Raw genomic sequence first — 144,179 nt, forward strand, 5'->3', positions numbered from 1 at the left:
TGTTCCGAGTGTTATTTGGTTCCAAACCCAATACTATTTTCAACTGCTTATTAGTTTACAAGTCCTGCAATGGAGGGCTCACCTTTTATTTGCCAAGGACACCAAGTGAGGCCAGATGGCTTGCCTGCTGGGACAATGGTTCTCAACCTGGCTGCCTATCAGAATTGCCTTGGTGCTTTAAAAATACGCATGCTCAGGCTTTGCCACCTGGAGATCCTTTTTCTGCAGCTTTAGAGTAAATAGAACTTGATAATCTGCTGTGTGTGTGTGGGTGGGTGTGATATTTTTCTAAAATTCATTGTCATTTGAGATTTTCCTAAAATTTGTGTTGTACCATAGGCCTTAGATTTTAATTTTTTAAACAGTTTTATTTTGTTTTAATTGAGTTACTCTATTTGTACAGAATTGGCCCAACCAGATTGTAACTCCAGCTACAAAGACCAGGTAAAACTGCTTTAAAAATGCAAACAACGTATTTTACTATCTTAAATTAGGAATAGGTTTAGCAGATTACTGACTTCTGTAGGTAATTATCACCAGAAAATAGGATTGCAGACATATTCATTATTCTAATATATAATTATTCTTCTTTGGAGATTTTTTCTTCTGTTTCACAAATAACTATACCATACAACCCATCTATACATTTAGTTATCTAGCCATACAATGTATTTGGGAGGATAAATAAAGAATTAGCATTGCTCATTGTGAACCTTTCATTTTATATGTATGCTTAACTAAGAGTTTACAGTGGTTTGGCCAAGGTGACCATGTTTATAACTGCCTTAGAACATTTTAAACCAAAGCTATTTTTATGATGTTACATGATTGAAACAGTAGTACCTTGACTGTAAATTTATTGATACCCTGAATAAGATCCAGAACTCTTTTCTGCAGAAAAGCTCAGCCTTGCTAAGGAGTCCTTATTTAAGGGAGGAGGTAGGATGGCCTTCTACCTAGCCATGTTCTCCTGACAGTAATAGTCCTTAGCTTCAAAAAAAGAACATTAATCCTATCCTTAGGATTGATAACTAAGACATAAGGCTTCTTAGACAACAAACTATATAAAGGGACTTCAAAAAGTTCATGGAAAAATGGAATTAAAAGATAAAGATAAAAATATAAATTTTATTTCTCAAAATAAGCTCCATGAAGGTCAAGATACTTTTGTAAGCAATGATACCAGCCAGTTAGTCCACCCTTAGAGAACTGAGGATCCTTGGAATTTAAACACATCAATGCAGCCTTTTTTATATTATTAGCTGAAACAAAAATGGGTGCCCTTTAGAGATTTTTTAAGATGAGAAAACAAAAAGAAGGAAGAAGGAGCCAAATTAGTACCATAAGGTGGATGCCTATTAATCTCCCATGGAAATGCTCAGAAAATTGCCTTTGTTTGATGAGGGGAAAGAGTAGGAGCATTTTTGTGGTAGAGAAGCACTCCAGTGAAGCTTTCCTGGGTGTTTTTCTGCTAAAGCTTTGGCTAACTTTCTCCAAACACTCTCAAAATAAGCAGATGTTATCATTATTTGACCCTCCAGAAAGTAAACTAGAAAATGCCTTGAGCATCCCAAAAAACTTTACATGACCTTTGCTCTTGACCAGTCTGCTTTTACTTTGGACCATTTCCCTCTCTTGGTAGCCATTGCTTTGATTGTACTTTGTCTTCAAGATCATCCTGGTAAAGCCATGCTTCATCTTCTGTTACAGTCCTTTAAATAAATACTTCAGGATCTTGATTCCACTTGTTTAAAATTTCCATTGAAAGCTCTGCTCTTGTCTTCAGGTTATCTAGGCACAATAGTTTTGACACCTATCAAATGGAAAGTTTGCTCAATTTTAATTTTTTAGTCAGAATTGTGGAAACAGAACCAATTGAGATGTCTGTGGTGTTAGCTATTGTTTCTGCCATTAACCATTGTTTTCAATTAGGGTACGGAAAAGATTAATTTTTTCCTCACAAATTGATATGTTTTGCCACTGCAGACTTCATCTTCAATGTTGTCTCATCCCTTCTTAAAATGAATTATTCGTTGGTAAACTACTGATTTCTCTTGGACATTGTATCCATAAACTTTTTGTTAAGCATCAGTGATTTACTATTCTTCCATCCAAGCTTCACCATAAATTTTATGTTTGTTCTTGCTTCAATTTTAGCAGAATTCATGTTGTTCTGATGGGGTTCTTTTCAAACTGATGTCTTATATGTCTTAATCCTTCAAACTAGATCCTGTTCAGACATGTTATAACAAGTTAGGACACGTTTATTTTGGTGCAAAAAAGTCTGAAATCCATACATAGTTTTTTATAATAATATGCATTTTCCATAAACTTTTTAAAGATCCCTCCTATATAGACTGAGATGCACTGCAGGGAGCTGTCACGAAATACAATCTCCAGTTCACTGCAATTCAATCTTTTATCCAAAATTTCAGTTAGAGAAACAAAATTGGATGAAATGGATTAAATGTTCACACATCTAGACAGCCAAAAATAGATCCCTGGATCAAGACAGACATCTAGAGACATAAATCTTCTCAGAATTCTTTGTGTTAAATCATGACTTAAGGGAATACCAATAGTTTGTTGAGGATTTCTAGAAGGAACAACCTTGAAAATGTGTTTCTGTGCCTATTATATGGACATTGCTTATCAAATCAGCAAGACCGTTTTCCTCAAAATACTTTTGTTTTAATAGCATAATCTAGTAATAAAGACAACACATGCTCATTGAGTAAAATTCAAACAATATAAACTATAAAAATAAAATAAAAACACACCTAAATCCCCCCTTCAAAAAAAAAGACTACTAGTGCTGCTGCTACAATTACCACTTAGAGATAATTATTGTTAATATTTGGACAAAAATCCTGAGACATAAACGAGATCTTTATTTCACATGTTATTTTCAGTCTGATTTTTTTCACTTAAAATATCTTAATGAATATTTTGCACATTAACCTTCTCAGTGACTATGCATTACTCTATTGTATGAATGTGCCAACATTTATTTTTAACTTTATTGAGGTATAATTGACAAATAAAAATTGTACATAGGGTACAATATGGTGTTTTGATATATGTATACACTGTCAAATGATTACCACAGTCAAGCTAATAAATATATCCATCACCTCATACAGTCATGAGCTCTACTATGTGCCTACTATTTGCACCAAAATTTATTAAGCAAATATCCTATCAATGTACTACTAGTTGGTTATAATTTTTCACATTAATATAAATGGTGCTATGTTAAACACATTTGTACAAACATCTTTGTACAATTATATAATTATATCCTTATCACAAATTTCTAAAAGTAGTATTCCTGAACCAAAGAATATATACCTATCGATACATATGGCTAAACTGACTCAAAAACATTATCCCAATGTACCCTTTTCTACTAAAAGTCCTGAGAGTGACCATTCTCTCTACTTACTCCCACCAGTTAGTCAAGTTTTTTTTTACCTCTTTCGTACTAATAAGTGAATACATTTTCAAATGTAGACTGGCCTTTCACATTTCTTCTTATATTAATTGCCTTTTCATGTCCTTAGTCCATTTTTCTACAGAGGAATTTATCCTTCTCTTCATTATTTATAAAACTATCTACATAGTAGAGCTCATAACATTTTGAGTGCCACAAAAATTGCAAGGGTTTTTGTTATCCTTGTTGTTGTTGCTGTTGTTTGTTTGTTGTATTTAATAGCTTGTTATTTGCTAATTGGAAAAGAAGATGGAAAGCATAATGTGCCACTGACTCTGTAAATTTCCACCTTATCTCTCAAGACCCACTTCAATCCCACATCTTTTCCTAAAGCCTTACCTCCGTTACCATCCTAATGTGATTTCTCCCTCTACCTACCTTTCAACTCATTGTACAATTTATTTGGCAATTTATCCCATAGTGCCTGATGACATACCTAAGAATTGTCAGTTACATGCAAGTCCCATCTGTCCACACCAGCAACCAACTCCTTAACAGGAGTGTACCTTTAACTTTTGTATTCACTCCATTCCTTCAAATAGGTGTTCAATAAACAATAAATAAAGGCTTATTTTTAAAATGAATAGAAGGGAAGGTAAGTGACAAAGGTCACCTCAGATTTTCCAGGCTGGAAATATGCTTGGCAGAAGCATTTAGCCAGGCAGGTTCTGGAACTCCATTTTACTGCTTGCCTCAGCATTCTGATCCTAGATAAAACTTATTCCAATGATGTCAAGTCTATTTTATTTATCAAAAGGACATCCATATATTCCAGTTTACTCAAAGCAGGCTCAGTTTAAACTTGCCATAATAATTACCATAACTGTGTAATTATTAAAAGTGCCGCCTTTCACTCTCAAAAGTTTCAGATGATAAATTATATTCTCATCCTATTTATTGCTGGCTCTGGTTCCTTATTTATTTCCTAGGCCTAAAATTTACCGCAGAATTTAACAGACTTGGTAGATGAAGATCAAACTTTCTAAGTATGATATGAGTTTGGGGTTGTTAATTATGCATTGTTAATTAAACCTCTTTTCTTGGTTTAATTAATCAAATTTTTATGATAGCCTAACCTCAAAGAATTAAGGGAAACATTCAATACACAGATAAAGACATTTGCCATTTATGTGATTTTTTAGAAGTAGGTCATGAAGTTTATTGTTATTGTACACATTTTCTTCAACTAGATTGAGAACTTTTTGCAGTACCATTAGTCTTACTTTTGTATCCCTTCCTCGTCTCACTTAAAACAGTGCTCTACTCAGTGAGCATGCAACAAATTCTGCTGTGAAACCGCTGGGGGCATGGAGATTTTAATTTGCTTTTTGATTAAGGGTGTCCTTCCCCTTGACTCCTACCATGTCATCACAGACATGTGAGGGGATAATATCGATTAGAGTGCTAAATGGGAAGTGGTATCATGAAAACCCAGTTGAATTTTAAGATTCACTTTTATGTCTTCGGCTCAATTGTCCATGGATACAGCTCATCTAAATTAGATGTGTCTGAAAATTCAATTACCCCAATGGAAACATCTGGATCCTTTTTTCTTCCTTTAATCCTTTGTCCTAGTGACTCTGCCAGACAGTCCATATCCCTTGTTGGTTTGGCAGAAAACCTATAAGGGCATAGTTAGAAGTGGGAGTTGCTGATGGAAATGTTGCGTTGTCTATTTTTTCAGTAGATTTGGTCACTTTCCTTCTCTATATATTAGAATCACAGATTTTTATCAAAATATAGACCTTAGAAGAAAAGTTACTCTAACTTCATATTTTATAGAGGGAGTAATTTGGAGCCCAGCAAAATGAAATGAGCTGTTCACAGATACATATGTGATGATGGCAGGTCTGCACTACAACCCTTTTCTCCTGATCCCCAATCTGGAGCACTTTTCAGTATATCAGATTCTAGATACTGTTCGAATATTAGCTATTGCCCCATTTCAATTTGTAATACTGGTGCTTAGCTGATTTTATCAATAAAAATCTGTTCGTTTAAAATAAATTTCAATGTTATGAGAAACAAGAAAGTTTTTTTGTAAAGTATGATATTTTTAGTAGATACCAAAGGATAAAATTAACTTCCTTTTTGAGTAAAATATTCCAGCCAAACTCAGACAGACATGTTTATGTGTGTTTATAAACTAGGAGAGGATCAGAGAAAATAGAATCTGATAGGGGAGATCAGAGCCTAAATCATAAACCATCATGTGCATCTCATCTCTGCCCCAGAATCCTTTTCACAGAAAAAGAAAAGCTCTGAGAACAAAGAATAAAGGAGAAATAGACATATATTTGACCTGTGATTTTAGTTTTAACTCAGGAAAAGCAGATAATGAAATCTTATTATAATTATATCTGTAGGGGACAGAGACAGCCCATTTAGATAAGGCTGAATACCTAGTTTTCTAAACTGAAAAGAAAGGTTTTGATTCTTTGGGCAAGCTGTGACCTCATGTGGTGGAGAGGCTACAAAATACTACTGACCAAGAGGAGCAATTTTTATATAAGCTACCACATGTCTGAGAATACTGAAGAGATATTTAAAAGTCTGATTAATCCTATTTTGGACATAATTCTTATCTTTTCTTCTCTCAAAAAATGTTTAAAATGGCCCTTTCTGTTTCTAGAACACTTTAGAAAATTATATGAAAATACATCTCATTCATGTACAATATTTTTAAGTCTTTATTGATATAACTACTCTTAGGTGTAAGTTGATGTTCTTCCCATCTGCATCTGCCTTAAGGCTGAGATATCATCTTGAGATTGTGAAGGAGGAATATATGATATAAAGAACATAAAACTAGAGTGAAAAGGTGCAGGAAACAAAAGCCCCATCCATCCAGTCAGAGGGAGAGGGCAGGGAGAGTGACTGGCGGCAGGGGCAGTTAGGAGGAGAAAGTCAGGAGAGGAAAAAGGAGGCGGGACACATGAGTCATAGTGTCCTTTCTCCAGCATTTGATCTAGAGGATGGTAGAGAGGGAATATTAGATGAGTGGACGGGAAGGCTGAAAGCAGAGGTGCACCTGCTCTGCTTCCTGTTTTGTTCCCTGGGAGGAATCCACTGAGCAGGGTGCTCTATGACAACATGGGGCAGGCCTAGCCATGTAAAGAGGCCACACAAGTCTGGCCAAAGGAGAGAGCCACCTCTCTAGCTCTCAGGTGGGCAACCCAGAGAAGATTCCACATTCTCCTATGGAGGGAGGGGTGGGGAGGAGGGCAAATGGATGAGCTGAGATCCAGAAAGGCTGCCATAGGGCCTTACCATGGGAAGAGGTGAAGGGAACCTGCAAAGAGCTTGCAGGGCGAACTACCAAGGCCCAGGGACTAGACGGAGGATATGGACACTCAGTAGTCTTCACAAAGAACAAAAGTGGGGACAAGGCAGCAGAGAACAGCCACTTGACCCTGCCCAAGCTGGGAAATAAGAAGAAAGGAGCATGTGTGTGTTCATAAGACACAGATTTCCTAGTGGACACATGAAAAACCCTCATGATATTTGCATCTGAGAGCAGAGTAAGTTTAATTTTATAATCACTCAACATATAGTTATTCAGTATTTGGCAGCATAAAATTTACCATCTTAAAAAAATGAAGCTAGTCTAAAAGTCCTACCTGTGGAAAAGTTGCAAGGCCATCATCTACTGGTAATTTGCTCAAATTTCAATGAATATGATTCTTAAAGTCTGCTGACAATTTAAGAAGAAAGCATGAACCACAATTCATACACTGTGACAAATACCATTACAACTTCTCAATATTTACTTGAAATTCCTGTTGGTGTTCAGCTGTAAATTGAGAGTTTCCTAGGAAGTATACAGAAATATAAAACAAAGATTTTACTTCTAATTTTTTTTGTGTTGCACAAATTTCTTCATCTTGGAGATCAGTGAGGTCAGTGGTTGTGAAAACACATGTATAGGGAAGGTTATGCAAATATTTTGAGATTAAAAACTGCAAAGACTTTTTAACATCTATGAATTTTAAGGAAAAATATAACTAAAGAAGTCATATAGTCCAACCTAACATATCCAATAGAAATATAATACAAGTTACATATGTAATTTAAAATTTTCTAGTGTCTACATGTAAAAACAGGTGAAATTTATTTTAATAATATATTTTATTTAACACCATATATTCAAAATATTTATATTCCAACATGTAATCAGTATAAAAATTATTTTCTCATACCAAGTCTTCAAAATCCATGTGTGTTTTACATTTATAGTATATCTCAATGTGGATGCTAAATTTTCAATGGTCATAGTAAAATGTATTCCTACCAAAACGATAAATTTGTCTTAATAGAAAAATGTTACACTACTTCTGTTTCTAAATTTAAAACAATTAGAATTTCAGTTCCTTAGTCATATTAGCCACATTTGAAGTCCGCAGTTGCCACACGTGGCCGGTGGCTAGACAGCACAGGTCCCACCTGATACGTAGCAAGGTGCCCAATTAATGTTTATTGAAATGAATGATTGCATAATCTGCCCAAATTCCACAGATTACTGGCTGCCACTTTCATACTTTTCCTTAAATAATTACTTGAGAGGAATTGAATATGGGAGAGGAAAATGAAAAGAGGAGCCAAAGGGTTTGGGAGAATTAAGGCACCCTTGATAGAATCAGTGACACTGGAAAAAAAAAAAAAAAAACTTGGTTCAGGAGGAAGAGGAAGACAAAGAACATCAGAGCTCTGAAAGTTCCCTCCCTTGAAGAACAAAGCTCCCTGTGATAATTAATAGCAGCTACAGAATTTTCCATCAGAACAGCTTGTATCTTTTGGCCCACACCATTCAATGGCTGCCCATAAACCTGTCCTATCTGTTCAAAAATCAGAGTCAAACCTCAGCTGTGCTGTGCTGTGCTGTGGTTCTGTTTGCCTGAGCCGTGAATCTTAAGATGTTGGTCTGAACTTTACACACACCTGTTCTCTCATAGCTTCTCTGAACCCTAAGTTTTAACTTGTGTGTACTCTACTTTTACTAGTGCCCTCCTGCCACCCTTGGCCGTGAGCTCTCTCTCTGACCCTGCTCCAGTGTATGCCTCAGAGCCTTGTAATATCCAGCCTAGTCCATCTACTTGGACTTCAGATCACACCTGTATCACTAGTTCTCCTGGATACCTTAGCATCTGAGGTAGGCAGCCTCTAAGATGGCCCCAATGAACTGCCTCCTAGGATCTATACCCTGTGAAATCCTTCCCCTTGAGTGTCAGCTAGAACCTAGCAGCTCACTTCTAACCAACTGAATACAGCAAACATGATAGGACTTAATTTCTGACGTTAGATTACTAAGTGCTGTGGCTTTTATCTTGGGCACCTTTTCTCACTCTCTCACCCACTTATTCTGAGGGAGGCTAGCTGAAATGTTGCTGTCTACCCTATGGAGATGCTCACATGGCAAAAAACTGAGGGAAGTCTCAGCCCAACAATCCCCGAGGATCTGAGTTCCACCAACAACCACATGAGTGAATATGGAAGCAATCGTGTGCTCTCCTCCAGTCAAGCCTTCAGATGAGACTTCAGCTCTGCTCAACACATTGATTGCAGCCTTGTGAGTGAACTCCCTTGAGGAAGAGGCATCTACATAAACTGCATCCAGATTCCAAACTGACAGGAGCTGAGTGTTTGAAGCTACTGAGTTTGGGGGGTAAATTTTTCAGCTGCAATAAATAAAACTAATACAGCACGAGACATTAATTTTCTTATAGAAAACTCATGTAAATGATCCTATGAATGATGAATTGAATTTTCGACATTTAAAAATGATTACAAGATATTCAAAACAGAATGTCCACATGATATTTGGTAATAGCAGACCTGGAACCTAGGGAAGAGAGAACGATAAATCCTCAGCATCAAGGTTATAAAGAAAGTCATGACAATATGTCAACTGTCTTGGAAGACTTTGAATGTAAATAATAAGCATTTGTCAAGTAGATGAAGGGAATAATTTATTTCTTCCCTCTTAAGTCTCACTTGGTGAAGAGCAGGGAGCTCACACGAAACACTTGACCTGTGGCTTAACCTTCCCCCCTTTAGCCCACACTGTGATTTGCCTGTGTAATGCTTTGCCCTTTTTTCTATTGGAATTTTTTGTTGTTGTTGTTGTTTTTTGTTTTAATCTCTTTGCTATATTATGGGTATTAACCCCTTTTATAAATATATTTTCCGGCTTATCTCTTGACTTTCATCTTTATTTATGGCCTCTTTTTCCATTTGTATGTTTTTAATAAGTCATTCCTTTTATATATTCAGGCCTTGGCAACATGCTAAGGAAAATGATCCTTGCTTCAAGATTGTAAAAATGTTCTCTCTTTTTCCTTCTGCAATTTACATGATATGTATGTCTAAATCCTTAAACTACTTAGAATTTATTTTTTACTACAGTGGTAGTTACCTAACCTATTTTTCCCTAAACTGTTATCCAATTGTAACGGTGATATTTGTTATTTAAACTTCTCGTTAATTTCATATGCCATCTGTTATCTTATATTATATGCCCCTATACATGTGTAGTTTCTAGGTCTTTTATTCCACTCATTGATCTATTTGTCTATTTCTAGGCAATACTACAATTTTAATTACAGTATATTTAGGGTATGTGCTTATGATTTTTAATGCAATTCTCCTATTATTCTTTTTTCCTCCATAGTTTTTGGGCATTCTTTTACATTTATTTTTCAAGATAAACAATTTGATCAGATTTTCAAGATAAAAAACCACTGGTTGGGAACATTGCTAAAATTTTATTAAACTTACGGTTTTACTTGGAGAGAATCTTTATAACTCTGCATCTTCCTATTCAGGAACATATCATTAGAAAATAAGATGAGATATTGGTGGAAAAGAATTGAATTCTGCCTTGGCAGAATCAACCCTTTTTTCCCAAAGAAGGCAAAGTAAGGAAAAATAATACTTTATTATTAGCTGACACTTTGGCCCTGCACCATATTCAGACTTCTGGTAAGCTCATCTGGGCAAAGTGGGGATATCCTCTTTAAAGCTACATCAGTGTGAATGGCCTAGCATCAAAGAAGAATCTGCTCGGCTCATGCCACATGTCACCAGTCCTCTTGCTCTTTGTTGCACCACCCTTCCCACCACCAACTGATAATAAATCCCAAATATTAATACCAAACCTTGCTATGCCAGTGGGATGATATGTCACTCCCGTCAGCACTACAGAAAGAGGATCTGGAGAGATACGTGGAAAGAGAAAACACATTTTCCAGTCGTTAAAAGTAGTATCTGAAGTAAAACCAGCTAAGATAGAAGACAGAGACCCAGTGAAAGAAAGAGAAGCGGCCAAGCTTGATGGAAAAAAACAGAATTGGGGCCACTTATGTTCTCACTGCACGTGCAGACAAATACAAAATTTCCAGTTCTTTCAAAGCTCCACCCTCAGAAAAAGTGACCTAATCAGTTATGTGAGTCGCACCAACTGGATCAGCATTCCTCTCCATTAGGTTTGAGGCACAGATGTAATGAAGGGGTTCAGAGAGGACTCCTATTAGAAGTGGACAAGTATTTTTTTATGTACATTCAGAACTTTAAACCCTTTAGTGAACCCTTATGGTGTTTTTCATATAAATGTCACACATCCTTTGTCAGGTTTATTCCTGGGAATATTAATGATTACATTGTTATCAGGGATTAAATTTTTTAAAGGTATTTTCTAAACAGGTTATTTATTAGTAAATAAAAGTAATTATGTTTTGCATGTCTATTTTTATCCAACCCCATTGAACTCTCAGTATTTTAATTCTCTGGAATCTTCCAAGAATACAATCACTCTCTAGAAAATAAAATAGTAACTTGATCACTTTCTTTCTTTTCATTTATTTCAAAATACATTATACCCACACAAAAGCACATTATAACACACCTGTACATTTTAAATAATAATAATAATTTAAAAATAAAATAAATTCCTATGTACTCCCCAAGCAAATAGCACACCACCAATTCATTTGTAGCTCTTGTGTGTCCCTTCCAGAAGTAACTACTGCCTTGAATTTTGTAGTAATACTAATACCCTTGCATTTTAATGCATGTGTGTGTGTAATTTTGTTTTGTCTGATTTGCAACTTTATGTAAATTGAATTATACTGTATATATTGTATGTCTTGCTTTTTAAAACATTTTTAAATAACAAATAATTGTGTATGTTTATAGGGTACAATGTAATGTTTTAATCTATATATTCATTATGGAAAGATTCAATCAGGCTAATTAACATATCTACCACCTCACCAATGTATCATTTTTTGTAATGAGAACATGAAAAATCTATTGTAGCAATTTTGAAATATACATTATTATTAACTGTAGTCACCACACAGTTCAATAGATCACTAAAACTTATTCCTCCAGTCTAACTGAATCTCTGTACCCTTTAATCAACATCTTCTCATTCCTTATCCTTTCCCCTCCCCCCAGCTTCTGGTAACCAGCTTTCTACTCTCTGTTTCTATGAAATTGACTTTAGATTCCACATGTAAGTGAAACACAGCATTTGTCTTTCTGTGCATGGCTTATTTCAGTTAACATAATGCCCTCCAGTTCCATCCATATTGTTGCAAATGACAGATTGTCCTTCTTTTTTAAGGCTGTATCATAATCCATTGTGTGTATATACCACATTTTCTTTATACATTCATGTATTGATAGGTACTTAGGTTGCTTCCATATCTTGGCTACTGTGAATTATGCTGAAATAAACATGGGAATGCAGATATCTGTTTAGCAATGAGAAAAAGATATGAACAGATATTTCTCAAAAGAAAATATATCAATGGCCAACAGATATATGAAAAAAAGGTCAACATCTCTAATCATCAGAGAAATGCAAATTAAAACCACAATGAGATATCACCTTGTGCCTGTTAGAATGGTTATTATCAAAAAGACAAATGACAAATATTAGTGAGGATGTGGAGAAAAGGGAACCCTTGTACATTATTGGTGGGAATGTAAATTAGTACAGCCATTTTGGAAAATAGTATGGAGGTTACTCAAAAAACTAAAAATAGAACTACTATATGTCAGCAATCCTACTTCTGTGTATATATCCAAAGGAATGGAAATCAGTATGTGATGTGCTTATTTATTCCCATCACTATACTTTTGAGATTTACCCATTTTGTAGGAAGTAGTTGTATTTTGGCCATTTTATCCACTGTACTATATTCTTTTGTAACAATACATTACAATTTATGTATTCAACATACTCTTTGTAGATATCTAGATTTATTTTCTTTTTGTTTTTGTTTTCCTGTTACAAATAAGGCTACCTTGAATATTCTTGTGTACATATCCAGATAAACATGTTCAGGAGTTCCTCTGGAATACATACACATGAGAGTGGAATTGCTATAAGTAGGGTATATGCACTTGTTCAACTTGTCCAGGTAGAATCAAATGTTTTCCAAAATGATTTTACTAAAGCACACAACCACCAGAAATGTGTTTATGTTCCCATTGCTGCACATTCTTGCCAAAATGTAATATTGCCCAATGTTTTCCTTTCTTAAATTTTAAAATATTTAATTAACAAATAAAGATTATATACATTGAAGATCTAGAACATGAAAATTTAAATATGTATACATTGTGTGATAATATCACAGTCAGATTATTTTTTAATGTTTGCCATCTGACGCTGTAAAATGATGTCTCTAATTGGCATTTTCCTCATTATTAGTGATGTTTAGCATATCTTCACAATTATTGGCCTTGTGTGCTTTCTCTTTTAAAAAATTGCCTCTTTCTGTCTTTTGCATTTTTCTTTTTTGTTGTCTTTTATCATTGAAATCTTTCTGATTTGTAGAAATTTTTCATATATTCTGAATAGTGATGCTTTTTGATTATGTCTTACAAAAACATCTCTCAGTTTATAGCTGTCTTTTTTTTTGGAGTATTTTTTGAGAAAAAAGAAGTATGTCATTTTAAGGTGGTCAAATTTATATATCTTCTCCAAAAAATGGGTTACATTCTGAGTCTTATTTAGGAAATTCTTCCCTATTCTGAGGTCATGAAATTTTTTCCTTGTATTTTAAGTTTTTGCCTTTTCCATTTAAGACCTTGATTCATTTAAAATTTATTTATGTATAGAAAATGAGGTAGGAGTCCATTTTTACTTTGGTCCATGTGAATAACATATTGGCTTGGTACTAGAGTTGCCAGACTTAGCAAATAAAAACACAGGACACCCAGTTTAATTTGAATTTCAGATAAAAATGAATATTTTAGTATAAGTACGTCCTTTGCAATATTTTTTATTTTTATTTTTTATTTTTTTGAGACGGCGTTTCGCTCTGTCGCCCAGGCTGGAGTGCAGTGGCACGATCTCGGCTCACTGCAAGCTCCGCCTCCTGGATTCACACCATTCTCCTGCCTCAGCCTCCCGAGTAGAGTAGCTGGGACTACAGGGCCCGCCACCACGCCCGGCTAATTTTTTTTTTATTTTTAGTAGTGACGGGGTTTCACCGTGTTAGCCAGGATGGTCTCCATCTCCTGACCTCGTGATCCGCCCTCCTCGGCCTCCCAAAGTGCTGGGATTACAGGTGTGAGCCACCGCACCCAGCCACCTTTGCAATATTTTGAACGCATTTATGCCAAAAAATTATTTGTTGTTTATCTGCAAATCAAATTTAACTGACAACCTGCATTTTGTCTGGCAACCAGACCAGGTACCATTTATCAAATAATCCATTCTTTGTTGATCTGTAGTGTGACTTTTGTCATTTTTCAGATTTCCATGTATCTGTGGATACTTCTGTATTCTCTATTCCGTTCCAATGTCTGTATCTTTCCTAATTATAATAGCTTTATATAGGACTTGCCATCAGGCTGCTCAAGTCCCCCAACCTGATTTTTCATATTTGTTTATTGATACCCCCTGTCCTATGTTAGATACTAATAGTAAAACTGGACATTTTCAACTTGTTCATCACTTTATTACGACTGCTTCTAGTTCTCCTTCATTAGTCATATGACAGGTTTGTTGGTTGAGATATATAAATATATATCATAATAGGGAAATATCCATCTATCTAGTCCTATTTAAGAGGTTTTTAAAGTAAAAAAAGGAAAATTAAAATTATTGCATTTACTTTCAGCATCTTTGGAGATTATTACAAGAGTACAAAAAATTATACTGTATTAATAAATTATAATTAGGTAATTTTTTAATTTTTATATTTAAATTGATCATAGTATATTAGTCTTTAAATATGCTCCTGTGTTTTTTTTGTTAATTTATTTAGGATTTTAAAAAATGCTATTTATAACAGTTTGGTTTTAATTTTTCCTTTTGAGTGTATATGTGTGTGTATGTGAACTCAAGTGAAAGAGTGGAAAGGGGGAAGAATGGATACAAAAGGGTAATTTAGCATGTATAACTTTGAAAAAATTAAGTATTGCATACAAATACAGTACAGCAGAAATCAGCCTTCTCTCTCTCTCTGTCTCATACACACACACACACACACACACACACACACACACACACACACACACATATGCCATGCCACCTCCCAGAAACCCCTAAGAAAGAGCTTCGGAGCAGATGGAAAACATTTGATTTTATTCCAAATCCTCGTTTTGCAAACAAAGAAGCTGAGTCTTAGAAAGATTAAGTGTTTGTCCAAGTTCACTTACCTGGTCTTTCTGAACAGCATCTAAAAATTGAAAGGGAATAGGTCCTTGAGGGAAAGCTAGAGGAACTTTTAAGTTAGAGAAAAGGGGCTGACTGGACATTTCATTACTGTCTTCAAAATGATGAAGGGGGTTTAAACAAGTAATGACAAGCTGTCCTTTTCAATGCTTGTTCTGGGCAAGAGAAGTAAAATGGCTTTAATTAATTCAAGAGGGATTTAGGTCAATACTAAGAACTCCCTGAATGAATGAATTACAAGACAATAGAAGGGGCTGCCAAAGGAAGTTGTGGAAGAGCTTTTCCTGAAGCTGGTAAGAAAAGTATAGACTGTTGCTTTTCTGCAATTATTTCAGTACTGTTAGGTTGAACCAGATGAAATTCTTTTTTTTACTCAGTTCAAATAGGTTATCTCTCTCCCTCATTTTTGGGTCAGACCCCATCAGAAGAGTAGTTATACAGAAACTTTTCCCATGGTCAGTGGCTTTGGGCCAGCGTTTATATAAATTATTGCTAAGCTCTGACATCACTATATGAACTTTTCTAGTCCAGGGAACTGCATTGCTCGACTCTATGGGGATTTTTCTATGTAACCATCCTCTTATCACTTTCCATTTCCAAGAAATGTTCGATTCCTGAAAACAATGGAAACCGTTAAAACAATCAGTCTAGTCATACTAAAGAAATGGGATTTTCTTTCAAACGAAATGGCACAATTAAGTATTTGCCAAGAACATGTGCAAGTAAAAAGAACCAAGAATAAATCCTCTGGTTTTGCTTACTCATCTTGACGGGATATAACACATTTGAAAGGGGTTAAACACTATACAGCCCTAATACATAATCCAGAGACTCCATCTTTGCCTTTTGCAATATCCCTGAGGTTCTCAGCATGGTACCATACGTCCTATCAGACTTCCCAAATACTGCCATCCACTCTGTTTTTACCCTTCTGGGAGTCTTCATCATCTATTGTTATAACCATATAGCTTAGCATTTAATCCTATTAGGTCATATGTTTGTGTGTGCATCTTAATCTCTCCCACACCATAAACTCCTAAGTTCAGTGACCTTCACTTCTACAACTTTACGAGTATAGGGATCTTTGTCATAGAGAGTCTAAGTCTCTGTGCACCTTATTGCTTCATCTGTAAATGAGATTTGAAATTCCTATTCATATTGTTGTCAGGAGAACTAAATAAGTAAGGCGTTTGAAAAAGTACCTTGAATAGATTAGATTCTTAATGATTGGTTGCTTTCCTGACCTTTTATATCAAATACAGTTTCTAGCACTGTGCTGGGCACATCAATGCTAAAGTCATCATCCTCCCCCGCGCCCCCCCCACACACTCCTGACCGGTGTTCTCCATCCAGGCACTCAAGCTAGAAACCTCACTTCAACCTTGGTTTCTTTTTCTTCCTCGCCTGTCACATATGGCAGTCACTGAAGTCTGCCAATTTTACCTTTTACTTTTACATTTCTTGAGTGTATCTGCTCCTGGCCACCTTTAGTATCATTACCCCAGTTAAAGGTGGGTATACTGCAATCTCCTTCAAAATGGCTACAATTCGCTCTGTTAATTACAAATTGGTCAAGGTCACTCTCCTGCTTAAAACCATGCAGTGCCTTCCCACAGCATGCAAGCTCCTGATATGTCCCACCAAGACCCACTGAGACCTGTCTGTGGCCCACCCTCCAACTCATTTCCCACCACTCCCTGCGTCACAGGCTATAATTCAACAAAACCTCTCTCTCTCCCTCTCTCTCTCTCTCTCACACACACACACACACAGAGAGAGAGAGAGAAGAGAGAGACAGAGAGACAGAGAGAGAGGGAGAGAGAGAGAGAGAGAGCCCTTCCCAGGTGCCCCCTCTTCCTGGATATTTTCAAAGTCATATTTCTAGATCATGTGAGTCCTCTGTAGAAACTGCTTCAATGACTTCCCCATATGGAAGGTATGTGGCCTCCCAGGCCCTCCATGCTCTGGCCACTCCCACCTCTCCAGCCTCAGCTTCTTATATCTCACCTTCACTCACCAAGCGCCAGCCACACTTACCCTCTTTAGGATTATCAATCTAGACAAGCTCATTCCTGGCCCAGGGCCTTCAAGACAAACAAGCTACTCCCTCTGCCCAGATTATTGGTTCCTTTACTCTTTGTCTAACACCCATTCATCAGACCTCAGCTGAAATATTTTCTCAGAGAAGCTTTTCTTGTCCCTAATCTCACTTATATCCTCCTAAACTCACTCATAGCACCAGCCATGTTCATTCATAAAAATGATCAGTTCTTAATTACGTTTATTTACAAAATATACACTCTAAACTACATGAGAAGCAGAATCAGGCCAGGGTTTTGTTTGATTTCTAGCCTCTGTATAACTAGCACCTACAATAGGCAACATATAACAAATGAGTGAATAAATTAATTGCATTTACCATATTATTTTTTAATTATCTGTATTAGTGCCTATTTCTTCCACTAGTTGGTATTCCTTAATTGCAGCATTGAATGTCAAATAAAGATGTTCAATATATTTTATTGAATAAATGCCCAACAAACAGGTGTTGAATAATTGATTAAGAGCTGATTTTTGCGACTCGTATTTATTCAAGATATTTCAATATTTAAAAAATAACATTATTTATAATTTTAAGTAACTTCATATTTTTCAAATTGGCCTTTAATAATAGCTTTAATTCAGAGTTATAAGAGGGATGAAGACATACATATTTCCAGGAAAGTCATCCCAATATATATGGGAAATTTCTAATTACGTTGCATAAGGATTTGCTATATAGTCAATTCATCGAAGCTATTAGTCCATTCATTTAAAGCTTCTAAAAGGGCTTTACTAATATTAAGTGAATTGCCATTCTGGTATTCTCAAAGCCTTCTGCCAAAAAATTTTTGTATTAAATAAATTTTTCTACCTGTGGTCTCTTCTGAACTACTAGTGTCATAAGTTTACAAAATTGTTTATTGTACATTTTCAACTTTATAGATAAGATTATTTATAATATCTTTTTGAAGTTCCAAAGTGGTATATTTAGATCTAGATACTATTCCAGGGATTAAAGTTCAAATATTGGGGAAAAGGTATTCTCTCTAGAGCTTTTTATTTTGAAAAAGGAAGAAAAATGATATATGCTCTATCAACAAGAGATTCTTGAAGTAATACACACAATTAAAGCCTTTAAATTAAATATGCAAACAAAATTAAAAGTTACCAGGATGAAATGAAGAGTCTTTATCTAGCTAAGTGTCTTCCAGCAACTGGAGTCATAGCTCCCAATGGATACACTTGTCTGGAGCTGTATTGTAACCTGCTTTCCAACGAAGCATCTGATTAATTCCTATTTCCCTTCCAGTTCCATAATTATTCTCCTTGGCCTCCATTTGGGAAAATATCTAACGGTTGTGTGAACCCTTGAACATTTCATTGCCTTTGAAAAATCTGATTCCACCCTAAAAATGTTTCTGTGTTTATTTGCGGTGCACACATCTTTAAAAAAATTTTTTTTCAATAGAAATTGTCAGTTCCAAAGGCTCAGGAACAAAGGATTTTATGCTTTTTTTCCTCTTTCTTTAGACCTCTTGCTTCAATTGAAAATAGAATCATTTTGAAAACCAATAATATTTAAGATTTCAGAATTACTGCCTGAGTGGGATTTTCTAATTTCTAATTCCAATTTTCCATTTCTAATTTTCCCTAAATATTCACCTTAGTAAAATAAATTAGTATTAGCTAAGAAGGGTGATTGTAATAGATAATAGGGATCTAGAGAAAAATTTTCTAAAACCGTAAAGTGGTGATATCCAACATTATCAACTACTTGGTGTTTTGTTTTAAGTTTAAAAATCAGTGCATTTACTAATAGGGTATGTCCTACACATATAAAGCAGAAATAATTTTTCATTGAGATAACCAAAAGATTGGATTTATTATAACATAATTGTCATTTTGGTTCAGAATACAAGTATATCTATAATTAAGTAAGCACAAATAATAAAAATCTGTTTTGTTATCTTAAAAGTGTTTACATCTTTATTATATAAATTACTAAGGAAAAAACTAGGGCCCTCAAGAGATAAATGGATAAAAGGATAAAGTACATGGAATGAACAATTTACAAATAACCAAGAATGGACCCAATTATTATGTGCAAAGATGCTCTCCAATGTGTTGATTATAAGTTTACATTAACCTACCATATATTTCAAAATAGCTAGAAGAGAATAATTTGAATGTTTCTAGCATAAAGAAAAGACAAAGATCCCAGTTACACTGATTTGATCTTCACAAATATATGAATGTATTAAATTATCACACGTACCCCACAAATGTGTAGATCTATTATGTCTCAGAAAATAATAAAAATCATAAATGATATAAATAAAAATTATAAATGTGAGAAATGGCTGAGATATTTCCATAGTTTATAGGTATAGAAATATACATGATATTCTATGGAGTATTATATGGACATTTAAAATCACATATAGGATAAATTATTAATAATCTGGGGAAAGGGTTTTGCTATGTAAAAAAAGAATAAAATGTATATAATATGTAATTATATACAATGAGATCACAACTCTGTCACAAATAGATACAAAACAAATGCATATTTTAAAAGAGAGATTATTAAACCTTTTTCTCTATCGTGTTAGTTTAGTAACAGTACATGTAATTCAGCCAATCCAGTTTACTACATCCAGATTAGTTTATGGACAATAATGTTTTATATAAAATATTATTTCATTAATAAATGCATATTATACACAAACTGATTCTATGTGAAATAAATGTGAGATGTCATTGTAAATGCAGTTTGTAAATCTAAAGAGAGGACTTGAAGGAAATATATCTAAATGTCATCAAAACTGAATGTTGGGATTGTGAGTAAGATTATATTTAATTCTTTATGCTTTTCCATATTTTTCTCTTTGTTTGTTTGTTTGTTTTTTGAGACAGGGTCTTGCTCTGTTGCCCAGGGTGGAGTGCAGCAGCAAGATCATGGCTCACTGCAGCCTCTACCCTCCAGGCTCAAGCGATCCTCCCTCAGCCTCCTGGGTAGCTGAGACTACAGGCGCATGCCACCACACCTGGCTAATTTTTGCATTTTTTGTAGAGACGGGGTTTTGCCGTGTCTCCCAGGCTGGTCTCAAACTACTGAGCTCAAGCGATCCACCCACCTCAGCCTCCCAAAGCGCTGGGATTACAGGCGTGAGCCACCGTGCCTAGCCCACTTTTCTATATTTTCTAACTTTTCTGCAACTAACATGTATTATTATTTTACCAGTCAGGAAAAAAACATTTCTAAGAATACTGTAACAAATGCAGAAATTCTGAGTAGTATAAAATGATGCTAAATGAGAGATTAAAAAATTAGGTCATTTCCATAATTTGTCTATATAAATTATATCTCACCAGCTGAACATTTGGCATCCTGTTAATAAATCATCAGCTAATTTTTATATGATGTATTAGTTTCCTGTGGCTTCTGTAACAAATCATCACAAACTTGGAAGCTTAAAACAACAGAAATGCATTCCCTCACAGTTCTAAAGGCCAGAAGTCTGAAATCAGTATCTCTGGGCCAAAATCAAGGTGCTACACTCCCTTAGCATGCTCTAAGGGAGAATCCACTCCTTGTCTCTTCCAATTTCTGATGGCTCTGGGCATTCCTTGGTTTCGGTCTGCATCACTGTCACTCTACTCTCTGTCTCCCTGCTCATATTGTCTTCTCTTCTGCTGAAATCGCCCTCTGCTTCCCTCTTCTAAGGATTCCTGTGAATGCATTTAGGCCCCACCCAGATAATCCAGAAAAATCTCCCCATCTCAAGATCTACAGAATCCTTCTTTGCCATCGTAAGGTAACATTCATAGGTTCTGGGGACTAGGATGTGAATATCTTTTGGAAGCTACTATCAACCAAATGTTTTTGTCCCTCAAAATTCATATCAACAGATGAATGAACAAACAAAATGTAGTATATATACACAACAGTATTATTCAGCCTTGAATAGAAAATTTGAACACAGGCCGGGCTTGGTGGCTCACGCCTGTAATCTCAGCGCTTTGGGAGGCCGAGGCGGGCGGATCTCGAGGTCAGGAGATCCAGACCATCCTGGCTAACACAGTGAAACCCCGTCTCTACTAAAAATACAAAAAAATTAGCCGGGCGTGGTAGCAGGCGCCTGTAGTCCTAGCTACTCGGGAGGCTGAGGCAGGAGAATGGCGTGAACCCGGAAGGCGGAGCTTGCAGTGAGCTGAGATCGGGCCACTGCACTCCAGCCTGGGCAACAGAACAAGACTCCGTCTCGAAAAAAAAAAAAGAAAATTCCAACACAGGCTACAACATAGATGACTCTTACAGACATTATGCTAACTGAAATAAGCTAGTAACAAAAGGACAAATAGTGTATAATTCCACTTCTATGAGGCACCTAGAGTAGTCAAATTTATAGATACAGAAATTGAGTGGTGGTTGCCAAAGGCTGGGGGAAGGGTTGAAACGGGGATTTAGTGTTTGATGGGCACAGAGTTTCGGTTTAGGAAGATGAAAAAGTTCTGGGAATGGATAGTTGTGATGGTTACAGAACAATATGAATGTATTTAATGCCACTGAAATGTACACTTAAATTTGTTTACATGGTAAATTGTATTATGAATATTTTACCATAGTTTTAGAAAAAGTACTGAGTTGAATTTCCACATAACCTGTGACTATTGGGTTTGGAGCAAAAGTAATTGCGTTTTTTCCCATCACTTTCAATGGCAAAAACTGCAATTACTTTTGAACCAACCGGATAGCTTATTCTAACATTACCATCTTACATAACCGTTGTGCAACTATCAAAACTAGAAAAGAACATTAGTACAACATTGTTAACCAGACTACAGACTTTATTTAGGTTTCATCAATAGTTCCACTAATGTCTTTTTTTTCCCCCCATTCTAGGATTTGGCACTTAAAACATTTTTGTAATAAAAAAATGTAAATCCTTTATAAAAGAATTTGCTATATGGTTTCTTTAAAGTGTAACCCCTATTATTATATTTAAAATATCTTCAAACTTACCAAAAAAAGTTCAGGAACTTCTCTGTTGTATAAAAAAAGATGCTTTATACAACAGAATTGCGGTTTATAACAGAATACAGATTATTGGCTCAGGGGACCATATTAGTTCAAATTAGATTCTAACTAGAATTAAAAGCCAAAAGAAAACTTAAACAATATAGTTGTTTATTCCTCCCTCAGATGGAATTCAAGAGGTGAGCAGTCCAGAGGTTGGTTATACGGAAGCTCCATGGTGTCAAAATGTAAAGCTTCTTCTATCTCGTTCTGTATGCACAGCTTCCATTCCCAAGAACATGGTCCTTGATAGGCCTGGGAGCTCCAGCCATTACATCCACACTCCAGGCAGCAGGGTGTAAGAAAGCAGAGAAGAACGGCTTTCCCCTTTCCATAAAGGACAGTATCCTATATGCAAAAGTTGCACTTCCACATACACTCCATTGCCCAGAACTGAGTTGTGTAGCCACATCTAACTGTAAGGGAGGCTGGGGAGTATAATACATATTCTAGGTTGGCATGAGCCCTGGGGAAAAAAATCAGGAGGAAGCTGAATTACTAAGGAAGGCAGATGTAAAAAATAGATATTGGAGGTCAAGTAGTAGTGTGTCCGGAATTGGTGGGTTTTTGGGTCTCACTGACTTTCAAGAATGAAGCCACGGACCCTCACGGTGAGGGTTATAGCTCCTAAGGTGGCGCGTCTGGAGTTCGTTCCTTCTGATGTTCAGATGTGTTCGGAGTTTCTTCCTTCTGGTGGGTTCGTGGTCTCGCTGGCTCAGGAGTGAAGCTGCAGACCTTCGCCGTGAGTGTTACAGCTCTTAAGGTAGCGCGTCTGGAGTTGTTCGTTCCTCCCGGTGGGCTCGTGGTCTCGCTGGCTTCAGGAGTGAAGCTGCAGATCTTCACAGTGAGTGTTACAGCTCATAAAAGCAGTGTGGACCCAAAGACTGAGCAGAAGCAAGATTTATTGCAAAGAGCGAAGGAACAAAGCTTCCACAGTGCGGAAGGGGACCCCAGCGGATTGCCACTGCTGGCTCGGGCAGCTTGCTTTTATTCTCTTATCTGGCCCCACCCACATCCTGCTGATTGGTAGAGCCCAGTGGTCTGTTTTGACAGGGCGCTGATTGGTGCATTTACAATCCCTGAGCTAGATACAAAGGTTCTCCACGTCCCCACCAGACTCAGGAGCCCAGCTGGCTTCACCCAGTGGATCCCGCACCAGAGCTGCAGGTGGAGCTGCCTGCCAGTCCTGGTGCCGTGTGCCCGCACTCCTCAGCCCTTGGGTGGTCGATGGGACTGGGCACCGTGGAGCAGGGGGTGGCGGTCGTCGGGAACCTCCGGCCGCACAGGAGCCCATGGAGCGGGTGGGAGGCTCAGGCTTGGCGGGCTGCAGGTCCCCAGCCCTGCCCCGCAGGAAGGCAGCTAAGGCCCGGTGAGAAATCGAGCACAGCGCCGGTGGGCTGGCACTGCTGGGGGAACCAGTACACCCTCCGCAGCCACTGGCCCGGGTGCTAAGCCCCTCATTGCCCAGGGCCTGCAGGGCCGGCCAGCTGCTCCGAGTGCGGGGCCCGCCAAGCCCACGCCCACCCGGAACTCCAGCTGGCCCGCAAGCGCCGTGCGCAGCCCCGGTTCCCACTCGCGCCTCTCCCTCCACACCTCCCTGCAAGCTGAGGGAGCCGGCTCTGGCCTTGGCCAGCCCAGAAAGGGGCTCCCACAGTGCAGCGGTGGGCTGAAGGGCTCCTCAAGTGCCGCCAAAGTGGGAGCCCAGGCAGAGGAGGCGCCGAGAGCGAGCGAGAGCTGTGAGGACTGCCAGCACACTGTCACCTCTCAGTAGTCTCCGCAACAAGAGACATCCTTGATTCTGGACTCATACAAAAACCAGTCTGGAGAAAACAAGGAACAAAAAAATTTTCTCTGCCTTGATCATCAGCAAACAAATTTTTATTACAGAGACGTTAAAGCAAACTATTATACTGTCCTTAATCCAGTGTATAGGCGCCTCGCTGGTGCCCACAGGAACTGCTGAATTAGAGCCAGTGAGTCTCTATCTTTAGATAATACAGCAGTCAATTTAAAATACATATATTGAGACAACTACAATGTTACTGAGCACATACTCAGAGCTAAGCTGGGTACTCTGAGGAATAGAACAAGAAGTCATTTTTTAATAAAAGGAAACACAGACTCTATGCTCTCTGGAGACTTACAGTTCTATTAAGGAGTTGAGATTTTCAAATGAATGACAAATGATAAATTTACAAAGGTAAACTCAGGGTTGGATTTGCCCAAGTCCCTTCCAATATCCATCACCTTCAAAAATCAGGATGCAGTTTTTGTGACTATTTAACAGCAATCCAATAGGTTGAAACCTATTGATAAGTTCAAATGCCTTACCCGATCAATCTTTAATAATTTTCATTCCCCTCTTGGCTTCTCTCATTAGGGAGAAAGTCCAGCTTGCACCCAGTTTTTGGTTCTTTATTTCAGAAATCTTCCCCCACCCACCCATATCCAACCTGACCTCACCATCTTGGCCCCCCTCACCACACAGGTCTCTTGAGAAATGAAAAATAGTCCCTCTTCACACACAAAACAAGCTGGTGCAGGTCTGGTTTCAAGAAATCAGATTTTCTAAAATAATTTGAGCTCTTCAAGAAAACAAAATACAAACGGACCGTAAATGTGTTTTAACTATTAAAAGAGGTAGGCGGATGTTCATTCTCTTTATCTGAATGAAAAATTTCCCTTCCTGACATTGAGTTATGTTCACTTTTCCCAAGAGGGAATAAAATGTTCCCTGTAAAAGCACAAACTTTTCTTTCCCATTGCTCTGGACGCATGCCAACATAACAGAAACAGCCAAATAAAGGGCTGTGATAAGCTCCTCAGGTACCAGGGGAATGTTATCAGAGGAAATCATCTTCCTCCCTGTGACAAGACGCATGGATCCTCAGCAAACTCACACAAAAAATGGGGCCCCCAAGGAGTAGAAATTCATCAAATACTCAGTGGGGAATTGTGCACAAAACAGCAATGGAAACCAGTGGGAACACAATTTTATTAACTCCAAAAAGTTGTACCAATTGGGTTCTTAGGAACAGTACCCAGATTGATGTTCTGGAGACAAAGGACTTTTAGTGACAAATACGATAAAATGTGTGAGAAAGACTTTGTTTGCTTAAGATTCCAGTATTAAATTTGGGGTCTATAAAATACAGTGTTTATATTGTCTGCTGGGCCACAGCAGGGAATCACATATAACAAAGATACAAACTTAATACATACTACAACTTAGACGTGCAAAATTTTATAAATACAACCTCTTTTATTTTGTTTATAACTAAATGGGTCTTTGCCACATGCTGAATGGCAGAAAAGAAAAATAAATACATATCCAATCTGGTTGATATGGTACGAGTCTCTCTAGGAAGGAACGCTCAGTCTCAGATTTTTCAATCTTTCAGTTCTTTGCTTTCACTCAAGATGGTCAAGGATGGGGAAAAGGGCCTTTGCTGGAGTTGCCAGCTAGAGGCATTCTCAGGTAGCTAGGTGCAGTGTATTTTGGCGCCTCTGGTCTCTGGGGCAATGTCTTTTGTCCTCCAACTGGTATGTATGGATACTGTGATTCCAGGTCTGTTTTTTGACTTAAGAACTGCTCCCAGATTTCCAAATGGAAGTTTTCACACTATGACCTAGAAATGAATAGATATACATTCTGTCTTGGGTTTCCTAAGCCAGTCTCCTATAAAACTAAAATTTCATCCCAGGAACTCTTCCATCTAAGGGAACATATATGTTTTGAAAATAATTCATCCATTTCTTTGTTCCCATAAATACCTTTTGCCCAGAATTTATTCAAGAAAAAAGAAAGATTGCTACTTAATGTTTCTATTCCAGTGGAGTGAGTGATTTATTCATTGGAGGTCTAAGTGATGATCATAGAAAGAAACATAGAGTACTAGAACTGGAAGGAACTAATCTCTATTTTATAGGACTGAAGAAACCAAGGCCAGGTTAACTGAAATGACTTAACTCAAGGCCACCTATTTCGTTATTGGCAGAGCTACAATTTGAATCTGAGACCCCTGACTCTTAATTATACTACAAAAGTTTAAAAGGTAATTTTTAATTTATCTAAATTGTTACTGATTTCCCACAAACTAAATTGAAGTCCTTATTTTACTTAGCAGTAATTAAAATGTTAATGTGCATATTGTTATTCCCCTCTTTAGGTAACTAAATTGGGATATGACTGGCCTTTATTAATATTAATTAACTAAAAAGTCTTTAGCATTCATACAAATACCTGTTTTAAAATCTAAACAGTTCTGAATCAGACTGTGAGAAACAGACACTGGTATTTTCTCCTGAGTCTTGGTATTATGTCTTTGGAATGCTTTATTCCAAGCAAGAGTTTTCAATGATACTAAATAAACTATTTTTACTCTTAGAAATTAGAGGAAAGAGAAAAAAATGCCCAAAGAAATTATTTGGACCAATTGGTAATTGACTAATTCCAAAGAACATTTATACTTTATTTTATGCTTTCATATCGGTCCAAGAACAGAACTACCTATCTTCAACATTAAAATCCTCTTGAGAAACTCTCCAGCAGAGCTTGTCTCCAAGCCATGTCCATACAATTGGCTCTGTGTATAGTACATTTTTACCACTCACAATAGAAGGTATTGTTCTTTATAGCTAGTGAAATTAATTATTTGAGCACCCCAGGATGTACAACATGAAAGAACAGCTTTATAGATATTCAGGGTAGTATATAATATGCCATGGCGAATTACTGACTCTAATGAGAACATCTTTAAAAGGCTGAACTCTCAAGGGTGCTGGCTGAAGGATTGGGAGGAGGGGCTCATACATCAAATCAATAATTAGGAAGACAGAAGGAAGAGAGACAGATTGGGCAAGAGATTTCTGAAAATTGAACACTTGTCATCTGTGTAGCTCCCTTGCTGATGATTCATTAAATGAAGATTAACTTCAGTAACTTATTGACCAACATGCCAATAATTCCTGACCTCTATTGCTTGCAATGCATGAAATAGGCAGGTCTAGATATATTGCCAAAGGAGTTGACTAAGTGTGAGATGATTTAGAGAAATTCATGAGCATATTTACATAGTGTGTTAGTTATGTGGGTTTCTCATTTATATTTACCAGTTGTAACTGAATGTGAACATTTACCATGTTGAATATTGTGTTACATTGATAGGAGATATAAAAGAAGCAAATAGCATTCTTAAAGGAGTTTATAGTTTATCTAGAGATGCTAAATATGCAAATATGTTGTTACACAAGATAATTTACTCATGTTTCCAAAAAGACCACTGTGATTATTTACAACATGGAGTTATGTCCTTTACTTCATCTCTGGCTCTGACTTATGATCACATCTTACCTAAGTAAACTTTCTTAAAAAACAGATTGTTTCAGCTCTTGCCATACATTCTGGCAAAGGACAAAGAGATAGTATAAGTTTCATGAAACATGACTAAAATAAGGAAAAGTGTAATTATGGACTGCAATGAAATTGTCAGAAGTACTCCTGGTCTCCTGGGATCACTTATGTGTATTATATTAAAGGCTCTTCTGACTGCATGAGCCAAATGTGGTAGAATAATGTTTCAGGACACCTCGCAAAGAGATCCATTCATTTAAGGTCCTGGAACATAGGAACTTATAATATTCAGCTCCTAATACTATGAGAGAAATAAACCTATGTATGTTTTGCACTACTCAGAAAACTTTTAAGGATAACTAGCATTTTCAAATCTTAGGGAAATAAGGAAGAAGATGTTATGAAGTCCTTCATTCTGCAGTTCTTACAGCAGTGCTGTGAGGGTTGGGGATGGGTCTCTAAGTGTTCAGGACTTGCTGGTTTCCCTCCCACTGCAACCTCCCTTTCATCTGCCCATGAAGGAGCTTGGTTCAGCTCTACCCAGCCTACCCACAGCTCTCACTAAGGACAGGAAGCATATAAAGAATCCACTCCCATTAACACTTCCTCAGACGAGATTAGCATCAGTATCAAGGTCTGTGTTGCTCCTAGGCCTGTGTTGCTTCTATCCATTGCCAAGGCTTCTAGAACCTGAGTTGTGCTTCCTTTGACCCACTTTCTAGTCCTTCATGACTGGGTCTTCTAGCCCAATCACTGAATCCCTGTTGTCCAGACTCTTGGTCTCTCACTGCTAATGCCCACTTTGACAACCCATTCACTTATTCTGAGCTTAAGTTGCTATTGCAGATGAAGCCCAAATACACATTCACATACACACACAGATGCATACATACATACACACACACACACCCCCCCCACGGTTTTCTCATTCTGGAATTTTATGAGAGAACAATGGTAACTGTGGCAACCCTTGTTATTTCCCTGTGAAGTTTTTTGAGAGATCGATGTTTTGTATTGTTTTTTCATCTAAGAAAACACTGGCCTCAAAAGGCAAAAGTCACCAGCAAGAGAAATGTTCCTAGAAGGCCCTAACATACTCTTTTTTATGACAGTTAGCAAAATATCTTCTGTCACTTCTGGGGCTCTTATTCCCCCTCTGTGCAGCATTCATAGTGTTCAAGTATATTAAGCATTCGCATCATTTGTATGTGGCCCAGCCTCTGTTCTAATCCTATGTATTAGTAAAGCTAACTGCAGCTCACTCGGTGCTGCTGTTTGCACAGCTGGACATGTCGGATAGAATGAGTTCATCCCTTCAAAGATGAGCTTAAAGCCGCCATCTAGTAGTGTCTTTCTTTTTAACACCTACCACCAGTCCTCATTGTTCTCACAAGCACAGTGAGTTTTAATGAAGTCGTGTCTTTTAGTGTAACACTGCAGGTGCACAAATGCTGATAAACCTCCTTAACTCGCTGTCAGATCAGCATGTTTATCTGCAAGCTGCAGAATGTATTTAATTATAAGATATGAAAAGGTCCTTCAGGTTTGTTCTCTAGGCCCAAAAGCTAATGACTCACTGGTGAAGCACTGTATCTCCCCAAAGGTTATAATGACTAGTTGCTGATGGTCTGAAGAAATTCATGGTAGCATCTGGACTGCAAAGTATAGAAATTTCTTTTAAAAACATAAAAAAAGAAATAGTTTCTAAAGGCCCAGGAAATTTTACCAAATACGGAGTAAACAAAATTAAATGTGTGTGTGCGCACACTTGTGTGTTTTTGTGTGTGTGTGTGTGGAGACACAGAGGGAGAGAGAAATGCCAACATGGTAACATGTAGCCAGCTTTCAGAACATTGCTAAAGGAATTCACTCTTAAAATCTTAATATGCAAATACCCTGAGGATGTTATTAGCATCTTAGTGTAAATTAAATTTAATCACATTGCTTTCTTCACAAGACTAAATGTCTGAGGGAATCAGAGTTTGACCTGGAAATTAGAAGGGAAATGCATGAGGAGAAAATGGGTGCTCAAAAAGGGAAGAGCAGGATTTTCAAGTGCAGAATCCTCCCCAGTAAGACAGGGCTGAGAAGGAAGCTCCTTTTAAAGAGAGAATACCAAGCACCCAGAGAGCTCCAGGCTCCTAAGGAGGAGGAAAGAGGAAAACTAAGGATGTGGGAGAAAGGCTTAAGCCGTTAAGTATCAACCCGCAGGGCAAGAACAGGGAGAACTCAGGGGAGAGGAGACCCAGTTCTCAAGATAAGCAGGTTTGGTGGAAAGTGCCTTTAATTGATTGACAAATCACTTAACCTCTAAGTATGCTGTCATCTGATACTGGTGCCTACCTGCCTATCTCACCTCATAGCTATTAGTGCAATGTAAGATCATGTCTTATGAGTAACTTATTGGAAAGTGTATTAAAACATAAAGCAAAAACAAAAACAAATATACATAAACCCCCACCGTAATGTGAATTACCATAATGATAACTTCTATTAAGCAGTTAGTAGTTATTGAACACTGACCACTTGCATTGTATACAGTAAACACAATTAAATCCCTTCACTTAAGTTTCTCTGAGTTCAGTGGAGAAGACAGGTGAGTAAATAAATAACCAAAACACAGGATGCCAAATACATACTTAGCATAAAGTACCACAGGGGTAAGGAAGAAGAGAGACCTCCTCTGTCTGGGGAAATGAAGAAAGGCTTCTCCGAGGCAGAGATGGTTGAGCTGAGTCCTGCTTGCTGAGTTTGCCAGAGGAGGCAATGGCAGGTCAGGGAGAGTAGCAGAGGCAGAGGCAGCCAGCACGTGCTGCCAGTCTATGCTGCTCGGCGCTGCTTGGCCCAAAGAATAAAAAAGCAAGGGAATGCCAAATCTCATCCCTAACTCCCCTGGCCTGATTCCATGCTCACCAAGCCACCTTCTGATGATAATTTGGCTTCCCACTTACATTTGCCTGCAGGGAAAGCACATGCTGGACAAGAAACTGGAGTACCCAGTCCACCCAATGATTACATTTCTCATTGTAAATTAATAAATCAGCATTCTGGCTGATGCCATTTTTAAAGTTCAGACATGAAACTATCACTTATAAGGCAGATGCAAAGGAAATTAGGTGAAAATTCACCAGGAAATCAGCCTTCAGGCTGCCAAGGAGTACAATGACAGAACAGCTGTGCAAACACCACAGGTAACATCCGGAAATGGGCTCCTGACAAAGCCATATTACACAGCATGGCTCTCCCCACATGAAGTGCTCCCTCTCACATTTTTCTCCATTGTTAAATTCCCCTCAAATAGCCCAGCAAAAAGTCAGCATCAAATGTCAGTCATCCCAGACTCCTGGAAACCCAGGTCTGGAGAGAAGGAAATATCTATTTTACTGAATCCTTTACCCTTCCTGTTATGGACTGAATTGTGTCCCCCCAAATTTGTGTGTGGAAGCCCTAATCTCCACTACCTCAGAATGTGACTGTATTTGGAGACAGTGTCTTTAAAAATGTAATTAATATATCAAAGAGAGATCTGCACTCCCATGTTTATTGCAGCACTATTCGCAATAGCCAAGGTTGGAAGCAACCTAAGTGTCCATCAACAGATGAATGGATAAAGAAAATGTGGTACGTATATACAAAGGAATACTATTCATCCATAAAAACATGAGATCCTGTCATTAGCAACAACGTGGATGGAACTGGAGATCATTATGTTAGTGAAATAAGCCAGGCACAGAAAGACAAACTTCACATGTTCTCACTTATTTATTGGAGCAAAAATCAAAACAATTGAACTCATGGGGATAGAGAGTAGAAGGATAGTTACCACAGGCTGGGAAGGGTAGTCAGGGAGGAAAGTGGAGACGGTTAATGGGTACAAAAAAATGGTTAATAGTTAAAATAAATGAGGTCTAGTATTTGATAGCACAACAGAGTGACTACAGTCAACAATAATTTATGGCACATTTAAAAATAACTAAAAGAGTATAATTGTGTCATTTGCAACACAAAGAAAGGATGGATGCTTGAGGTGATGGATACCCCATTTTCCCTGATGTGATTATTACACATTGCATGAGATACCAAAATATCTCACATACCCCCAAAATATGTACACCTACTATGTACCCACAATTAAAATTTTAAAAAAATTAAAGCCTGTAAGGTAAACATAGTACTCAATAAATATTTGTTGAATAATAAATATTGAACCTAAAAAAACAACAAAAACAAAGAGAACAACATAATTAAGATTACAAGAGGTCATTAGTGTGGGCCCTAGTTGAACATAACTGGTGTCCCCGTGAGAACAGATGATTAGGACACAGACACACACAGAGGAAAGAAATGTGAGGGCACATTGAAAAGATGGCCATCTACCAGCCAAAGAGAGAGGCCTCAGATGAAATCAGCCTTGCCGACACCTTGATCTCAGACTTCTAGCCTCCAGGTCTGTGAGGAAATAAATTGCTGTTGTTTAAGCGCCCCTAGTCTGTGGTACTTTGTTATGGCAGCCCTAGCAAATAAATACACTTCCATTGAGATTCTTTCCTCCAACCATTCCAAACAGAAGATGTCTACCTGGGACCTTTAACAACATGGAAAACTGTCTACCACTGTCATCAAGAATGCATTTTAGTCTATCATGCTTATCTCCACTCCAGTTACTCAGGTGGGTGGCTTTGGAGCTCTATATGTGATAAACGTTGTCTACTCTTGCTAAAGTAACCACAGCCATGGTGTCTGAGGCATGAGCGCTTGAAAGTATAATGCTTTTACAACCTGCACAAAGTCTTTGACACAGACAAGATGAAGGACTCATATAATGAAAGCACAAAAACTTATGAGTATCCTAATGTTGTCTTGATATTTTACAAAATTTCTGTAAAAATCAATACCCTGTTGGATAGGTGAGCCAAGGAGAGTCAGACCACTGTCCAGCTAATTCCTGAAGATATAAACCATGGAACAATAACAATTCATTTGAAAAACTCCTAAACCTCTCTTATTTAACAACTTATTTCTGAATGGGTGGAGTCTCTCAGTTACAGACTTACAGTTTCAAGATTTGCTTGCACACATGGGTGAGTTTTTTTTGCAAGCTGTCTCAATGAAAACCGGTTTGAGAAACTGGAAGTCTTTCGGTTTGCAACCGGAACTGGAGTCAAATAAGTTTTACCACTGCTTCACTTGCTTTTTGTTTGTTTGTTTTGTTTTGACCATTTATTATTTTGTGAGAAGCAACACTAACTGAAATATACCACATTTGAGGAGTAAAATTTCTTTCTTTCTTTTTTTTTTTTTTTGAGATGGAGTCTCACTGTTTCGCTCAGGCAGGAGTGCAGTGGCGCTACCTCGGCTCACTGCAAGCTCCGCCTCCTGGGTTCACGCCATTCTCCTGCCTCAGCCTCCCAAGTAGCTGGGACTACAGGCGCCCGCCACCGCGCCCAGCTAATTTTTTGTATTTTTAGTAGAGACGGGGTTTCACCGTGTTAGCCAGGATGGTCTCGATCCGTAATGTTCTTAATTCCCAACACTCCAAGTCTGTTGCAATTCAGTCTCCCATTAAAAATGTTCCTGTTCCATCAACAGTTATAAGTCATGTGGATAATATGGACCCTTGAAATGACATGATGGAAATGGCGCTTTACCTATATGGTCTTCCTCAGAAAAACACGTAACTCCAGTCTAATAATGAGAAAAGTGTGAGACAAATCCTGTGTCACCACGTGAGGGAAATTTGACTAAATGCCTGACCAATAATTCTCAAAGTTGTGAAGGTCATCAAAAACAAGGAGGGTTTGGAAAACTGTCACAGACCGGAGGATACTAAGGAGATAATGGAATATGAATCAAATCCTGGAATGGAAAAAGAACATTAGATAAAAATGAAGGAAATCTGAATAACATATGAACTTTAGTTCATAATAATTTATCAATACTGATTTACTAATTGTAACAAATATACATGGTCTATTAATTGTAACAAATAGTCATCATGATGTTACCAATAAGGGAAACTGGGTGTGGGGTGTATGGGAAGTCTATGTACTATCTTCACTATTTTTCTGTAAATCTAAAACTGTTCTAAAATAAAAGGTTTATTTTTAAAGCATACCCTGTTTAACTCTCCCCAATGGCCATGGTTGTCTGTAAGCGGCTCTAATACATAGCCAGACAGTCTTCTCCAAGATTCTAATATGTGGCTCCCCTCCTCTTCTGATCCCTCTCCCAGTGCAACTTCTGTACGTATTTCATGTAAGCACTTTATTTTTCAGTAATAAGAGCTTCTTTTAACTCTCAACAGTCATTTGAAGGTTGCTGCTCCCTCCTCTTTAAAACATACTTTAGTGGAGGCTTCATATCATCATCTCATCCACTGCACAGCACATGACTCTTGTCTTGATGTTTTCTCCACTGGGATGTCTACAACTTCAATTCCTGGGGCATCTTTCTCACAGTATAAGCCCCAAGTTTTCATTAAATAAAGCCCTTTGGGGCCAAAACTCAGCTGCTAGAAGCAGTAGAGAGACGCCAAGAGGCCCCACACTAAATCAGTGTGAGGGAAATCAATACCAGGAAGAGCTGGGTATAAATGTTTTCAGCCCTTAGCATTCAAGTCCCGCAATGCTAAAAGCATCCAGATGCATGCCACCTGGGATCCAAAGTCCCTAAAGAGAGTATTCTTTTCCTGTTGAATCACTTGGGGTTCAGGTTATTTTTTGTTGCTTTTATGTGGTTGGTTTTTAATCAAAAAGCAGTGTGTGTTTGCAGAAAAAGCCTCGTGGCCTCGATATTCAACTCACAGTCCAGTTGACTTGCTGTATTCAGAGTCGAACAGATCTTGATCTTCATTTATTATTCAATAAGAAGAATACAATTAGCCTGGAGTTGGTTTTTAGACCCAAACACAAAGAAAGGCCCACATATCCGAGGAGGAATAATTCCACTTCACCTATAACTGATGTGATGATGGAGCAAGTAGCAGGCAGCAAATCGATATTCCACCATCCTCCTCAACGCCAGGATTAGAGGGAGTCTTTGCCTCTGCTCGGAAAGCAGGGGAAGACAGACCTGCCTTGCAAATATTTACTGAAGGGAGCCCTTTTTACTTTGCAAATCATTGATTTACAAAGTGTATGAGTGCTAAGAGAAAGAAAGCTTATGAAATTCCAATGATTTATGCTTAGCACAGAAGCAAAGCTAATGCTGGGAAGAACTGAGTTTCCAGTTCTGGAAAGAAGAAAGCTTAAGCCTCCAGCAAGCCAGGTAGAATCTATGGAAGCCCTCTAAGAAAAAAAAAAAAAGTAAAACAAGCTAGGCAGAGAAAGACAAAATCGCTTTTCTCACTCATATGTGGGAGCTTAAAAAGTGCATCTCATGGAGGTTGAGAGTAGAATGATCCATTCCAGAGGCTGGGAAGAGAAGTGGGGAGGAATGATGAAGAGAAGTTGATTAATGTTTACAAAATAGTTTGACAGAAGGAGTATATTCTTGTATTTGACAGTATAGTAGGAAAATTATGGTTAACAATAATTTATTGTGTATTTCAAAATAGCTAGAAGAGAAAAATTTGTAATGTTCTCAACACAATGAAAAGATCAATGTTTGAGGTGATGGGTATCTCAATTACCCTGATTTGATCATGGCACATTGTATACATGCATCAAAATATTATATATATATATTCCAAAATATCTACAACTATGATATATCAATTAAAAATATGAAAAAAGAAAAGCAAAATGATCCCATAGGAGAATTGTTATGATGCACATTTGTATGTGTGTGTATGTGTGTGTATATATGTGTGTATATATATATATATATATATACACACATATATACACAAACACATATATATTCCAGTGACCTTTATGGAAATAAGATGTTTCAATTTATATCAAATAATCATTATTACCAATAAAATTCATAGATACATAAGTGCATCATATGATTAGATCAGTGCACAATAATTTTATGCCCCGAATAACAGCTTCCATTTGTTGTGCCAGGCAGTATGATAAGGACTTTCACTCAGGAGCTCAGTCAAACTTTTCACTCACGAGCTCAGTCAAACTTTTCACTCACGAGCTCAGTAGATATCACCATTATTGTCTCCATTTTATGGCTGAAGATACTGCTCCCAGTGGGATCAGAAAAAAGTAAATAATTCCCTTAAGGTCTCACCACTGGTTAGAAAGAGAACTAGGATTTCTTTGTGTTGGGTGTCTCTGGAGCCCAAAGCCACCGTGCTAAGCCTTCTCTGTCTCTGTAACCCATACCTGAATTTCCTTTAATATGTAAGCCCTCCCACCATCTCCAAGCAGCTATTAGGAACACTTCAACTCAAGTGTCCCATGCAGCAGGTGCTGCAACAAATTTTTTTCCCACTGGAAGAAAACTGGCAAGAGTAGGGAACACCTATGTGGCCCACAAATTGATGCTACTGTCACCTCCAAATATTGTTGGGAATTCTGCAGAAATAATTTGTGATTTTATAAAAGCAAAAACAAAAAACAAACTAAAACTTTGGCATGCTTCAGAATCATCAGGAGGGTTTGTCAAATCCACAGGTTATTAGACCCCATCCCTAGAGATTCTGTTTCCATACTTTGAGGTAGAGCCCCCGAATCTGCATTTCTAATAAGTTTTCCAGGGATGCTTATGCTGCTAGTCCAGGCCCAGGGTTGGAGGATCGCTGCATTAGACTATCAGATTAGCATAAACATTATTTAGTTTTTCATATAGACCAAGCAAAAGCAAGAGTGAATAAATTCTCAAAACACAAAGATAGCAGGCAATGTCCAGAGTCAGGGCCCGCTTCATGAGCGTGACCACTGCAGTTACACAGTGCCCTGCGCTCAGAAGAGCCCTGCCCTGGGGGTTTAATACTCTGATTTCATCTTTGAATTTGTGTTTTGTAAGTGAAATTCAACAGGACAATGGAGCAAGGTTGGTGGGCTTGAAGCTTTGGTGTAGGCCTGCTTCCTACTACCTCTCCACCCCACAAGGATGGTTCTCAGTCCCCACTGTTCCCTGTCTCCTGGTGCCCCAGACAACCTGACTTTACTCTCCGCAAACTTGCCCCACAGCCACTTCCACCACATTCCACTCACCCCCAAAGGGGCCTGGGCATTGATGCAGGAAGGGTCAGGGTTGGGTGCAAGTCCCAACGGCTTCTCTAGGTGGGTAATGTATCTATGATCATCCCTAGTCTGGGCTGACAGTGCCACAGTCCATTCTGCTGGCAACTCAAACTTAGGACTATGCCATTCAGAGACAGATGTTGGTGGGAAAGACCTGTCCTTCTTCTAAATTTTAAAATATTCAAGTGGTTGAGTTATAGACTCCTAAAGGAGAAACAATTTGAGTTGAATAACACCTCTAAAATGAAAAGATTCTCCAGACTTTTGCAAATGAGCTTTGAATGAGGTATTTCAGGGACTTTTTCAGCTATTCAAGTGATCATAAAGAAAAGAGACATTTGAAAGTCTTGAATGAAGCTTTTAATGGGAACTTTATACTCTCTCCGTCTTCTCTCCCACCATAGCCAACTCATCTACAAGTGTGCCTAATTGGTTATGTGCATCTTCATGGTTTGAAGACTACTCTAGACTCGTGTTTCTCAAACAATTAAAGTGCATATAAACCACTTGGAAGTGTAGATTCTGATTCAGTAGGCCTGGAGTAGAACCCAGGAATCTGCATTTCTAATAAGCTTCCAGGTCATGGTGATGATGCTGGTCTATTCTAGATCCTTGTCCGCCAAATATGGTCTATGGGCCAGTAGCATCAGCAATCCCTAGAAGTTTATCAGAAATTTAGAATTTCTGGCCCCAACCCAGACCTACTAAAAAGAATCTGCATTTTAATAAGATATCTGGGAGATTCAAAAGCACACTGAAGTGTGAGAAGCATTACCCTAAGCCTTCTGAATCATCTTTCTCCTCCCATTTCTTCTGCTTTCCAAAGCCACAAGATGGAGATCTGTCACTGAGACTACTGGTGACTGTCCCAAATTTATAATCTGGTAGGTTTTAGGAAAGACACATTCAATGTTGTTTTATTCTTTATCCTGACTCTCCCACCATGTCCCAGGATAGTAGAACTTCTGGCAATGACCTAAGACTTATCTGTAGCTTCCATTTTTATAAAATACTAGCAGGACCAACATTCTCATTATATAGAGGAGGCTCAATCTGGACAGGAGGTGTCTACAGGGAATCATAGAGTGCACTTACCCATTGGGCTGTGAATAGTTGCAAGTTATTCATAGGCTGAGAGAATAAGAAAATTCAACAGAAGAGGTCTACAGTTTCTGCAATACAGTATTAAGTGGATATATTTATGCTACTTGCTCTGAGAAGTTGTATGGCAGAGTGATTAGGAACACACAGAGGCTCCAGAGACAGACTGCCTGGATTCAGATTGTACTCATGCCCCCTACGAGCTGTGTGACCCTGGACCAACTACTTAAACTCCCTGTGCCTGTTTGCTCCTTTAAAACAGATGTGATAACAGTACCTACTTCATAAGGTATTATGAGCATCAAAGCCATAAGATCCTTGGAATCATGGCTTGCATAAAGTAGTAAGCTTTGCAAAGATGTCTTAATGCAAACTTGGAAAGACAGCTAAATCTTAAACTTTCATTTGCAGGGCTTCAACATTTCTATAACTTTGCTTAATTGAATCTGTTGCATTATAATTGGGGACACATTTTGCATTCCATAAGAGAAAAGAGATCCTATCTCAAGTAACAGGAACATCCCTATAGTTACTATAGCAATTAACACATCTAACAAGACACTTGAAAGAGGATCTGCTGGCCCCAGGGACCCTTGAAAGTGGGACTCTTGGCCCCAAGACCCTGAAGGTGTGGCCCTGAGTCTATCTCTGTATTTCATTGTCATCCACCTGGCAGAGGAGGAAAATTCAAAGTACACCTCCAAATTCCCACATAAGCAGAAAGGCTCACCACTTTAAAAACCAATTTATTTTACTTTAATATAAAGAGATTGTTATTTTCTGAACAAACATCTATCAAAAGCTGCCAAGGTACTGCAGAAAATGAACTTTAAAAGTGGGTGTTTAGCAATTAAATCTCACTCCGTAAATTGGCTAGGATCCATGTAATAAATTAGAATATACAAACACTGCTTTTCCATTGAAATAAAAACCTAAGGGGAAACCCCATGTAACAGAGACCGTCAGATTTCAACACCCCTTCTCCACCCAAGATATTGAAGATAGGATCAAATATATTGCAAGATGTCTGCCACACTCACAGGCTGTTCCGATGCCTGCCTGACACAGCCGCCAGTTTTTCCTATGCTCCATCAATTATTTCTTTGTTTTGCCTGGATGGTGCTTGTAAACTCCTCAAGGTGTGCTCCTGGGCAGTTATGTGCATTTGAGATTTTTCCCTTCTGATCCCTACTTGGCTGTCTGTGGACCAAAACTGATTTGCAGGCAAGGGAAGACTGCTGAAAATTTCATGACATTTAGATTTTTATAAAGCATATGGCGGTGGCTCAATAAGTTTGCTTACCTTGGATTAAAACCTATTAACGTTCCAGCATTTTCCTCTCCGTGAGATTCATTTCTGACTCGCTTGTGGTGACTTGCAGAGCCCTTCATTACAGCTCAGGGGCACAACTGATGCCGCACAAGCCATTAAAAATGAGTTTGCGAGAGTACAAAAAAGAAACCTTTGTAGACGAGGGCCAATTTGTTTCGAAGGCGATGCACTGTAAGAGCATTCACAAAGCGGCAAGCATTATCTCAGATTCAAGCTATGCCGTTTTCTCTCCTATTTTTAAATACCAAATAGAGAACTGGGAGAGTCCTTTCTTTGTGACAGCAGCTTTGGTTCCTGCCCTTATTTTCTGCCATTGTAGCTCCAGTTAAGCTGTGAGAACAGCCCTGTGGGTTTTTTTTTTTTTTTCCCGTTGGTTAAAATCGATGTTTGTCTGGGGTCCTTATGAGAGTAATCTTATTCTCTATGCCTCAGTTTCTTTATATGCAAGGTATCTCCAATACCAAACTCACAGGTTGTTGGGAAGGGTGGGAGATCTAATGAATATAATTTTTATAAGTGAAAATGAGTACTCAATAAAGCACAAATAATTATTTTTGTTGTTATTAAAGCAGGCACATTTTACTATGTGCCATCTCAAGATTCTCCCATTGTTTTTCCTAAGTGATTGCAATTTGATTTGTTTTTAATTAGCCTTCATTATTTACATATTCACCCTAGTTGAAAGCTCCAAGACAAATACGTTTGGATCAGGGCTTCTCAACCTCAGAAATATTGACATCTTGAGCTGGACAATTCTTTCAGGGTGGGGACTGTCCTGTGCATTATAGGACTTTTCACGAAATCCTTGACCTCTACCTGTTAGGTGTCAGCATCCCTCCCCACTCCCCACAGTTGTAACAACCAAAAGTGTGTCCAGCCTTTGCCAAATGTCCCCTGGGGGACAAAATAACCCAGTAGAGTACCACGGCTTCAGAGTTTATCTAGCTGGTGTTGTCTTTGGTTGCATTTACTGTACATGTAGAACAGCAAGAGCACTTGAACTGGTGAAAGCTATAGAAACCAGTGACGCACCCTAAGAACATATTACAATTTGTATGACAGAGATATTAACCAGGCCTGAAAGCTAATAGCGGCCACTAAAGTCAAGAATGAGACTGAGGCCATCGACAGGAATTTTTGAGTAAGATTAGGGGAGAAAGGAAAGTAGCTCAGAATGAGTCCGTAGAACTGCTTGGGTACATCCACCTAATAGTGAAGAATACTTCCAAACTCCAGGGGCCAGAAGAGAAGAAAGAGAGAAAAGTACCCAGGATAGAGCTGGCCAAAGGGAAGAAGTGACAGGGAAGGGAAACGGCTTTCATGTTCAAGCAGAGGGCAGCTGAAGAGGAAAGAGCACAGGGAAATATGATATACTGCAAACAAAACAGCAAGAAAAATGGAGAAAAGATGAGAGAAGGAAGGACAGAAAAGAAGCAAAATTCACAGTGAACATAGAGGAAAGAAATGAGGGTAAAGCCTAAAGGTGTAAAGATATGCCTGACTTCCGAGCTTATCTGGGTCAAGTGTCAGCCCACGGGAAGTTCCACACTGGCCTCCCCACCCCGTAACTGCCTTCTTTCTACCACTGGTGTGGACTCGATGAACTGGATCTGCCTTCTCACAGGCTGCTCTGACCATTGAGTCGTGCAGTCAGGGGCCAACTGGTCAAGAGGGACAGCATCTATTGCTCTGCCCATGCCTCAACCCAGATTCTGTCCTTTCCCCAGTCAAATCTAGTAAACTCAATGGCTCCTGGTTCCCAATGATAGCCATGTAGCAATACCATATTAGGCTCATTTGAAGCACAGAATGGATGTGCTGATGGTATCCAGCCCTTAGTCTGACCTTCAAAGGCCTCCAGACTCTGCCTTTGCCTTCTTCTCCAACCTTGTCCATTCTCATTCTGATATTTTCCAACTGTACTTTTTGAAATTTGGAGTGCATATTTCTTTTTTTTTACAAGCATGAAAAGTTTGATTTTCATAAGTTAATCAGAAAGTGATTTTTTTATTATACTTTAAGTTCTGGGATACATGTGCAGAATATGCAGAATGTTACATACGTATACATGTGCCATGGTGGTTTGCTGCACCCATCAACCCATCATCTACATTAGGTATTTCTTCTAATGCTATCCCTCCACTAGCCCCCTACCTCCCAGCAGGCCCCAGTGTGTGATGTTCTCCTCCCTGGGTCCATGTATTCTCCTTGTTCAACTCCCACTTATGAGTGAAAACATGCAGTGTTTGGTTTTCTGTTCTTGTGATAGTTTGCTGAGAGTGATAGTTTCCAGCTTCATCCATGTCCCGAACTCATCCTTTTTTATGGCTGCATAGTATTCCATGGAAAGTAACCTCTGATTATTTCATTTTTCAAGTGGGAAACCTGGCCTTCTTTATTACTTGGTTTCCAGGAATGGTGAAAACTGAGGACTATTTGTGATTTTCCAAAGAATATCTATATCTATTTTCTCAGAATTCATAATTTCCTAGTTTTTCTATCTACTTCACTGATACTAAGCTAAGAAAGTGACTTACTATCCAATTGTCCACCCACACAATAATTGTGTGGTCTAATAATTCTAGGCCATATTTTCTCAATTTAATGAAAGTATGTCTTAGTTAAAGTCTTGTTTGTAGTAAGGCTAGTCCACAGCAAATAAAACCCATTGTCATCTAAGTCTAGTCATGGCATGTCTTTTTTATAGGTGGTTCCACATAAGTGACTTTTCCAGGTAACCAAAGCTTATAATTCAGATGCCCAAATGATTTTCATTTTAATTACATTGATTAGAAATTATTTAAAATAATAACTCCCTTTTTTTGCTTTCTTAAGCATAGTATCTCAAACACAAGATTACCTTTCATTGATAATTTATTAATGTACAACTTAATTAAATAAGCTTTTATTTAGTACTGTACCACATACTAAACGCTGGGGACCCAAACCTAAAGATTTGAGTTCCACCTGCTATGCAGTGCTTTTATTATTGTGGGAGTGACTCTGGGAGATATTGAGCTATATAGAGGTTACTTTCCTGCCCAAGTATTCAGTATCAAGGAAACCATAAATATGAATGACAACATATCTTAACCATCAACTATACCTCTTAAATTATTTAAAACACTGGGCTGATTCTTTAAGCCTGAGGGGAAAAAAATAAGTTGAAATGTACTGTTTGCCATAAACAAGAAAATTCTGTAGCCCAAAAAAACAGTATGGAAGAGCTCAGTGGATCAATAAATATTTGTGTGTAAGGCATTATGCTTGGTACTGAAAGAAATTCAAAGATGATTCCTACCCTCAAGGAGTAGACAGTCTGGTCAGGGACACAGACACTTACATAATTAACTACTATAATACAATGTAGGAAGGGTTTAGTACCAGAAGGGAGGATGACAATAACAGCCAGCATTACTGCACTTTCTATGTGCTTGATACTGTTCGAATTGCCTTACCCGAGTGAATTTATTTAATAAATAAGCTTGCGAGGTGGATACTAATACTAGCTCCTTTTTACAGATGACAAAATGGAAAGAGAGAGTGGTTAGGTCACGCAACTGGTACATGACAGTGAGCCACTGAGCAAATTACTTTTGACTGCTGCAGGATGCAAGAGGGCCTCCTGGGAAAGTTGGCATTTGTGCTGGATCTAGAAGAATAGGTAGCTCTTGAATTTGAAGAAGGTTGAGGGAGAGCATTCCAAGTAGAGGAAAAAAACACAAAGTCTGGGAGATGGGGACTTGTGAAGCACATGGCAAATGTATTACCCAAAATCCTTTCACTGATTTTAATTCAGAGAGTGGAGTGTATTTTAAAGAAAACCCTTCACAAAAGAAAGCAGGAAAGATCAAAAATTGACATCCTAACATCACAATTAAAAGAACTAGAGAAGCAAGAACTAGAAAAGAACTAGAAAAGCAAGAGCAAATACATTCAAAAGCTAGCAGAAGGCAAGAAATAACTAAGATCAGAGCAAAACTGAAGGAAATAGAGACATAAAAAATCCTTCAAAAAATCAATGAATCCAGGAGCTGGTTTTTTGAAAAGATCAACAAAATTGATAGACGGCTAGCAAGACGAATAAAGAAGAAAAGAGAGAAGAATCAAATAGAAGCAATAAAAAATGATAAAGGGGATATCACCACCGATCCCACAGAAATACAAACTACCATCAGAGAATACTATAAACACCTCTATGCAAATAAACTAGAAAATCTGGAAGAAATGGATAAATTCCTCGACACATACACTCTCCCAAGAATAAGCCAGGAAGAAGTTGAATCTCTGAATAGACCAATAACAGGCTCTGAAATTTAGGCAATAATTAATAGCTTACCAACCAAAAAAAGTCCAGCACCAGACGGATTCACAGCCAAATTCTACCAGAGGTACAAGGAGAAGCTGGTACCATTCCTTCTGAAAATATTCCAATCAATAGAAAAAGAGGGAATCCTCCCTAACTCATTTTATGAGGCCAGCATCATCCTGATACCAAAGCCTGGCAGAGACACAACAAAAAAACAGAATTTTAGACCAATATCCCTGATGAACATCAACGCAAAAATCCTGAATAAAATACTGGCAAACCGAACCCAGCGGAACACCAAAAAGCTTATCCACCATGATCAAGTGGGCTTCATCCCTGGGATGCAAGGCTGGTTCAATATACACAAATCAATAAATGTAACCCAGCATATAAACAAAACCAACGACAACAACCACATGATTGTCTCAATACATACAGAAAAGGCCTTTGACACTCGAGGAGCCAAGATGGCCGAATAGGAACAGCTCCGGTCTACAGCTCCCAGCATGAGCGACGCAGAAGACGAGTGATTTCTGCATTTCCATCTGAGGTACCGGGTTCATCTCACTAGGGAGTGCCAGACAGTGGGCGCAGGCCAGTGGGTGCGCGTACCATGCGCGAGCCGAAGCAAGGCGAGGCATTGCCTCACCTGGGAAGCGCAAGGGGTCAGGGAGTTCCCTTTCCGAGTCAAAGAAAGGGGTGACGGTCGCACCTGGAAAATTGGGTCACTCCCATCCGAATATTGCGCTTTTCAGACCGGTGGAAAAAACGGCGCACCACGAGACTATATCCCACACCTGGCTCGGAGGGTACTACGCCCACAGAATCTCGCTGATTGCTAGCACAGCAGTCTGAGATCAAACTGCAAGGCGGCAGCGAGGCTGGGGGAGGGGCGCCCGCCATTGCCCAGGCTTGCTTAGGTAAACAAAGCAGCCTGGAAGCTCCAACTGGGTGGAGCCCACCACAGCTCAAGGAGGCCTGCCTGCCTCTGTAGGCTCCACCTCTGGGGGCAGGGCACAGACAAACAAAAAGACAGCAGTAACCTCTGCAGACTTAAATGTCCCTGTCTGACAGCTTTGAAGAGAGCAGTGGTTCTCCCAGCACGCAGCTGGAGATCTGAGAACCGGCAGACTGCCTCCTCAAGTGGGTCCCTGACCCCTGACCCCCGGGCAGCCTAACTGGGAGGCACCCCCCAGCAGGGGCACACTGACACCTCACAAGGCAGGGTATTCCAACAGACCTGCAGCTGAGGGTCCTGTCTGTTAGAAGGAAAACTAACAAACAGAAAGGACATCCACACCGAAAACCCATCTGTACATCACCATCATCAAAGACCAAAAGTAGATAAAACCACAAAGATGGGGAAAAAACAGAACAGAAAAACTGGAAACTCTAAAACGCAGAGTGCCTCTCCTCCTCCAAAGGAACGCAGTTCCTCACCAGCAACGGAACAAAGCCGGATGGAGAATGATTTTGAAGAGCTGAGAGAAGAAGGCTTCAGACGATCAAATTACTCTGAGCTATGGGAGGATATTCAAACTAAAGGCAAAGAAGTTGAAAACTTTGAAAAAAAATTAGACGAATGTATAACTAGAATAACCAATACAGAGAAGTGCTTAAAGGAGCTGATGGAGCTGAAAACCAAGGCTCAAGAACTACGTGAAGAATGCAGAAGCCTCAGGAGCCGATGCGATAAACTGGAAGAAACGGTATCAGCAATGGAAGATGAAATGAATGAAATGAAGCGAGAAGGGAAGTTTAGAGAAAAAAGAATAAAAAGAAATGAGCAAAGCCTCCAAGAAATATGGGACTATGTGAAAACACCAAATCTACGTCTGATTGGTGTACCTGAAATTGATGCGGAGAATGGAACCAAGTTGGAAAACACTCTGCAGGATATTATCCAGGAGAACTTCCCCAATCTAGCAAGGCAGGCCAACGTTCAGATTCAGGAAATACAGAGAACGCCACAAAGATACTCCTCAAGAAGAGCAACTCCAAGACACATAATTGTCAGATTCACCAAAGTTGAAATGAAGGAAAAAATGTTAAGGGCAGCCAGAGAGAAAGGTCGGGTTACCCTCAAAGGGAAGCCCATCAGACTAACAGCGGATCTCTCGGCAGAAACCCTACAAGCCAGAAGAGAGTGGGGGCCAATATTCAACATTCTTAAAGAAAAGAATTTTCAACCCAGAATTTCATATCCAGCCAAACTAAGCTTCATAAGTGAAGGAGAAATAAAATACTTTACAGACAAGCAAATGCTGACCGATTTTGTCACCACCAGGCCTGCCCTAAAAGAGCTCCTGAAGGAAGCACTAAACATGGAAAGGAACAACCGGTACCAGCCGCTGCAAAATCATGCCAAAATGTAAAGACCATCGAGACTAGGAAGAAACTGCATCAACTAACGAGCAAAATCACCAGCTAACATCATAATGACAGGATCAAATTCACACATAACAATATTAACTTTAAATGTAAATGGACTAAATTCTCCAATTAAAAGACACAGACTGGCAAGTTGGATAAAGAGTCAAGACCCATCAGTGTGCTGTATTCAGGAAACCCATCTCACATGCAGAGACACACATAGGCTCAAAATAAAAGGATGGAGGAAGATCTACCAAGCAAATGGAAAACAAAAAAAGGCAGGGGTTGCAATCCTAGTCTCTGATAAAACAGACTTTAAACCAACAAAGATCAAAAGAGACAAAGAAGGCCATTACATAATGGTAAAGGGATCAATTCAACAAGAGGAGCTAACTATCCTAAATATATATGCACCCAATACAGGAGCACCCAGATTCATAAAGCAAGTCCTGAGTGACCTACAAAGAGACTTAGACTCCCACACATTAATAATGGGAGACTTTAACACCCCACTGTCAACATTAGACAGATCAACGAGACAGAAAGTCAACAAGGATATCCAGGAATTGAACTCAGCTCTGCACCAAGCGGACCTAATAGACATCTACAGAACTCTCCACCCCAAATCAACAGAATATACATTTTTTTCAGCACCACACCACACCTATTCCAAAATTGACCACATACTTGGAAGTAAAGCTCTCCTCAGCAAATGTAAAAGAACAGAAATTATAACAAACTATCTCTCAGACCACAGTGCAATCAAACTAGAACTCAGGATTAAGAATCTCACTCAAAGCCGCTCAACTACATGGAAACTGAACAACCTGCTCCTGAATGACTACTGGGTACATAACGAAATGAAGCCAGAAATAAAGATGTTCTTTGAAACCAACGAGAACAAAGACACAACATACCAGAATCTCTGGGACGCATTCAAAGCAGTGTGTAGAGGGAAATTTATAGCACTAAATGCCCACAAGAGAAAGCAGGAAAGATCCAAAATTGACACCCTAACATCACAATTAAAAGAACTAGAAAAGCAAGAGCAAACACATTCAAAAGCTAGCAGAAGGCAAAAAATAACTAAAATCAGAGCAGAACTGAAGGAAATAGAGACACAAAAAACCCTTCAAAAAATTAATGAATCCAGGAGCTGGTTTTTTAAAAGATCAACAAAATTGATAGACCACTAGCAAGACTAATAAAGAAAAAAAGAGAGAAGAACCAAATAGACACAATAAAAAATGATAAAGGGGATATCACCACCGATCCCACAGAAATACAAACTACCATCAGAGAATACTACAAACACCTCTACGCAAATAAACTAGAAAATCTAGAAGAAATGGATACATTCCTCAACACATACACTCTCCCAAGACTAAACCAGGAAGAAGTTGAATCTCTGAATAGACCAATAACAGGAGCTGAAATTGTGGCAATAATCAATAGTTTACCAACCAAAAAGAGTCCAGGACCAGATGGATTCACAGCCGAATTCTACCAGAGGTACAAGGAGGAACTGGTGCCATTCCTTCTGAAACTATTCCAATCAATAGAAAAAGAGGGAATACTCCCTAACTCATTTTATGAGGCCAGCATCATTCTGATACCAAAGCCGGGCAGAGACACAACCAAAAAAGAGAATTTTAGACCAATATCCTTGATGAACATTGATGCAAAAATCCTCAATAAAATACTGGCAAACCGAATCCAGCAGCACATCAAAAAGCTTATCCACCATGATCAAGTGGGCTTCATCCCTGGGATGCAAGGCTGGTTCAATATACGCAAATCAATAAATGTAATCCAGCATATAAACAGAGCCAAAGACAAAAACCACATGATTATCTCAATAGATGCAGAAAAAGCCTTTGACAAAATTCAACAACCCTTCATGCTAAAAACTCTCAATAAATTAGGTATTGATGGGACGTATTTCAAAATAATAAGAGCTATCTATGACAAACCCACAGCCAATATCATACCGAATGGGCAAAAACTGGAAGCATTCCCTTTGAAAACTGGCACAAGACAGGGATGCCCTCTCTCACCGCTCCTATTCAACATAGTGTTGGAAGTTCTGGCCAGGGCAATCAGGCAGGAGAAGGAAATAAAGGGTATTCAATTAGGAAAAGAGGAAGTCAAATTGTCCCTGTGTGCAGATGACATGATTGTTTATCTAGAAAACCCCATCGTCTCAGCCCAAAATCTCCTTAAGCTGATAAGCAACTTCAGCAAAGTATCAGGACACAAAATCAATGTACAAAAATCACAAGCATTCCTATACACCAACAACAGACAAACAGAGAGCCAAATCATGAGTGAACTCCCATTCACAATTGCTTCAAAGAGAATAAAATACCTAGGAATCCAACTTACAAGGGATGTGAAGGACCTCTTCAAGGAGAACTACAAAACACTGCTCAAGGAAATAAAAGAGGATACAAACAGATGGGAGAACATTCCATGCTCATGGGTAGGAAGAATCAATATCGTGAAAATGGCCATACTGCCCAAGGTAATTTACAGATTCCATGCCATCCCCATCAAGCTACCAATGACTTTCTTCACAGAATTGGAAAAAACTACTTTAAAGTTCATATGGAACCAAAAAAGAGCCCGCATCGCCAAGTCAATCCTAAGCCAAAAGAACAAAGCTGGGGGCATCACACTACCTGACTTCAAACTATACTACAAGGCTACAGTAACCAAAACAGCATGGTACTGGTACGAAAACAGAGATATAGATAAATGGAACAGAACAGAGCCCTCAGAAATAACGCCACTTACCTACAACTATCTGATCTTTGACAAACCTGAGAAAAACAAGCAATGGGGAAAGGATTCCCTATTTAATAAATGGTGCTGGGAAAACTGGCTAGCCATATGTACAAAGCTGAAACTGGATCCCTTCCTTATACCTTATACAAAAATCAATTCAAGATGGATTAAAGATTTAAAGGTTAGACCTAAAACCATAAAAAACCCTAGAAGAAAACCTAGGCATTACCATTCAGGACATAGGCGTGGGCAAGGACTTCATGTCCAAAACACCAAAAGCAATGGCAACAAAAGCCAAAATTGACAAATGGGATCTAATTAAACTAAGGAGCTTCTGCACAGCAAAAGAAACTACCATCAGAGTGCACAGGCAACCTACAACATGGGAGAAAATTTTCGCAACCTACTCATCTGACAAAGGGCTAATATCCAGAATCTACAATGAACTCAAATAAATTTACAAGAAAAAAACAAACAACCCCATCAAAAAGTGGGCGAAGGACATGAACAGACACTTCTCAAAAGAAGACATTTATGCAGCCAAAAAACACATGAAAAAATGCTCACCATCACTGGCCATCAGAGAAATGCAAATCAAAACCACAATGAGATATCATCTCATACCAGTTAGAATGGCAATCATTAAAAAGTCAGGAAACAACAGGTGCTGGAGAGGATGTGGAGAAATAGGAACACTTTTACACTGTTGGTGGGACTGTAAACTAGTTCAACCATTGTGGAAGTCAGTGTGGCGATTCCTCAGGGATCTAGAACTAGAAATACCATTTGACCCAGCCATCCCATTACTGGGTATATACCCAAATGACTATAAATCATGCTGCTATAAAGACACATGCACACGTATGTTTATTGCGGCATTATTCACAACAGCAAAGACTTGGAACCAACCCAAATGTCCAACAATGATAGACTGGATTAAGAAAATGTGGCACATATACACCATGGAATACTATGCAGCCATAAAAAATGATGAGTTCATGTCCTTTGTAGGGACATGGATGAAACTGGAAACCATCATTCTCAGTAAACTATCGCAAGAACAAAAAACCAAACACCGCATATTCTCACTCATAGGTGGGAATTGAACAATGAGATCACATGGACACAGGAAGGGGAATATCACACTCTGGGGACTGTGGTGGGGAGGGGGAGGGGGGAGGGATAGCATTGGGAGATATACCTAATGCTAGATGATGAGTTAGTGGGTGCAGCGCACCAGCATGGCACATGTATACATACGTAACTAACCTGCACAGTGTGCACATGTACCCTAAAACTTAAAGTATAATAAAAAATTTAAAAAAAAAAAAAGAAAAGGCCTTTGACAAAATTTAACAGCCCTTCATGCTAAAATCTCTCAATAAGTTAGGTATTAATGGGACATATCTCAAAATAATAAGAGATATTTATGACAAACCCACAGCCAATATCATACCAAATGGGCAAAAGCTGGAAGCATTCCCTTTGAAAACTGGCACAAGACAGAGATGCCCTCTCTCACCACTCCTATTCAACATAGTGTTGGAAGTTCTGGCCAGGGCAATCAGGCAGGAGAAAGAAATAAAGGGTATTCAATTAGGAAAAGAGGAAGTCAAATTGTCCCTGTTTGCAGATGACATGATTGTATATCTAGAAAACCCCATTGTCTCAGCCCAAAATCTCCTCAAGCTGATAAGCAACTTCAGCAGTCTCAGGATACAAAATCAATGTGCAAAAATCACAAGCATTCTTATACAGCAATAACAGACAAACAGAGAGCCAAATCATGAGTGAACTCCCATTCACAATTGCTTCAAAGAGAATAAAATACCTGGGAATCCAACTTACAAGGGATGTGAAGGACCTCTTCAAGGAGAACTACAAACCACTGCTCAATGAAATAAAAGAGGATACAAACAAATGGAAGAACATTCCATGCTCATGGGTAGGAAGAATCAATATCGTGAAAATGGCCATACTGCCCAAGGTAATTTACAGATTCCATGCCATCCCCATCAAGCTACCAATGACTTTCTTCACAGAATTGGAAAAAACTACTTTAAACTTCATCTGGAACAAAAAAAGAGCCCACATTGCCAAGTCAATCCTAAGCCAAAAGAACAAAGCTGGGGGCATCACACTACCTGACTTCAAACTATACTACAAGGCTACAGTAACCAAAACAGCATGGTACTGGTACCAAAACAGAGATACAGACCAATCGAACAGAACAGAGCCCTCAGAAATAATGCCACATATCTACAACTATCTGATCTTTGACAAACCTGACAAAAACAAGCAATGGGGAAAGGATTCCCTATTTAATAAATGGTGCTGGGGAAACTGGCTAGCCATATGTACAAAGCTGAAACTGGATCCCTTTCTTATACCTTATACTAAAATTAATTCAAGATGGATTAAAGACTTAAATGTCAGACCTAAAACCATAAAAACCCTAGAAGAAAACCTAAGCAATACCATTCAGGACATAGGCATGGGCAAGGACTTCATGTCTAAAACACCAAAAGCAATGGCAACAAAAGCCAAAATTGACAAATGGGATCTAATTAAACTAAAGAGCTTCTGCACAGCAAAAGAAACTACCATCAGAGTGAACAGGCAACCTACAGAATGGGAGAAAATTTTTGCAATCTACTCATCTGACAAAGGGTTAATATCCAGAATCTACAATGAACTCAAATAAATTTACAAGAAAAAAACAAACAACCCCATCAACAAGTGGGCAAAGGATATGAACAGACAATTCTCAAAAGAAGACATTTATGCAGCCAAAAGACACATGAAAATGCTCATCATCACTGGCCATCAGAGAAATGCAAATCAAAACCACAATGAGATACCATCTCACACCAGTTAGGATGGCAATCATTAAAAAGTCAGGAAACAACAGGTGCTGGAGAGGATGTGGAGAAATAGGAACACTTTTACACTGTTGGTGGGACTGTAAACTAGTTCAACCATTGTGGAAGTCAGTGTGGCTATTCTTCAGGGATCTAGAACTAGAAATACCATTTGACCCAGCCATCCCATTACTGGGTATATACCAAAAGGATTATAAATCATGCTGCTACAAAAGACACATGCACACGTATGTTTATTGTGGCACTATTCACAATAGCAAAGACTTGGAACCAACCCAAATGTCCAACAATGATAGACTGGATTAAGAAAATGTGGCACATATACACCATGGAATACTATGCAGCCATAAAAAAGGATGAGTTCATGTCCTTTGTAGGGACGTGGATAAAGCCGGAAACCATCATTCTCAGCAAACTGTCACAAGGACAAAAAACCAAACACCGCATGTTCTCACTCATAGGTGGGAATTGAACAATGAGAACACATGGACACAGGAAGGGGAACATCACACACTGGGGCCTGTTGTGGAGTGGGGGGAGGGGGGAGGGATAGCATTAGGAGCTATACCTAATGTTAAATGACGAGTTAATGGGTGCAGCACACCAACATGGCAAATGTATATATATGTAACAAATCTGCACGTTGTGCACATGTACCCTAAAACTTAAAGTATAATAAAGAAAGAAAGAAAGCCCTTCAAACCTTAACTTGTCTTTTATCCTTTACATTGGTGATTGGCATCTTCATCTGCCTAGCTCCTAAGGGAGAATTCAGAATATAATCCAACACCCCATCTTCATTCCTAACCCACACCATCACTACTCCCCACATACCCAGATCATCATCCTCCTCTCCATTCTCACAACCACTGCCTCAGTTTAACCACTGCCCTTGTGACGTCCCACCTATACCATGTGGTAGCCTCCAGCCTTGAGTCTCTAAACAATCGAATCTAGTCTCCACATCAATGCTGAGTATCTTTCTAAAATGCCATCTGGTCAAAGTGCTCCCCCACCTATAGGATTAATTCAAATTTGTTATTGAGGCATAAAAATCCACTTGTGATCTATCCCCTGCCTACCTTTCCAATCGCATCTTCTGACATTTTCCCAAAGGTATCCTTTATTCCAGCCACAGTAAAATACTTGTTCTCTGAAAGTAACATGTTCTCTATAGACAGCTTTCTACCCTGAAAACCTGTCCCCACCTTACCCCCTACCCTTTCAGTCCTTAATTCTACTCTGAAAATTCCTGTTCAGGTGATTTAGCCTGCATTATTTTTGTGGAAGTCTTTGATGACAACCCAATGCAAGTTAGGGGATTTTTTTTCCTCTGGGCTCCCATAGCATATTATTTGAGTCCCTATTTTACGATTTCCCACATTACACTGTATTGTTTCTTCATGTCTCATTACTCTCCAGATTGTAAACTCTTTACAGGGAGGTGCCTTGAGACTCTCTTTACCTGTATTTCCCACTGCTCACTCCATGTTTGATAAATGTATTAGTCATTGGATTCTGAATGCTGGGACTATGGACATAGCCAGCTCTAGCCTATCTTACCTACTCTCTCCTTTAAAGGAAACCTTATTACTTTCTCTGCTGGACCTGTTTCTAAATCAAATTCAGATAGCAAGATAATTACATATTATTGTCAATACTACACATAACTTTGTATTATCATTTTTAAAGCTGCAAGACAGAGAAGCTAGCTTAAAGTGTTGAAAATCTGGTTATTCCCGACTGAAGAAGGAGATTTATACATTTAATTTAAATCCAAAGTGTGCTGAACCCTCAAGGACTGGCAATGATATCTTCATTTCAAAGGGAAGGTTATAGTTAGACCATAAAATTGTTTGGTATTTGGATTCTGTTCATAATCCTGCCATATAAATTTACAGACTGATTTGTTTTTACATATCTTTGTCATCCTAGTTATTTTTATTTTTCCAATGGCACCTGCTTTTTGTTTGCTTCTCTCCATCCCTAACTTAAATCCAATTTACTGACACCATTGGCTGAACAGCTGCAGGATTCCTTTGCCCTCTCTGCTTTTGTTCTTAGGATTGCTCTTTCTTCTCTGCTGCAATCCCCAGACCTTACTGGGATGACTCCAACCCTCCAGCACTCAGGTCCTACTTCTTATATTGCCCCAAAGCTGATTAATGGTGGTTTCTGCTTCTGGATTGGCAATGGTGGTTTAGTATGAATGGAACTACTTAATAATAACAGTGGTGGTAGTAGTAATATTTATTGAACATTTGCTATGTGCCAGATACTCTGCTAAACAACTATCATATAGATTGTCATAATTCACTTTCATAGCACTCCTATGAGAGCTAGTGAGTGAAAGATCTCAAATTCAAACCCACACCCATCTGATTACAGGATAAAGCAGCAGCTCCTTAGCAGGGCTTGCGAAGAAAAAAGGTGAGAAATTCTATCTCTGTTCCTCTACCTGATTACAGGTTCCCCTCCCTGTCTTCTCACCTCACCACCTGCCTCCCTGATGGACCACTGATTGAAAGGACTGTTAATGAGATTGTTGCTCTCTCTCCTCTGCATCTTTACCTTTTCACAGCCAAGCAGGCAGTGGTTCTTCCCTGCATTTTTATGGCTAGACTGCCCAGTACACAGTAGTGTCATAAAACACACGCATACACACACACAGAGAGAGGGAGAGAGAGAGTGCAAATATGCACCACCAAGATTTTAAAAACAGCTCTGAAGAGATACTTTTCCTGCACAATCAACATCTCACTTCTGCTTAACTCCTGTGGTCTTTTCTGTTGACCCCCCTTGGTTCCTGATCCTGGGTACATCTCTGGCAAATAAATGCATTAAAACAACAATAACCTCTCATTGTTATCATTTTGCAAAAGAAACAATATTTTAAACACCAAACTAGACATAGTCTCAGATTGAGATATCTCTTAAGCAAAATAGATTTACCTTTGTGAAAAAATATATGCTAGACTCATCTCCCAATACTAAAGCCATGTAGCCTACCACGATCTCAATCCTTAGATTGAGAAACAAACCTGGAACAACTCACAGGCTCTCCAGTGCCAACCATTCTGCGAGAGTGATGTCTGCACTTCCACGCTCCAGATTCAGGAGAGATTTGAAGTAGCTCCTCTTCACAAAAAGGTAGGCATCCTTGGCTTGCATCACCTCCCTATTCTTTTTACTCATTCATTGTTCAGAGAGTTAACCGACCCTTTTCTGAGCTACTCCAGGACATTGTACAGACTTCTGTTCTTATTGTAGTATTTTTGGGTTACAGTTTGTCTGCCTCCTCCACTGTATTTTGAGCTCCTAAGGGCAAGGGTTTCGTCTATCTCATTTTGGCTTCTTCAGTGCCTAGCACACTTTAGGCACTCAATCTGTTGAACAGAACTGACCCCTCACAGAAAGAAAACAAGCTCACTAAATTAATGGGAGGAACAGAGCTCAATGAAGTGTTTGGCAGAATAATTTTGTTAATGATTTTTAAAATTTTGTCAGTAATTTAAGACGGTAATCATTTTCAAACAGTTATTTAATTTTTGAGTCTGATTTTCAGTGAATGTAGGTTATATAAATTCCATTTCTAGATCTTTCCCTTTCCCACTGATGTCCCAAAGCAAAGGAATAAAGCTAGAGACCAGAGGATCCTAATAGGGTCATTATTCTCATTTGAGAACAATAACCTTGGAATCTCACCAATCACAATGCCAGCTAGAGATCTGTTAGTCATTAATGATAAAGTTCATGCAAAGTTAAAACTACGTCTTAGTCTCTTTGGGAGGCCCCATTACTTAGTATGTAATCAAATAATATATACTAAGTGAGTGAATAGATTAATTATTTTGGCGGAAAACTTAGTGTTCTAGTTTCTAAGAATAGAACAGTAATCCTCAGTATTTTTGTTTAGGGAAGTTGGGGGCAGGAGAGAGGAAGAGATGGGATAAGAATGAGCTGACAGATATATTTCATGCTCAGTGGTCTCACTTGAAATAAAGACATCACTTCCATGTTGTCTTGTCCTTTGATGCGAGTTTCTCAAAGACATCCAGACTGATCAGAGATTGTCTACACTCAGCAGTCCAGACTTGATACTTTCTTAATCCATAGTCAAGAAACATGAAAGATATGCAAATTGTAAATTGTGTCTCTTCCATCTTCTCTCTCCTCCCTGAGTTCTATCTTTCTGCTTACCATAATGACTTAATATATTGATTCTTAATTCAAGTTATAGAATTAAATATTATGTCTGAAATACCACTGAATGCATTTTGAACTTCCCACCATGTACTAGGCACTACTCTAGGCATTGGGTATATTGTGATGAAGAAAACGAAGGTCATCCCTAATTTCATGGAGTCTTATTCTGATAAGAAAGACAGATAGTGACCGAGGAAACAAACATATACACAGTTTCACAGAATGATAAATGAAGACAGTAAAGTGGAGAAATGGAATAAAGATCACTGAGGAAGTAGGATACAGCCACCTTACAAATATAGTGACCAGGAAAAATATTTTTGAGGAGGTCTCAGTGCTAAAAAGAGGAATAATTCCTCCCTACTCAAGCCAACTTGCTCAACGACATTTGTCAATCAGAGTCATTTTCGGTTATAGCCTCCTTCAAAGAAGGGTTTATGTCAAAGTTCAGGGACTTATAAGAGATGTTCTATAAGTGGCCATTACCTGATTAATCTTCCTTGCATATGCACTTAGAATCCCGTTAACTGGAAAAATCATTGGGTTGCTCCAATGAGCCTCTGACAGTTACACAAGAAACTTATTCCTCATCAAAGATTTACCCAAACTACCAGAGACCACCTGACGATGTGTTTTACTTTCTTTCACCCTAAATGCTCTTCACCCACTGGGATATTATCTGTTGACATGCAACATCTGTTGTTCATTTTCGAACACTAATCCCTGCGGTGTGTCCTTTGGGTGATCAAGCTTGCTCTAAAGCTTGCTATAAAATATTCAAGAAGATTTGGACTCTCCTATTTTTCCACTGACATTTTTACCCCTCCTTTGATTTCAACTTGATTTTATTTTTCCTTTTCTTCCCTTCCCACTATTTTACTTCTTTCTTTAAGTAGGGCTTTTCTGTTCTTCTATGTGTACACAGTGCTTTGTCCACATGCTCTTAAACTTACAAAGCTCACACAATTCAAGCAAGTTATACTTTTAGAAAAAAATCCCTTACAGTAGCATTATTTTATTAGAAAGTAAAACTTTTTAAAAGGTCAAACCTATTCTTCTGGGAAAAACATGTTTTTCATATTTAGGGTCAATCAAAATGTATACTTCAGAGACCTGTCATAAACTCCTAGGTGTTAGGAACCCCTCCTTCATCACTGACTTTGAAGTTGGGAGTTTAAACCAAAGATAATAAAAATAATCACACTTATATTTATACTTGTCCAATACCTTCATTCTAAGACATAATAACAACCTTCAGTAAATTAAACTCTCAATCACTTTTTTCACAGATAAATATTATGATGAATAAGTAGTAGTATGTTAATCTGCCAGACACACAATAAAAACTGTGCTAAAACTAAAATAACAGGTCTCCATGAATTATTTATATTATATTTTCTCCTCCTGCTTCCAAGAGTCCTCCCTTGCCCTATCTTTCAATTTGCTCTGAAGTGGCTAATTTTGATATGAAAGCCTTCTGTCTTCCAATCATTTCAATGACAAAGCACTGAGATTGTTAAACAGTATGTTACTTGATATTAAAACTACCACAGAATGGGTTCATTGGGAAGTATAATTTGTTTGACATTTTCATCTTTCCAGATGTTACAGAAGTTTCCTTTATTCACCAAGCCAAAGAACTGGGATACATAAATAGCTTTGAAATTGACAGGTAATTTCAAAATAGTTTACAAAAATCAAATTTTTTCCCTGATTCCTTCTCCACGCCTTCTCTGAAAATTTCAGGAGCAACATTTCCTATGAGCAAAGTGCTCAAAAGGTAACATGTTCTTCACTTCTGGTACATTTTTAAAATTCCATAAAGTATGTCATAAGACTCTTCCTAAATCTTCAAAATTCCTGGTCCTATGACCAATAAATTAATCAAAAGCCATATGTTATCTAGTGAGTCTCCCCGGGACATGATAGATGTCCATGTGGCCTACAATCTAAATACTGGGCAGCTCAGGAATTCTGTGGAGGGAGAGAGGATGGAATGAGAAGCAGAGACCTATTCACATTCCAGCTCCATTCATATCCATCCTGGTAACTCTGGGCAAGGCAAGCCTCCTCTACAGGCCCCAGGTTCAGGCAGAGATGGAGTAAAATAAGGACTTTTGACTCTAATTTCCTTTCTTGCTTTAAAAGTATAACTTATTCATTTGTTGAAAGTCACCACTGGAAAGCAACAGGCAAAGTAATCGAGAATAAATAAGCCACACTGTGTGCTCTCCAGCCCCATTTTCACTTTAAACTGTCCCACCAGTACTCCTCACACAAATCAAGACAGCTGGGTTAACTCGAACCTTGTGGGGAAAGCATTTATATCACCACAGGAAGGGGATTCAGAGTACTCAGCCTCTACTAGATTCATTAAAATGGGTACATAGACCAGAGAGCACATCAAGTTAAGATTTTTCTAACACAGAGATCCAGCTCTTTCAAACATTAGAGAATGCTTCCAATTGGAGGAAGACTTAGGTGGCATTTCTCCCCTAGTAGAGGAGCTGTTCCAGAAGCACTTTGATATGCCAAGAGAATTAATTCAGGTGACCAGAGCAAGGGGTTTCCACATGTGCAGGTGGTGAAGCCTATTCATGAAACACTTCCCAGCAGCCCACCCCATAAGGAAGTGCTGCCTCCAGATCTGTTTGAGCACTGCTGCAGTCTGGTTTCCTCCTTAATGTGGAAAACCTATGTTTCTGATTATTTTCCCAAAACTGGCATGGACTAGCAGTGAGTAACACATTGCAAAAGAGCTCTGTGCTGGGCAGCCACACAAGCTGCGGCCCTTCAGATCCAGTGTGGCAACACTAGGAAAGGGTCGGGCCTTCTGGCTCCCACCACAGCCCCTCTGCCGAACAGCACCGTGGGGCCACCTCACACAGGCCTTTCCACCTGCCCACCCCACACTGGCTTTTCTAAGCTCCCTCTTGCTTTGCAAGGTCTCCCAGCTTCATTCACACTGCAAATTTCATTCCATTACCATGTCGAAGCCTCCTCCCAGATTATTAATCAAGATGTGAAATAAGATAAAACCTAATCCGCGGTCCCTCAGCTATGAATGCTCAAAGCCAGGCTCATTAAACATATCTGTCAACAATGGATTACACCAGCCTTAGGCCCCAAATTGATTGGAAGTCAGGAGGAGGCAGTGGGGTGGGTTTGGGGGGAAGCATTTGGTTGCACAATATATTCAAAAGAAGGAATTCCTTTTAAGGTGTGGCCAATTAAATCTGTTCAGAGATAAGTATAGGCTATACAGTTTTATAGATTCTTTTCTCCAGTTGTTAATGGCAGCCGAAGTGATGGGAACACAGAACCGGTAATTCATGTACCATGTGTGTGAAAAGCTGAAAATCATTATGAATGGAAGTAAAGCAATATGCCATCTTGGAAGCAAACCCAGTGAATTCCTGCATGGATTCAAATGCTATTTCCTTGTGTCAAAAAAAAAAAAAAGAGAGAAAAAAATATTGAATTCTGTTTAAGTGTTTAAAGTCACATTTCACTAAGGTTCTTATCTATCATCCTGTCATTAGCATCGTCACCACCATACCCATCCTGAGATACTTTGTATTTATATTGGGCTTTTCAAGTTCAAAGCACAAAGCAGACATACCAGGCAATTAATCACTTTGAGGGATGTGAGTTGGGTGGAATGCCTTCCCAGCAAATGCATTCCTAACGTGTCACTGGAGGAGCCACTCAATGGGAGTGTTCCTGGCCCACAATTTGATGTCATAAGTTGACAGTTTGTCAGATTTCAAATATACTTTTTCACCTACCAAACTGACAGCCCTATTTACTGAATCAAAGGAAAAGTGATTTTACCAATCTTTTAACATTAAGAATTACTCTTCTCCATTTGGGTGTTTTGGGTAGTAGCCACATTTTATACACATCAGAAGGAACAAAAAGCATGGGAGAAGTAAAATTCAATAAATATATTAGTTGTTTTACAATGAGAAAGTGAGCAATAGGGAAAAAAATCAAATCTGAAGAGATTTATAATGGGAAACAGATGTGGACGTGAAAGTGATTTGAAGTAACCGACAGGCTCCAGACATCTTCCAAGAATATGTTTCATATACATAAACATTTAACAGCACAATAACTAGGCCAAAATTGCCCAATTTCAAAACTTCACCTGCGTTCCTAAGTTTGCTTTTTGTTCCTTGAGATTAAATAGAACAAGCAGAGTTTCCCATATTTGAGCTGTTTATTAACAATTATTTATGATGGACAATGAAATGAGGCATATCTGTTTTGCTCTTCTGTCCTGGTAGGTTTTATATTCTGCTTCCAATTCCCATGCCCCCGTGCTGTTCTATTTGAATTTCCAATGCAGCAGAGGAAATGGCTTCTAAAATATTAAAATCCTGTTTTCATTGACTTTCTTTATGCTTTGTGACCACATTTCTATTCAGATCAGGTTGCACAGCTTTTAACTTCTCCAAGTCTAAACTTAAAGTTAGAGCAACTTCATGGTACCACTTAAGTGGATATCTCTTATAACAAGGGATTTTACCAATCTTTAAATTGATGGGATGACTCTCAAAAAAAAAAAAAAGAGAGAGAGATTTTTATTCCAGTTTTCTGATTTTTTGAAATGGTCTTGAACTACAACTGCATTTTGAAACAGGGGCTCCTTTGGAGCAAGACACCAATCTGGTAAAGTTTCCAAGAGAACAAACTTGCCTGGGTTCACATGGCTGAAAAAGAAAGTCTCAGCCATGTCCCCAGTACTCACCCCATGATTTCTCTCCTGACCTCCATTCTTGCATTCTCTAAATCTCAATTTTCTACACAGGAATTCTTCTTATTGTTCTCATATTATCCCTTTTGCATATTGCTTGGCCTCCCTGAAGGCCAAGAAATGCAGTCAAGGAAAATGAAGCTGGCCATTCTCTATGAGAGAATCAGGTTCTAAAGCCTCAGCTCAGTCTCCAAAGAAAAATTATCTGTGAAGTTGAACTTGGGGCCTCCAGAGTCTGCCCCCAGGAATCCTGCTTGCCCTTCCCTAAGTAACAACCCTCACTGTAATATTACAGTTCTAATAATTAATGCCTCTATGCTGTTTTATAGTTCACAAAGCATTTTCATATCTTCACAAGAGTTCTGTGACAGAAGGTGGCAGGTTTTGTGTTAGCTATAGTTTACAGATGAGGAAACTTTCATTCAGAGAGGTTCCATGAATTGTCTAAGATCACAAAGATAATTAGTAGAGAAGCTAGGGCTCTACCTCAGGACTTCTAATTTCCAATCCTATTTTCCTTCCTACATACTGCTTGTGTTCCTATCATTTCATTTCCTGAAAGCAGGGTCATTCTCAGAAGTTTTTGTTTTCCTGGTGCCTCCCTTTCCTCTCAAGTACAAGTAGTTGACAGAAGGTTTGGGAAATCCATTCAGACTACGGTCAAACACCCTGTGGGCGGATGTGGTCTGTCTAAACTCCATCCCAATTCATTTCACTTGGATCTAAAGTAAGTCTCGGTCATGTTACAGATGGTTTTTAATTTAACAATTACTTATGAAGCACCTTCTTTTCAGGCACTAAGCTCTGAGGAGACAACAATCGATAAGACTGACCCCTCGCCAGCCATTGAGGAGCTCACAGTCTAAATTAGACATATAATTACAGTCAAATAGAACAAGTCATACAAAAGAGGGCACTCAGGGCACTGAACAGAAATGATCATGGAAGGCTTCCTGGAAAAGGTGGCACCTAAATTAAGGCCTGAAAGATGAGGTAGCCAAGTGAAGAGATGGGGAAAACTATTTCAGTTAAAATATATACGTATATTTCACAGGAGAGTTGTTGTTTTATGGATATAGAGTTGCAGTTTGGCAAGATGAAAAAGTTCTTGAGATCAGTTGCACAACAATGTGGAGACATATAACATTACTGAACTATATGTATTTTAACTCAATTAGAAATAAAATGTATGCATTTTTTTGGCATGTAAAATGAGGCTAAGACCAGTCCCACTTAATGTAAATCCCAGGCCACCATTCCTGAACCTTTTACTGATTTTACATCATTCCCTGGTGAGAAATTTCAGTCCTGTTATTGATTAACTCTGATAAGAGACAATCCTAAGTAAAAGGAGTATTAATTCTGGTTTTTCCGAACTTCAGCCTCCTGAAGAGCTTACCTCCTTTATAGACCTCCAGAGCTCCTCCAGACCTGCCCAGATCAACCATGTTAAAGCACAAGCAAGGGAACTTTTCTTTCAGCTGAGGCCAGGCTAAGGCAAGGGAGAGAGGATCCAGGCATGATGATTTAAAATGGTGCCAATCAAACAAACTCATGTAAATAAATTATCTTGTGGTAAGAAATCCATGCCTTGCAGGTTCATCTATTCCTAGGATTTTGTGGGTTTTAAAAAATTGGTTTAAATAATGTTCCTTCTGAGCATCCCTAGTTTGAATTGGCAAGGGGAATAGGATATTCCATTTGTAGTGGTAGCAGCTACTGAATCTCTGGAGGGCTGGGAAACCCCGACAGAGTAGAAGCAGTGAGGAAGGGGGCCCTGGGCCTAGTGTGACTGCTGCTGCTTTCCACACAGGGTCAAATCATACTAGTCCAGCACACCAGGCATATTCCCATTTTCTCAGAACACTAGGAAGAACTGTCAGCATTGGGACTTTCAAAGCTGGAAATTCTGTGAGGAAAATGTGAGCAACAGGAGGAAAAGGGTTACCCAAGAGCCATCTCACCTGGTTTCTCCCTGTGTCCCTCCTTCCCTACCCTTCCCCATTTACTTACTCCAGAAAATTGTACACTCCTCATAGGCCAATGAGTGACCGACTTGTCCATTTTCTATTGCTATAATGGAATATCACAGAATGGGTAATTTATAAAGAAAAGGAGTTTATTTAGCTCATGATTCTGTAAGCTGGGAAGTCCAACAGCATGATACTGGCATCTTGCAAGGGTGTTCATGCTGTGTCATAACATAGCAGAAAGTGAAAGGGCAAGCAAGTGAGTGCCAAAGAGCACAAGAGAGAGCCAATCTCACTTTTATAACAACTCACTCCTTCAAGAACTAACTCCCATGATAAAAGCATTAATCCATTCATGAGAGCTCTGCCCTCATGACTCAATCACCTCCTATAGGCCACACCTCTTAATACTGTTATATTAGCAATCATGTTTCCAACACATGAACTTTTGGAGGACACATTCAAACTACAGCAGTAATCATATAGGTTCTGAGGTACACCAAGCCTGAAACTACAAGGTAAGCAATACTAAAAACCTACCTGAGATTCTTTTGTTTTTTCAACCCATTACTTCAAATACTTATTATGTACTCCTTCTGTCTACCTGAAAACTGTACCCTCTGACCAACATTTCCTCATTCCCTCCACCCAGTCTCTGGTAAGCACCAATCTGCTCTCTTTTTCTGTAAGTTCTATTGTTTTAGATTCAAAATATAAGTCAGAACATGTGGTATTTGTCTTTCTGTATATGGCTTATTGTACTTAACATAATGTCCTCTAAGTTCATTTATGTTGTTGTGAATGACAGAAGTTCCCACTTTTTTAAAGGCTAAATAGCACTCCCTTGTGTTATATGCCACATTTTCTTTATCCATTCATCTGATGATGGACATTTAGGTTGATTTCACAACTTAGCTATTGTGAATAATGATACAGTGAACACAGGCATATAGATACCTCTTTGACATACTGATTTCAAATCCTTTGAATATATACGCAGAAGTGAAATTGCTGAATAATATGGTAATTCTATTTTTAGTTTTTTGAGAAACCTCCATACAGTTTTTCCATGTCTAACTTATATTCACACCCACAATGTACAAGGGTTCTCTTTTTTCCATATCCTTGGCAACACTTGTTATATTTCACTTCTTGATAATAGCGATCCTGAAAGGTGTGAGGTGATATCTTATTGTGGTTTTAATTTGCATTTCTCCAATGATTAATGATGTTGAGAATTTTTTCATATATCTGTCGGCCATTTGTATGACATCTTTTAAGAAATGCTTATTCAGTGCTTTTGTTTTTTTTAAAATCGGGTTATTTGTTTTATTGCTATTGAGTTGTTTGAGCTCCTTATATATTTTGGATATTAACCCCTTATCAGCTGTATGGTTTGCAAATATTTTCTCCAAGTCCATAGGTTGCCTCTTCACTCTATTAATTGTTTCCTTTGCTGTGCAGAAGCTTTTTAGTTTGATGTAATTCTATTTGTCTATTTTTGTTTTTCTTGCCTGAGCTTCTGTGGTCAAACCCAAAAAATCATTGCCTAGACCAATGTTGTATATATTTTCCTTTATGATTTCTTCCAATACTTTTACAGTTTCAAGTCTGATGTTTAACTCTTTAATATATTTTGAGTTGATTTTTGTATATGGTATGAGATAAGGGTCTAATTTCATTTCTCTGCCTGTAGATATCCAGTTTTCCCAGCACCCTTTATTGAAGTGACTGTCCTTTTCTCATAGTTTATTCTTGATACCATTGGCAAAAATAAGTTAACCATAAATGCATGGGTTCATTTTGGGCTCTCTCTTCTGTTACATTGGTCAGTGTGTCTATTTTCATGCCTATATCTTGCTTTTTAAATTACTATACCTTTGTAATATAGTTTGAAGTCAGGTAGTCTACTGCCTCCAGCTTTGTTCTTTTTGCTCAAGATTGCCTTAGCTCTTTGGGAGCTTTCATAGCTCCATATGAATTTTAGGATTGTTTTTTCTATATCTGTGAAAAGTAGCATTGGAATTTTGATAGGGATTTCATTGAATCTGTAGATCACTTTGGCTAGTATGGATATTTTTAAACATTATTTCTTTCAATCCATGGACACAAAATATCTTTCCATTTATTTGTGTCATCTTCAATTTTTTTAATCAAAGTTTTATATTTTTCAGCTTACAGATCTTTCATCTCCTTGGTTGAATTTATTCCTAAGTATCTTTTGCAGCTATTGCTTTCTTCATTTCTTTTTTGTATAGTTTGTTGTTAGTGCATAGAAATGCTACTGATTTTTGCTTTATTTTATATGCTGCAACTTAACTCTATTCATTTATTAGTTCTAACTTTTTTGTGGAGTTGTTAGGATTTCCTATATATAAGATCATGTCATCAGCAAATTGCAATTATTTCAATTATTCTTTTCCAATTTGGATGCCTTTTTTTCCTTGCCTAATTGTTCTGGCAAGGACTTCCAGTATTATGTTGAATAGATGTGATGAGAATGGGTATCATCTTGTTCCTGATCTTAGAAGAAAAACTTTAAACTTTTCACCCTTAAGTATGATGTTAGCCATGTACTTGTCACATATGACCTTTATTATATTGAGATATATTCCTTCAATACCTAATTGTTGAGGTTTTTATCATGAAAGAATGTTGAATTTGTCAAATGCATTTTTTCCATCTAATGAGATGATCATATGGTTGGTTTTTTTCCTTCATTCTATCATTGTGGTGTATCACATTTCTAGATGTGTATATGGTGAACCATCCTTGCATCTCTGGGGAAAATCATGGTGAATGATCCTTTTAATATGTGGTTGGATTTGGTTTGCTAGTATTTTGTTGAGGACTATCTGAGATTCTTAAGTTCTATAAAATACTTATCTCAGAAAAAAGTCATAGTCAGCTGTGAACTCCAGCAAACACATCAGAATCTTTCAAAGGGTCCCCAAAGGTTTCAGGATGATGATCCAACCATCATAACATGGCACTGTTAAATATGCTGCTATAACAAAAAAGCCAAAACACTGTGATTCATAGCAGACAGATGTTTTTCACCTAACATTCCAGAAGGAAATTGGCAGCCCACATCACTTTTGCTCATATCTCATAAGCCATAACTACTCTTAAAACTAGACTGGAAACTGTAATCTCTAGCTGGATATCCCTATGTTCAGCTAAAACTTGGAGAGTTTAGTTCCAAAATGAAAGAGGGGAAAACAGGTGTTGAGAGACAACTCAGGGTCTACGTTTTCTCCCACCTCTGTCTGCACATGCTATACTCAGAATGCCTCTGGCTTGGATAATTCCCTATATCCTTAGGACATAGTTCCAGCATCACCTTCTCTGGGACACAAGCCCCTACTCTGCACTCTCAGAGGATCTGTGCTTCTTTGTCTACCCCACCATTTATCTCACTCTTATTGTAATTGTCTATCTGTCAGCTTTCCTACCAGACCAGGGTTCACAAGAATGGGCACCATATATGTTCTTTATTTTTATATTCACAGAGCCCAGGCTAGCTCATGGTTTCTAATGGGTGAATAATAATGGCTGTAGAATGAAGGAAAAAAATACAAGAGCAGAAATGATCTGAAAATCCTAATTAGGCTTCTGTTTCAGATAATCCAAGAATTGTCTATATTATTTCTTAAAAGTAAGAATTTTAATTTTTTACCAGCCTAAATATGACTGGTTTCTAGTCTTGTCCATATTTCATATTAATTCTAATGCTTCTGCAAAGGCAGAGACTTTTTTCTCAAAAATACTATTAAAATAACGCAGGCAGCAAAGTGTGGCCATTAAATTAAGGAGGAAGTGGGTTACTTAGAATTTGGAAAAGCAGATTCGCTATAAAAATATCTTATGCATGCTAGTTGACCACCAAAAAAAAAACCCCTATTTTATATATATAATAAAATAAAATCAATCTCTGCTATTCAAATTGGAATCTCCTATTGCACTGCAGTGTAGCATTCAATGCAACAGTGGGGAAAACACCAATGTTTATAGAGCAGATGAAATCCTCTAGTTGGGCATTATTGTAACAGGAAGACATGAGTGGATGGAGAGCTCCACCTTGGGTAACTCAAATCCCCCACAGAGCCATGGAGAAAGAACACCTGGTCTGCTTTTTCTCACCCCATCTGCCCTGCACCTGAGCACTCAGCTATTGTTACTTCTCTGTTTCACCAACAGAAGCAAGGACAACTTGTCCCATCAATAAACAAGTTAACAACTCAATAGGCTTTTTTTTCTAAACTACTAACTTCACTGTAAACTAAACTAAAGAACTACGGAACAAGAAGAGTTGTCAGACTTCAGGGAAACCACTTCCCAGGGGTGAATTTTCATTGAAAGAGTCACGTGGCCTGAAAACTGTTGGGAAATTCAATCCTGATCAAATGAAGCTCCTTCCCCAAATCTAAACCCAGGAGTGTCTCAACTAGAACAGGAAACTTACAACAGGAGTAATATTAAATACTGAAATTTCAATCACATGGGTAGCAATGCAGGAATTTCACACTGAAACCTAATATCCAAATACACAAAATCTCATTTACAATAGCATCGAAATGACTAAAATACTTAGGATCACATTTAACCAATAAGATTTGCACACTGAAAGCTATAAAACATTGATGAAAGAAATTGAACACACAAATAAAGGAAAGATATCCTATTTTCATTGATTGGAAAAATTAAAATTGATAAAATGTCCATACTACCCAAAGTGATCTACAGATTCATGCAATCTCTACCAAAATTCCAATGGCATTTTTCATAGATGTAGAAAAAAATCCCAAAATTTTCATGGAACCACAAAAGACCTCAAATAGCCAAAACAATCTTTAATTTAAAAACAAAGCTGGTGGCATCACATTTCCTGATTCAAATTGTATTACAAAGCTATAGTAATCAAAACAGATAAATGGATCAATGTGTCTCTTTTCAATAGAATAGACAGCCCAAAAATAAATCCATGCATTTATGGTCAACTAATCTTTGACAAGGGCACTAAGGATATATAATGGAGAAAGGATAGGTTTTTAAATAGATGGTACTGGGGAAACTGTATATCCAAACGCAAAAAAATGAAACTGGACTCTTATTTTATACCATATACAAAAATTAAATCCAAATGGATTTTGATTAAAAAACTTAAATGTAAGACCTGAAACCATAAAATTCCTAGAAAAAAACATGGAGAAAAGCTCTTTGACGTTGGTCTGGGCAATGATCTTTTGAATATGACCCAAAAAGCACTGGCAACAAAAGCAGAAACAACAAGTGAGACTGCATCAAACTAAAAAGCTTCTGCACAGAAAAGGGGAAAAAAATCAACAAAATGAAAAGGCAACCTATAAAATGTGAGAAAATATTTGCAAACCATATATCTAATCAGGAATTAATATCCAAAATATATAAGGAACTCATACAATTCATTAGCAAAAAATATGACCCAATTAAAAAGTGGGAAAATAACCCGAATAGACATTTTTCCAAAGAAGACACAGAAATGGCCAATAAGTATATGAAAAGGTACTCAACATCACTAACTATCAGGGAAATACAAATCAAAACCACAATGAGATAACCACCACAAGATATCATTTCATACCGAATAGGATAGTTATTATCAAAGAGACAAAATATAACAAGTGTTGGTAAGGGTTTGGAGGAAAGGGAATTCTAGTACACTGCTGGTGGGAATATAAATTGGTATAGCCATTATGGAAAATATTATGGAGGTTCCTTAAAAAATTAAAAACTGAGCTACCATGATCCAGCAATCCCAGTTCTGGGAATATATCCAAAGGAAATGAAATCAGTATCTCAAAGAGATCTCTGCATTCCCATGTTCACTGCAGCATTATTCACAAAGCTAAGATACTGAAACAATCTAAGTGTCTGTCAATCGATGAATGGATAAAGAAAATGTGGTGTGTGTGTGTGTGTGTGTGTGTGTAAATACACAATAGAATATCATTCAGCCATTAAAAAGGAAATCTTGCCATTTTCAATAACATAGATAAACCTGCAGAACATTATGTTAAGTAAAATTAGCCAGACACAGACAAACACTGTATGATCTGACTTACATGTGGAATCTAAAAAATTGAACTCATAGAAGCAGAATAGAACAGAATAGAATGGTAGTTGCCAGAGAGTAGGGGTTGGGGTAGAGTGGAGGGATGTTCATCAAAGGGTACAAATTTTTAGCTGTAAGATGAATAAGTTCTGGGGATCTAATGTTCAGTATGTTGACTATTGTTAATATTTATTGTATACTTTAAATTTGTTAAGACAGTAGATCTTAAGTGTTCTCACCACACACACACACAAACACACACACACACTATGTAAGGTGATAGATGTATTAATTAGTTTATGATAACATTTCCATGATTTATATGGATATCAAATCATCAGGTACCCCATAAATATGTATAATTCTTATCTGTCAATTATACCTCAGTGAAGCATGAGGGAAAAAAAGAAATATTGCCAAGTAGCTTCTCAAAAGGTCATGCAAATTTGCATTTCTATTGGCAGTGTGTGACAGTAGCCATCTCATCATTTCTTTGTCAATGCTACATTTTTAACAAAGCTTCCAGGTACTTCAAAACATTTTTGGAAATGAGAAGGAATATTTCCATATTAATAAAAATCAACTCTCCTATCTCCCACTTTCAAATTTCTAGTCATACAGCAAAGTTGCATTCATACCCTAAAGCTGATAATGCAGCTATAGAAAATTTTGATGACTAACAAATCTTATATAATAATAGATGTTTTCCCAAATTCCTGTTCTTAATAAAGATCTTTTCCCTTTGGTGATACCACTTATATTTGATACCTCTAGCATGTTAAATAATTTAATAGAATTTTTTAAGTGTGCTGGTAGTTGGAATTGCAATGTTTGGGGGATGATTTTTCTCTAAGATTGAATTTTGGAGGCAAGCTCTAAACAATTATGTAAGCAACTGGAGAGCATTCTCAATGATTTTATAAGCTATCATATTGGCTCAGAAATGATAATTTACAAAGCGGCCTGAGACCATTTTTGTCTTTAGCTACAAACGGGTTTCTCTAATATCCTGATTGAGCTTTCCTTTGATACTTCACAATTGTCTATAGCTTCACTCCACCACCCCAACAGACCTCCAGAACTCTTTATCAAAACAATAACCTACCTATGGGGGGCAGAGAGAGAAATTATTAATGATATTTTAAGTTGGACTCACATCAAACAAATTTACCGGCAGAAGAAACAAATACAAGATAATGACTCATCCTACCTCAACCTTTTTTTTTTTAGTTTTCACGTATTTATTTTTTGTGCAGCATTTCCATTTTTCCAGTAAGAATGAAATATATATGCAAGTACACGCTATGAAATATAGTATACTGCACTCCATTGAATGGTTATAGAATCAAAGATTCAAGTTAAAAGAAGCCTCACAAATTTCTAGCCAAATCTTCTTATTTTGCAAATAAAATCCATAAAAAGGAAATGATATGACCTGTCTGTGGTCCCATAGTAACACATGGAAGAGAAAAAATATCAACCAAGGGCTTTTGCTCCACAGTCAGATTTAGTCACCATGCATCAATTTTGACTTCTCAGCAAGCTCTTAAAAGGATAGTCTACCTATAAAGGCAAATAGTAAATAACAGTTGGTATCATTTACTTTATTAAACACTTTCAATGTGCCAGGCTCTTTGCATAGGTTTTCCCACTTTATCTTTACAACTTCCTCATAGCATGTGGCAACAGAGGAAAGCGATCATTAGGTGATTTGCTCAAGGTCACCCAGTTAGGAAACAATATACACAAGGACTGGGACCTAGACTGTGCTACTCAAAGTGTGGTCCATAGACTATCTGATTAGAAATCCCAAATTTCAGGCCCCATCCCAGACCTAATGTTCATAGTCTTCCCTTTAAAAAGATCCCCCAGTGATTCACACACACATTCAAATTTGAGCAGCACTGGAAAATCCAAAGCCCGGTTTTTTTTAACCATTTCACAGTACTGCCTCTAACCTCTGGAAAAGTCAAAGATACTATTAAAAACTACCGTGTGGACATCACATAAGTAAGAATTAAATACAGCCCACTGCCTTAAGAACTTTTAAAGATCAACATTCAACTCTAGGAGGAAAACTGCAAACAACCAATACCCGAAAACTGCAGAATAGTCCATGTTTAGATCTACCAAAGGTCATGTTTACATCAATTCCAACAAGAGCAAAATTTTAATCCACAAACACATAAAGATTCTGATATTGTTATTAATGGGAATCTCACAAATATGTGAAAACCAGGAAAACTAGCAAGTTCTTGTGAGATACTTCCATTCTCTCTATCTTGTGAGATACTTCATTCTCTCTATCTCTTCCATTCTCTCTATCTCAATTTCATCTCTCCAGATTGGAGGAAGGCAAGGAGTCACACATATTCGAAAAAGAATTTTAAAACCATAATGTTACTTCCAAGAAAAATTATCACAAATATAATATATTGAGATAGTGTTCTCATTAGGTAATAAAGACTGAAAAAAAAAAATAAAACTGACAGCAAGTTGGATACAGAAGTCCCAACCACTGCCCATAGGAACACACCCCAGTTAGTCTTCTTGCCATAATTTCTCCAAAAAACAACTTGACATTTTTGAATCCATAAATAACACATGGAATCTGTAAAGTACAACATAAATAATAGGCCAAAATTATTTACCAGAACTTACAGTGAAAACGCTACAGAGAGGGAAAGAAAAGGCACTAAACTGTGCAATTAATGTTACAAAGTTACATTAGCACATAAATAATTTCAGTGGCAAGTCATAGGATTCACATGCATATTTTATTACACTGTAAGAAATAATTTTTCAATTTGACCCTGATCCTTCTGTGTACTTTGAAGTCTGCAAATCAGCAGTATAGCCTATAAGTTTAAAGAAATTTAGAAAGAATTGTGAAGTTAAAAGGTACTTTTGATGTTTGTTCTTTTTCTCCCATCACAAGGGCATTTGATACAACCAAAGAAAAGTGGAAAATGTTAATGCCCAAGAAATTTCCATTGCAGGCATATTCATTTAACCCTCTATGACCATGGCCTGTCATAGGTCAAAGTTTAACACAAGTTCTCAGTGTTCTTAGTTCCCAGGCCCTGTCACCCTCCTCCTCTTTTTAATAACTCTCAATACTATCACTGAACCTCCTTCCTGCATACTGTTGCAATCAGCTCCCAACTTCTCTTCCTGTCTTGTCCCCCCTCATTTTACACAGTGTTTCAGGCTGAATCTTCTGAAGCACAGCTCAGATCACAGTACTCCCCTGCTCAAAAACCTTCAGTGGCTCCCCTTTATCTGCCAAGGGAAATTCATGCAACCTAACTCTCAGGGCCTTTTATAATATGGTCCCAACTACCTTTCCAATTTATTTCCCATGGTTCCTACATGCAAACCTTAATTGCAGGTCATACTGAATCTTTGCTATTTGCCACCTCACAACTTTTTCGTTTCTTGACTTTGCTTATAGCAAGGTTGATATAGAGCACAGACCTGAGGGCTAGACTGGCATGTTTGAATCCCAAATTGACCTCTTGGTAGCTGTGTGGCTTTGGGCAAGTCATTTAAACTCTCTGTGCATCAATTTTCTCATATGCGAAATGGTAACAGTACCCATCTTACAGGAGTGTTAGGAGGAACACTTGAGTTAATAAAGTATAGGCTGAGTGTAAACATATGAGGTTTGCTGTCATTGCTACTATTACTGTTTTCCTCCTAAATTCTCAAATGCTTACCCTCACTCCCCCTTCACTCTCAAATGTGAATGTTTTTCTCCTCCTATCTCTGTGTTCAAATCCACCCTTCAAGATCCAGCTCAAATGAGACCTTTTCCATGAATTCATCTCAATTGTTCTTAAGGAATGCCTGGCATTTTAATAGGCAATGAAAATGATTTGTTAAAGAATATGATTTAGCACTGACCATTCTGTATGGTAAATGCCAGATTACAGGTCTTTCTCCTCGACTGAACTCAGCCGAGGTCAGCCACAGCTGTACCTCCAGCACTGGCCCAATAAGCATCAGTCCCTAGCATCCCTAAATAAATGCCCATTCATGAATAAATAAATAAAGTTGAATTCCTCTAGCATCATATTTGCACTTACTTCATGTCCATTTTCTCTTATTATATTAATTATGGTGTGTATATATATATATATAGAGAGAGAGAGAGAGAGAGAGAGAGAAATTACTAACATATTATATTAATCGGTAAGATCCATATTTGACTTACCTTTATATTTCTGGTGACCAGCACTAACTCATATATAGTAGGGTGCTTAATTTAAAAGAAAGGTGGCAAGGCCGGGTGCAGTGGCTCATGTCTATAATCCCAGCACCTTGGGAGGCCGAGGCAGGTGGATCACGAGGTCAGGAGATGGAGACCATCCTGGCTAACACGGTGAAACCCTGCCTCTATTAAAAACTACAGAAAATTAGCCGGGTGTGGTGGCAGCCGCCTGTAGTCCCAGCTACTCGGGAGGCTGAGGCAGGAGAATGGCGTGAACCCGGGAGGCGGAGCTTGCAGTGAGCCGAGATCGCGCCACTGCACTCCAGCCTGGGCGACAGAGCAAGACTCCGTCTCAAAAAAAAAAAAAAAGAAAGAAAAAAGAAAAAAGAAAAAAAAGAAAAAAGAAAGGTGGCAGAGAGAAATGAAGGAGAGAAAGGAAGGGAGGAGGGACTATGTCAAACACTATTGCTAATGTATTGCGTGAAGAATTTCCCTTTTGCTGATTCCCACTGTCAGAATGCCTCTATCCAGACCAATAGAAAATTCATTATGCAATAAAAATTAACTTTATTATGCAAGATTTCTCCAGATTCCAAAGCATATGCCAGCCACATTGCCAAGGATATTTTACAAGCCTTCATCCCAACTTATTATCTCCTTATGAAAAGAAACAAGGGGTAGAGAGTATGTCTCCACAAAATGGAAAAACCCTCAAAGCGGTTTTTTTTTTTTTTCTGTTCCTTTACGTTGTGGGCAATTCTTATGGTGTGTAACTGTCCCATGGCTCAAGGTTAGAGCAGGGATTTCTCTTTCTCCCAACCCTACTATGTAATTCAAACATCCTGCATACTCCTTCATCTGGAATGCTTCTGGGAGCCAGCTAAACAAGATTGTTCTGGGATTTCCAAGGCTCAGAGAAAACTATGCCAGCCAGCAAGGTGAAGGATGTGGAAGAGAAGGCTCCTCAATTCTACTCCATTCAGAATACCTCTCTCCAGCAGGGATGACCCTGAGATGCTGCTACCCCTTCCAAACACTATTATAAAGTCAGAAGGCAGAGGCTGAGAATATACCCAAGACCTTTCAACAGAGTTCTCATCACAGCCTCCTCAGGGACTCCAAGAACAAACTCCAGTTGGTACTGCCAAACACAGAACAGTCAAGAGGACTTTCAAGGAAGACAAGAAGAAAACATGCTGCTTGTTTCAACATTAGCACCTGACATGTAGCCAAAGCATCATAAAGAAAAGTAGTAGAAGACTTCAAGAATATGTCTACAATGAAAATTGGTAGACAGAGAGTACTATAGTGATAATGAACATAGAATATGGTGCCAGGCCTACCTGGTCACAATCAACTCTGCCTCTTACTTACAATATAACTGTGGCATTTACCTAAACTCTGTGAGCCTCTGTGAGTTATTATGATTTCATAAAATAATGTTTATAGTATGCTATGCATAGAGCAAACACCAAATAAGTGATAGCTACCAATAAGAAGACCAATATAAAACAATGATTCTTAGAAGACAGCTATCTTGTTCACAGCCATAAAATGTTATCCTTGCGAAATCAAGATTTGTTATCATTTATTCTGCCCAATCTGCCAAAATAGAATATTTTTATTCACTGATCAAGCATTTATTCAAGCAAATTAATCAAACATAAAAAAATTTTGAATAATAAAACATAATATGTAGATTCAAAATAAAATCTGATACTTAAATGAGTATTTCTAAAGACTATGCAGGTGAATCTTTTTAAATTTTTCATAAAGTTATCTCTAAAATTATTTTCTTACTAATTTACCATTGCTTTTTATCATAAATGTCAGGGGATAGGAGAAACAATATGCCAGTCTGGGCCAGGCATGGTAGCTCATGCTTGTAATCCCAGCACTTTGGGAGGCTAAGGCAGGAGAACTGCTTGAGGCCAGGAGTTGAAGACCAGCCTGGGTAACAGAATAAGACCCATCTCTACAAAAAATTTAAAGATTAGCTGGGTATGGTGGTGAATGCCTGCAGTCCTAAGCTACTTGGGCAGCTGGGGCTGGAGGATCTAAGAGTTTCAGGCTACAGTGAGTTATGATTGTGCCACTGCACTCCAGCCTGGGTGACAGAGCAAGACCTTGTCTCTAAAGAATGAACAAACGAATAAATATTTTTAAATGCTAGTCTGAACATTTTTTATCTAAGTCAATTAAAATACTAGTCATTGAAATCAAACAATTGAACACTAACTGATGATATAGCATCTCTTAACAGTTCACATTTTCCGTGTAGCAGCAACCAAGGAACTTTTCTCTGCTATTGGCTACCCTAGTTTTCTTCTACCCTTCTTGAGCCATGGAATTTTTCCCGTAGTCCCCAACTTTACCCCCACTGTTTCTATCTTTGTGGCTTTGCCCTTTTTTATCGCCTAATAAGGCTGGATAGCACTTTGATTCCTCACCGTCTAACACACGGCACTTTAATTTTGAGGATAGAGAATGGCTAACATAAAGTATTCCTATAATTTATTAGGCTTACTGTATTGTATGCTGTGGTCACTTAAAAAAGACTACAATACTATATATAACACACTCAGAAATGTTGTATAAAGACCCTTTTTGAATTCATAAATCTTTTCTTATACAGCCAGATTATCATAAAATGTGTGTGTGGGTCGGGTGCAGTGGCTCACGCCTGTAATCCCAGCACTTTGGGAGGCCAAGGCAGGTGGATCACCAGGTCAGGAGATTGAGACCATCCTGGCTAACACGGTGAAACCCCGTCTCTACTAAAAAATACAAAAAAATTTGCCAGGCGTGGTGGCGGGCGCCTGTAATCCCAGCTACTGAGGAGGCTGAGGCAGGAGAATGGCGTGAACCCGGGAGGCGGAGCTTGCAGTGAGCCGAGATTGCGCCACTGCACTCCAGCCTGAGGGACAGAGCAAGACTCCATCTCAAAAAAAAAAAAAAATTTATTTGTGATGTGCAAATGAAAGAGCATTTCCTGTGTCTAGTCAGTGGTACTCCCAATCTCTGCCAGCCCTTAAAAAAAGTCTGCACTGAAAACAATCAACAAAAATAAATGTTCCTCATTAGCAAATAATTCTTTGTTTTTCAGTGAGCAATGCTACCAAAATGACAAGTTAAGATTCTTGAATTTTTCAGTCCTTATATTTCAGTAAATGCATCAAATAGATGGTTTAACTTAGAGGGTTATTCCAGCAATTAGCCTGAGTTCCTCAAAATAATAAAAAATCATGAAAATTCAATTATTTTTATATACTTGCTAAAATAGAGGGAAAGGGCCATGCTCACCCTGAAACTAAGTTCTCCCTTTTAAGGGGAGGATGATAACATTAGTCACCAGCTTACAAAACTTATTAGAAGATTTGAAATGATCTAAAGGGGTCCTCCAAGACCATCCAGAAAAGGGACACTATTTATTTGAACAATTACTGAGTCACATTTTACTTTAAAAGTTACATCACGGGCTCTATATATTGGCCTGCACAGGATTCCCTTGTATGCCCAATGAAACAAAAACAACCCAGCTTCTGCTGCTGCTATTATAATTGGCTCTTTAGTCTTCCCTCCCGGTTAGCACATCTTCCCATGGAAGATATTGAACCTACTTGAAGTTGTCTAAAATCCTTTAGAAAAATACGGGTTTTGGTGGAAGCAACCTGCCAATAATATTGAGCAAGCTAAATAAAGAAAAAGAGCTAAGCAAGGTTGGCCTGTATCCAAGCACTGAATGCACTGTCGATGTGGCAAGGCATCATCAGTTCAAAAGATCATCTCCTCAGTCGCAGAAAAGCTAGGTTCAAAGTGAATGTTCCAAGGAAGCTAATTTCATGTTTGCATTTAATCTCCATATTAAAGAAACATCAGACAAGTGGTATTTAGAGGAACTCTACAGCTAAATCCAAGTTCTGGGACTCAAACTATGTTTACCTTTTGGGAGAATAGCCATTTGGGAGAATGAACAATAAATACAGATATATTTTTACAAAGGATATTACATTTCTCTACAGTTTGCACTCCCAGAAGAAGAAAATAAGAGGATTCTGTTTCCTGACATACCATACTAGCCAAATTCATCAGTCATTGGAGATTATTCTATTCGATACATATTTCTTTAGGGACTGCCTGGCTCTCTTTCCCTTCTGGAATTCCAAATGTGCCAGACTGCAGCATCTTCTTCTCATCAAAGTATAAAACATTCCCGGACAGGTAAAATAGTCTCTGTCACATGACTTTTACCTTAGATATTTGTATTTCCTATGTAATTTTAATGTATCTATAAATCAAAAGCATCTACTAGAAGCGAAAAGTGGGCCTGGGGTTTGCTGATATTTTGTGGTGCTGGATTTGGGGACTGTTATTGCATGTCTAAACATTTTACATCTTCAAGGTGGCTTGTACGTCGTCTGAATCTTACTAAACTGCCAATGGCCACCATAGGACTAGATTTTTATGCAGAAAATTTTGACACTAACAGCAAAATGACTTTTATTGAAACAGGCATTCACACTGAAAAATGGGGATTGCACCAGGAAAAATTCTTGAGCAAAGCTTTCTAATACACACAGTTACTTGAGTCAATTAAGCCTACCCAATAGAGACTGCTTTCCAGTCTCTAGGTTTATCCACCTACCAGGTCTAGCCAACTTCAAAAGCCTGGTCCGATGGCCATTCCCAGGGTGTAAGCCAAGAGTAGGCCTTGCTGGGTATGACTCAGTAGGAAGCCATTACTATAGCAGCATATATTATTTTCACATACAAGCAGAAGAAAAGAGAACAGATTTTGTTTAATGATTTTCCCCAAGTTTTTAGGAAGAGGGGAAAAAGTAAATATAATTTTTATTCAGCCATACAGGAAAGGGAAACATTTACCCTAAAACCAAAGAAAGAAAAACAAAAGGTGGAACCTAGCCTTTATACCTTATCCTTTTCCACAAAGAATTGAGACATTTTACAGATAAGAGTAGAGAACACTGTAGAGGAAAATTTTAATGAAGTGACAAGTTGTACCAGGAATAAAGAATATAATTTAACCCACATAGCCATTGTGGCTAAGCACCATGCTTCTTCCCAACTGAATTAAAAAAGGTATAGGATAGTCAAGTAATTCTCAATATCAGTGAATAGGAAATATACTAGTACTTCAGTGGAAGCAAATATTTCCCTGCCACCAATCTTTAAGAAAATTGTATGTGAGACTTCTTGTGAGTACTCTAACTGAGGTGATAGAGAAGGTTTCTGATGACATCCTCAAGGCAAATGTGACAATAGATAGATTTTATAGGTATATCAATCATGGTTCTCCAAAGAAATAAATCCAATGGGAGATATACTTTCAAGGAATTGGTTCATGCCATTGTGGAGTCAAAATTTGCAAGGCAGTACTGCAGACTGGAAACTTGAGTAAGAGTTCATGATGTAGCTGTGAGTCTGAAATTTGTAAGGCAGACCAGAAGGCTGGAAACCCAGGCAGAATTTCTGTGTTATAGTCTTGGGGAAGATTTCGTTTTTCTCCAGGAAACCTCAGTTTTTCGCTTTTAAGGCCTTCAACTGATTGAAAGAGGCCCACTCACATTATCCAGAGTAATCTCCTTTACTTACATTCAACTGATTGTAAATATTAATCACATCTACAAAATGCCTTCACAGAAACATCTACACTAGTGTTTGACCAAACAACTGGGCACCAGAGCCTAGCCAAGCTGACACATAAAATTAACTATCACAATAGGCCTATATAGCTTCTAACAACATCTCATAAAATTTGAGGGCACACCAGCAGAAAGCAGTTGCATAAGAAGTCAAGGTAATTTGAGCTGCCACCATAAAGGATTGCTTAAATAAATTATAATATATCTATGCAATGAAACACTATGTAATCTGTAAATGGCATAATCTCAAGTAATGTTTAGTAACAAAAGAAAACATTTCCGATTTAGTAATAAGTAAAAGAAACAGAATTTCTAAGTATATATAACATGAGCATAATCTCTACCATTATAAAATAAATAAGTTACTAATACATAGAATTAAGAAAGAGAATCTCTGAATCCCAGAACTGAGTGTTTTTTATTTTATGTTTTAAATAATTGGTGTAAATTACTTTTATAATTGAAAAATTTCTTTTTAAAAAATCACCAGTTTGAGATTATAAAATTTAAGATCCTAATACTGACTCGTGCTGAACAGCACATTTAACTCAGCCATTCAGAGCCTAGGTTTTCTACAAGTGTTCTTAGATCTAGATTAGACATGAATAAATAGTAGCCTTAAACAATAGCCTTAATGTTCTTTACCATACATGATCTCCAAAATTATTCAGTTTCAATTGTTTTCAAAGCTGGAGTTACCCATCACAGTAAAAGAAATTGCCAATATTGTTCTGAGGAAATGTCTGGTCTTGAGTAGGCCTCCAAGAAGCACTTTGATCCTTTAGCTACTGACTGGGATTCAGCAAGGCCACTTAGACAAGTTGCAGCATATCCAGGGCTAGGATAAATGAGTACTCTTTCCTATGCTCTACAGGCTCTTCCTGGGGAGGTGGGTGACTAGATGGTCTTCTCCCTTTCCACAGATCTGCTATCCTCCCTCCCATGTGGTACTTTATGGTGTGAGGGTCTTTTTAGGGCTAGGCTCCTCCCTTATGGAAGGCCAGCCTCCCAGGAAGGAATGGCACCCACGGATCAGGGTTTACATTTACTCCCTGTCATCCAGACCCTGGCACAGATGGAGGTAGGCAACCTCCACTGGAGCTAAGGCCTTTTGCTGATTTTTTCTGATTCATAGGACTCTATGGACTCCACAGCCGAGAGACTCCCAGAAGTAACTTTGGCAAGTGATGGCATACTATAAATTATAATAACCCATCCATTTGGATTGATTTGAGCCTGTCCACAAAGCACATTCACCCTCAAAATGTCTTCCCCTCTGATCTGCCCCATTAGCTGAAATTCTCATCAGGATTCACTTGTTTGGGTGAAGATACTATCTCCAGGATAACCATGTTAAAGTGCAAACATATCACTCACAAGGGGCAACATGTTAATTTATCAGAATCTTCTGTACTTTGGAGAGGCAAAAGTAGGAAGTGGAGTGGTCTCCAAAACTGACCAAGACTTCAGAACCCCATTTATGTGCATCTCTAGCAGATCCATTTTAAAAAGCCCCATACCAATGATAGATTTCCCATTGGTTCTCCTGTGATAGAGAGTGACTTTTAAAGGATAAATATTATTTTTCTCCCCCAAAAGCTCCAGCAACTCTGGAAAGATATCACCAGGGTTCACAATTTTACCCTTGCAAGAAGTAAGTTTCACCTAGATTTGACACCTTGGAAATCCTCCACCCGGTCTGTTTTTTTAGACGGTCAACTAGTGTTGGGTCCTTTTCAAGGAATAAGATGCATGCCTCCTGCCATTTTACAATGTTCTCCTGTACTGGATTCCAGGAATCCCAGAGGTCACAGAAAGGGCACCATTGAGCAGTGCAGCTCCATTGTCTCCAAAGACTCACAAAGAAGCAACTCAGTGAGTTTTCTAGACTCAGTAACTGCTCACTGCATTTCAAAATGTTCTGGGTGAAGGCAGGTTCTACCACATGCCCTTCAAGTTTGACTGTTTTTACATTGTGGAACAGACCTAATTTTGCCATGGATAGAAACAATCTTCAGAAAATATCAAGTGAACTGGGTTTCTTAACATGAGATCATGCCAGGAATGGAAGCAGTTATTTCCTGTCTAAAAGGAGCCCAAGGCCTTCAAGACTTCAAGGGCACCATCTCAATCTTCTTAAAAACTGAGCTGCTTGAGGCCAAAGGAAAACCAAAGTACATTTCCAGTGGTACAAGATGATCATGAAACCTACGAGGATAACTATAGGTAAAGAAGGACATCCTAGCCATGCCTTTTATCAAATGAGGTAGTATATGCATAAAAAGTACTTAAGAAATGAGTGTGGTAATTGTCTAAGAGCCTTAGCCTTAGTCAAAAGTCACACTGTCTGAACATTAGATATGGCTAATGTAAGGGAAGAATTTTGCTGCCATTATTTTTAAGAGAATTACTTTGAGACTATCCTTGGGCTTTTCCCCCAGCTCCTTTTTTTGCAGGGGGTGGGTAATGAAGTGTGCTATAGTTTGGGTGTTTTTCTTCTCCAAATCTCATGTTGAAATCTGATCCCCAATGTTGGAGGTGGGGCTTAATGGGAGATGTTTGTGTCGGGGGGCAGATCCCTCATGAATAGCTCAGTGCCATCCTCAAAGTAATGAGTGAGTTCTCGCTTTATTAGTTCCCAAAACAGCTGATTGTTAAAAAGAGGCTGACACCTCCTTCCTGTCTATCTGGCTTCCTCTCTCTTGCCATGTGATCTTTGCACACACAGGTTCACGCTCCCCTTCCACCATTAGTGGAAGCAGCCTGAGGCTGTCACCAGAAGCAGATGTTGCCATGTTTCTTGTGCAGCCTGCAGAACTGTGAGCCAAATAAACCTCTTCTTTAGAAATTTTCCAGCCTTAGTTATTCCTTTATAGCAACATGTGTTAGTCCGTTTTGCATGGCTATAAAGCAATACCTGAGACTAGGTAATTTATTTTAAAAAGAGGTTTATTTGGCTTATGGTTCTGCAGGCTGTACAAGCATGGCACTGGCATCTGCTCAGCTTCTGGTGATGCCTCAGGAAGCTTTTACTCATGGCAGAAGTTGAAGGGAGAGCCAGTATGTCACATAGTGAGAGAGGAAGCAAGGGAGATGCCAGGCTCTTTTAAACAACTAGCTCTTGTGTTAACTACTGTGGGGAGGGCACCAAGCCATTCATGAGGGATCTGCCCCATGACCCAAATACCTCCCCCAGGCCCCACCTCCAATATTGAGGATGACATTTCAACATGAGATTCAGAGGGGACAAATATCCAAATCATATCACAACACAAAACAGACTAAGACAAAGCACTACTACTCAATTGTGTCATCATTGGAGATACTCAAAATATGGAAAAGGGTAAATAGGGAGGATTCAAGCAAAAGGCTTGTATTAGTCCGTTCTCACACTACTGTGACAAAATACCTGAGACTGGCTAATTTATAAAGGAAAGAGGTTTAATTGACTCACAGTGATGCATGGCTGGGTAGGCCTCAGGAAACCTACAATCATGGTGGAAAGCAAAGGAGAAGTAGGCACCTTCTTCACATGGTGGGAGGATGCAGTGAGTACAAGCAGGAGAAATGCCAGACACTTATAAAACCATCGCATCTCATGAGACTCACTCATTGTCATGAGACCAACATGGGGGAAACTGCCCCCATGATCCAATTACCTCTACCTGGTCCCACCCTTGACATGTGGGGATTATGGGGATTATAATTCAAGGTGAGATTAGGTGGAGACACAGCCAACCCATATCATTCTGCCCCTGGGCCCTCCAAGATCTCATGTCCTCACATTTCAAAATACAATCATGCCCTACCCAATAGTCCCCCAAAGTCTTAACTCATTTCAATATTAACTCAGAAGTCCACAGTCCAAAGTCTCATCTGACACAAGGCAAGTCCCTTCTACCCATGAGCCTGTTAAATCAAAAACAAGTTAGTTACTTCCAAGATAAAATGAAAGTACAGGCATTGGATAAATGTTCCCTTTCCAAATGAGAGAAATTGGCCAAAACAAAGGGGCTACAGTCCCCATGCAAGTCTGAAACCAGGTGGGGCAGTCATTAAATTTTAAAAGCTCCAAAATGATCTCCTTCGACTCTATGCCTTACATCCAGGTCATGCTGATGCAAGAGGTGGGTTCCCATGGTCTTGGACATCTCTGCCCCTGTTGCTTTGCAGGGTACAGCCCCACTCTAGGCTGCTTTCACAGGGTGTTATTGAGTGTCTGCAGCTTTTCCAGGTGCACAGTGCAAGCTGTTGGTGGATCTACCATTCTGGCATCTGGGAGACAGTGGCCCTCTTCTCACAGCTCCATTAGGCAGTATCCCAGTGGGGACTCCATGTGGAGGCTCCAACCCCACATTTCCCTTCTGTACTGCCCTACCAGAGGTTCTCCATGAGTGCTCCACCCCTGAAGCAAACTTCTACCTGGACATCCAGGCATTTCCATACATCCTCTGAAATCTAGGCAGAGGTTCTCAAACCTCAATTCTTGACTTCTATGCACCCACTGGCACAACACCACGGGTAAGCTGCAAGGCTTGGGACTTGTACCCTCTGAAGCAACAGCCTGAGTTGTACGTTGGCCACTTGTAGCCATGGCTGGGACTCAGGGCACCAAGTTCTGAGACTACACAAAGCAGCAAGGCCCTGGGCCTGGGCCTGGCCCGCAAAACCATTTTTCCCTTCCTAGGCCTCCAGGCCTGTGATGGGAGGGGCTGCAATGAAGACCTCTGACATGCCCTAGAGACATTTTCCCCATCATCTTGGTGATTAACATTTGACTCCTCATTATGCAAATTCTGCAGCTGGCTTGAATTTCTTCTCAGAAAATTGATTTTCCTTTTCTATTCCATTGTCAGCCTACAAATTTTCTAAACTTTTATGTTCTGCATCCCTTTTAAATATAGGTTCCAATTCTAAACCATCTCTTTGTGAATGCATAAAACTGAATGCTTTTAAGAGCACCCATGTCACTTCTTGAATGCTTTGCTGCTTAGATTTCTTCCACCAGATACCCTAAATCATCTCTTTGAAGTTCAAAGTTCCACAGATCTCTAGGACAGAGGCAAAATGCTACCAATCTCTTTGCTAAAACACAGCAAGAGTCACCTTCACTCCAGTTCTCAACAAGTTCCTCATCTCCATCTGAGACCATCTCAGGTTGGACTTCATTGTCCATAACACTATCAGCATTTTGGTCAAAGCCATTCAGCAACTCTCTAGGAAGTTCCAAACTTTCCCACATTTTCCTGCCTTCTTTTGAGCCCTCCAAACTGTTTCAACCTCTGCCTGTTACCCAGTTGCAAATTTGCTTCCACATTTTTGGGTATCTGTATAGCAGCACCCCACTCCTGGTACAAATTTATTATATTAATCCATTCTCACATTGCTGTGAAGAAATGCCAGAGACTGGGTAATTTATAAACGAAAGAGGTTTAATTGACTCACAGTTCTGCATGACCGGGGAGGGCTCAGGAAACTTAGAATCATGGTGGAAAGCAAAAGAGAAGCAGGCACCTTCTTCACAGGTGGCAGGATGAAGTGAGTGCAAGCAGGGAAAATGCCAGACGCTTATGAAACCATCAGCTCTCATAAGACTCACTCATTATCATGAGTACAGTATGGGGGAAACTGCCACCATGATCCAATCACCCCCACTTGGTCTCTCCGTTTATATATGGGAATTATGGGGATCATAATTCAAGGTGGGACTTGGGTGGGGACACAGAGCTCAACTGTATCAAGGCTCAACAAGATGATATCCTTTCAGAACACAAAGTTTTATGAGTCCAGCCAAAGGGAAGTGTGCAGCTGGAATGTGGTAAAGATGAGAAACATCACCTTCTTAATCAGTAAGCTGAAGAAGTCCTGGGTTACAGTCTGTGAAACTGTGATATATGTATAATATATATATCTTCTTCCAGTTTCCTGGCACATAGTTCCTAAAACCCTTGGAATCTCTTATGTCAAAAGCATCGTTTGGTATGCTAATAAGAAGACTAGTGAGTGGGGCTCTGGGATAGCCTCAGGATGGGAGCTGGTTACCAGAGGAACCAACCTTGTGATTAGACAATTGGAATTTTCAGTTCTACCTCAGGGGCTGCAGGATAAATTTATCACTAATGGCCAATGATTTAATCATTGGCCTATATAATGAAGTCTCCATAAAAAAAAAGAGAGAGAGTTTGCAGCTAGCTGAACACATGGAGAGTGGCAAGCCTGGGGAGGGCACGGAAGCTTCATGCCTCTTCCTCCATACATTGCTCTACGCATCTCTTCCATCGGGCTGTTCCTGAGTTGTAGCCTTTTATAATAAATTAGAGATAGTAAGTAAAACACTTTCCTGAGTTCTGTGAGCCACTCTAGCAAATGATTGAACCCAAGAAGGGAGTTGCGAGACTTTCAATAGAAGCACAGGTTAACAACCTAGACTTTCAGTTGACGTCTGAAGTAGGGGGCAGTCTTGTGAGACTGAGCCCTTAACCTGTGAGATCTGTGCTAACTTCAGTTAGTGATAGAATTAAATTGAACTGTAGGACAACCAGCTGGTGTTGGAAAATTGCTTGGTGTGGGAAAAAGCCACACATCTGATATAAAGGTGAAGTATTGAGAGTAGTGAGAAAAGAGAAAGTAGGAGAAAACAGTTTCTTTCTTCCTATTTTTAACATAGTCCAATAACGTGATTTTGAGAAAATAATGCAAACACTCCATGTCCTAGCTTTCTCACTTCTAAACAGAAGTATTGCTTTCCTAGTCAATTTGACTTTTGTAAAGACTAATCTTAATTCTTAATAAACTCTTAGGGTTGCTTAGAAATAAGCACTATATAAATAAAAGACATTGTACGCCTGACATTTTAAAGTATACCTAGGACCCTGAGTATTTCACCATATCAGTTCGAGACATTCTATGAATTTGTGCCCATTGTGAACTTGTTATAAGCTTGTTACCTCCTTTACACAGACATTCTATCAACTTTTCTTTTTTGTCCTATTAATCATCCATTGTCTCATTTTTCCTAAAATTGCCTGTGCAGCCTCTTTCCAGAGGCATATTCCATCAAAGTTTTTCTTGTAGCCATGCTGAACACTCAGTTATTTTAAATAATTTAGATACATAATTTTAAATATATTATAGTTTTGCTCCAGAATAAATGAGATTTAAATCTCTTTCTTTGTTCCCCAAATAAGAGTTCAAAAGCTAGATGGTCTTTTTGAGGCTCACCAACACCTAATGGTACTTATTTCTGTCTCACAAAATAAAACTTTGGCATCAGTCTTCTGGACATGCCACACAAAGCCACATTTGGTGGATAACCCCTGCATGACAGATAGTGAAAGGGCATGTTCCTCCCTGCCCAAGGGAGCCCAGGATTATCCTGCCTAATTGCCTACAATGTGTGGATCTCATTAGAAGAACTTGCCAGTGCTATACATAGTAAAGAATGTATTTCTGATAATATTTCAGTTAGGTTTGGACCAAGGCCAGGAGTCTCTTTGGCAGACTAAAACCACTTTACCAACACTTCACTTTTAGCAAGAAGACTCATGATAAGGAAACATAAACAAGACATCTGGGTCACATCCCCCCACTTCCTCTCCCACTCTTCTACTTCTTTTCAAGGGTTTAGAAATGTTCCCCAACAATTAGTCATGCCTTTTCTTCTACCTCAGTCTCTCTCCTGATACTTTTCACTAAGAAAGTTTGCTTCAAGGGCTTTAGAAATTCAGGGTCAATTTTTAGAATTTTTTTTTAAAGATTTGAATACCAGCAAAACTTCATCTGGTTTAACCCTACAAATCCTCCCCTAACATAAAACAGTGTCTTTTTAAAAGAAAATTTTATTTAGAAAATACTTTATTAATGAAATTAAAGCCTGCATAATATAAATAACAGCAATGCTTGATTTAAAATAGTTTCCAGAAAAATGAATAAAAATCAAGTTTTCTATGTATTATTTTGTTTTGTTCCTTAATATGCTCAAGATTTGGGATTTACCAAAGCTAACAAGAGACAAAGGCACCAAATTTTGAGCCTGGTTTGCAATTCTACTTTAGCCAGTATTACATGGAGAGCCACGACTCATATGAATAATAGACTCATAAAGAATTAGAACTAGACATTACATAAGAAGACATCCTAACAACCCTCTTACTTTAAGGATGGAGATGTTAAGCATCTTAGAAGCAATCCCACAAGGGAGAAGCAGGCTCTGGTGCCAGACGCTGCTCCTTTGGGTGTTCACTAGACTTACATGACCATGAGCAAAATGCAGAATCTCTGTAAGCCTCAGCCTCCTCATCAGCAGGATGGGCTGATCATCATGCATATCTCATGTGGGTCAGAAGGAATGAACAAGTTAACAAACTAAAACACTAAGCCTGGTACAGAATAGAAGCCAAATAAATGTTAGATTCCACCATTACTATAAGAGGCAGTGTTGAAGGAAGAACCAGAATAAGGGGAAAAAGTAAATAGGTTTTTTTCTGATTATCTTCCTCCAAGAATTGGCTATGAGTGGAGTAATGAGAACATTATTCAAAACATACAGTCCAGAAAAATATGTAGTGTAATATTAAAATTTTGATGTAAAACTGAGCTTCACCACATATTAGAGAGATAATAGGCCTAGTGGTTAAAAGCAAGGACTCTTGAGTTAGACAGCCTGGATTCAAATCCCATCTCTGCCAGTTTCTGGCAATGTATCCTTAAACAAGTTGCCTAACATCTCCATTCCTCATTTATCTCCTCTGTAAAAGGGGATAATCATAGTACCTATTTCATGAGGTGGTTGTGAAAATGAATCAAGCTAATATTTGGAAAGCATCTAGCACAGTGTCTGTAGCAGTGTTGTAAATTATTAGCTATTATCATTATATTACAGGGCCATCTTGCACACCATCCAAGATATTTTTGTACTGGAAGCACCCAAAGAAACTTGTGCTACTAATTTTACTTTTAATGCTACCCAGAATCATTGACTCTGATGATGGGATTATACTGAGTTACCAGCATCAGATCCATTGCTCAAATTCTATCCTTAAAAATAATTAGAAGTAGATATTTTTGTACACTGAAATTTTTAAAAATGCGTAATTCTGACAAGCACTAGATTACTCAAATATAACAGTGTGGAAATAGAATTTTGACTCATCCATATCTTTGAAGTCAGTGCTAGTCAGCTTCTCTCCTGGCTCTGAGACAATCTTGATAGACTGTACAGCAGAGAGGACTTTCTATTTACTGGAACATGATCACCCTTTTTGGTTTTGTTACTGCAAAATCATATCATTTTTAGAGCTTGAAGGGAGTGATAACCTAACCCAATCATTTTGTAGATGAGGAAACCCAGTTTAGAAAGGTAAAGTAGCTGGTCAACTTTACATTTTTTACATAAGCAGCTGGTGAATAATGAAGACAGTGGAGGGTAGTATTTTAAGAACATTTGCCTTCCATCTCCTGTCATCAGAGAGAGTTCCAACTTCACACTATCAATATAATTAACAGGATCCATATTTTATAAATAAGTAGCTTAAATAGTAGCAATATTTCACCCAGTTGAACTTCAAATTACTTCAGATAAAAGTAATGCATCTTTTTGGATATCAGACTCTTGCTTAAAAGTTTATGTACTTTAAAATTCCTATTACAGAGAACATAAACAGTACATTGAATTTGATCGGCCAGTGAAAAGTTAATCTCAAGGGGTAAATGTTTTATCTTTCAGGGCATTGGAGAACTAAATAACGAGCAATTTACTAAATTCCATCCTGGTCCTGAAATCATCTGTCTATGTCATACGGATTAGTAGCTTACTCTTTCTCCTGAAGGGTCACCCTTATAAGGTAGAGGATCTTCTGAAGATAGTCATCACAACACAACACCTATGCATTCACCATGATTCGGATATACCAACCATTGCTTTCTTTTTTTTTTAACCTAAGGTTCAGAGTTGAGTGGGTTATATCTCTTAGTTCATGGTATATCACGATCCAATTTCATAAGGTATATGTCATGTTTTATTATCTTTATTGCTTTCCCCTTTTCTCTTCCTAACTCCCACTTCCCACTCACATCTCCCCTCCCTCTGCTCACATCTCCCCTCCCCTTAACCACTGCCAGGCATCCACTCTAATGTTTATAAACATAAGTGTATTTAGGTATAGTGATTGTTCATTTTAGGTATCAGCTTGACTGGATTAAGGGATATTCAGACAGGTAGTAAAGCATTATTTCTAGACATGTCTGTGAGGGTTTTCCGTAAGAGATTGATATTTGAATCAGTGGACTAAGGAAGATCTATCCATGTCACTTTAGGCACATCTAGATAATTAATTCTGAATGGTATAAAGATTTTATATATATTTATATATTATATATATATATACTATGTAGATATATAGAAATCTATGCACCATTCATAGATTTCTTTCATCTCAAGTGCCTGCAAGATGAAACATTTATTATATATATGTATATATACCTATGTACCATTCTGAATTAATTATCTAGATGTACATAAAGCAACATGGCTAGATCTTGGAGATATATATCTATAGACAGAGATGATAGATAGATAGATAGATAGATAGATAGATAGATAGATAGATAGACAGACAGACAGAGTATGCATCTGTGTGTGTTGCACAATTAACTACTCCTTTCCACCAGTGATGGACACTTAATTTCTTCCAACTTTCTGCCTTCCCAAATAGAGCACCAATAAATATACTAATACATGTTCCTTATAGTCTTGTGTCAGAGTGGCTCTAGGGTGTACACACAGCAGTGGGAATACTGGGTGTCCATGTATATGACCTGGTTTCTCTAAGGACTGCCAGATTACTCCCCACAATTGCTGTTCTAGCTCAGACTTCCACTAACAGTGCAAGAGAGTTTCCCAACTTCCTCACCAACAGTTGGTATTATCTGACTTTCTGATGTTCATCTAATGAGTGTTAGAGTATTATTGGTCCTATTCTAGTTCACCAGTTCTCTGAAATGTTTGAGACTCCTCCTTTTTGTTCAGGAAGATTTCTAGATTCTATGCATGCTTTGCCCAGGCCCTGGGCAACTAGAAATGTTATCTTAGAATCATCTACGTAGATTCTTCCCTCAAAAACTGCTCTAGCGTTTCCGTTTAGTGTAGAGTCATGTGGCCCTTATAGGCTTTCATTCTCCATTTCAGAAGACAGGGGAATTCCAAGGTCTCCTAAAACCTTTCTGGATGTTTCTACTTACCCTATGGGAATTTTCATCACAATGCATGGAGTCAGTACACTAGTCCTGAGTTCTTGCCCTTCTCCCTCCCTCCCTCTCTTCTTTCCTTCCTCCCATTTTCTCCTTCCCCTTTGCCAACTAAAATTTGAAGTTTTTTCAACTTCTCCCTTTTGATTGACAAGACCTATCTCCCGTCTTTATCCTTCCCCTCTGTCAGGTGGCATTCTTCCGTTTTTCCCTAGGACAATAACAAAGGAAAGGTGGGAGGTTAGGGGCAGACTGAATTACAAGAAGAAAGTATACTGGAAAATACTGTCTGCATATACTTAACATTCAATATTATATTAGTTTGTTCTCACACTGCTATAAAGAAATACCTGTGACTAGGTAATTTATAAAGAAAAGAGGTTTAATTGGCTCACAGTTCTGTAGGCTATAAAGGAAGCATAGCACCTTCTGCTTCTGGGGACACCTCAGGAAACTTACAGTCCTGGTAGAAAGTGAGGAAGCAGGCACATCTTACATGGCCCAAGCAAGAGCAAGAGAGAGAGCAAAGGGGAGGTGCTGCACACTTTTAAACAAACAGATCTCATGAGAACTCACTCACTATCATGAGGACAGCACCAGGAGATGGTGCTAAACCATTCATGAAGGACCACCCCATGATCCAATCACCTTCCACATGCCCCATCTCCAACACTGGGATTACATGTCAACATGAGATTTGGTGGGGACATAGATTGAAATCATATCATATATGAATAACACTTTAACCTTTCCAAAGCACGTTTACGTACCATTTGACTCTTTCAAAAACCTATATAGAGAAGTTATTACCATTTGTAGACAAAAACAGAAGCCAAGACTAAGAAAAATGAAAGACTTTTGTGCAATATTAAGATAGCCCACAGATAACCTATTTTAGAAGATTTTATGTGTCTTTTACAACTTTCCTCACAAGGATATCAGGAAGCCTTTTTAGAACAGCAAAATCTCCCCCATTTTCTCTTTTATAGATTTGGTCATCTGAGCTTAAAGGAGATTCTGGCAGAAAAATGAAGACTATTTTGTCTCTGCTTTGAAGCAGCAACTCGAGGTTGCTCTTAAGCATTTACAAAAACCTGAGTTCTTATTCCACGACTGGCAATACTCTTTAAACTATAATTATTACACTAATATTAGCAACCAAACAGTTAGCTACTCATTTTTCAGTCTACATTGTGCTTATTAAATTATACCTTACTTTGACATCGATTGTGGATTTGATTAGTTATGTGGGGCAATCATTTTAAACGTTTAATTTTCTGTATGTAGACTTACACACACAGTTTAATCAAGTAATTGTGCCTATTTCTCAGTAATTTAAACTTCACATTTTTGCTTTCTTAAAATCTGAAAAGTAGCATACTTTTTCTACCTATTTCTATAACCAAAAAAAAAAAAAGTTAAATTCACTTAGAAAACACTTTTCTCTTTCCCAAGTGAGCATTTTCTGCTAGATGGTCAACAAAGATCATCTCTGCTTGAAGGGAGGTGATTTGGGTTAGTGAAAAGAGACAGATCTTGTTACGAACCCTGTCTCTGTACAACCTACCAGCTGTGTGGCCTTTAGGCAAGCTATTTGATATGGTTTGGCTGTGTCCCCACCCAAATCTCGTCTTAAATTGTAGCCCCCATAATTCCCACACGTTGTGGGAGGGACCAGGTGGGAGGTAACCTCATGGGGGCAGATCTTTCCTGTGCTGTTCTCATGCGAGTGAATAAGTCTCATGAGATCTGATGGTTTTATAAAGGGTAGTTACCCTACACAAGCTCTCTTGCCTACCACCATGTAAGACATGGCTTTGTTCCTCCTTTACCTTCCACCATGATTGTGAGGCTTCCCCAGCCATGTGAAACTGAGTCCATTAAACCTCTTTTTCTTTATAAATTACCCAGTCTTGAGTATGTCTTTATTAGCAGCATGAGAATGAACTAATACACTATTTTATTCCCAACCTCAGTTTTCACTCTATAATATGGGAATAATACCTATGCTCAAGGCCTAATGTGAGGAATAAATAAAGTTATGTATATACAATGCCTGGCATCCAGAAAGCACTAAAAATGATAGTTTTCTTTTTTATTTTTCTCTTAGAAAAATAAACAGATTTATGATAGGCATTACTAGTAGTACACCAGAAAATCTACAGTAAAAATACTGCAGAGATAGAATTACTTCACCTTTGGACTGAATGACAGAATCAGGCATTTGCATGCCTTGTTGTCCAAGCATGCGGCTTAGTTTTGCCCTTTGCACACAATAGGAATCTCACATGCTGGATAAAAATGCATTACTAAACAAATGTACACTCTACGTAAGCCTAAACATAAGTGATTAATACACAGCAAATGTCGTTCAGATGAATTGTTTCAATCAAATAAAAATATATCTGGAGCAAAGCCCCATTCCTCTTTATGCTCTGGGTGTTTCTTGCCTACACAAAATACCTTTTGAAGTCAAAGAGGGTGCTTCATATGGATGTCTTATAGGATGGGATACCTAAGGAGAGAAGAATTATGAGATTAAATACTAGACCTGTGTGTGTTTTGTTTTGTTTTAAGGAATTAGCAGGTATTCCATGCAAACATTGTTTCTTACAGGGCTGAGAACCGGGTTTTATAGTTACCCCAAAGAGCAAAACCCAAAGACTCCACATAAGTATTATGCAATGCCCCTTTATCTGCAGGTGGTCTTCCTCAATGTGACCTTACTTTATTCAAGCATATTAAACTGTTTTAGAATTGTTTTTGTCCATAACTTATATAATATATCCTCTCAGAAAAAAAAAATCCTACATTGAGTAGACAAAAAATAGCATCTCACTTTCATTCCAAGAAAATAGGAGTAGACAAATCCGGGTTAGTAATTAACAAAAATAAAAGCTTCCCTCAACAGCTGTTCACACCCCTGCCCCATTCTAGAGAGCACAGGCAGAACAAGCCCAAGAGGAAAGATAAAACAGCTTAAGCTGGATTTAAAATAGTGTGCAGCAACGTTTAAGGCTTTTTCTCTCTCCAGCCAGAAAGCAGTTGGCAGAAAAGGGAAACAAACCCAACATATATAGTCAAGCACAAATGTATTTATTGAAGGTCCTCAGAACATTCCACTACACCCCTGGGAAGCCCTACTAAAGCATGATGAGCCATAAAGCCTATGCTCAGAACACTACTAGTTTTCCCAACTGGGCTCCATCTTTTCAGCTTCTCAGCTCTGGGCAGGTGGGTGAGCAGCTTACTACAAATCTGCCTTGAATTACCCATAGATTTGTAACCAAATCCAGGCTGGGCTATACCATAGCTATATGACAACGTATTAAGTTACACCTAATGAACGGGGCTTCCCTTTTATATATGATCTGAGTGTTTCGCAATGTAGGTCCAGGAGATTGCTGAGTGTATAACAAAATGTAGTGAGTGGGCAGAAAACAATGGTCAGAATCCAAAATGAATATTAGGACAGGGTGGCTGAGGTGACTGGAAGATATACATCAGTAGAATAAAGGAGTGATATGGATGAGAAAGAAGAGATGAAAGGATATTGTCATAGTGATTATACCTGAAAGAAAATCTTTTAAATAAGAGTTTTCAAATGTTACTTTCAAGGCCAAAAAGAATGAAAATTATCCCAATAGCTATAATTTATCACTGCCATGTGCCAGGTGCTTTTCTAAGACGCATTACATATATTCATGTACTTTGTCCCCACAACAACCCTGTGAAAGGAAAATCATTATTATCATACCACTTCTACAGACAAGGAAACTGAGGCACAGAGAAGTGAAGGTCACACAGCTAGTAAATAGCAGAACCAGCTAAAGACGCAGTTAGTTGTGCCCAGAGCCCACTTTCTTGAAGACTTCACACACTGCCTTTCAATAAGCAAAGCTAGGGACCTACAATTCTTGGCTTAGCCCATGTATTAATAACACATGCCTGTGTCTGGGTCTCTTAGTTACACAAGGAAGCAAGGACCCCAGGGTTGCATGGTGGTCCTCCCTAAACTCCCAGCTTCTGAACATCACCCCATCACCACACACAGGAGGAAACAAGCTCTTTTTCAGGCCGAGGTGGGTATAAGGTATGGTTTATGAAAAGGTCCTATTTGGTCCTTTCTGTTTGACCCACTATTAAGCTTCCATAAAGCTTCCTAGTAAAAGAAAAGCTTCCTTAATGAGAAATTCCCCATGAGGGCAAACCTGTCATTCTCTCAGGCCAGATCGTCATGGAAACTTTTATGAAGAGGAGCCCAACACTCAGGTCTTCAGGCAGCAAAAGACTCCATGCAGTTGTTCCATTGTAAAATTATACCAATTTATTCATTGCAACAAGTGAGGCAATGGCACGAGTTTCTTTTACTGATGAACAGAATTAAAACATAATGAGAGGAACACAGTCAGAGTTTAATTTGTCCAACCTCACGCCACTCAGCTAGCCCACGTCCTGCAGTCTTCCAACAGCCCAAACAATGCATTTGAAAAATAGGAATCATTGGACCAGAATTATAAAATAATTTTGAGTTGGAAAAAATGCATTACTCTTTAAAATGATACTCAGACATCTTAGTAAAAATAATAATAGTCTTATATTCTAAAACAGAGTCAGCAAACTATAGCACTTGCACCAAATCTGGCTTGCAACTCAAAGCTAAACATGATTTTTGCATTTTTACGTGGTTTTAAAAAACAATCAAAGGAAGAATGGGATATTAAGACATGTTAAAATTCTATGAAATGTAATACATAATGCATGTAATACGTATTGTTTTATTCAAACATAGACACGCTCATTCATTTACTTATTGTCTCTGGCTGCTTGCACGCTACAAAGACTCACAGTCTAAAATATTTACTATCTGGCTCTTTATAGAAAAAGTTTGTGGACCCCTTTCTAAAGTGATAAATGATAAATATATTGCCCTGACAAATTTCTCACTGACGAATTGTGGAATTGTAGTTTCTAATTATTAGAAAACAGTGAAGCATTTTGTGACTTATCTCAGTAATTAATTTCTAAAAAACCAATTCTAAATAGACATTGCAGCTTATTACTCATTCTAATGATAAGTTGCAAGTCCTTAATTGTTCCAAGGGGTGTGTTTTCTCTTACACTAAAATGATGTATGACTGATAGAAACCAGGAAATTTCTTCAAACGCCTGAGTGAAACAAAGCAGAAAACATCCCATGCACATGCATATTCACTTGGCAGGAACATTTTGCTGCTTAGCTTGAAACCAAAACAATGAAAGCTAGTAAAGACAGAGCACGTGGACTTCTGTTACTGCCTCTTGCTTATTCCAGAATCCTTAATCCACAGAAATTTTTTGTGTAGCTTTTCATTAAGCATTTCAGAAGGAAAACAGGGGAATGGACTTCTTTTGAAAATGTATGATTTGTTGTTGTTTATGACTACCCTTTGACAGTGGCTAAGTCGTGTATTTATATTTCTCTTTTAAAAAAGGAATATGTCACAGGATTTTACTGTCTTTCTGACCTTTTATATTTCTTGTGCTCAATATATACTTGTAATGTCCTGCAGTCTGCAGATCCACTCTGATTCTCATCCATGCTGTTCCCAAAACACATGCCTCCAGAATTCTTCCAAATCTGGCATCGTCATTTACTTCGAAAGTTGCTCCCTAAGCAAAGGCTGGAAAAACATAAAACGGACTCACCAATTATTATTATTCAGGCAACTCCTAGGACTTTATAAGTGTGCTGTAATAAATTAACTTTGTTATCTCCCCGAGTTACGTAGAAGTTTTAGTTGTATTCAAATGCTAAACTAAGCCCCACATTCTTCATGGGGGGTAGTGGCAAGAAAGAAGTCCTCCACTGAGGACCTGGGAATATGTGGTGCAGTCTCAGGTCCTCTGTGTACGCACTCTATAAACTGTGGAAAAGTATGGAAACGTTGCCATAGTTTGAACATGTATGAACAAAATATGAATTAGGACCTTGGATAATATGTTCTACTCTTATGTCAAATTCACATTGTTCAAATATGCTCTACAGTTTTGCAGAATTCTATGGAGACATCTTTCCTGTGATCTTAATCAGAAAATAATTTATGACTCATAGATCCCAAAGACTCCTTTAGACAAGTTTGGGAAGCTGTGCTGAAGCTCAATCAACATCTTTAAAAGCTGTTCTAAAACACAGTTACGAGGAAATGCAATATATTTTTCCCAAACAAAATAAAAAATTTTTGTCTCTCCCATTCAACCACTTCAAGAGATATTTACTTTAGTCCAGAAATATATTAGTTAATTTTTATAAGCAGTTTTTAAAAGAAATAGGCCTGTAAGAAAATTTATTTAGCCAACAAAAATTTTTCCTGGTTCTACTTGAGGTACTAATGCCACTGTTTGCCTTTGCTAGTCGTTACCAGCTCTATCTGAGTCAAAGAAGAGAAATATCTCTCTACCACAAATCCCAAAAGGAATAAAAAGTGGGGAGAGGCAGAACATATTTAATTAGGCCTAGGCCTGTTGCCTGATTTTCATTAGGCCCCTGCCTGACTCTGATTTGGCCCACTATAAGTCCTTTTAGGCCACTGGGCATGAAGGCCAGTGCTTATTTTCATGGCTGTTTCAATTCATCAAGAAAATCCTTTGAAAGATGAAAGACACTTCACATTTTTTCACCTGTTGTTCTTTCTTATGTGCCTGTCACTTCACTCGCCAAACTCGCTTCAAGCCAAACCAAATGCTTTCCAAACCTCTACAGTATGCCTTTGAAGATCTTAAGTTAAGTATTTTCTTATGCTGACCAGTATAGCTTCCAAATAAGGAATAAAAAAATAACGTAGTTCTTAAGTTTTTTTTTTAAAAATACCAGAAATGTAAAAACACATTCCAGTAAGTGGATAAAAGCAAAATTCCACTTCCCCAAGTTTAGAAGTCTTGAGCCAAATACACCTGATGTTCATTACCACACCCACAGCACATTGCTAATGTATGACAAAGTTCCAGCAAAGACCATATGCTGTTTTTATTATTGCCACTTCACAAGTTTTCCCAGGCTCACTAGAAAAAGTATTCTACAAGACCAGCCCACTGAGTGGGCTCATCTTACTACACTGATGAAATTTAGTCTGTTATTTACCTGATTAGCAATAAATATCTCTCTTTATTTCCAACAACACAGCAATTAGGGCCCTAATCTGTCACCACTACCTTCAAGTTTTGGCTTTCATCAAAAGAAAAGGAATTTGCCAAGAAGGAAAAGCACAGCTCTACCTTCAAGGTAAAAATAGTTCTGTCTTCTAGACAATATACACTTTCACACGGCTCCAGCAAACCTTGCTTCAAGCAGCCTACAAAGGATATATCAGGAGAAGTACACAATAGTCCCTAGTTTTAGGTACTGGTTTAGCCAAAAGATGCAAACAGGCAAAAGCTGATACAGAAAAGCCAACCCGGGTGATATAAGAGGAAATGAAATCTCTAATCCATTGATACTTTTTGAGGGGATCAAAAATAGATAAAACAAAACCACTGGACATATAGTCAATGTATCCAAATTTCCAGAAACTTTTTATAAGCCTGTCTACCAAAGGCTTTATTAAAAATTGTTATGAAGGTTACATTACATATTTATTCTTAGGCAGAAAACCAACTAAAAAACAAAGAACAAAGTAGAGGCAATTCCCTAGGTGGATCTTATTTAGCATCGCCATAGACTATCTAAAAGATGACAGTGATGATTGCCATTACCATTATAATTACTTATTATAATTATTTCATGTCCTATATGCTATACCAAGCACTTTATGTACATAATCATTAGGTAGGTAATATTATCTTTATTTTACAGAAGAATCTGAGGTTCTGAGATGTTAGGTAACTTGTCCAAAGACACACTGTTAGCAAGTGATGCCAAACTGAGGGTAATCAATTAAACTAATTCACCAGTAAATTCATTTTTCTGAAGTTTTCACAATGACGAAGTCATTTATTTATTTATTTATGAGACAGGGTCTCACTCTGTCATCCAGGCTGGAGTGCATTGGCACAATCACGGCTCATTGCAGCCTCGACCTCCCGGGCTCAAGCAATCCTCCCACCTCAGCATCCCTAGTAGCTGGGACAACAGGTGCACACCACCATGCCTAGCAAATTTTTTTTTTTTTTTTTTTTTTTGTAGAAATTATGTCTCCCTGTATTGCCCAAGCTGGTCACAAACTCCTGGACTCAAGCAATCCTCTCTCCTCAGCCTCCCAAAGTGCTTGGATTACAGGAGTAAGCCACCATACCTGGCTGACAGAGTCATTTAGATATCTGTTAATGTTTTTTTTTAATCACATGAATTTATTTATGTAAGGCATAGCAAATAAGAAAGAAGTAATGGTTCCCTTACCTCAAGGGGACTAGAAATTTGTCAGGGATCAGTTCAATTCTTTCTCACTCTTGATGTGTACCAAATGTGAGAAAAGTTAATTCATTCAATGGATATCTAGTATAAGTACCTACTATGGACCAGGCAGTATATGTCTATCCTAAACTTGACTGTGGAAAAGAAATTAAATGATTTGTCCATATCTACCAGAAAGTTCCATCTGCAGCTCAAGTTTACCCAGTTCTCATCAGCCTATGAGAACAAATAAGGTCGCATTAATCAGCTAACCCAGATTTCATGGCTTTCCCTGGGATGCAGCCATCAATCAAGTACTGTCCAAGTAGCTCTGGTAAATCCCTGGGTGCATCTCACCTGTGATAATGAACAAGACTTGTCAGATACCATGTGGCTTCCAATTCCTCTTGCCCTTTTCCAACCCTCTCCATGGACATTGTTGGAACTGGAAGATAAGCCCTTTCTCTTTAGATTGTATTACATTCTGTTAGAGAGATCTCCAAGTAATCTTACTGGTACTTCCAGTGTCCAACAGTTTGAGCAAAATAACTCATTTAGTATTCATTTATAGCTTTACCCTCAACTCTCTGAAAGACTGAGACACGATCTAAAGGGAGGCCAGAAATGGAGACAAATCTGAGTCATAGACACCACACCATTCTCAGAATAGCCTCCCTCCTCTGATTAACAAGGCTTGTTACTGGATCAAGCTGTCACCCCTAACTTCCTCACCCCTTATAATAATTATCTCCCAGGATGATCTTAAATCCTTTTACAAACAGACTTCTGACAGGCTCTGCCCACCAGTAATTATAACATGTTCAGAACATGGCTGAACGTCAGTGGGAGCCACTGTGTAGGTTTATTGCCATGTTCAAACACCCACTCCCCAACACATACACCCTTTACTAAGAAACAAACACTTTGAGGGTGAAAGGGGGTGCTAAAGATGAAATTAAATTATCCTTGCATTCTGATATGGCTTATTTGGGAGCTTTGGTGGGCAGTCAGGATAGAGCATACTTTCTGGGTAGATAGACCACCAAGAGACAATGATCAGGGTCAATACAAGAACAGCCTGTGTAGAATTACAAGGATAAATTAAGTTCAGGCAGATTGGCTCTAAATGGAGTTTTAGTGGATGAACAGGAATTATCCACAAAAAGCACAAAGCATTATAGATCTATTTTCATGGCCACTAACAGAGTATAACTTTAGGGAGTGTAAGTCCAACTTCCTCATACCTGAAAACAACAGTCTTCTGACACAGACAGTTGGTGCCTCACCCATATTCCCTGACCCACTCCTATAGCATTGGTTGCCTATTGCTTTGGCAGACAGTCCACTTCACGAACCAATGAGTTCCTACCTCAACCATTTGTGTCTCTTTGACTCTGGACTTCCTCTGCCTGAAGAGCATGTGCTGCCCATATCCAGGTAGGCCATAAATAGTGGGGAGTTAATTCCTCCAGACACAAACTTCAACCCATAAAAGATGGAAAATGGTAAATAAATGCCCTAGCTTCCTTATCCCTTGTAGCAACTACAGTTTCTTAGAGGGTCTCCAACAGGATTGAGTCCCAGGTACCCATGGTGGTAACCACTCCTGAATGCACTCTCTGTTGAGTTTTCACATGTCTCCATCCCATAATCCTACTCCTTCATGGTGCTTCCAGGAACCCCTTCAAAAATAAACTACTTGCCCCCAAATCCTTGTTTCAGGGTCTGATTCAGAGAGAATCCAAACTAAGACATCTTTTTTTCTATAAGAATTCTCTCAAATATGAATTAACCCACTGTGCTTCTCCACAATAAAACAAAGAGTTTTAAAGAAAGGAAAACTAATTTCAGAAGCTTGAGAACCTTACCTGTACCCAACTTCATCATCTAAAAAGTGACTTAAGTTCAAGGCTAAAAGAAACACAAAAGCTTCCAGGCAGGTTCCCATTGCAGAGAAGAAAGCTTGAGTTTGTCAGGGTAGGTAAAGGGAGAGAAAGAGGAACCTCTTCTTCTCAATTTTATCCTCACTTTGAATGCAATGCAAACAAAAGACACAAAATAAAGGTCACCTCTGAGAAGAGCATTACAAACAAATCTCAGAACATAATTCGACTTTTCAAAATCAAACTATAGGGCAGGGCCAAGATGGCCAACTAGAAGCAGTGGCAATCCAAGTTTCCCATCAAAAAGAACCAAAACAGCATCTGAATCCTGTATAGCAACTGAGGTATCCAGGTTCTGTCATCAGGACTGACTAGGCAGCTGGCGTGACCCACAGAGAGGAAGGAAGAGCACTGTGGTGCAGCAGCCCACCTTAGAGCCACAACCCCCATCCCCAGCCAAAGAAGGCGGTGAGTGAGTATGCTACCCAGCCTGGGAAACCATGCTTTTTCCATGGAACCGTGCAACCCACACATTGGAAGATCACACTCGTAAGCCCATCACCAGGGCCTTGGATCCCAATCATGTAGTCATGCAGATTCTCAACACCCACTTGGCTGGAATCTGGCTAAGCCTGGCGAGTTCCTGGAGGGAGGGGCAGCCATCACCACAGCTGCAGGGGCCTGTTGTCTAGGCCACCTGAGCTCCTTGGGGGAAGCGTGGCAGCCATCACTGCAGCTGCTAGCCACCTAACACACTAAGCTCCAGAGGGGGTAAGGGCAGCACCCATCACTATAGCTCCAGGCTGTGTTTTCCCCTGCTGGAGCCAGGGAGGCTGGATAGCTTGGTCCCAAGAGGTATTACCCCAAGCCCAGCACATCAGCTGTGGCAGACCACAGCCAGACTGCTTCTTCAGTACAGACCCTGACCCATCCCTCCTGACTGGGTGGGGCCACCCTGCAGGAACTCCAGCCAGGGGCTCAGGGGTAGAACTCTGATCTCCCTGGGCTTGAGCCCCTATGGGGAGGGTGGCCATAATCTCCATGGACCAACAGACTTAGTCTTTCCTCCTACTAGCTCTGAAGAATCTGGGCGTCCAGATGCGTGGGTTTCCCCCCAGAGCAGCACACCCCCTCCACCAAAGGACAGCCAAAGTACTTCATTAAATGGGACCTGTTTCCCATGCCAAGTGGGTGAGACCCCCCAAAAGAGGTTGTCAGATGCCCTATACAGAAGCATTCCTACTGGCATCAGGTGGGTGCCACTCAAGGTCAGAGATCCCAGAGGAAACAGCAGACATCCATCTTTGCTGTTCTCCAATCTCCTCAAGTGACGTTTCTAGGCATGGGAGCAGATTAATAGGGCCTGAAGTGAACCCCCAGCAAACCACAGTAGCCCTACAGAAGAGGGACCTAACTATAGAAAGAAAAACAAAAAAGCAGAAAGCAACACAACAGCATCAACAAAAAAAGTCCCCACAAAAACCTCATCCGAGGGTCAGCAGCCTCAAAGATTGAAACTAGAAAAACTCATGATGATGAGAAAGAATTAAAAAAAAAAAACCCCCATCACTGAAAAACCCAAAAGCCAGAGTGACTCTTCTCCTCCAAATCATTGTGACACCTTTCCAGTAAGGGCAAAGAACTGGACAGAGGATGAGATGCACAAATTGACAGAAGTAGGCTACAGAAGGTGGGAAATAACAAACTTCACTGAGCTAAAGGAGCTTGTTCTAAGCCAATGCAAAGAAGCTAAGAACGATGATAAAAGGTTACAGGAGCTACTAACTAGAAAAACTGGTTTAGAAAGGAACATAAATGACTTAATGGAACTAAAAAACACAGCATGAGAACTTCATGAAGCACACACAAGATAGCTGAATCAATCAAGCAGAAGACAGAATATCAGAGATTGAAGATTATCTTGCTAAAATAAGGCAGGCAGACAAGATTAGAGAAAAAAGAATGAAAAGGAATGAACAAAACCTCCGAGAACTATGGGACTATGTAAAAAGACTGAACCTATGACTGAGTGGAGTACCTGAAAGAGATGGGGAGAATGGAAGCAAGTTGGAAAACACACTTAAGAATATTATCCAGGAGAACTTCTCCAACATAGCAAGACAGGCCAACATTCAAATTTAGGAAATATAGAGAACCCTACTAAGATACTGTATGAGATGATCAACCCTAAGACACGTAATCATCAGATTCTCCAAGTTGAGGTGAAGGAAAAAATGTTAAGAGCAGCTAGAGAAAAAGGTTAGGTTACCTACCAAGGGAAGCCCATCAGACTAACAGCAGATCTCTCAGCAGAAACCCTACAAGCTAGAAGAGATTTGGGGCCAATATACAAGATTCTTAAAGAAAAGAATTTTCAACCCAGAATATCATATCCAGCAAAACTAAGCTTCATAAGTGAAGGAGAAATAAAATCCTTTTCAGACAAGCAAATGCTGAGGGAATTCGTCACCACCAGGCCTGCCTTGCAAGGGCCCCTGAAGGAAGCACTAAATATGGAAAGGAAAACTGGTACTAACCACTGCAAAAACACACCAAAATATAAAGGCCAATGACACTATGAAGAAACTGCATCAACTAGTGTGCAAAATAACCAGCTAGCATTATGATGACAGGATCAAATTCACAAGTAACAATATTAACTTTAAATCTAAATGGGCTAAATGCCCCAATTAAAAGACACAGAATGGCAAATTAGATAAGGAGTCAAGACCCATTGGTGTGCTGTATTCAAGAGACCCATAACCCATACAAAGACACAAATAGGCTCAAAATAAAGGGATGGAGGAATATTTACTAAGCAAATGGAAAGCAAAAGAAAGCAGGGGTTGCAATCCTAGTTTCTGACAAAACAGACTTTAAACCAACAAATATCAAAAAAGACAAAAGTGACCAGGCACGGTGGCACAAGCCTGTAATCCCAACACTTTGGGAGGCTGAGGCGGGCGGATCACAAGGTCAGGAGATCGAGACCATCCTGGCTAACACGGTGAAACCCCATCTCTATTAAAAATACAAAAAAATTAGCCGGGCGTGGTGGCAGGAGCCTGTAGTCCCAGCTACTCGGGAGGCTGAGGCAGGAGAATGGCATGAACCCGGGGGGCGAAGCTTGCAGTGAGCCGAGATCGCGCCACTGCACTCCAGCCTGGGTGACAGAGCGAGACTCCGTCTCAAAAAAAAAAAAAAAAAAGACAAAAGCATTAAATAATAGTAAAGGGATCAATTCAACAAGAGGAGCTAACTATCCCAAGTATATATGCACCCAATACAGGAGCATCCAGATTAATAAAACAAGTTCATAGATACCTACAAAGAGACTTAGACTCCCACACAATAATAGTGGGAGACTTTAACACCCCACTGTCAATATTAGACAAATCAATGAGGCAGAAAATTAACAAGAATATTCAGAAATTGAACTCAACTCTGGATCAAGTGGCCCTAATAAATATCTACAGAACTCGCCACCCCAAAACAAAAGACTATACATTCTTCTCAGTGCCACATGGCACTTACTCTAAAATCGACCACATAATTGGAAGTAAAACACTCCTCAGGAAATGAAAAAAGGAAGGAAATCATAACAAACAGTCTCTCAGACCACAGTGCAATCCAATTAGAACTCAAGATTAAGAAATTCACTCAAAACCACACAACTACATGGAAACTGAACAACCTGCTCCTGAATGACTCCTGTGTAAATAATGAAATTAAGGCAGAAATCAAGAATTTCTTTGAAACCAAAAAGAACAAAGAGACAACAAACCAGAATCTCTGGGATACAGCTAAAGCAGTGTTAAGAGGGAAATTTAGGCCAGGCATGGTGGCTCATGCCTATAATTCCAGCACTTTGGGAGGCTGAGGTGGGTGGATCAGGAAGTCAGGAGTTCGCGACCAGCCTGGCCAAGATGGTGAAACCCTGTCTCTACTAAAAATACAAAAAATTAGCTGGGCATGATGGCACGTGTCTGTAATCCTAACCACTCAGGAGGCTGAGGCAGGAGAATCCCTTGAACCTGGGAGACAGAGGTTGCAGTGAGCTGAGATTGTGCCACTGCATTCCAGCCTGGGTGACAGAGTGAGACTCTGTCTCAAAAAAAAAAAAAAAAAGAGGCAAATTTATAGCACTAAATGCCCACATCAGAAAGCTAGAAAGATGACAAATTGACACCCTGACATCACAATTAAAAGAACTAGAGAAGCAAGAGCAAACAAATCCAAAAGGTAGCAGAAGACAAGAGATAACTAAGATCAGAGCAGAACTGAAGGAGATAGAGACACAAAAAATGCTTCAAAAAATCAATAAATCCAGGAGCTGGTTTCTTGAAAAAATTAATAGGCCACTCGCTAGACTAATAGAGAGGAAAAGAGAAGAATCAAATAGACACAATAAAATCTGATATATGGGATATCACCATTGACCCCAGAGAAATACAAACTACCGTCAGAGAATACCGTAAACACCTCTATGCAAATAAACTAGAAAATCTAGAAGAAATGGATAAATTCCTGGACACATACACCCTCCCAAGACTAAACCAGGAAGAAGTCAAAGCCCTGAGTAGACCACTAACAAGTTCTGAAATTGAGGCAGTAATAACCTACCAACCAAAAAAAGCCCATGACCAGATGGATTCACAGCTGAATTCTACCAGAGATACAAAGAAGAGCTGGTACCATTTCTTCTGAAACTATTCCAAACAATTGAAAAGGAGCGACTCTTTTATGAGTCACTCATTTCATGAGGCCAGCATCATCCTGATACCAAAACCTGGCAGAGACACAACAACAAAAAAGAAAACTTCAGGCCAATATCCCTGATAAACATCGATGCTAAAATCCTCAATAAAATACCAGCAAACTGAATCCAGCAGTGCATCAAAAAGTTTATCCACCAAGATCAACTCAGCTTCATCCCTGGGATGCAAGGCTGGTTCAACATATGCAAATCAGTAAACGTAATCCACCACATAAACAGAACCAATGACAAAAACCACATGATTATCTCAATAGAAGCAGAAAAGGCCTTCAATAAAATTTAACATCCGTTCAGGTTAAAAACTCTCAATAAACTAGGTATTAATGGGACATATCTCAAAATAATAAGACAAACAAATATTTATGAGAAACCCACAGCCAATATCATATGGAATGTGAAGAAGCTGGAAGCATTCCCTTTGAAAACCAGCACAAGACAAGGATGCCCTCTCTCACCACTTCTATTCAATGTAGTATTGAAAGTTCTATCCAGGGCAATCAGGCAAGAGAAAGAAACAAAGCGTATTCAAATCAGAAGAGAGGAAGTCAAACTGTCTCTGTTTGCAGACAAGATGATCCTATGTTTAGAAAACCCCATCATCTCAACTCAAAAGCTCCTTAAGCTGATAAGCAGCATCGGCAAAGTCTCAGGATACAAAATCAATGTGCAAAAGTCACAATCATTTCTACACACCAACAATAGACAAGCAGAGAGCCAAATCATGTATGAACTCCCATTCACAATTGCTACAAAGAATAAAATACCTAGGAATTCAGCTAACAAGGAACATGAAGGACCTCTTCAAGAACTACAAACCATTGCTCAAGGAAATAAGAGAGGACACAAACAAATGGAAAAGCAATCCATGCTCTTGGATAGGAAGAATCAATTCATGAAAATGGCCCTACTGCCCAAGGTAATTTATAGATTCAATGCTATTCCCATCAAACTCCATTGACATTCTTCAGAGTATTAGAAAAAATTACTTAAAATTCATATGAAACCAAAAAAGAGCCCATATAGCCAAGAAAATCCTAAGCAAAAAGAATAAAGCTGGAGGCATCACATTACCTGACTTCAAACTATACTACAAGGCTCCAGTAACCAAAACAGCATGGGACTGATACCAAAACAGACATATAGATCAATGGAACAGAATAGAGTCCTCAGAAATAAGGCCGCACACCTACAATTATCTGGTCTTTGACAAACCTGACAAAAACAAGCAATGGGGAAGAGATTCCCTATTTAATAAATGGTGCTAGGAAAACTAGCTAGCTATATGCAGAAAACTGAAGCTGGACCCCTTCCTTACACTTTATACAAAAATTACCTCAAGATGAATTAAAGACTTAAATGTAAAACCTAAACCCATAAAAACCCTACAAGAAAACCTAGGCAATATCATTCAGGACATAGGTTTGGGCAAAGACTTCATGACAAAAACTCCAAAAGCAATTGCAACGAAAGCTAAAATTGACAAACGGGATCTAATTAAACTAAAGGGCTTCTGCACAGCAAAATAAACTATCATCAGAGTGAACAGGCAACCTACAGAATGGAAGAAAATTTTTGCAATCTACCCATCTGACAAGGGGCTAATATCCAGAATTTACAAGGAACTTAAACAAATTTACAAGAAATAAACAAACAACCTCATCAAAAAGTGGGCAAATGACATGAACAGACACTTCTCAGAAAAAGACATTAATGCAGCCAACAAATATGTGAAAAAAAGCTCAACATCACTGATCATTAGAAAAATGCAAATCAAAACTACAATGAGATACCATCTCATGCCAGTCAGAATGGCAATTACTAAAAAGTCAAGAAACAACAGATGCTGTCAAGGCTGTGGAGAAATAGGAATGCTTTTACCCTGTTGGTGGGAATGTAAATTAGTTCAACCATTGTGGAAGACAGTGTGGTGATTCCTCAAGGATCTAGACCCAGAAATACCATTTGACCCATTACTAAGTATATACCCAAAGGAATATAAATCATTATCTTATAAAGATACATGCACACATATGTTTATTGTGGCACTATTTACAATAGCAAAGACATGGAACCAACCCAAATGCCTATCAATGATAGACTAAATAAAGAAAATGTGGTACATATACACAATGGAATACTGTGCAGCCATAAAAAGGAATGTGATCATGTCCTTTGAAGAGACATGGGTGAAGCTGAAAGCCATCATCCTCAGCAAACTAACACAGAAACAGAAAACCAAACACCACATATTCTCACTCATAAGTGGGAGTTGAACAATGAGAACATATGGACACAGGGAGGGTAACAGCATACACCAGGACCTGTCAGCCTGGGGCAAGGGGAGGGAGACCATCAGGACAAATAGCTAATGCATGCAGGGCTCAAAACCTAGGTAATGGGTTGTTAGATGCAGCAAACCACCATGGCACATGTATACCTATGTAACAAACCTGCACGTTCTGCACATGTACTCTGGAACTTAAAGTAAAAATTGAAAAAAAAATCAAACTATAGCAGTGTTTCATTCATTGAATGTAGTAACTACACCTTTTTAAAAAGTCATTTTTGCAGACCCTGCTACCTGTCAGCCCATCATATGTCCTGCTCCTTGCTCCAGCCACTACCAATCTGAGGTTCTCACCATGGACATTCCCATTCCTAGGGAGAGATGCAGATCCCTAGCCAGCTTCTGAAGGAGGCAAGGACCCAATTGTCCAGCTGATCCAGGAAGAGGACAGGAGTGAGCAGGCAGCTTGGGCAGCCCCTTACCTTAGAGGAGTTTGGGGGAATGAGGCACAGGGCTGGGAGTGGGACTCAGGTTTTTGGCCTATCCAGGGAAGACCTAAGTTTTATGGTGCCTAAAGTTTGTACAATTTGGTAGACTTTAAGAAAAATAATAGTTCTGTAAATAGAAGCCCTACATGGATCTCACTGGGCTAAAATCAAGAGGCCACAAGATGGCTAACTAGAGACATGAGACACCTGCCCTCTTCGGAAAGAATAAAAATTGTGAATAGATAATCAAACCTCAAACAGGACATCTAAGAGAGAACACTAGAATCCAACCTAGAGCTCAAAGAAAATACCTGAGGCACAGAAGGGGAAGGAAGCAAGCAGCTGGCTCAACCAAGATCAACCAATAGCAAGGGGATTGGTATTGTGGGGAAAAGGTAAGTGAGAAAGCTTCAGTTGTCCACATCCTTGCCACAGACTGTTGTTATCTGAACCACAGGAGAGTTTCTCTACCCACATGAACCCTGACACTAGCATGAGCAGTGATCTGGAGACCCCTGCAAGAGCATTGCACCCGACAGGGAACTCACACTGTGTCATTCAAACCCTGCTGAGACATGATCAGCTATGGCAGGGATCCATTTGGGGAGTAGCTATCATGGAACAGCATCTTGCTCTGGGAAAACAGCCCCTATCTCTCCACATCCTGGGAGCTCCCACCAACATTCCCCAGGATCCACTCAGAAGGCTGCAGCAGCACAGCACTGGCTAGACCCAAAGTTACTACAAGGTCTCTAGTACTCTAGTTCACAAGAAGTACTGTTCCCCAGGGAAAAAGACAGTGTCATGTAGCAAAAGGCAGCCCCTGGGACAAAGGAAACCAGAGAATGCACTTTGCAGAGCCTGAGAAATCCCTACCTTGGGCTGTGTGAAGAGACCCTGCCCCTAGCAGTGGCACAAACTCTGTGCTCAGCTTTGCAGGCAAGGAGTGACATCCTTTTTACCAGTGGAGCAGCCTCTGGGCTCAGGCTCTTGCACAGAGAACATGAATGCTCCTCTCCCTCCACACACCCACTCCTACTGCTGCTGGAGGCTTGGCCAAGGGAGAGCTGGAAGGTTACCTGTCTAGGATGGTGAGTGGTGACTCTGACCCCAACCCCCCATGGCAGCTTGGCTCTCATGCCTGGGCTTGTGCATGAAGGCAGGGTCCCTCCCTCCCTCTGCGTGGTGCTACACAACTGCTGCAACAAAGAGAAGAAGAGCTTGAGAGTGGCATGTCTGGGGATGTTGGGAGCAGCCCTGCACTGCAGCCAGCACCAACATCAGCTTGCACTGCTCAGGACACAGAGGGTCAGCCCACTACTACCACCATGATAGCCCATACCACCCTGGTTTCCCAGGGACCCAAGAATCTGTTAACCCACCCAGCCCACCACTGCCACTACTGGCTTCCAAGCAAGCCACCTGAAGGCCCACCATAGGCCCACTGCGAACTGCCAACACAGGTGCCAGCATACACCACCCTGGGCAAAAAGACAGGCATCTTCAGCCTACTACTACCATTACTGAAGCCTAAAGCCTGGCCCACATGGCTTACCAGTCTCCAGCACAACTTCATCAAAGCCTCCACTAATAAATGCACCCTAACTCTCCATGTAAATGCAAGAAAGCACTAACACTGTTGATAGTCAAGGAAATCATACAGAGAATACAGTATTGTACATACCCAGAATCAAAGCCAATGCGCCTTGCCTTACCAACACCACAGATTCATCTTCAGGAAAAAGTCTTCCGCTATGAAAGCAAATAGAAAAACAGAAGTGACTGTTACAGCAGATGTGCAAATATCAATGTAAGGATACAGGACACATGAAAAAGCAAGGAAATATGATACCTGAAAGGGAACACAATAATTGTCCAGAAATTGATCTCAATTAAAAATAAAACTTCAAAATTCTAGATAAAGAATTCAAAATATTAATTTTCAAGAAGTCAGTGAAATGAAAGAGAATTTTGAAAAACAATGCAAAGAAATCAGGAAAACAATTCAGGATTAAATGAGAAAATTATCAAAAAGATAGGTATCGACTTTTTTTAAACAGAACTAAATAGAAATTGAAGAAGAAATATAAAATACATTTGAAAGCTTAAACAACAGACTAGATTACACAGAAGAAAGAATCTTAGAACTTGAGCACAGGTTTTTTTTAAATAACCCAGTCGGACAAAAATAAAGAAACAAATATTTAAAAAATGAGCAAGGCCTTTATGACATTTGGCACAACATAAAGTGATGAAATATATTAATTATTAGTATCCCAAGAATAAGTAGGAACAATGAAAGGATTACAAAATATATTTACCAAAAGAATAGATGAAAACTTTCCAAGTCTAGCAAGAAATTTAGACATTCAGATAAAGGAGGCAAAATGATCTCAAGGAAGATATAATGCAACAAGGCCTTCTCCAAATCACATTATAATCAGACTGTCCAAATAAAAAGCAAATCTTAAAACAGGAAGAGAAAACACCTAGACAGCTATAAGGGAATCCCTATGAGACTAACAGCAAATTTCTCAGCAGAAACCTTACAGACCAGAAGAGAATGGGATAGTATATTCAAAGTGCTGAAAGAAAAGAAAAACTGGCAGCCAAGAATACTATATCCACCAAGTAATCCTTCATAAGTGAAGGAGAAATACAATTTTTTAATTGTTTGATAGAGTTTTATTACATTATCAGTAATACTATAAAATGTACATTTGATACAAATTAATGTTCAATATCTGTAAGTTTTTGGTGCATTTTATTATAGAGTGACACCTATTTACTTTGGGTAATTTAAATTATTCATGCAGGGTTGGGATTCTGGTTATTCTGTTCATGAATAAGGATATAAAATGTGGTATATTAGAAATATTATATTTTCAAGGACTTTTTTTCTATTTAAAAAATTTCTTTTTTTTAAATTTTACTTTAAGTTCTAGGGTACATGTACACAACATGTAGATTTGTTATATATGTATACATGTGCCTTGTTGGTGTGCTGCACCCATTAACTCATCATTTACATTAGGTACATCTCCTAATGCTATCCCTCCCCCCTTCCCCCACCCCACAACAGGCCCCAGTGTGTGACATTCCCCTTCCTGTGTCCAAGTGTTTTCATTGTTCAATTCCCACCTATGAGTGAGAAGATGCGGTGTTTGGTTTTTTGTCCTTGCGATAGTTTGCTGAGAATGATGGTTTCCAGCTTTATCCATGTCCCTGCAAAGAACATGAACTCATCATTTTTTATGGCTGCATAGTATTCCGTGGTGTATATGTGCCACATTTTCTTAATCCAGTCTATCATTGATGGACATTTGGGTTGGTTCCAAGTCTTTGCTATTGTGAATAGTGCCGCAATAAACATACGTGTGCCTGTGTCTTTATAGCAGCATGATTTATAATCCTTTGGGTATATACCCAGTAATGGGATTGCTGGATCAAATGGTATTTCTATTCCTAGATCCTTTATTTATCAGACAAGCAAATGCTGAGGAAATTCATTATCACTAAACTGTTTCTATGAGAAATGCTCAAGGGAATCCTAAACCTGGAAGTGAAAGGATGACATTTATCATCATGAAAACACACAAAATTATAAAACTCACTAGTAAAGCAGTCACACAAAGAAGGGAAAGAGAAAGGACTCAAACGGTATCACTACAGAAATTCACCAGACCACGATGACAAACAATAAGAGAAAAACAAAAGAGCAAAGAATATATAAAACAACCAGAAAACAGCTAACAACATGACAGGAAGAAAGCTGCACATATCAACAATAACCTTGAACATAAGCAGATTAAATTATCCACATAAAAGACATAGAATGGCTGAATAGACTTTTTTAAATGATGCAACCATATTCTGCTTACCAGCATATATGCCTATCAGCATAGATACTGAAAAGCCCACCTTACCAGTAAAGACACATATAGACTGAGAAAGTAAAGGAATGGGAAAAGATGTTCCATGAAAACAAAAACCAAAAGCAAGCAGGGATATCTGGACTTATATCAAGCAAGGCTGACTTTAAGTAAAGAACAAGAGAAAACAAAAAAGAAGGGAATTACATGAAGATAAAAGGATCAATGCAGCAAGAATATATAACAATTCTAAATATATATGTGCTCAACACTGGAGAACTAGTTTCATAAAACAAATATTACTAGATCTATATACAGATATAGACTGCAATATAACAGTGAGGGACTTCAACACCCCATTTTCAGCATTAGGCAGATCACCTAGACAGAAAATCAACAAAAAAATTTAATTTAAACTAGACTTTAGAACAAATGAACCTAACAGACATTTTCAGAGCATTCTATCCAACAGCTGCAGAATACACATTCTTCTCATCAGCACATGGAACTTTACCAAAATAGACCATATGTTAGGCCACAAAACAAGTCTCAACATATTTTCAAAAATCAAACTCATATCAAGTATCTTCCCAGGTCACAATGGAGTAAAACTAGAAATTAACCCCAAGAGGAATTTTGGAAACTATATAAATACACGGAAATTAAACAACATGCTTCTGAATAACCTCTGGGTCAAAGAATAAATTAAGATGCAAATTTTAAAAAATTCTTGAAACAAATGAAAATACAAATACAACATACTGAAACCTGTGGAATACAGCAAAAGCAGTGCTAAAAGGAAAGTTTATAGTAATAAATGCCTACATCAAAAAAGTAGAAAGATGACAAATTAACTATCTAACAAGACACCTTAAGAAACTAGAAAAGTAAAAACAAACCAAGCTCAAAATAACTAAGACCAGGGAAGAACTAAATGAAATAGAGACTTGAAAAAAAGGATCAATGAAATGAAAAGTTGGCCCTTCAAAAAGATAAAAACAATTGATAAACCACTAGCTAGATTAATCAAGAAAAGGAGAAAGAAGACCCAAATAAACAAAATAAGACACAAAAAAGGGGCAGTACAATTGATATGACAGAAATTTTAAAAAATCATCATGGACTATGATAAACAACTATACACTGACAAACTGAAAAACCTAGAAAAAAAAAGAATAAATTCCTGGAAACATACAATCTACCAAGATTGAATCAGGAAGACATGTAAAACCTAAACAGACCAATAATGAGTATTATTATTGAATCAGTAACAAAAAAGGCTTCCAATAGAGAAAATCCCAAGACAGGATGGATCCACAGCCAAATTCACCCAAATGTGCAAAGAAGAACTAATATCAACCCTCCTGAATCTATTCCGGAAAAGCCAAAGAGGAGAGAATTCTCCCTAATTCATTCTATGAGGCTAGCATCACACTAATACCAAAAACAGATAAGGAGAAAAAAGAAAAAAAGAAAAGAAAAGAGAAAGAGAGAAAGAAAAAGAGAAAGAAAGAAACAGAGAGGAAGGAAGGAAGGAAGGAAGAAAAGAAAGAAAGAAAGAGAAAAAAGAGGAAGGCTGGAAGGAGGAAGAAGGAAGGAAAGAAGGAAGGAAGAAAGAGATGGGAAGGAGGAAGAAGGAAGGAAAGAAGGAAGGAAGGGAGGGAGGGAGGGAGGAGACAAGGATGTCCACTTTCATTATTCTTATTTATGATAGTATTGGAAGCCATAGCCAGAGCAATCAGGCAAGATAAATGAATAAAAGGCATCCAAATTAGAAAATAGGAAATCAAATTATCCCTCTGTGCTGATGATACGATCTGATACCTAGAAAAACCTTAGGACTCCACCAAAAAGCTCAGATTTGGTAAATGAATTCATTAAGTTGCAGTATACAAGATTAATGTACAAAAATCAGTAGCATTTCTATACACCAATAATGATCTACCTGAGAAGAAAATCGACAAGGCAATTCCATTTACAATAGCTACAAAAAAAACATACCTAGTAATAAATTTAACCAAGGAGGTGAGCAATCTCTGCAAGGAAAACTACAAAACAATGATGAAAGAAATTTAAGACCAGACACAGTGGCTCATGCCTGTAATCCCAGCACTTTTAGAGGCAGAGGAAGGAGGATCACTTGAGCCTAGGAGTTCAAGACTATCCTGGGCAACATAGCAAGACCCTGTCTCTACAAAAACAATTCTTAATTAGCTGAGCATGGTGGCATACAAGCTACTTGGGAGGCTTGGGCAGAAGGACTGCCTAAACCCAGGAGGTCAAAGCTGCAGTCAGCAGTGATTGTGCCACTGCAATCCAGCCTGGGTGTCAAATCAGGAGTTAAAAAAAGAAAAACAAAAGAAAAAAAAGAAATCAAAGAGGACACCAAAAAACAAAACAAAACAAAAAATCCCATGTTCATGAATTGAAGGAATTAATATTATTTAAAATGACCATATTGCCCAAAGCAATCTACAGATTCAGTGCAATCCCTATCAAAATACCAATGCCATTCTTCACAGAATTAGAATGTGACTAGACTCCTAAGATTCATGTGGAACAAAAGGAAAAAAAAATGCTGAATAGCCAAAGCAATCCTAAGCAAAAAGAATAAATTTGAAGGCATCACATTACCTGACTTCAAAATATACTATAAGGCTACGGTAACTAAAACAGCCTGGTATTGGTATAAAATTAGACATATGGACCAATGGAGCAGAATAAAGAACTCAGAAATAAACCCACATATGTTCAAACAACTGATCTTTGACAAAGCTGACAAGAAATTACACTGGGGAAAGGAAATCTTGTTCAATAAATGGTGCTGAGAAAGTTCGATAGCCACATTCAGAAGAACAAAACTGGACTGCTATATCTCTCACTATATACAAAAAACAACTCAAAATGGATTAAAGGCTTAAACATAAGACCCCAAACTATAAAACTGCTAGCAGAAAAACCTAGGGGAAAACTCTCCTGGACATTGATCTAGGCAAAAAAATTATGACTAAGACCTTAAAAGCACAGGCAACAAAAAGAAAAATGACAAATGGGGCTTAATTAAACTAAAATGCTTCTGCACAACAAAAGAAATAATCAACAGAGTGAACAGACAACCTGTTGAATGAGAGAAAATATTTGCAAACTATTTATCAGACAGGTGACTAATACCCAAAATATACAAGGAACTCAAAACAGCAGGAAAAAACAATCCCATTAAAAAGTGGGCAAAGGACATGAATAGACATCTCTCAAAAGAAGACATACCACATGGCCAACAGGTATATTAAAAAATGCTCAACATCAGTAATCATTAGGGAAATGTAAGTCAACACCACAAGAAGATATCATCCTACTCCAGTCAGAATGTCTATTACTAAAAAGACAAAAAATAACAGATGTTGGTGAGGATGCAGAGAAAAGGGAACTCTTATACACAGTTGGTGGGAATGTAAACTAGTCCAGCCACTATGAAAAACAGTATGGAGAGTTCTCAAAATACTGAAAATAGAATTACCACTACATCCAACAATCCCACTACTAGGTATCTACTCAAAGGAAAAGGGTATCAAAGGGTACCTGCACTCACGTGTTTATTATAGCACTATTCATAATAGAAAGGCATGGAATCAATTTAAATGTCCCTCAGTGGATGAATGAATAAAGAAAATGTGGTATTTATACACCATGGAGTACTATTCAGTCATAAAAAAATGAAATCATGTCGTTTGCAGTAACAAGAATGGAACCGATGGTAATTATCTTAAATGAAATAGATAAATATCACATATATTTATACACATAAATACTTATCCAAAAAGATAAATATCACATGTTCTTGCTTATATGTGGGATCTAAAAAATTTGATAACATGGGGATAGAGAGTGGAAAAATAGATAACAGATGCTAAGAAGAGTGATTCGGGGTAAAGGGGAAGGATGAAGAGAAGTGGGTTAAAGGGTACAGGGTACAAATATAGAGTAAGATTGTAGGAATAAAAGCAATGTTTGATAGCTGAGTAGGGTGATTCTACTTAATAAAAATGTTTTGTACTTGGGTGATGAACACCCTAAATACCCTGACTTGATCAGTATGCATTATATATATGTAACAAAATTTCACATATACCCCATAAAGGTGTACAAATAGAAATAATAAAATTTTAAAACTCATAATTATTCAACATTGAATGTTTGTGAGACAAGGATTCCCGAGCCAGGGATGTGGGAAAATGGGGGAAAAGAAAGGAAATGTACTACAAAAGTCAAAGATGAATAATTTACAATCCTGGCTTCAAATAAGTCAGAGGCTGTAGAGGCAACAGTAATCATAACAAATAATTAATTTAATGAAGTGTTGTTACTGAGTGCTAGTGCCATGGAGAAGGAAGCAACACCAACTTTCAGCAAATATTTATTGAATGAATGAACTAACTCTATTAATGGAAGGTATATTTGTGGTGAATTTTTTACAGATTAGCAGGTCTTCGCCTGAAGAAAGGATGAAGGAACATTTCGGGTAAAAGGAATAACATACAACTAGAAAAGATCCAGAGTATATGATCAGTCTAGAAAATCAACGATTCTCAAATTGGGTAGTACATTGGAGTTACCTTGGAAATGTTAAAAAAAAAAAAAGTGTGGCCTGGATCACACCCCCCAAAATTTTGACTTAATTGGTATGGGGAGAGGCCTGAGTACTTGTGTATTTTATACTTCCCCAGGTGCTTCTAATATGCAGCAAAGTTTAGGAACCACTAGGGGACCATCCTGCAAATTTCCTTAATTCTGGTTTGTTGACTTTCCTGCCACAATACTCATTAAATCTTTAAGTAAGTCACAAAGTTAGAGCATGACAAGTTCCAACAAATTCACTGGGGCTCTTTTTGTCCTGTGTTGTCTATTCTCTCCTCTACAGAAATTAGATGACTCTAAATTAGCCCCATGATGATGACGGGCAGCCATAAAATTTGAACAAAGGGGGTGATTGGGTCTTCTCAGTCGAGTCCCATAACCCATCATGTGCCCACACTCTACTAGAGGATCTTACAGTGGCATAAAGGTATGGATTCTACCCTTCTTTCATTCCAGTCCATCCCCTCAGCTCCCATATTTCTGAGGCTTTTATTGTAACAAGGTATTATACATTGTATGGAGGGATATCCTTCCCGTTTGCCATAGAGTGTATTAAACAATTCCCCTGGAGACCAAACAAGCTAAAAAAAAAACACACAGAATAGAAAGAACTAGGTTGTTGTCAAATAGTACAGAAATTATTAGTTGCACTCTCCACATAGAGATCAGAATACTTCTCTCAACACGATGTCTCCTTTGTGCCTTTATGGAGAGATTAAGAAGGGATGATGGTTTACACCTGGTGGGTTTATGTCTGGTGGCAGGAAAGACTCACAGAAAAAGATTTCTTCCTAAGGGAGACTTAGACAGGGTTCTTTCTGTTTTTAACATGTACCATTCATTTAACTTAAGGATATAGTCTTTCTTTTTATGTCACTATGACATTCCAACACAGGACAAAGGGGAAAGAGCATTATTCCATGTGACATTTGAAAACCTAACCTTTATCAGCTGCTCCTGAAGGCCATTTCTCCCACATCTGGGAGTTAACTGTACAAGGTCAGGAGCCCTGGCACACTGTTGGAGCATGCAGCAAAATCAGGAGCTGGGACTGCCCTTCTGGCATCCTCATTACGGTTTTTTTCCTTTCATTCATTCATCCCATTTCTGAGTACCTACAGCAATGTTTCCAAATCTGCCTGATGACAAAATCTCCAAAGATCTTGTTAAAAAAAAAAAAAAAACAGGTTTCCAGTTCCCACCACAGTCTTCCATGTTGAAAGACAAATTGAGGCCAGGAGCGGTAGCTGACACCTGTAATCCCACTTTGGGAGGCCAAAGTGAGAGGACTGCTGGAGCCCAGAAGTTGAAGACCAGCCTGAGCAACATAGGGAGATCCCGTCTCTACAAATATATTTTTTTAATAGCCAGGTGTGTGGCCCATGCTTGTGGTCCCTGTTACTTGGGAGACTGAGGTAGGAGGATTGCCTGAGCCTGGGAGGTTGAGGCTGCAGTGAGCTGTGATTGCATCACTGCACTCCAGCCTGGGTGACAGAGTGAGACCCTGTCTCAAAAAAAAAAAAAAAAAAGATAAACTGAGGCACATTAAAATATTACAATTTATTTGAGCATTTAGTGATTCCTGAATTGGGCAGCTCCAGACCACAAGCAGTTAAAGGGCTCCACCAAAGGGGCAGGAGGAGAAAGCTTTTTAGGGTGAATGCATGAAGCAAGGCAAATAAAATATTTTATTGGTTAAAGTGGATCAGTAGCCTTATTTGGATGATTCCAGTAGAAAGTCCCACTAGAGGTCAGTTGGCAGTTTCTGATTGGTTGTTTTCCTGTTAACACTGAGTTGGGTTTCAGTTTGTTTAGTAGAAACCCAGAGCAATGGAGCCACCCCAGTGTAATGGCCTCCGCATGAATTATTTTAACACCCTGAATCAGAATCTCCAGAGGGAAGTCCATGGGAATCTGCATTTTTAACAAGCACCTACATTATTTTTACTATATACATAGTTTGAAATGGTTGGTCACTACCCTTGGTGAACTCCATGAATCACTGTTCTGTGAATCTAGTTCAAAAAGGTCCTTTCTAGTTGTAGTCCCAGATGAAATGATGTTTTCTCTATCAGTATTTTTCAGATCTCCATGTTCATGTTCCCTGTTATGTCAAGCCCACCCACAATTCCTTAAAAAGTCAGTTAGCAACAATGCATATTTATCCATTTAAGTCATCACCTTTCTTTCTTGTATTGTAATGCTGACAGTCCAACATCCCATTAAATGTGAGTACCAGCATAGGTTTTTCCAGTGTAACATTATTTTCTAACAAAATAAAACTTTCAACACCAGTTATGTGGGTGAGGTTAGCTGGAGTCCTGTGGAGCGAGATGGAATTCTGACAAAGGTCCTGAAGTTCTTACAATTTTGAAAACCTCTTTCTCTACATTAACTGGCCATAACTTCCAGGAAATTCAGGTGGAGCTCCTGTTTTGCAGACCCACAGTCCTCCTAGTCATGCTTTATGTATCTACTCCTAGGCATGGAAATTTAGAATGCAAATAATTTGTGTCAATTGTGTTGCGTGGCAACAGATAATGACTTCACTCAGCAAGGAGACATTTCACCATATCTGTCTCTTAAAGGCTGCCAGCTGTGGGAAACAGTCAAGGGCTAGCATCACACAGGCAGGAAGGTGAACCAGGGAATGTGCTAGGAGAGAATAGAATGCATATCCAGTGTCTGCTTTCCTCTCATAAACTGTAGTTTCGGCAAGTGCAAGTATTGTAATTTGCTGTCTTTTTTTTCTCCCAAAGGCCATTTTGTCTTATCTGATGTTGAAACGCTTCCACATAGCTGTGAACACCAAAACATAAAAAAAAGAGAGATCACTTGGAAATTTGTTCGTTGTCTCTTGCTATGCTTGACATTTCCACACTGATAAGGTACAGTTAAATATTGACTTTTTGGTTAAGTTCAGATTAGGTGTCTTGTCCATGAGCATTGATTGCAAACCATTATCTTTCTTCTTCTTCAGGGCACTAAGTTGTCTTACAAAAATAGAAAGGACAAAAGAAGAAAAAATTGTTAGCTGAAATATTGTCATTAATTACCTGAAGGTCTTTCCCAAGCTGTGATAAAAATTGTCATTGGCTTTTGAGATATGGGGGTATTTTGTTGAAGACAGTGTTGGTAAATGTTAGAACATATTAAAAATTGGATTTTATATTTGTAGATTATTTACATATATCTTCAAGTTCATCTAACAAAGAAAATGCCACCCTATTATCAATAAGTGCACAAACTAGGTAACTGGCAGACTTTTATTATTTACCAGTTAAACATTTATCAGTGCCATATTAAAATCAATCGATGAAGATTGATGCACTCAATTTAGCCAGAGAACATCCAATATCGCAGATTAAGCTTCCTCTTACTATTCTGCTAGAAATAGAACAATTAAGAGAACCTACAACACAGATGATTTCACCTCACTAAACCCCTCATGAGTTTCTGCATTGTCTCCCAATGGAGACTGTAAATTCCTGAAAGCAGGATGATCTCTGATTGATTTCCCAAGAGGCATCATTTTTTGTCTTCTGTCATTCCGTATCACTCCACCAACTTAGATAATTAAATCCTATTTGGAATGCTTTTCAAGTCAAATGCTCAGTCAAATCAACAGATCCTGCAGGGCTGTGGAGAAACAAGGTATGGTCTCTGTTCCCAAGGAGTTTATAATTTATTTAAAAACAAGGTAATACAGAGTTACTAAAATAATGGTAGCAAAGGAAAAATCACTGAGTTCAGTGGGAAAAATCTCACACTGTGGACTAGAATGGTGATGTCAGCCTTCATGGATAGATATGCCCTGACCTTGAAAGAATTAACTAGAGGAAGGACAAAAGCATTCTAAATTTTCTGTGAGACAGGACATTCTTATTACAGTATTTTGTCCACCATTCCCCAAGATTAAAGTATTTTATATATATACTTGGCCCTCTGTATCTATGGATTCTGTATCCATGGGTACTGCATTCATGGATTCAACAAACTATGAATTTTAAAAATTCAGGGAAGAAAATGATGGTTGTGTCTGCATTGAACATGTAAAGACTTTTTTCTTGTCATTATTCCCTAAACAATATAACGACAACTTACACACCATTTACATTTCACTAGGTATTATAAGTAATACAAAGGTGATTTAAAGTATAGAGTGGGATGTGCATAGCTTATATGAAAATACACCATTTAATATAAGGGACTTGAGCATCCACAGATTCTGATATCCATAGGGGATCCTGGAAACAAATCTCTCACTGATACTGAGGGGCAACTGTAAAGGAAATTTTGTTTTAGGACCCAAGTGACTAGCTTGATTTTTCCTCTTTTTAAGAAAAAAGAAAACTAGACATCTTTGCTATTGCTTTCATAAGGCAGCTAAAATCTGAAATATATAAAAGTACATACATGAAACATATGATATTGCTGAAATTTGTCTATTTTTGAACTAAAGAAGCTGTAATTTCACATGATTCAACCATACACATATATACTTGCATAAGCATACATACACAAACACACAAATATGAACACATATTTAATATAAAACTTCTTACCTTTATTTGAGCAAAATTTGCTACCTGTGCTAATTTTCAGTTGCATTAACATCTAACAAGCAAGTAATAAATTCTCAAAAAAGCCATTTCTATCAGCACAATTAGTATGTATTAACTATAAAGTCTGTTTTCAGTATCTATAGAATGTCCTTGACTTGCCAAAAATAATATTTGATGACTCAAGTTGTGAATCATGAAACAGAATTTGATTCATAGTTGGATAGGCAGTTACATTAAATCTTCACCCCTGGGAATCCACACCCAAGTCTACCAGAAATCAAGAATGAAAGAAATTGGAGATCTTGAGTCATCTCCACCCTGAATATGTGATCCAGGTGACAAAAGCACAAATGAACAAATGAGTGTTTCAGCAAATAAACCAAAAATGAAATAAAATTTACAATACCACTGTGTACCCCACCTAACACAGCAAGCATCTGTGCACACCATCAGGGGGACTTAGGACAGGCCCTCCCTACTTCCAGCCACCACCACAGGTACCTGCACATGTCATCCAGAGGCCTGGGGATCAACTCATCCCCGTTGCCACTGCTGGAATCCACACACACCGTCTGAGGGGCCTGAGGGCAAACTCACCCTGCCCACCAGCACTGCCACTACTTCTGGGGCCCAGCACATTATCCAAGAGTTGAGAGATCAACTCCTGCCATCCACCACTGGCACCCATGCACGCTTTACAGTAGCCTGAGGATAGGCCCACCACACCACTACAGCTGCCCATGTACTCTGTCCAGTGGCCTGAAGATAGACCTATCCTTCTATTGCTGGTGACTATGCCTGCCTCCCAAAAACTCAAGTACTGGCCCACTCAGCCTGCTGCTGCCACCATTGCTGGCACCCACCTGCATGTACCACATGGGGTCCTGGAAACTGGCCCACCCAGCCCTCTCATGCCACTACTGTCACCTGTGCATGATATTCAAGGGCCTGAGTATTAGCTCACCACTGCCACTACTATCACTGACCCAACACACACTGCCAAGGGGCCTGAGGACCCACCCACCTGCCTGGCCCACTACTAGCACCCAAGCAAGCTGCCTGGGACCCCAAGGACCAGCCCACCCAGACATGCCACCACTGGCACCTGGTACATCACCTGGGGGCCATGGATCTGCACACCCAACCTGCCACTTCCACCACTGGTACCCAAGACTGAACCACTTGGAATCCCCATCCCCAGCAAAGCTTTGCCACAGCCTCTACTAACAATCACAGCCTAAGTCACTGAGGAACTGACAAACACCACTAACACTGATTACAAATGAAGAAATCATATAGAAATGATAATGCTGTGCCAACCCACAATCAAAGCCAAATCACCGTACCCAACTAACAATATAGATACATCTACAGGAAAAAGTCTTTACCTAAGAAAACCAATCCATAAAATTGGTAGAGACAACTGTTATACCAGATATGCAGATATCAACATCTTGTATCCTTATATAAGAAACATGAAAAAGCAAGGAAATCTTCTATCCTTATACAAGAAACATGAAAAAACATGAAAAAGCAAGGAAACAAGACACCTCCAAAGGAACACAATAATTAACCAGTAACAGATACCAAAAAAATGGACATTTATGAAATGCCTGAAAAATAATTTAAAATAATGATACTAAAGAAACTCAGGGAAATACAAGAGAACATAGATAAATAATACAAAGAAATCAGGAGAAAACAATTCCTGATCTGAACAAAACATTCAACAAAGAGATAGATATGCTCAAGAAGAACTAATGAGAAATACTGGAACTGAAGAACTCAATGAATAAAATTTAAAAATACAATTGAGAACTTCAACAATATACTAGATCAAGCAGAAGAAGGAATATCTAAACTTGAAGACAGGTCCTCGAAATAACAAAGTCAGATCCCACCCCCAAAAAAAGAAAAGAATAAAGAATAAAAAAGAATGAAGAAAGCCACATATAAACAGCATAAAGTGACCAAATATTCAAATTGAGGGAGTTCCAAAAGAAGAGATGGGCAAAGGCATAGAAAACCTATTTAACAGGTCTTGAAGAGATATAGACATCCAAATACAAAAATCTCAAATATCCTCAAATAGATTCAACCCCAAAAGGTCTTCTGAAAGTACTTCATAGTCAAACTGTCAAAACCTAAAGACAAAGAGAGAATTATAAAAACAGCAAGAGAAAAGTATCAGGTAACATGTAAGGGAATCCATATCACACTAACAGTGGATTTCTCAGCTGACCCTCACAGGTCAAGAAAGAATGGGATGATATTCAATGTACTGTAAGAAAAAAAGTCAGACAATAATATTATAACCAGCAAAGCTATCCTTCAAAAATGAAGACGAAATTAAGACTCCCAGACAAACAAAAACTGAAGAAATTTGTCACAACTAGACTAGCCCTACAAGAAATGCTTCAGGGAGACCTGTATCTGGAAGCAAAAAATAATATCTACCATTATGAAACACAATTCTAAACATATAAGCACACAACACTTTAACATCAAATATATAAAGCAAATATTATTAGATCTATAGGTAGAGATAGACCCCAATATGATAATAGTTAGGGACTTCAACATCCAACTCTCAGCATTAGACAAATCATCTAGACAGAAGATCAACAAAGAAACATTGGATTTAAACTTCACTTTAGACCAAATGGACCTTACAGAACATTTCACCCCACAGCTGCAGAATATATATTCTCCTCAGCAGCACATGGAACATCCTCCAGAATAGACCATATGTTAGACCACAAAACAAATCTCAACAAGTTTTAAAAACTGAACTCATATCAAGCATTTTTTCAGACCACAATGGAATAAAACTAGAAATCAATAGCAAGAGGAACCTTGAATGCTGTATATATACATGGAAACTACACAACTTGCTCCTGAATGACTAATGGTCCAATGAAGAAATTAAGAAGGAAGTCAAAAAATTTATTGAAATGAATGAAAGTGGAAACACAGCATACCAAAACCTATGGTATTGGTACAACAAAAGCAGTGCTGACAGGGAAGTTAACAGAAATAAATGCCTACATTAAAAAAAGGCAGATTTGAAATAAACAACCTAGAGGTGCACCTCAAAGAACTAGAAAAATCAGGAGAAATCAAACCCAAAATTAGTAGAAGAAAAGAAATAATAAAGATTCAAGCAGAACTAAACAAAATGGAGACTAAAAAAAATAAAGGATCAATGAAACAAAAAGTCGTTTTTTAAAAAAATAAACAAAACTGACAAAACTTTTCTTAGACTAAGAAAAAAAAAGGAAGACCCAAATTAATGAAACCAGAATAGAAAAAGGAGACATTACAAGTGATACCACAGAGATACAACTAAAGTACACTAACAAATTGGAAATCCTAGAGGAAATGGTAAGTTCCTGGACACATACAACCTACCAAGTTTGAATCATGGAAAAACATAAAACCTGAACAGACTAATAATGAGTAACAAGATTGAATCAGTAATACAGAGCCTCCCAATAAAGAAAAGCTGAGGATTGAATTGCTTTACTGCTGAATTCTACCAAACTATAAAGAAAAATACATACCATTTCTTCTCTTACTATTTCAAAAAATAGAAGAGGAGGGATTTCTTCCTAACTCATTACAAGGCTAACATTACCCTGATCCTGAAATCAGACAAGGACACAACGACAACAATAACAAAAACTACAGGCCGATATCTCTACTACTGAACATAGATGCAAAAATCCTCAATGAAATACTAGCAAACTGAATCCAACAGCACATCAAAAAGATACTACACCATGATCAAGTGGGATTTATCCCAGGGATACAAGGATGTTCAAGATACACAAATCAATAAATATGATATATCACATCAACAGAATGAAGGACAAAAACCATATGATCATCCCTATAGATGCAAAAATACATGTGATAAAATTCAGCAGCCTGTCCGGGCACAGTGGCTCACGCCTGTAATCCCAGCATTTTGGGAGGCTGAGGTGGGCGGATCACAAGGTCAGGAGATCGAGACCATCCTGACTAACATGGTGAAACCCCATCTCTACTAAAAATACAAAACATTAGCCGGGTGTGGCGGCGGGCACCTGTAGTCGCAGCTACTCGGGAGGCCGAGGCAGGAGAATGGTGTGAACCCAGGAGGCGGAGCTTGCAGTGAGCCGAGATCGCGCCACTGCACTCCAGCCTGGGGCACAGAGCGAGACTCCGTCTCAAAAACAAACAAAAAAAATATTCAGCAGCCCATCATGATAATAACTAACAACAAATTAGGCATAGAACGAATATACCTTAACATAATAAAGGCCACATATGACAGTCCCAAAACTAACATCATACTGAATGGGGAAAAACTGAAAACTTTTTCTCTAAGAACTGGAACAAGACAAAGGTGCCCATTTTCATCACTCCTACTCAACATAGTACTGGAAGTCCTAGCCAGAGCAATCAGGCAAGAGAAATAAATAAAAGGCATCCAAATTAGATAATAGGAATATGCTCTTATGCCTAGAAAAAATTAAAGGCTCCTCCAAAAAAACTCTCAGATTTAGTAAATGAATTCAATAAAGTTGCAGGATGCAAAATCAATGTACAAAAAATCAGTAGCATTTCTACATACCAATAATGACCTAGCTGAGAAGGAAATCAAGAAGGCAATCCCATTTACAACAGCTACAAAAAAAGCATATAGTAACACATTTAGCCAAGGAGGTGAAAGATATTTACAAGGAAAACTACAAAACACTGACGAAAGAAATTGAAGAGGACATCAAAAAATGGGAAAACATCCCATGCTCATGGATGAGAATTAACATCATTAAAATGATCATATTGCCCAAAGCAATCTACAGATTCAGTGCAATCCCTATCAAAATACCAATGTCATTCTTCACAGAATTAGAAAGACCAATCCTAAAATTCTTATGGAACCACAAAAGAACCCAAATGCCAATGCAATCCCGACAAAACAAACAAAGCTGGAGGCATCACACTATCTGACTTCAAAATATACTACAAAGCTAGAGTAACCAAAACAACATGGTACCGGCAGAAAACCAGACACATTGACCGATGAAACAGAATAGAAAACCCAGAAATAAAGCCACATATTTACAACCAAATGATTTTTGACAAAGATGCCAAGAACACACATTCAGAAAAGGACAGCCTCTTCAAATATGAGAAAATTGGATACCCATATACAGAAAAATGAAGTGGGACCCCTATGTCTCACCATATACAAAAATTGACTCAAAATGTATTAAAGACTTACAAGTAAGATCCAAAACTATAAAAGACATGGGGAAATGCTCAGGACATTGGTCTAAGTAAAGATTTTGTGGCTAATACTTTAAAAGCACAGGCAGCAAAAACAAAAATAGACAAATGGGACTACATAAAACTACAAAGTGTCTGCACAGCAAAGAAAATGATCAACAGATTAAAGAGACAACCTTCTGAATGGGAGAAAATATTTGCAAACTATACATGTGACAAAGGATTAATATTCAGAATATACAAGGAACTCAAACAACTCTATGACAAAAAAAAAAAACAAATAATCCCATTAAGAAGCAGGCAAAGGATTTAAATAGACATTTCTCAAAAGATGACATAAAAATGGCCAACAGATGTATATTTTTTTAAATGCTCAATATCACTAATCAGGGAAATGCAAAGCGAAACCTCAGTGAAATACCATCTCATCTCACACACAATGGCTTTTATCAAAAAGACAAAAAATAACAGATGCTAGTGAGGATGCAGAGAAAAGAGGACTCTTATACGCTGTTGTGAGAATGTAAATTATACCAACCATTATGGAAAACAGCATGGAGATTTCTCAAAAACAGAAATAAATAAATAAAACTAAAAAACTACCATACAATCCAGCAATCTCACTACTGAATATTTTTCCAAAGAAGAGGAAATCAGTATATAAAAAGAATACCTGCACCCCATGCTTACTGCAGCACTATTTGTAATATCCAAGATATGGAATCAATCTAAGTGTCCATCACCAGATAAATGGATAAATAAAATGTGGAGCTGAGCTTGGTGGTTTATGCCTTGTAATCCCAGCACCTTATGAGGCCTAGATGGGAGGATCACTTCAGCCCACGAGTGTAAGACCAGCCAGAGCAATATAGTGAGACCTTGTCTCTACAAAAGAAAATTTTTTAAATTATCCAAGCATGATGGCACATGCCTGTAGTTTCAGCTACTTGGGAGGCTGAGGTGGGAGGGTGGCTTGAGCCCAGGAGGTCAGGGATGCAGTGAGCCATGATCATGCCACTGCACTCCAGCCTGGGTGACAGAGCAAGACCCTTCCTCAAAAAAAAAAAAAAAAAGATATGCATACATAGGGGAATACTATTCTGCCATAAAAAATAATGAAATCTTGTTATTTGCAGCAACAAAGATAGAGCTGGAGGTTACTATATTAAGTGAAATAAGCCAAGCTCAGAAAGGCAGATATAAGATGTTCTCATCCCTATGTGAGAGCTAAAAAAGTTAATCTCCTGATGGTAGAGAGTAGAATGAGGCCTGGCATAGTGGCTCATGCCTGTAATTCCAGCACTTTGGGAGGTCAAGTCAGGTGAATCACTTGAGGTCAGAAAAGACCGGCCTGGCCAACATGGTGAAACACCATCTCTACTAAAAATACAAAAATTAGCCTGGCATGGTGGGTGCCTGTAATCTCAGCTACTTGGGAGGCTGAGGCACGAGAATCACTTGAACCCATGAGGCAGAAGTTGCAGTGAGCTGAGATCATGCCACTGCACTGCAGCCTGGGCAACAAAGCAAGACCCCATCTCCAAAAAAAGAAAAAAAAAAGAGTAGAATGATGGTTACTAAAGGCTGGGAAGGGTTTGAGGCTAGGGTGGTAATGAAAAGAGGTTGGTTAATGGGTATACAAATGATAGAAGGAATGAATTCTAGTGTTCAAAAGCACAATAGGGTGACTATAGTTAACAATAATTTATTGTATATTTCAGAACAGCTAGAAGGGTTGAAATGTCTTCAACATAAAGAAATGATAAATGTCTGAACTGATGGATATCATAAATACCCTGATTTGATTATTACATACTGTATGCATGTATCAAATTATTACATATGCCCCATAAATATGTACAATTATTATGTAATAAGTAAGAAAAGAAGACTACTTGCATATCTGGACCTGAGAGGGAAGGCAAGCACAAGGAAGTCTGGCAATGAGGTGAGAGCATCATAGAACAAAGGACAGCACAGCAAATTTTACCTGGTCTTCTCTATAATTAAGAGGAACCCATCTTAAGCTTCAAATGGGGTACAGTTTCAAAGTAGGCAAACCAAGGAAAAAGACTCCAAAGAATTCTTTAAAATGTAGCTCGGCCAACTGGGTTACTATGTGCCCTAAAAAAGTCAGTCTATTCCAGAAACCATGTTAGATTTCATGATCCTCCTTGAACTTAGATATAGAACTTATAGATTTAGATCAGAATTTCTCAAACTCATGTTTGTTAACCCATTTGGAGGTATTTGCATGTTCTCTATTGAAATATATCATTGAGAATTTATTAACTTAGGGTATTCAGTTTGCTGATAATCTAAAGTAAACATATTCTGGGTAATCTGGGTAGCTACGTGGTAACAAAATGCCACCTCACAGGTCCAGTTTGCCTTTGTGTTTGCAGTCAGATTGTTGCCAAGGAGTCCCACTTTAATTGACTCCAGCTATTTAGCAATTAACAGAGGTAGAGTCAGAGGTGAATAAAACTTTTGCTTCAAATGACTTCACAGTGCACTGGAGGAATGCAAGTGTTTCATTATTTCGAACAGAAAAGAGTACTGAGAAAATTGCATCTTTTCTTAGCACCCAGTGGGAAAGGCGGACCAAACCCAAGAGAACCTGAGCCATAGTCACTAACACTATGTTTCATATTAAAGTACTTATGTTAATTTACAGTTTGTTAATTTTGCAGAGGAGATAGTTGGATGTAATTTGTACATTTGTTTTGATAAGAGCTACAAGCTATTAGAGCAGAAAGCATAAGTTTGTGCTTACTTTCAGTTTGTACATATTTAAGGAGTATTTGAATTTAAAGGATTATATCAATAGAATAGTAAAAGAATTTTTAAGGGGTTCAATACATATGAACAGTTTAATCATGTGAAAGATGTTCCTCATCATTCATGAGACACGAAAATTAAAATTACAATGAGATTTTCTTTCTTTAACACCTTACACAAAATGGCAAACCTTTTCACATATACACTTCCTATCACCTGCCCTGTTTTTCTTTCTCCAGAGCACTTGTCATTAACATAATTGTATTTTGCTTATTTATCACATTTATTGCCTACCTTTTTTTCCATTGTACTTTCCCCCAGAATTTTTTTTTTTTTTTTTTTTTTTTGAGACAGAGTCTCGCTCTGTCAGCCAGGCTGTAGTGCAGTGGTATGATCTCAGCTCACTGCAACCTCTGTCGCCCGGGCTCTAGCAGTTCTGCCTCAGCCTCCCGAGTAGCTGGGATTACAGGTGTGTGCCATCACGCCCAGCTAATTTTTGTATTTTTGGTAGAGAAGGGATTTCACCATGTTGACCAGGCTGGTCTTGAACTCCTGACCTCAGGTAATCTGCCCACCTCCGCCTCCCAAAGTGCTGGAATTACAGGTGTGAGCCACCGGCCACTTTCCCCTGGAATTTAAGCTTCATAAAAATAGAATTCTGACCACCTTATCCACTGTAGCATCCTCAGTTGCCTATAATGATGTGCAGCACATAAGAGTCACTGTATTATTTGCAGAGGGAAGGAAGGGAGGAAGGGAGGAAGGGAAGGGAAGGGAAGGGGAGGGGAGGGGAGGGGAGGGGAGGGGAGGGGAGGGGAGGGGAGGGAAGGGAAGGGAAGGGAAGGGAAGGGAAGGGAAGGGAAGGGAAGGGAGATGATCCAGCAATTCCCCTTTGAGGCACAGACCCTGCCGAAACTCTGTCATAGAGACATGCACGAAGCAGTACCATTTGCCGCAGAAGAAAACTGGAAAAACCCTAAATGTCCTCAATAAAGGAATGAATAATTGCATCCTGTGTTTATACAAGGGAACTTAAAAATTAACATGAATTAAATTGATTGACATGGCTAAAAATCAAAAACTTTGCTGGGAGAAAAAGGTAAATTACAAAATACATGTGCAGTAATGTATAAATGCCCAGATAGACAAGTTCTCCTCTGAGTAAGGACAAGCTGAAGAGAGGGAGGAGATGGACGGAATGGTAAGGACAAATGGAGAACTTTGATTCTATCTGTCATTTTTATTACTCTAGAATTTTTTACCTGAAGAAAATATGGCAAAAATAATACTTGCTAAATCTGAGTAGTGGGTACATGGGTGCGTGTTCTATGTTTCTCTGTATTTTTCTGTTAAAAGTGTTTCTTAATTTTTAAAGCACTCAATATAAGTAAAAATGGCTCAGTTTCTTTTCCTGCATTAATAAGTAGCCCCCTCTATAATAATGATAATGATAGTGATGATGATCATGATGATGATGATGATGGTTTTCTCTCTTCCTATCCTCTTTTTCTAAGTCCTTTTATTAACATCTACTATTTTATTTCTCTTTATATCATGCTTCTTTCCCCCAAAAAAATTGATATGGCTTAAAACAATAGATATGAGTTACAATCTAACAGGTTTCTTTTAAAGTAAAATGTACATAAGATAGCTATTAAAGTAAATAGTAATGCTACAATTGAGCTTTAAATTTTTCTCCAAGCTTCTTGAAGCTGGAATGACAAACATGCACAACCAAGCAATTATGTAGCTCTCATTATTTAAAAGGATACCTTGAGAAAGACAAAGTTTTTCCTGGAATTAAATTCTCAAAGAAATCTCTTCTATATGATTTCATTTCCAGGACACTAACATGGACAATGTCCTCCAGCGCATTTTTGCTAAAATCTAAAGTTGACTTCATATGCTTTTTCTTGCAACCACTTTTTTAAAAAGCTGAAGACATAGCATCTTAGTACAGTTCTAGGAAAGGCATTCATTCTTTAGAAGCTAAAGTAACATATGCCTTTAGTCATCTAACTAAATCCAAAGATAAAATATGAAAATAGGCAGGAAGCATGTCTCTTACATAATTGTCCCTTAATATAATTTTCTTTAGACAAGCTATTGATAGATAGAAACCAAACATTCATCAATTAAAAATTATAGTCACATACCAGGACCTGCCGCTAAGTTACTGAGCAAGGGTGGGTAGCTTTATTAAGTATCATTTGCCTCCTTTAGAAATAACTAGAAAAAGAAAATTGTAAAATAAATACCTGATTCCTCATAAGTTCTAACTGGCAAGATTCTATGTTTTCTTTTAGATTTGTCTATTCTTTAAGCCTAAAAGAAAAGCTACACAGAGTCCTAAGTCCAGATTTTGTGGGCCAGGGATTATGCCTGCCAGAGGATGCTGCGGTTTACTAGCAGCATTTTTGTACTTTTTCTTTTTTTTTTTTTTTTTTTTTTGAGACAGAGTCTCACTCTGTCACCCAGGCTGGAGTGCAGTGGCGCGATCTCAGCTCACTGCAAGCTCCGCCCTCCGGGTTCACGCCATTCTCCTGCCTCAGCCTCCCGAGTAGCTGGGACTACAGGCACCCGCCACCATGCCCGGCTAATTTTTCTGTATTTTTAGTAGAGATGGAGTTTCACTGTGTTAGCCAGGATGATCTCGATCTCCTGACCTCGTGACCCGCCAGCCTCGGCCTCCCAAGTACATATTTTTAAATGCCTGTAGTGTAAGCATACATTTCTGGGATTCAGGTTTGGGTTAGTCCCAATAAAAGACTGTAATTGAAGGCTCACTTATCCATTGACTATTTCTGTTACTACCAATAAAATAAGGGAATGACAACTAATATCCAACAACACTGAACATAAGGTAGAAAATCAAGTAAAGCTAGAAAGAGCTTGTGATAATAATAATCACTTCCATTTATATCACCCTTTCACCCTTTTATGCATGGTCTCATCTAATCCTCACAAGAACCCTGAGAGATGGATAATTGTAACAAAATTTAACAGTAATCATAACAAAATTTTAACAGTGGTACTGAAGCTTAGGGCAACTTGGTGACTTGACCCAAATCAGAAAGCTGATCTATAGTATGGGTCAGGACCTGAACCCATGAGTTGTGGCTGCAAACCCATCTACCTTGTAGTTCCAGGATAACCATGCACTCTGTAGTTAGAGATCCAAGGTACACTATTGTTACCTCTTCTCTTTGAAGGACAAAGCTTTGTGATCTTCATTCCATCTTCACATGGTTGGGAGGGTCATGCATGGATGTCTCTCTGTAGATCTTCACCACACCAACCCTCTCTGATAGAATAATAAAGCTTTCTTCAGAATCATATCATCTCTTAAATGTGGTAACCAACTATACAGAGGGAATGAATGTTGTTTGGGGAAGATTTTTTTTCAAGGTTCTTTAATAAATTGAAGTTGCAATTAATAAAATCAGAAACATGAGCAGACATACATCTAAAAGCTGACAGGCCATCATATCCTGAGCGATAGGTGAAAGAGATAGTCTTCCTAGGTTGAGGTTCATAATTTTTAATAGGTTTACAAGCAGATTCACAAGGATTCTATTCAAACAAAAGTTATGTTTCTTTACTTTTGAGTTTGTTTCTCCTACATTTGTACTCAGTGCTATGGGATAAAATCAATTTCTTCAAATATGGAATTTAGCTTCGTGCTTATTTAATAATTAATGGTAATCTAAAAATCATAGAGCTTTTCAGACCGGAGTTTGTTGTATTTTCAGCCTCCCTCGTCTAAAGCTACTCTCAGTGGAGGAAGGAACCAGAGGAATGGCTGCCCTCGCTAAATCAGTGTGAGAAGGTCTGGGAACACACTGCACAATGTAACAGAACATTCTTTTCCACAAGTGTCAGAATCACTTATCTTCAAATACTAGATCAATGCAGCTAGAGAACTGGGGGAACTTGGAGCCCAAAAATATAATACATAGCTTGCCTAATTTTAAACCAATATTTTCCTCCACTTACCCAAATGCATAAGGCATACTATTTTCTGCCCCCCAAAATTCATTTTGTTTTATTTCACTCTCTCAAACTGACAAACAGGCATTATACCTGATACAGACTATATTTTAATAGCGTCTAACCTCTCCTGGTTAAACAAGTGTCTGTTTCAAATCCGTCATCATATATGTGACTCCTGCACATAATGTTGCTCTAAAAAAGGAATGTCCTGGTATCAGCAAAATACATAACCCCATAGATATTAAAACAACCACCCAACTGCAATCAGTTATATGGAGTCCTCACTTCTTTTTAAAAAAGGATATTTAATCACCGAAATAAGACCCAGGTACCACACTACACACTTAGTTGGGACTTAAAGTGCCTGAGTTTTATGAGAATGGCAAAGCTAGTGTGAAAAACTACAGCACAACAGAAGGAAGAAATCTCTCTGCTGGAAGGGGACACTTTTGTGTCCACATCTCATAGCCTAAGTTTAATATCAGCATGACTCATTTTTAAAACTCCATCTTTCTCAGTGATAATTTATGTTTTAATTTTTAATTTTTGTGAGCACATAGTAGGTGTATATATTTATGAGTTACATGAGATATTTTGATACAGGCATGCAATGTGTAATCACACCAGGATAAATTGGGTATCCATCATCTCAAGTGTTTATCTTTTATATTACAAACAATCTAATCCAATATATACAAGAGTATAATCCAATTATAGTCTTTTAGTTATTTTTAAATGTGCAGTTACATTATTTTTACTATAGTCACCCTGTTGTACTAGCAAATACTAAGACTTATTCATTCCTTCTAAATATTTTTTGTACCCATTAACCATCTCTACTTTCTCCACCCTCACCCCCTGCAACACCCTTCCCAGCCTCTAGTAATCATCCTTCTACTCTCTTTCTCCAAGAGTTTAATTAATTTTTAACTCTCACAAATGAGTGAGAACATGTGATGTTCGTCTATCTGTGTCTGGCTTATTTCACTTAAGGTAATGACCTCTACACAAGGAGGAGTTGGTACCATTCCTTCTGAAACTATTCCAATCAAAAGAAAAAGAGGAAATCCTCCCTAACTCATTTTATGAGGCCAGCATCATCCTGATACCAAAGCCTGGCAGAGACACAACAAAAAAAGAGAATTTTAGACCAATATCCTTGAGGAACAGCGATGCAAAAATCCTCAATAAAATACTGGCAAACCGAATCCAGCAACACATCAAAAAGCTTATCCACCATGATCAAGTGGGCTTCATCCCTGGGATGCAAGGCTGGTTCAACATATGCAAATCAATAAACATAACCCAGCATGTAACAGAACCAACAACAAAAACCACACGATTATCTCAATAGATGCAGAAAAGGCCATTGACAAAATTCAACAACGCTTCATGCTAAAAGCTCTCAATAAATTAGGTATTGATGGGATGTATCTCAAAATACTAAGAGCTTTTTATGACAAACCCACAGCCAATATCATACTGAATGGGCAAAAACTGGAAGCATTCCCTTTGAAAACTGGCACAAGACAGGGATGCCCTCTCTCACCATTCCTATTCAACATAGTGTTGGAAGTTCTGGCCAGGGCAATCAGGCAGGAGAAGGAAATAAAGGGTATTCATTTAGGAAAAGAAGAAGTCAAATTGTCCCTGTTTGCAGATGACATGATTGTATATCTAGAAGACCCCATCATCTCAGCCCAAAATCTCCTTAAGCTGATAGGCAACTTCAGCAAAGCCTCAGGATACAAAATCAATGTGCAAAAATCACAAGCATTCTTATACACCAATAACAGACAAACAGAGAGCCAAATCATGAGTGAATTCCCATTCACAATTGCTTCAAAAAGAATAAAATACCTAGGAATCGAACTTACAAGGGACGTGAAGGACCTCTTCAAGGAGAACTACAAACCACTGCTCAATGAAATAAAAGAAGATACAAACAAATGGAAGAACATTCCATGCTCATGGGTAGGAAGAATCAATATCGTGAAAATGGCCATACTGCCCAAGTTAATTTATAGATTCAATACTATCCCCATCAAGCTACCAATGACTTTCTTCACAGAATTGGAAAAAACTACTTTAAAGTTCATATGGAATCAAAAAAGAGCCCACATTGCCAAGTCAATCCTAAGCAAAAAGAACAAAGCTGGAGGCATCATGCTACCTGACTTGAAACTATACTACAAGGCTACAGTAACCAAAACAGCATGGTACTGGTACCAAAACAGAGATACAGACCAACGGAACAGAACAGAGCCCTCAGAAATAATGTCACATATCTACAACTATCCGATCTTTGACAAACCTGACAAAAACAAGCAATGGGGAAAGGATTCCCTATTTAATAAATGGTGCTGGGAAAACTGGCTAGCCATATGTAGAAAGCTGAAACTGGATCCCTTCCTTACAAAAATTAATTGAAGATGGATTAAAAACTTAAATGTTAGACCTAAAACCATAAAAACCCTAGAAGAAAACCTAGGCAATACCATTCAGGACATAGGCATGGGCAAGGACTTCATGTCTAAAACACCAAAAGCAATGGCAACAAAAGCCAAAATTGACAAATGGGATCTAATTTAACTGAAGAGCTTCTGCACCGCAAAAGAAACTACCATCAGAGTGAACAGGCAACCTACAGAATGGGAGAAAATTTTTGCAATCTACTCATCTGACAAAGGGCTAATATCCAGAATCTACAATGAACTCAAATAAATTTACAAGAAAAAAACAAACAACCCCATCAACAAGTGGGCAAAGGATATGAACAGACACTTCTCAAAAGAAGACATTTATGCAGCCAAAAGACACAAGAAAAAATGCTCATCATCACTGGCCATCAGAGAAATGCAAATCAAAACCACAATGAGATACCATCTCACACCAGTTAGAATGGCGATCATTAAAAAGTCAGGAAACAACAGGTGCTGGAGAGGATGTGGAGAAACAGGAACACTTTTACACTGTTGGTGGGACCGTAAACTAGTTCAACCATTGTGGAAGTCAATGTGGTGATTCCTCAGGGATCTAGAACTAGAAATACCATTTGACCCAGCCATCTCATTACTGGGTATATACCAAAAGGATTATAAATCACACTGCTATAAAGACACATGCACACGTATGTTTATTGTGGCACTATTCACAATAGCAAAGACTTGGAACCAACCCAAATGTCCAACAATGATAGACTGGATTAAGAAAATGTGGCACATATACACCATGGAATACTACGCAGCCATAAAAAAGGATGAGTTCATGTCCTTTGTAGGGACATGGATGAAGCTGGAAACCATCATTCTCAGCAAACTATCACAAGGACAAAAAACCAAACACCACATGTTCTCACTCATAGGTGGGAATTGAACAAGGAGAACACATGGACACAGGAAGGGGAACATCACACACTGGGGCCTGTTGTGGGGTGGGGGGGAGGGGAGAGGGATAGCATTAGGAGATATACCTAACGTTAAATGATGAGTTAATGGGTGTAGCACACCAACATGGCACATGTATGCATATGTAACAAACCTGCACATTGTGCACATGTACCCTAAAACTTAAAGTATAATTTAAAAAAAGAATGTTACAGAAAAAAAGATAATGACCTCTAGTTCCATCCATGTTGTTGCAAATCACCGGATCTCATTCTTTTTTATGACTGAATAGTACTCCATTGTGTATATTTGCCACATTTTCTTTATCCATTCATGTGTTGTGGAACTTAGGTTGTTTCAAAATCTTGGTTATTATGAATAGTGCTGTAATAAACATAAGAGTGCAGATATCTCTTTGATATCCTCCTTTCCTTTCTTTGGGATGTGCCCTTGCAGTGGGATTGCTGGATCATATGGTAGCTCTATTTTTAGTCTTTTGGTGAACCTCGAAACTATTCTCCATAGTGATTGTACTAATTTACATTCCAAACAACAGTGTACAAGGGTTCCCTTTTCTCCACATCCTTGGCAGCATTTGTTATTGGCTGTTTTAACTGGGGTGAGATGATAGCTCATTGTAGTTTTGATTTGCATTTCTCTGATGATCAATGATGTGGTACACCTTTTCATATACCTGTCTGCAATTTGTATTTCTTCTTTTGAGAAATGTCTGTTCAAATCTTTTGCCCATTTTTAAATTGGATTATTAGATTTTTTCCTATAGAGTTGTTTGAGATCCTTATATATTCTGGTTATTAACTTATCGGTTAGGTAGTTTGCAAATATCTTCTCCTATTCTGTGGATTGTCTCTGCGCTTCAACGACTGTTTTCCTTTGCTGTGCAGAAGCTTTTTAACTTGATGTGATCCCATTTGTCCATTTTTGCTTTGGTTGCCTGTGCTTGTGGGGTATTATTCAAGAACTCTTTGCCCAATCTAGTGTCCTGGAGAGTTTCCCCGAAGTTTTCTTTCAGTAGTTTCATAGTTTGAGGTCTTAAATTTTAGTCTTTAATCTATTTTGACTTAATTTTTGTATATGGCGAGAGATAGTGGTCTTGTTTCATCCTTCTGTATGTGGATATCCAGTTTTCCTGGCATCATTTATTGAAAAGACTGTCCTTTCCCCAATGTATGCTCTTAGAACCTTTGTCAAAAATGAGCTCACTGTAGATGTAAGAATTTATCTATGGTTTCTCTATTCTGTTCCACTGATCTACATGTCTGATTTTATGCCAGTACCATGCTGTTTGGGTTACTATAGCTCTGTAGTGTAATTTAAAATGAGGTAATGCAATTCCTTCAGTTTTGTTCTTTTTGCTTAGGATATCTGTGGTCATTCTGGGTCTTTTGTGATAGCATGTAAGTTTTAGGATTGTTTTTACTATTTCTGTGAATAATGTCATTGGCATTTTGATAGCGATTGCATTAAATCTATAGATTGCTTTGGGTAGTATGGACATTTTGACAATATTGATTCTTCTAACCATGAACATGGAATATTTTCCCATTTTTTTGTGTGTCCTCTTCAATTTCTTGCATCAATGTTTTACAGTTTTCATTGTAAAGATCCTTGACTTCTCTGGTTAATTCCTAGGTATTTTATTTTACATGTAGCTATTGTAAATAGGATTGGTTTCTTAATTTCTTTTTCAGATTGTTTGTGGTTGGCATATAGAAATGCTACTGGCTTTTTATGTTGATTTTGTATCCTGCAATTGTACTGAATTTGTTTATCATTCTACTATTTTTTAGTGGAGCCTAGGTTTTTCCAAATATAAGATCATATCATCTGCAAATAAGGATAATTTGGCTTCTTCCATTCCAATTTTGGATGTCCTTTACTTCTTTCTCTAGTCTGATTGCTCTAGCTCGGACTTCCAGTACTATGTTGAATAACAGTGGTGAAAGTGGTCATCCTTATTGTGTTGATCTGAAGTGAAGGCTTTCAGTTTTTTCCCATTCAGTATGATACTAGCTGGAGTCTGTCATATACGGCTTTTATTATGTTGAGGTATGCCTTCTATACCCAGTTGTTTGAGGAGTTTTGACTTGAAGGGATGTTGAATTTTATCAAATGTTTTTTCAGCATCAACTGAAATGATCATATAGTTTTTGTCCTTCATTCTTTTGATACAACATATCACATTAATTGATTTGCATATGTGGAATCATCCTTATGTCCCTGGGAAAAATCCCACTTGCTTGTGATGAATGATCTTTTTAATGTGTTGTTTAATTTGGTTTGCTAGTATTTTGTTGAGGATTTTCCCATCAATGTTCATCAGGAATATTTGCCTGTAGTATTGTGTGTGTGCGCGTGTGTGTGTGTGTGTGTTTGTGTGTGTGTGTGTCTGGTTCAGGTATCAGGGTAATACTGGCCTTGTAGAATGAGTTTGGAAGTATTCCCTCCTCCTCAATCTTTGTCAGAATAGTCTGAGTAGGATTGGCAGTAGTTCTTTAAACGTTTGGAAGAATACAGTAGTGAAGTCATCAGGTCCTAGGTTTTTTTTTTATGGGAGACATTTTATTATGGCTTTAATCTTATTACCTGTTATTGGTCTGTCAAGGTTTTGGATTTCTTCATAATTCGATCTTGGTAGGTTGTAAGTGTGTAGGAATTTATCCATTTCTTCTAGATTTTCCAATTTGTTGGCATATAGTTGCTCATAGTAGCCATTAATGGGCCTTTGAATTTCTGCAGTATTGGTTGTAATGTCTCTTTTTTCATTTCTGATTTTTTTATTTGGGTCTTCTATATCTTTTTCTTGGTTAGTCTGGCTAAAGGTTTGTAAATTTTGTTTAGCTTTTCAGAAAACCAACTTTTGTTTCATTGATCTTTTGTATTATTTTCATTTCAAATTCATTCATTTCTGCTCTGATCTTTATTATTTCTTTTCTTCTATTAATTTTGGGTTTGGTTTGCTCTTGCTTTTCTAGTTCTTTAAGATGCAGTGTTAGATTGTTTATTTGAAGTTTATCCTCTTTTTGATGGAAAGAGTTTTTCTCTTCCTCTTTGATAAGGAACTTATAGCTATAAACTTCTTAGTACTCCTTTTGTTGTGTCCCATAGGTTTGGTTATGTCGTGTTTCCATTATCATTTGTGTCTAGAAATTTTTCCATTTTCTTCTTAATTTCTTCATTGACTCACTCGTTATTCAGGAGCATATTGTTTAATTTCCATGTGTTTGCAGTAACCAAAGTTCCTCTTGTTATTGATCTCTGGTTTTATTCCATTATGGTCAGAGAAAATGTTTGATATTATTTCAACTTTTTGAATGTTTTAAGACTTGTTTTGTGACCTAACATATGGTCTATCCTTGAAAATGATCCATGTGCTGAGGAAAAGAATTTGTACTCAGCATCTGTTGGATGAAATGTTCTGTAAATATCTATTAGGTCCATCTGTACAGACTAAACCCATTGTTTCCTTGCTGAGTTTCTGTCTGGAATATTTGTCCAATGCTGGAAGTAGGGTATTGAAGTCTCCAGCTATTATTGTATTAGGGCTTATCTGTCTCTTTCTAGCTTTAGTAATATTTGCTTTATACATCTGGGTGCACCAGTGTTGGGTGCATATATATTTTAAATTGTTATATACTCTTGCTGAATGGACCCCTTTATCATTTTACACTTACTTTCTTTGTCTCTTCTTATAATTTTTGTCTTGAAATCTATTTTGTCTGATATAAATATAGTGACTCCTGGTCCTTTTTGGTTTCCATTGGCATGGAATAACTTTTTCTATCGCTTTATTTTCAGTCTATGTATATCTTTATAGATGAAGTGTGTTTCTTGCAGGCAATAGATCATTGGGTCTTGGTTTTTTATCCATTCAGCCACTCTATGTCTTTTGACTGGCAAGTTTAGTCCATTTACATTCAATGTTGTTATAAATAAGTAAAGATTTACTCCTGCCATTTTGTTATTTGTTTTTTGTTTATTTTGTGAGCTTCTCATCCTTCTTTCCTTCCTTCCTGCCTTCCTTCTCATGAAGTTAATTTTCTCTGGTGGTATGATTTAATTTATTGCTTTTTATTTTTTGTGTATTTATAATATGTCTTGATTTGAGGTTACCATGCGGCTTGCAATTATTATCTTATAACCCATTATTTTAAGCTAAGCACAACTTAACACTATTTGCAAAAACAAACAAACAAGCAAAAAGAAAACTAATAAAAACTCTACCCCTCAACTTTATCCCCCTGCTTCTTAACTTTTTGTTGTTTCTATTTATATCTTATTGTAGTGTCTACATCTTGAAAAGTTTTTGTGGTTATTATTTTCGATTGGTTCATCTTTTAGTATTTCTACTTGAGTAGTTTACACACCACAGTTACAGTGTATAACTGTATGAACTACTCTTATCTTACCCACCAAAGTCTATGGTGTGTAAACACAGACTTTATAATAGTCTGTGGGGTTTTTTCTGTACTTACTATTACCAGTGACTTTTGTACCTTCAGATGATTTTTTATTGCTCATTAATGTCCTTTTCTTTCTGATTGAAGTACTCCCTTTAGCATTTCTTGAAGGACACGTCTGGTGTTCATGAAATCCCTCAGCTTTTGTTTGTCTAGGAAAGTCTTTATTTTCTCCTTCGTGTTTGAAGGATATTTTCACCAGATATAGTATTTTAGGGTAAAAGGTCTTTTCCTTCAGCACTTTAAATATGTCATGCCACTCTCTCTTGACCTGTAAGACTTCCACTGAAAAGTCTGGTGCCAGATGTATTGGAATCCCATTGTAAGCTATTTGCCTCTGTTCTCTTCCTGCTTTTAGGATCCTTTCTTTATCCTTGACTTTAGGGAGTTTGCTTATTAAATCCCTTGAGGTAGTCTTCCTTAGGTAAATTTGCTTGGTGTTCTATAAACTTCTTGTACTTGGCTATTGATATCTTTCTCTAGGTTTGGGAAGTGCTCTATTATTATCCCTTTGAATAAACTTTCCCTATCTCCTTCTCTACTTCCTCCTTAAGGACAATAACTCTTAGATTTGCCCTTTTGAGAGCATTTTCTAGATCCTGTAGGTGTACATCATTGTTTTTATTGTTTTTTCTTTTGTCTCCTCTGACTTTTATTGTTTTTTCCTTTTGTCTTCTCTCAGTCAGCTTGTGGTGAATGCTGCCAGGTCTGGGACTCACCCTTCAGAGTGGTAAATTCCCCTCTGGCCCAGGTTAGGTCCAGAAATGCCATCCAAGAGCCAAGGCCTGTCTCCTTGACTGTGTATTTTCAAATAGCGTATCTTCAAGCTCATTAATTCTTTCTTCTGCTTGATCAATTCTGCTATTAAAGACTCTGATGCATTCTTCAGTAAGTCAATTGCACTTTTCAACTCTAGAATTTCTGTTTGATTCTTTTTAATTATTTCAATCTCTTTGTTAAGTTTATTTGATAGAATTCTTAATTCCTTGTCTGTGTTATTTTTAATTTCTTTGAGTTTCCTCAAAATAGCTCTTTTGAATTCTCTTCCTGAACTGTCCCATTCCGTTTTTCTAGGATTGGTCTCCAGTGCCTTATTTAGTTAATTTGGTGAGGTCATGTTTTCCTAGATGGTCTTCATGTGTGTGGATGTTCATCTGTGTCTGGCCGTTGAAGAGTTAGATATTTATTGTAGTCTTCACAGTCTGGGCTTGTTTGTATTTGTCCTTCTTGGAAAGGCTTTCTACGTATTTGAAAGGACTTGCGTATTGTGATCTAAGTTATAGCTGCCTTAGGGGGCACTCCAAGGCCAGTAACACTGTGGTTCTTACAGACTTGTATAGATACTGCCTTGATAGTCTTGGATAAAATTCAGAAGAAATATTTGGATTACCAAGCGAAGACTCTTGTTCTCTTTTCTTACTTTCTCCCAAACAGAGTGTTTCTCTGTTCTGAGCCACCTGGAGCTGGGGGTGGTATGACACAAGCATCTCTGTGCCCATCACCACTATGACTGCACTGGGTCTTACCCAAGACCCACTATAACCACTACCTGGCTACCACCTATTTTCACTCAAGGCCTTAGGGCTCTACAATCAGCAGGTTGGCAAAGCTAGCCAGGTTAGTGTCCTTCCCTTCAAGATGGCAAGTTCCCTCAGGCCCCAGGTTGATCCAATGGTGCCATCTGGGAGTCAGAGACCGGAATCAAAAACCTTCAAAGTCTCTCTGGTGTTCTATTCTACCATAGCTGAGCCAGCATGCAAACCATGAGATACAGTTCTTCCCACCCTTCCCTCTCCTTTCCACAGGCAGAGGCGCCTCACCCCAGGGCCACCACCATGACAATCCCATGGGAAGTACCACCAGGCTATGACCAATGTTCCCTTAAGGCCCAAGAACTCTTCAGTCAGCTTGTGGTGAATGCTGCCGAGACTGGGACTCACCCTTCAGAGTGCTAGGCTCCCATCTGGCCCAGGACAGGTCCAGAAATGCTACCCAGGAGCCAAAGCCTGGAATCAGGGATCCCAAGAACCCACTTGGTGCTCTACCCCTCTGTGGCCAAACTAGTGTGTAAGATATGAGAAAAGTCCCATTTGCTTTTCCCTCTGCTTTTCTAAAGCAGGAATCTTTCACCATAGCCACCATAGCTGGGAACTTGCTGGGTCTCACCTGAAGTCAGCACAACCATGAGTCCCACCCAAGGCCCATGGCATACTACCTGGGTATCATTGCTGGGTATTCAGGGCCCAGTGGTTCTTTGGTCAGCAGGTGATGTGTCCTGCTAGTACAGTGTCCTTCCCTTCAAGGAAGCATGAGTTCCCTTTTGGCCCAGAGTATGTCTAGAAATGTCTGGAAACTAGGGTCTGGAATGGGGGCCTCAAAACTCTGCCTGGTACCCTATCCTACTGCAACTAAGCTGGTATCCAAGATGCAAGACAATGCCCTCTTTGCTCTTCCCTCTCCTTTCCTCAGGTGGAAGAAAGGGGTCTCTTTCGGAGCCATGAGCTGGGGTTTTGGGGAGGGGTGGCACAAGCACTCCTCTTAGCCACACTGGTTGCTATCTCAGCAGGTCACCTGCCCCCAAGCCCACTGGGCCTGAGCCCAGTTCGGCATTAGGACTCACCTAGGAGTTGCAGTCCTTGTGGCCTAGACTGCCTTTCAAGTTTAGTTAGAGTCCCAGAGTACTTTAGCTCATGGTGGCAAGGCTTACAGGAACTCAAGTTCCAATGGCTGGAATGAGTGATTCCCCTCTGACTAGAGCTGGTTTAAATACTCCCGCCATGGATGGGCATCAGCTGAGTTCAGCCCAGCACCGAGTTCAATGCAATGTTTCACAATTGCTGTACTCTCCCTCTCTCAAGAACACAGATTCTCATTGCCACGCAGCTTCAGCCACAGGATGGGAAAGGAGTGGTGTCAGCAATTCAAGACTGTCTTTCCTACCCTCTTCAGTGTCTCTTTCAGCAACACAAAGTTAAAACCAGGTACTGTGAGTGTTCACCTGACTTTTGGTTCTTATGAAGGTGATTTTTGTGTAGATAATTGTTAAATGTGGTGTTCCAGCAGGGGAGATAATCAGTTGAGCCTTCTATTTGGCCATCCCGCTCTGCCTCCATAATTTATATTTTCTAGAGTAAGAGAAAGAGTGCTAAGAGTGCTAAGATCAACGAAACACCTTGCCTGAACAACCATAAAACATCCAATTTAGAGCTAACACTGTTGCTTAGTGACAACCAGAAGCCTGTTATTTGTCAAATTTAAATTTTAAGGTATCATTTTAATTAATGCATTGTGTTTATCTTGGGCCTGCTAAAAGTTCTTTGGTGTAGCATTAGGTAGAGTAAAATCAGGGACTTGGGGAGAGGGGTCAATTCCTACACAGCAAAGAATCACATCACTGTTCAAGGAAGATGACTGCATGTTATCACAGCTCCACTAAGAAGGAGATCCAATGGAAGAATGTGCCTAATTCTTACTGGAATTTACCATTTTTCTCCCTAGGACAAACTACTTAGAGTAGTTATAGCACAGATTCAGGTATTAGAGTAAAAATAAGACAACAGAGGTCACTTAGTGTAACCTCCCACCCAAGACCTTAACCCTACCTATAACATTCAGTCATTTATTCAACAAATATTTTCAGTACCT

The sequence above is a fragment of the Pan paniscus genome, chromosome 6 (assembly GCF_029289425.2).
Source record: "Pan paniscus chromosome 6, NHGRI_mPanPan1-v2.0_pri, whole genome shotgun sequence".
Taxonomy (NCBI): domain Eukaryota; kingdom Metazoa; phylum Chordata; class Mammalia; order Primates; family Hominidae; genus Pan; species Pan paniscus.